The 105,000-nt window shown below is 43.1% G+C and overlaps 6 protein-coding genes across 8 annotated transcripts in view; all 6 read right to left on the bottom strand.

Annotated features, from left to right (window-relative positions):
• Positions 1 to 22,519: 22,519 nt before the first annotated feature.
• ciao2a (cytosolic iron-sulfur assembly component 2A) lies at positions 22,520 to 25,154 on the bottom strand. Its single transcript, XM_083893529.1, has 5 exons — positions 25,001 to 25,154; positions 24,343 to 24,507; positions 23,151 to 23,200; positions 22,985 to 23,030; positions 22,520 to 22,849 (listed from the first exon to the last, which is right to left on the bottom strand). The coding sequence occupies exons 1-5, from the start codon at positions 25,026 to 25,028 to the stop codon at positions 22,749 to 22,751; spliced, it is 390 nt and encodes a 129-aa protein (XP_083749655.1). The 5' UTR covers positions 25,029 to 25,154; the 3' UTR covers positions 22,520 to 22,748.
• A 1,132-nt stretch (positions 25,155 to 26,286) lies between these two features.
• Positions 26,287 to 31,485, bottom strand: LOC310931216 (NACHT, LRR and PYD domains-containing protein 12-like; the record flags this gene model as incomplete). The annotated part of the gene is made up of 4 exons (XM_083894327.1): positions 26,287 to 26,399; positions 29,949 to 30,122; positions 30,682 to 30,855; positions 31,412 to 31,485. 4 exons carry the CDS (start codon positions 31,483 to 31,485, stop codon positions 26,378 to 26,380), a joined length of 444 nt encoding a protein of 147 aa, XP_083750453.1. The 3' UTR covers positions 26,287 to 26,377.
• A 3,742-nt stretch (positions 31,486 to 35,227) lies between these two features.
• syt19 (synaptotagmin XIX) lies at positions 35,228 to 45,295 on the bottom strand (the record flags this gene model as incomplete). Its single annotated transcript, XM_083894326.1, has 8 exons — positions 35,228 to 35,535; positions 35,632 to 35,743; positions 35,871 to 35,990; positions 38,721 to 38,873; positions 38,972 to 39,151; positions 41,508 to 41,627; positions 44,142 to 44,215; positions 45,112 to 45,295. The coding sequence occupies 8 exons, from the start codon at positions 45,293 to 45,295 to the stop codon at positions 35,228 to 35,230; spliced, it is 1,251 nt and encodes a 416-aa protein (XP_083750452.1).
• A 4,064-nt stretch (positions 45,296 to 49,359) lies between these two features.
• Positions 49,360 to 53,669, bottom strand: LOC310931214 (C-signal; the record flags this gene model as incomplete). Its single annotated transcript, XM_083894325.1, has 6 exons — positions 49,360 to 49,473; positions 49,593 to 49,703; positions 50,687 to 50,851; positions 50,918 to 51,105; positions 52,050 to 52,101; positions 53,520 to 53,669. 6 exons carry the CDS (start codon positions 53,667 to 53,669, stop codon positions 49,360 to 49,362), a joined length of 780 nt encoding a protein of 259 aa, XP_083750451.1.
• Positions 53,670 to 62,848: 9,179 nt separating this feature from the next.
• Positions 62,849 to 90,712, bottom strand: calb2a (calbindin 2a; the record flags this gene model as incomplete). Of its 3 annotated transcripts, none has more annotated exons than XM_083893594.1 (11): positions 62,849 to 62,968; positions 63,970 to 64,041; positions 66,850 to 66,903; positions 67,022 to 67,061; positions 67,186 to 67,241; positions 68,360 to 68,437; positions 72,223 to 72,279; positions 76,520 to 76,600; positions 77,843 to 77,932; positions 78,780 to 78,856; positions 90,613 to 90,712. In XM_083893594.1, 11 exons carry the CDS (start codon positions 90,710 to 90,712, stop codon positions 62,849 to 62,851), a joined length of 825 nt encoding a protein of 274 aa, XP_083749720.1. The 3 variants fall into 3 exon arrangements, with proteins under 3 accessions (XP_083749720.1, XP_083749721.1, XP_083749722.1); XM_083893595.1 differs by having other exon boundaries at positions 62,849 to 62,965; XM_083893596.1 differs by having other exon boundaries at positions 62,849 to 62,965; positions 63,982 to 64,041.
• A 7,003-nt stretch (positions 90,713 to 97,715) lies between these two features.
• Positions 97,716 to 105,000, bottom strand: part of pnp6 (purine nucleoside phosphorylase 6) — a gene marked incomplete at both ends in the record, with an annotated part of 9,857 nt that continues 2,572 nt past the window's right edge. The window contains 5 exons of the mRNA XM_083894324.1: positions 97,716 to 97,912; positions 99,556 to 99,746; positions 99,871 to 100,046; positions 102,946 to 103,049; positions 103,151 to 103,320. Of these exons, the coding sequence (XP_083750450.1) occupies positions 97,716 to 97,912; positions 99,556 to 99,746; positions 99,871 to 100,046; positions 102,946 to 103,049; positions 103,151 to 103,320 (838 nt within the window). The remainder of the gene's footprint in view (positions 97,913 to 99,555; positions 99,747 to 99,870; positions 100,047 to 102,945; positions 103,050 to 103,150; positions 103,321 to 105,000) is intronic.

Below are 105,000 nucleotides of genomic sequence, written 5' to 3'. Positions count from 1 at the left end.
TGTGACTCATGTGATCGTTGACTCACTGGCTCCCCTTCAGGCTGACAGGAGCGTGACACTCACAGCAGATGGATTTCACAAGTGTCGGCGTCGTTATTTAAACTGTCAGAGCAGATTATTATCAGGGCAGAGTCAGGACTGCAGAGGTGGAAAGAAGGGAATTACATTTTAAGTTACTGTAAATGAGTCGGGCTTTTTGTGTACTTTCTAAAATGAGTCATTTTACTTTTACTTAAGTATGTTTTATTTTAAAGTGCTGTACAATACTATGATTTATATCACATCTGTTACAAAAAACAAGGTTGTTGGCCTGAAGTTAAAAGTAATAATGATAGTTCACATTGGAAACTTTGGCTTATGATGAGGATAGGTGAAAGATGAGGACAGGTGAATGATGATGAGGACAGGTGAATGATGAGGACAGGTGAATGATGATGACAGGTGAATGATGAGCACAGGTGAAAGATGAGGACAGGTGAATGATGAGGACAGGGGAAAGATGAGGACAGGTGAATGATGAGGACAGGTGAATGATGAGGACAGGTGAAAGATGAGGACAGGTGAATGATGATGAGGACAGGTGAATGATGAGGACAGGTGAATGATGATGACAGGTGAATGATGAGCACAGGTGAAAGATGAGGACAGGTGAATGATGAGGACAGGGGAAAGATGAGGACAGGTGAATGATGAGGACAGGTGAATGATGAGGACAGGTGAAAGATGAGGACAGGTGAATGATGAGGACAGGTGAAAGATGAGGACAGGTGAATGATGAGGACAGGTGAATGATGAGGACAGGTGAATGATGAGGACAGGTACTGATGAGGACAGGTGAATGATGAGGACAGGTGAATGATGAGCACAGGTGAAAGATGAGGACAGGTGAATGATGAGGACAGGTGAATGATGAGGACAGGTGAATGATGAGCACAGGTGAATGATGAGGACAGGTGAATGATGAGGACAGGTGAATGATGAGGACAGGTGAATGATGAGGACAGGTGAATGATGAGGACAGGTACTGATGAGGACAGGTGAATGATGAGGACAGGTGAATGATGAGCACAGGTGAATGATGAGCACAGGTGAAAGATGAGGACAGGTGAATGATGAGGACAGGTGAATGATGAGCACAGGTGAAAGATGAGGACAGGTGAATGATGAGGACAGGTGAATGATGAGGACAGGTGAATGATGAGGACAGGTACTGATGAGGACAGGTGAATGATGAGGACAGGTGAATGATGAGCACAGGTGAAAGATGAGGACAGGTGAATGACGAGGACAGGTGAATGATGAGCACAGGTGAAAGATGAGGACAGGTGAATGATGAGGACAGGTGAATGATGAGCACAGGTGAATGATGAGGACAGGTGAATGATGAGGACAGGTGAATGATGAGCACAGGTGAATGATGAGGACAGGTACTGATGAGGACAGGTGGACGATGAGGACAGGTGAATGATGAGGACAGGTGAATGATGAGGACAGGTGAACGATGAGGACAGGTGAACGATGAGGACAGGTGAATGATGAGGACAGGTGAATGATGAGGACAATTGAATGATGATGAGAACAGGTGAATGATGAGGACAGATGAATGATGAGGACAATTGAATGATGATGAGGACAGGTGAACGATGATGAGGACAGGTGAATGATGAGGACAGGTGAACGATGAGGACAATTGAATGATGATGATGACAGGTGAATGATGAGGACAGGTGAACGATGAGGACAGGTGAATGATGATGAGGACAGGTGAATGATGAGGAGGACAGGTGAATGATGAGGAGGACAGGTGAACGATGATGACAACTGAATGATAATGATGACAGGTGAATGATGAGGACAAGTGAATGATGATGACAACTGAATGATGATGAGGACAGGTGAATGATGATGACAAGTGAATGATGAGGACAGGTGAATGATGATGAGGACAGGTGAACGATGAGGACAGGTGAATGATGAGGACAGGTGAACGATGAGCACAGGTGAATGATGAGGACAGGTACTGATGAGGACAGGTGGACGATGAGGACAGGTGAATGATGAGGACAGGTGAATGATGAGGACAGGTGAACGATGAGGACAGGTGAACGATGAGGACAGGTGAATGATGAGGACAATTGAATGATGATGAGAACAGGTGAATGATGAGGACAGATGAATGATGAGGACAATTGAATGATGATGAGGACAGGTGAACGATGATGAGGACAGGTGAATGATGAGGACAGGTGAACGATGAGGACAATTGAATGATGATGATGACAGGTGAATGATGAGGACAGGTGAACGATGAGGACAGGTGAATGATGATGAGGACAGGTGAATGATGAGGAGGACAGGTGAATGATGAGGAGGACAGGTGAACGATGATGACAACTGAATGATAATGATGACAGGTGAATGATGAGGACAAGTGAATGATGATGACAACTGAATGATGATGAGGACAGGTGAATGATGATGACAAGTGAATGATGAGGACAGGTGAATGATGATGAGGACAGGTGAACGATGAGGACAGGTGAATGATGAGGACAGGTGAACGATGAGCACAGGTGAATGATGAGGACAGGTACTGATGAGGACAGGTGGACGATGAGGACAGGTGAATGATGAGGACAGGTGAATGATGAGGACAGGTGAACGATGAGGACAGGTGAACGATGAGGACAGGTGAATGATGAGGACAATTGAATGATGATGAGAACAGGTGAATGATGAGGACAGATGAATGATGAGGACAATTGAATGATGATGAGGACAGGTGAACGATGATGAGGACAGGTGAATGATGAGGACAGGTGAACGATGAGGACAATTGAATGATGATGATGACAGGTGAATGATGAGGACAGGTGAACGATGAGGACAGGTGAATGATGATGAGGACAGGTGAATGATGAGGAGGACAGGTGAATGATGAGGAGGACAGGTGAACGATGATGACAACTGAATGATAATGATGACAGGTGAATGATGAGGACAAGTGAATGATGATGACAACTGAATGATGATGAGGACAGGTGAATGATGATGACAAGTGAATGATGAGGACAGGTGAATGATGAGGACAGGTGAACGATGAGCACAGGTGAATGATGAGGACAGGTACTGATGAGGACAGGTGAACGATGAGGACAGGTGAATGATGAGGACAGGTACTGATGAGGACAGGTGAACGATGAGGACAGGTGAACGATGAGGACAGGTGAATGATGAGGACAGGTGAATGATGAGGACAATTGAATGATGATGAGAACAGGTGAATGATGAGGACAGATGAATGATGAGGACAATTGAATGATGATGAGGACAGGTGAACGATGATGAGGACAGGTGAATGATGAGGACAGGTGAACGATGAGGACGATTGAATGATAATGATGACAGGTGAATGATGAGGACAGGTGAACGATGAGGACAGGTGAATGATGATGAGGACAGGTGAATGATGAGGAGGACAGGTGAATGATGAGGAGGACAGGTGAACGATGTTGACAACTGAATGATAATGATGACAGGTGAATGATGAGGACAAGTGAATGATGATGACAACTGAATGATGATGAGGACAGGTGAATGATGATGACAAGTGAATGATGAGGACAGGTGAATGATGATGAGGACAGGTGAACGATGAGGACAGGTGAATGATGAGGACAGGTACTGATGAGGACAGCTGAACGATGAGGACAGGTGAACGATGAGGACAGGTGAACGATGAGGACAGGTGAACGATGAGGACAGGTGAATGATGAGGACAGGTACTGATGAGGACAGGTACTGATGAGGACAGGTGAACGATGAGGACAGGTGAACGATGAGGACAGGTGAATGATGAGGACAGGTGAAGGATGATGACGGGTGAATGGGTGTTATTTAAGGTCCCTGAGTGAGTGACCTTTGACCCATGTTGACTGACACATTATGTGTTTACAGATTTTATTTTGTCAGCACTTTAAGTACCGAGTACATTTTTAGAGCAGTACTTTAACTTGTACTCCAGTTAAATGTGATCAAAAATAGAGGTACTTTTACTCGATTAGAATATTCCCGTACGGTAAATGCGTCACACAGACTTTATGTACTTTATCCTCCTCACGCTTCACTTCCTGTGCCTCAGCCTCACAGCCGGCAGCCTCACAACACCAATTACAAAGTGGTGTTGTTCTAATTAGACCCGGGGAGGAAAGTGAGCAGGAGAAACAAACCTCGACGCTGCTGCTGCTGCTGCTTTTGTGTCAGGAGCAAATATTCACGAAAAATCACAGAACTTGATTTAATTGCATATATATATATGTGTATGTAAGACCCAAAAGACTGGTGGATCATAAAATCATATTATTCTCCCCTCATTGATCGGTCACAACATGGCGTAGAACAACAACACCTGCTGCTTTGACTTCATTCACAATGAATGAACTCAGAGGATGAAAACGCCACAGGAAAGAAGAGTTTGAGGGAAAATCTGTTCAGACTTTGACTGTTTTAAAACGGCTCTGTCCACAGGAAAAGGTCTACAGGATAACGCGCTGGTTCATTTTGAGCTCCGTGAGCACGTCATGGAAATGACGTCCACGCTGATGCTTTGGTCGTCGAGGTCCAGGCCAAATTGAAAAAGTGGTCTGCTGTCAGATCAGAGTCTCATCAAACCTGGACTCATTTCCCTGAACAAACTCTGCCGCCAATTTAAAACGAAGCAGCGACTCGTCTGCCAACTTCACACGAGCTGCTCTCAAACTGACAAACCCAGGGAGAAGCCAGATATCCCAAAATAACCATGTATGCTTTTTTTTTAAAAAAGACCTCGTATTCTGGGTTCTTCCCGTAGTGAAATTGAATCAGAAATCTTCATGTCCACTCGCGACTGATCCAATTCCCCAAATGGTCTCAATCGCTAGTTTGAGCTCAGCTTGACGAGAACGTGGTGTCAAGTTTTGTGTAAATTACGTTATTATATAGAACTGTGATTGTGCAGGCTTCAAAAACGGGAGCTCAGATTCTACCCGAACGTCGGCGCGTTCCATCTCAGGAGTCGGAAAGGCAACGGTATCTCGGGCTAGCCTTTGTTCGCAATTCCAGGCAATAAGACGTTGTGTTGCGGCGTAGCAACGCGTCTGCGGTTAAAAATGAAAGAGTGCGACTGAAACAAACGGTTGCTTTTGGAAGGCTGGCTTCGAGTTTTGTAGTCGCAAGGGAGTGTCGCCCCCAATCAGACGACTGTCCTGGGTCTGACTCCACCCATACCGTCGCAGTTCTTTAGTACCCCAAGGGAATTGGGGTAAGGAATAAGTACAAAAGTACAGTAATAACCAGTGTTATTTGAAATCGGGATAAATCCAGGCCGCCCTGAGACCTGAGCCCCTGGTTCAGTAATCCATCCTTGGCCGACCCCTGCTTTAAAGCTCCCATAGACCCTTACCCAACCCGGGGGTTTTGGACCATAAAACAAGTTAATGTATGCAGGTAGACTTCCATAACTCACATATACGTGCGATAGGACCACTTCTTCTAGTTCTTCTAGTTCCCGAGTTCGCTGTTGCTACGGCTAGCACAAATTGCGTCAATGGTACCCGCTAGCATGGCATTAGGAACACTCATACCGACTCCACAGTGCACCCGAGGCAAATCAATTCTATCAACACAGATATGTACGTCGATAGTCTGCCGTTACAATCGATTTGCCTCGGGTGCACTGTGGAGTCGGTATGAGTGTTCCTAATGCCATGCTAGCAGGTACCATTGCATTGACTTGCGCTAGCCATAGCACCAGCGAACTCTGCAACTAGAAGAACTGAATGAAATTTCTTGACACTGGCTGAGTTGGAAAATCTATGGTCTTATGTCCAAAATTCCGAACTATCCCTTTAAGGATTCAGCATCTATTAGGTGCCGTCTTCGGGTTCAGGATCGGACTCCTCCAACATGACCTTCGTACGGACCAATCAGAGGAGGCGTCCCTGCGGTGTGACGACAGCGCCGAGACGTGTTGAGGGGACAGAATGAGCATAATCCTGAGGAACGCCTCAGTCCATCTGTCTCGTGAACCGTTGTCCTTTTTGAGTCCTGGAGTAATAAGCCCCGCCGTTCTCTTCTTCTTCTTCTACGGTAGGAATGCGTCCTATTCCCGGCTTTCCAGACTACCGCCACCCGATGGTGAAGCGGGATACTACAGGACCGTGACACGCGAGTATACCAGGGTCTGCAATGTGACGCCAATTCCAATTCCTATCTTAACCCTCGAGCTCAACCCTTAATCTTAACTGTCCCTCAAAACCAAGTGTTGAGGGTTATTTTGTCACTTAGAAATGGGACACCCCTTAAATGCAGATACGTCTTCAGACTGTAGGGGGCAGAATAACGCCAAAGCTGGGTCCAGTCTGTCAACTCATCGCGATATTGAGGGCGATACAGCCCTTAAACACAAAAACCAGGCGTTAATCCTGACAAAATGTCCCCACCTAAATAACCGAAGTGTCACAGAATAAAATATATTTTGAAGGCTTAGAAAAACAAACAACAACAACCTCAAACCGTCCCTTTAACTTCCCCTTTAACTGCAGAATCAGATGCCTTCATCATCCACAGGCAGATAGAGAATCTATCATCACGCAGTTTTTTTAGGACAAGATTCAAAGCCTTCGTGCTTCAGGTTACAACCTCTCAACGTTTATTTATAGTTCCGCTCTGAAGCGACGACCATCGCGAGACGAGACGAGCGCCAGAAGGAGACGGAAAAAGGACGGAAAGCACGGAGCCGGAGTCAGGCCGTCATGGAGAAGTGGATTATTGTGCATCGGAATGAAAGTAGGTCACAAATGTGCCTGTAAATAGAAGCAGCTGCAGCCTCCAGTGAAGGAGCTGCACACGTTCACACCCAGAAATAATCTGTAACCTGACCTGTAATAATTCTGTCCTTACCCATTTTATCATATTGGCTGCGGTGACCCCTAAATACTCGTTCAAATACTGAGAAAAATGTCAAATCACCAGAAAGGAATCAAAATGGCTGACTTCCTGTTGAGTTGACACCATGGTCCCGATAGACTTTTTTGTTCGTCTTGGGCTGTGACATGTTTCTACCAAGTTTCGTTGCATTTGGTGCAACTTAGTTTCGGCTTTATTCTACGTTATCAGAATTAAGCGCAACTTTAACGCCCCCTCCTGCCTACATGGTGTGACGCTAAGTGACACTTTTGATAAATTTTAATCCCTAACTTGTGCAGAGTGACCTGACTAAATCTGAAGATATTCGCATTAAAGTTTGATGAGATATTCCTTCAAATACCGCAAAATATGTGCGAAATCACCAGAATGGACCAATCAATCTCTTTTCAATCAAAATGGCCAACTTCCTGTTGAGTTGACACCATGGTCCCAATGGACTTTTTTGTTCGTCTTGGGCTGTGACATGTTTCTAGCAAGTTTCGTGGAATTTGGTGCAACTTTGTTTCGGCTTTATTCTACGTCTATCAGAACTAACCTCAACTTTAACGCCCCCTACTGCCTACATGGTGTGACGCTAAGTGAAGCTTTTGATAGCTTTTAATCCCCAACTTGTGCAGAGTGACCTGACTAAATCTGAAGATGTTCGCATTAAAGCTCGAGGAGATGTTCGTTTGAATAGCACAAGTGCGAAATCAGCAGAATGGACACGCCAATCCCTGTTCAATCAAAATTTAACCAATTTTCTATTGTGTACGTGAAACATACCTGACTTCCTGTTGAGTTGAGGTCACGGTCCCAATATACTTTTTTGTTCGTCTTGGTCTGTGACATGTTTTTACCAAGTTTCGTGGAATTTGTTTGGGTTTTTGAAAAAACAATCCAGGAATTCCAGTAGGTCCTTACACCACTGTGTGAAGGCTAGTGTCCGAATAATAAGGCAACACTGTCACTCTGAATATTGTTGTTCTATCACAGTGTGTGTGTGTGTGTGTGTGTGTGTGTGTGTGTGTGTGTGTGTGTGTGTGTGTGTGTGTGTGTGTGTGTGTGTGTGTGTGTGTGTGTGTGTGTGTGTGACGCTGGGAGCTAATGAGCAGATGAGCTGCAGGTGAGCATCAGAGAAAACACTCACCACAGGAGCAGGTTGTGAATCCACAAGAAAAGGCAGTGAGTGTGTTTACATGTTTACATGATTAATTTTTTGATAAGTTTATGGAGAATAAGAAAGGCTGCAAAAACAGTCCTACTATAAATAATAATTCATGATTAAAGTGAGGAGATAAAACATTTTAAGAATCAGAACAGTGAACTCTGTGAGAGTGAACTTTACTGCTGGACTGCAACAATTTCCACTTATTTAAATGTTTTGTTTTTTTGTTTTTTTTTAATCCATAGAAACTTTATTTTAATTAAAACATTTTTTTTAGAATTGTTAAAATATTCCAAATTGGGAACTTTCCACAGGAATTATAGCATTAACATTAAAACATTGGCAACTTATGATGTTGAAATTGTGTGTGCGCTAGCTAGTTAGCTTCTTTAATAAGTCAAATTTTTAATATGACATTTTCTGCTTCTAGGAACCAATTAGTACGTTTTTTTGTGTTTTGTTTTTTTTAATCTGACACTATAAAGCTGGGAATATATTATATATTTATATTATATTCAAATATTATTAACATTTGATATGTATATTTCAGGCTGAAGTAGCTTTAAAAAATGGGAATATATCATATATTTATATTATATTTTTATTAAAATTGTATATGTACATTTCAGGCTGAAACAGTTTTAAAAGATTGACTAATATAAAGTGGAACAAAAATATTAATATATCGTATTTTTAGCGCAGTTTTTGCAGAAGGTGACATTTTTTGCCGCTAGGAACAAATAAGTGTTTGTGTTTTTTTTTTATCTGACACTATAAAGCTGGGAATATATTTATATTATATCATATTCTTATTAACATTTGATATGTATATTTCAGGTTGAAGTAGCTTTAAAAAAATGGGAATATATAAAATATTTATATTTATATTATATTTTTATTAAAATTGTGTGAATGTATATTTCAGGGTGAAGTAGTTTTAAAGGATTGATTAATATAAAGTGGAACAAAAATATTAATATATAGTATTTTTACCACAGTTTTTGCGGAAGGTGACATTTCTTGCTGCTAGGAACAAATAAGTAAGTTTTTTGTGTTTTTTTTTTTAATCTGACAATATAAAGCTGGGAATATATCATATATTTATATTATATTTTTATTAAAATTGTATATGTATATTTCAGGCTGAAGTAACTTTCAAATATTGACTCATTTAAAGTGGAAAAACAGCAGTTTTGGGGAAGGTGTCATTTTCTGCCACGAAGAACAAATACGTAAGTTTTTTTTTACTGATGAACTATTTCAGCCAAGATTGTGCTACAATATCTTTTTAACTATAATGTTTATGTTTTCATTACAGACCGTTTTCTTCTTTTCTCTTTGTTCATAAAAACCTTGTGAGTACCTTTTTTCTCAGGTGTGTTTATAAAGTTGGTGAAAATGAAAAGATTGCCTGTAGGTTTTTGCCGAAATATCCGTACAAACTCTACGTTTAAACATTTATAGTGACGGAGAAATGTTTCCAACTTTCGGAATTCTGCCACCCTAAATCTGAATACTTCATAACTTAAAGCGTGTGGAAAACAACAAGCACAAAGTGGGATTGATGTCAGGTTCTTCTTCATGTGACGTTGTTATTGATTCTCTTTCTTCCCTGTCCTGGTTTGATCTTTGTTCACAGCGTCCTCTCCGTCTTCCTCCTCTCTGCTTCCGTCTTTTCCTTCATTAATGCTTCATTTCCTCTGACTCTGGTGTTTTTTCCCTCTCTCTCTCTTTCTCGTGAAGCTTTAATTTCCCTCTTTTCTAACGTCCTCCGCCACATTTCCCTCGCCGCCGCCGCCGCCGTCTTTCCCCCCTGAAACTCAGCCTTCCCTCCTCTTTCTAACTCGTTTCTCCATCCCTTCATTTGTTTCTCCGCTGCCTCCCTTTGCTTATTCGACTCTCCATCACTTTATTTTTGTTTATCTCTTTGCCTCCATCTCATTTCCTGCTCCCCTAAAGGTATCAGTCACATGATCAATTCATCCGTTCATTGATGATTCGATTCCGTCGTCGGAAAAACAAGTTCTCGGCTTCTTTAAAGAGATTATTTCTCTTATTTTTGCTTCAATTACTCGATAAATTATCGACAGATTCATGCATTTTTCACTTAGAATCTGTGCTATTGTATGTTTACGCGTTCTTAAAGAACACGTTCACGTCTTTATCTTCACTGTTAGACAGAGTTTTCCAACAGGAAGTTTATAAACCTCTCACTCTCCCACACCAAAGTCCATAGAGAAAATCAGTGATTTAAGCTTGCGTTGACATAGGAGCGGCTGGTCTACTGCTGCCTCGTGTGGTCACTTTGTGTCACTGATTTAAGTCTAAATTAAATATTTCAAAAGCCGAATTCATTAAAATAAGACATTCTAACTTAGTGATGGAGGCAGCAGTGGATCAACAACTCCTGGTACAAACAAAACTACGTGTGGAACTTTGCAGGAGGTTCGGTCACTTTTCCTCACAGAGCGCCCCCTACAGTTGTGGAGTGCAGTTTTTGGAGTTTCCTCTTCCTCCTCCGCCAACAGTTTCCTCCGCTTCTTTTCCCCCCCCCGGCTCCGTCGCGATGAACGTCCGAAATAACTCTCGCAAGACGTGGCTCGCGAGACCTCGTGATTCTGAGGAATCCAGATCGGCGTCAGCCTGGTTTTCCATCTCACATCCACTAAAATCGGCCGACGTCGTTTTGCTTTGTCTAAAAGGAAACACGGCAGCCACAGACGAGCGAGGGGCTTTCTTTCCATTTGGGTGTTTTTAAGTGACTTGGAAAATCTGGACAAAGGATTTGATTTGTTAAAATCACGGTTTTCTCTTTGGTGGACTTTGGTGTGGGATAGTGAGCAGTTTTTCATTTTCGCCGACATTCGAGAACTTTGTCATTTCCAGGTTTGACAACACACGCTGATCAACGTTTTTTTTTTGTACGTTTTATTCGATTTATCGGGAAAACTCTATATAAAATCGCTCCATATCAAAGGTGTGAATCACTCTTTCATATTTACTAGCATCGTCTTCCAGTCACAGCGTTTACGCTCCGCTAAAACTCCTGCTCCATGTGGATCAAAACTCTTCTCCAGGTTTTTACGGCAACACTTTGTAACACTCGAACAAACAAAGATCAGAGAAGCGACAGAGTCTGCACTCGTTAGCGCCGCAGACCGCCTGAGGTCTCTGGCTCCGGCTCCGGCTCCGGCTCCGTATGAAGTATTAATATCCATGTTTTTTTCATGGCCGACTTTCGCGGTCGTCGCACTGAATCGACCGTAGCCTGGTTTTCTGCTGCTCTCAGCTTTTTGTTTATCATTCATTTATTCATTCCGTGCCGAATGTTTTTGACTCACTTTTGTTCCGCTCCCTCTGGTGGCCGACGGGGGAATTAACCTCGTTAAAAAATCAGGTTTAAACGTCACGCGTTACGATAATTAGGACGATTTCTTTGCTTCCGTGCGTCTCGTCTCCTTCAGATTAGTTCTCAGACGAAGGTCACGCTAACTAAAAGAAGTTATCGTGAACACAAACATGAATATTTCATAAATGGTTGAATGTATTAATTCACCCATGAATAATTATGAGGTTTTTTTTTTTATTATTATTATGAGGACAAACGTGACGCTGGGCTCCGTCTTCAAACACAAAGTCATAAATATTGATGACACGAGTGTTTGCTCGGCACACAGCGACACTGCAGCGGTGACTTCAGGTCACTCAATTAAACTCTGAATAATCTGTGGGCTTGAGTGTGTGAATCCTGTGAGATTGAGATTATTACAGCTGTGGAGAAGAAGAACAATATCTATCTCATATGTCTATATATAGACATATATATAGACATACATATATATATGTATATATATGGGGTGACATCTGTGTGTGTCAGACCTCCACATGTCTGAACTGTACCTGTTAATGACTCCGCACAGACGGGATACTTCCTGTGAAACTATTCTGGGATGTATGTTCGGGTCGAGAGTGTGAGAAAAGAGCCGGGCCACGATGGCTGAGTTCGTCTTTAACGTCTTCTGACAGCCTGGATGTTGGTGCATCGCGAGGACGTCCACGTAACCACGGCGACGACTCATCTGTCCTCATTTGGAGCAAAAACGTCCTCAAAATTCGACTTGCGCTAAAGTGACGGCTGGAGACGTGTGACCTTATTGAGTGGTGGAAATGTCCTCACTTTGTGAAAATGTCCCCTTTCTGAAAATACGCCGACATACACCGGGGGTGTGGGTGGACGCACACAGGGGTTGCGGATGGACGTCCACCCGGGCTGCAGGTGGATGTACAACCTCATATTTATTCATGGGTGAATTAATACATTCAACCATTTATGAAATATTCATGTGGAAGTATACCTGGGCTGCGGGTGGACGTACACCTGGGGTGCATGTGGACGTACACCGGGGTTGCAGTTGGATGTATACCTGGGCTGCGGGTGGACATAATTCGGGGCTGCGAGTGGACGTACATCTGGGCTGCGGGTGCACGTACACCTGGGCTGCGGGTGGACATAATTCGGGGCTGCGAGTGGACGTACATCTGGGCTGCGGGTGGACGTACATCTGGGTTGCAGGTGGACCTACACAGGGGCTGCGGGTGGAAGAACACCTGGTTTGTGCGTGGACGTACACCGAGTTTGTGGGTGGACGTACACCTGGGCTGCGGGTGGACGTAATTCGGGGCTGCAAGTGGACGTACACCAGGGCTGTGCGTGGACGTACACCGAGTTTGTGGGTGGACATACACCTGGGCTGCGGGTGGACGTAATTCGGGGCTGCGAGTGGACATACACCTGGTTTGTGCGTGGACGTACACCGAGTTTGTGGGTGGACGTACACCTGGTTTGTGCGTGGACGTACACCGAGTTTGTGGGTGGACGTACACCTGGGCTGCGGGTGGACGTAATTCGGGGCTGCAAGTGGACGTACACCAGGGCTGTGCGTGGACATACACCGAGTTTGTGGGTGGACATACACCTGGGCTGCGGGTGGACGTAATTCGGGGCTGCGAGTGGACGTACACCAAGTTTGTGGGTGGACGTACACCTGGGCTGCGGGTGGACATACACCTGGGCTGCGGGTGGGCATAGACCTGGGCTGCGGGTGGGCATAGACCTGGGCTGCGGGTGGACGTACACCTGGGCTGCGGGTGGACGTATACCTTGGCTGCGGGTGGACGTACACCTGGGTTGCGGGTGGATGTACACCTGGGCTGCGGGTGGACGTACACCTGGGCTGCGGGTGGACGTACACCTGGGTTGCGGGTGGAAGTTCACCTGGGCTGCGGGTGGACGTACACCTGGGTTGCGGGTGGACGTTCACCTGGGCTGCGGGTGGACGTACACCGGGGCCGTCAGACATTCTGTGTCCACCGTCAGAACGAGGTGTTTGCATTGTTAACGAGGACTGAAGCCGAAAAGTGCCGAGCTTTCTCTCGGCTGCTCATACTTAGCGCATTAGCGGCCGATATCTCTGAGGATTTATGGCGACTTCGATGAGGGATGAAAGTGGGACCGACAGCTGCAGCACGGAAAATTGTCCTAATACCATCAGCTGAACAGGAAGAAGCAGGACTGGGGACGAGAGAGAGACACAGACGCCGCACACGAAGCATCCGTCTTCTCTGTCCAAATGAAATCAGTGCGGCGGACAATTCCCATGGAAGTCTTTATGTACGAGCTGTAAATGAGATGAAGGGATAATGTGTCCTGTTTACCTGCCGCTCCGTCGCTAATCAGGACGAATCACCGCGACCGCGAGCAGATGTGAGACGGACGTCACCTCATCACTGCCGCACCTCATCAGACGCAGAGATATACGACCGAGTCATCACTGTCTGTCACATCACGAGTGATTCAGGTGTGTGTGTGTGTGTGTGTGTGTGTGTGTGAGTGTGTGTGTGTGTGTGTGTGTGTGTGTGTGTGTGTGTGTGTGAAAATGTCCTCACTCCCTGAAAACTTAAACCCCTGTGCAACGTCGTTAATCTGAGCTGACAGAAACCACAGATTGAAAATGTTGTGGGTGGAAACATCAAACTCCTTCTGTGCGTGAAGGATGAGAATTCTGTGAGGAAACGAGATAAACATCAGAGGAGCATCAGTCACCTGCTCACCGCTGCCTCTGCTGGAGGAATGAATAAAGGAGGAGGAAGAGGAGGAGGAAAATCTTTTCATCTCCCACTTCACGTCCAGGGTCAATGTGTCGAATTAGTCTTCCATGGCTTTGAATCAATATCGTGTGACCTTTGACCTCCACAGGTGTGAGACTCGGTGATTAAAGTGTGTTTCAAAATTTCAAAAAACTTTTTGTTTTTGAGACTAAACTCATGCTCTCAGAGCATCAGGGCAGATGGATCATTTCCTGAATTTCAAAAATTCATTAAAATGATCCCTTGAGAGGTTTGCAAATATTTTCAACGGATCCTTGTTCAGGGCGATGCAGACTATTATGATGGTAAATTTAAAGTCATTTGGAGATACTTTTTGTTTTTGGATGGACTCTGGACAGATCACAGAGCTTCCTTCTTGTCCAAGAGAACATTAAGACACTTATTCGGCCATTCCACGTTTAATATTCTCCGCTGTAATTACTGTACGCTTGCCTTAAGTGGCTGCGTCCTTTTTGAATTATTAGCGCTTGAGTTTGCATTTGTTGCTCCTCAGAGAGAGGGAAGCGTCCTCTGGCTGCTTCTCCGTGTTTATAAACCTTTAAACGCAAGAGTTTGCCAAAGTGTTTTTTAAGAATTTACTGTATACGAAGCAAATACATCATATTTAGACTCAGTAAGTGCTGCTCTGGAGGTTTAATTAAACCAAAAGAGAACATTCAAGCAGAAACTTGAGCTGTTGCATCTGTGGATTAACGACGTTAGCGATGCATCAGTCTGACGTTTGGCTACGTTGCACATTTAAGGCCATGAAACATCGACGTCAACAGAATAGCAAAAGTTTGCTGCCGTTTTCTTTCCTTCTCCTTTGCTGTCTTTTCACTCAGATTTCAAGAAAAGATTACATCGCTAACTCGCTAACTACTTTATTATTACACAGATGCTAGGTGGATGTGTTAACACCATGGATAAGTCGTTAGCTCGTCCGCTTTACCGTCATCTTTTCTTCTTCTTCAGTTTCAGTGTTTTTCTACAAAGGGAAATAAGAGGAAAAGAAGAATGTGAAGCTAATTAGCTAGCTAATTGTTTACCATGTTTATAAGTTACAGAGATTTGTGAACATTGTAACAAATGTCAGTAGCAATTTACCGATGAGAATATGAGAAAAGACTGAAGCTAACTACCTCGCTAGCTACTTTTCCACCATGCTTGGGCAGAAATTAGGCAGTTTTAACACCATGGAATTTAGCTAGTTAGTCCGCTTTAGCATCTTCGTTTCTTCTTCTTCGGTTTCAGTGTTTTTCTACAGAGGGAAAGAAGAGGAAAAGAAGAGCGTGAAGCTAACTAGTTAGCTACGTTTCGGCCATGTATATTCAGACGTTACAGAGATGTGTAAACATTTTGACAAATGTAAGTAGCAATTTAGCTATACTGTCTAATTCTCTACTTCTATGTTTCTCTTTTGTCTGAGAATATGAGAAAAGAAGACTGAAGCTAACTAACTAGCTAGCTACTTTTCCACCATGCTTAGACAGCAATTAGACAGATTTAACACCATGGCATTTAGCTAGTTAGTCCGCTTTAGCGTCTTCATTTCTTCTTCTGTTTCAGTAGTTTTCTACAAAGGGAAGTAAAAGGAAAAGAAAAGTGTGAAGCTAACTAGTTAGCTATGTTTCTATGCATCTTTTTTTCATATAAATGAATAATGATAGTCATTTTGTGTCCTCAATTCATCGAAAAATAATTGGTTGAATGCTAACTAGCTAGCTGCTTTTCTTCCATGTCTACACAGATGCTAGGCTGTGTAAACACCGTGAAAAAGTAGCTACGTATTCAGCTTTTACCATCTTTTTTCTTCTTTCAGTGTTTTGTTACAGCAGGAAATACAAGGAAAAGAATAGTAAGCTAACTAGCGCGCTACATTTACCGCCATGTATATTCCGAAAAGTAGCAAGGACGTGTAAACACTGTGACACACGTAGGTAGCAATTTAGCGATACCGTCTACTATTCTTCTTATTCATCGTCTTTACCTTGTTTTTTCTTCTTTTAATTAATAATTTAAAGAATAAGAAGAGAAGAACAGTGGAATTTTCCACCATGTTTACGTCACCTTCGAACTTCCAACGCGATTAATTACCCGTAAAATCAAAAGCAGGTTGTTATCGTTTTTAAAATCACCTGTTTTGTCACATTTAACTACGGCCAAAATCTCTGTTTTCAAGCTGCTCGAGTACAAGTACACCGTGCTGTGTGTGTGTGTGTGTGTGTGTGTGTGTGTGTGTGTGTGTGTGTGTGTGTGTGTGTGTGTGTGTGTGTGTCCAAAATACGATAACAAGTGGGAAAAGATAAGAAAAGCCAACTGTTTACTGTGCTAACAAAACTCTTACACCACACATGCGAGGAGTTAAAGGAGACAATTAAATTAAATTAAATTAAATTAAATTAAATTAAATTAAATTAAATTAAATTAAATTAAATTAAATTAAATTAAACGGGAAGTCTGCACCTTTCATTTTCACCTCCGGAGAAGCTCAGAAAATGTAAATCTTCAGAATTCTCTCTAATTTCCTGTGAGAACACATGAATACAGGCAAATGGGGGGGAAGTGGGGGGGGGACAACTTCCTGTGTGACACTTATTACGGCAGAATGAGCAGAAAAGAAACACAGCAGGTGTTGACGAGTGTCAACACGCGCAGCGATAAGCAAAGCAATTTACATAACTCCTGCCGTGTGCTCATTTATATCTGTTTTTATTTAAGTAGCGCACACACACACACACACACACACACACAGAGTACAACAACAACAACAACAACAACACCTGCTGTAGGACGTGTCGTTATCAGTCAGGTGTTTTGGGTGAAAGGTCCATAAAACTCAGCCGAGGTCGTAGATCAACAGCAAATTAACCACACACACACACACACATTCTTGTACTTGCTGCATACTGAGGACCGCGTAAAGGGGCTGACAAAGTGAGGACCAGCATTTCCACTTTATAAATCAACACAATTTACAAATATCGACTTCATGAATGACATCTATAAAGAACTAATGGGTGCAGTACCATAACATGTCTGCAGGTGGAGTCCCAGAGCAAAACGTGTGTGAAACACCGGGACCGGCAAATTGAGGAGCTGTGTTAAAAACGTTAAAAGAATATAGCATGTTAACCTAAGGAAGTGATTTCAGTGCAAACAAAGTGAGGACCGGCCAAAATGTCCTCACTTTGTATAAATGACCTCATTTTGTTGGTTTAAAACCCCTCACTGGTCAGTTTTCTTAAACCACTCACTCTCCCTGCACCAAACCCCATAGAGAAAACCAGTGATTTTAACATCACAGCAACACAGGAGTTCACAGGAGTTGTTGAGCCACTGCTGCCTCACTACGCACCAAAATAAAGAGCCGTTTATAACGATCCTCGCAGAGCAAATTCATCATCTTCCCTTTTCTCGCGCCGCGTTTTACCCATAATTCATAGCTGCCCCCTGTGCCTGCTGACACTGGTGTCGTCCATCAGCGCGTCCTCGGCCCGTCTCTTTTGTCATCGCCGCGTCGCCTCTTAAAAAGGTCGCGTACCGAACTTCGCGCAACACTTTCGCCGTCAGGGCGTGAAGACTGTTTTTCACACTGTGTGTGTGTGTGTGTGTGTGTGTGTGTGTGTGTGTGTGTGTGTGTGTGTGTGTGTGTGTGTGTGTGTGCGAGAGGACACACACACACACCAAACAAAATAATGAGACCACATACAGTTGTTTACACTGGTCAGTAGCAGTGACCTTTAACAAAGGTCACCAGCATGTGTGTGTGTGTGTGTGGGGAGGGGTGTGTGTGCGTGTGTGTGTGTGTTTGTGTGTTTATTTCAGTCACATAATTATCTGAACGGATTGAAAGGTATGAGATTGTGAAGTGGAGCTCGGTGTAAAAACAACCCCCTGATGCTCCTCTCTGATTGGTCGAGCTGTGGAAGTGAAACTCTTCACACTTATAATAAATAATATTAAATAATAATAATTCAAAAGATTTTGTATAGTACGACATTATAGTATGACGTTTTTGACCAATTTTGGACCAATATTTATTTATTTTTTTAAATTGTCAAATTTTCCTCGACATAGAATAGTATGTGGTTTTTTGGACCAAAATATATATCTTTTTTTTTTTTTTTAATTGTCAAGTTTTGGACGACATAGTATCGGATGACGTTTTTGTCAAATTTTGGACCAACATTTTTTTTTTCAAAAAAATTGGCAAATTTCTGACATGACTTTTTTGTCAAATTTTGGACCAAAAAATGTTTTCCAAAAATTTTTTAAAATTTTGGACTAGACATTTTTGTCAAATTTTGGATGACATAGTATAGCATGACGTTTTTGACTAATTTTGGACCAAATTTATTTTTTATTTTTTTTTATTGTCAAAATGTCCATGACATAGAATAGTATGTCGTTTTTGACAAATTTTGGACCAAAATATTTTCTTCAAAGAAATTGTCAAATTTTGGACGACATTCTATAGTATGAAGTTTTTCTCAAATTTTGGACGACATAGTATAGCATGACGTTTTTGACAAATTTTGGACCAAATGTATTATTCTTATTTTTTTAAATTGTCAAATTTTCCATGACAGAATAGTATGTCGTTTATGAGATTTTTTTTTTTTTAACTGTCAAATTTTGGACTTGACGTTTCTGTCAAATGTTGGACCAAAACAATTTTTTCAATAAAATTGTCACATTTTGGACGACATAGTTGTAGAAGTCGTTGACTGCTCAGTATTCTTCTGCTGCTTTTGAGTAAATGTTAACGTAGCGTTGGAACACTCACAAAGGAAAAGTCCATAAGCTTTGAGCTTCAATACTTGGCCATTCTGTGACCTTCTCCATGTCGGCTGCTGTTATCCTGAACTCATTTCCAAAGTTTTTCTGCATTCATATGACGGCAGCTGAGTACAATGTCCCTTGGCTGCCCCCTAGTGAATTTTTAAAGATAGTATACAGTCTCCTTTACAGCAGGTCTTTGCTTCCACACAGTGCTCAAATGCTCTCATAAAATTTTGAACATTTGAGCAAGGAGAGCTGTTATATAATTCTGTTGTTGCAGCAGATTATAGAGACCTGTGGTCTGATTTTGGTCTTGTTTGAAAAAAAAATCTTTTGAACATACTGATGTTTTTGTCAAATTTTGGACAAAACGTGGGGTTTTATTCAAAAAAAATTGTCACATTTTGGACGACACTGTATAGTATGGTGATTTTGTAAAATTTTGGAAGAAATGTTTTTTTCCACAAGGCTTAGGGTTAGGGTTTTTATAAGACATGTCAAATTCTGAAAAATAAAATTTTGTGTCAACATTTAAAAAAAAAAATCCAAATTTTTTGTCACATTTTGGACGACAGAGTATGACATTTTTCTCAAATTTTGGATCAGAATGTTTTTTCAAAAAAAAGGTTATAGTCCAAATTTGATCTTAAAAAAAATGTCAATTTTCTTTCAAAAAAGTTTTTTGTCAAATTTTGGACATGACGTTTTTGACAAATTTTGGACCAAAATTTTTTTTCAAATTTTGTTTTTATTTTTCCACGACATAGTATAGTATGACGTTTTTGTGAAAATTTCTACCAACATTTTTTTTTTTCAAAAAATTATTAAATAGCTCAATCAAATAGTTTCCATTCTAATCAATGAGAGCATTTCCACTGAGTCTCAGAAGCCGCGTACATTTCAAAAGAGCAGATCGCACCAGACAGGAAGTGCGACACAGACACTTCCGCCCCCGCTTTCAAAATAAAACACCATACGCAGGTCCTATAGCCTGTCGCTATACTTCACATCAACAGTACGTCGTGACCGGTGCTGCCAGGTCAACAGTCAATTAATCACTGCTTTATTCAATTCATCCGGAAAAAATTTGTGTTGCGCAAAAGCTCAGAGTTATTTATAGACGGTTGCGCGTCAGTTACCGACGCCCTGGATTTACGTGAATGTGCGCAAACAAACGACCACAATATCAGCACTTACCGCAACCGAGCGTTGGCCGGCTTTGGTGACTGGTGTCCCGGTGTGATGATGCTGGAGTCCCGCTGGTCCTGGAGCTCCAGTCCAGTCCAGATCCAAACATTAGCCCACGCCACAGCCGAGGTTTCCAAACACGTCCGCGTCCTCTGGGTGAACGAACAGTGATCCAAATCCAAGCAGTTTTCGACCTAAAGTCCTAAACAAAGTCCAGCACTGGTTTGGTTTCACTGGGTTAAAAAGCATCACTGGGCTGAGGTCACTACATACAGCCCCCTATTGGCACGGAGTAGAACTACATAAATAATACAAAATGAATATGGCTCATACAATAGTAGGGTATGACGTTTGTGACCAATTTTGGACCAACATTAGTTTTTTTTTTATAGTTTTTTTTTTTAAATGGTCAAATGTTGGACTTGACGTTGTCACATTTTGGACGACATACTACAGTATGACGTTTTTGTCAAATTTTCGACCAAAACTTTTTTTTTTTTTCAAAAAAATTGTCAAATTGTGGAAGACATACTACAGTATGACGTTTTTGTCAAATTTTCGACCAATTTTTTTTTTTTTTTTTTTAAAGTCACACTTTGGATGACAGTGTAGTATGACGTGAGAAATTAGAAATTTGCCCTAATTGTACAAAACAAAATTTCAAAATTTTTGGCCAAATTTTGGACAACAGTTGAAAGTCATACTAATCGTACATACTAAACTTTTTGGGGGCGGGGGACTTTTTTGGGAAAAAAAAAAAATTCTGGAAAAAAAAACTTTTCTGAGGGAGCTGCAGCGTCATTCTCTTCTTCTTTGGTAGGAATGCGTCCTATTCCCCTGCATCCAGACTTGGACTGCCACCCGGTGGTGAAGTGGGATACTACAGGTCTTCAGAGGAATCTTCAGTCTTGTCCTGACTTGACGCCGATGCATTCGTTGTAAATCAACCTGTTTATACTGAGTGAGCACGCTCGTGTTTATTTATGGTTCCAGACGCTGAAGCACAAAAGCTTTGTAGAAATGTCATTTCACAGGTCAGAGGTCAATGTCAGGGTCGTCGCTGGGTTCAGTTCATTAAACTGACTGTACACACAAGCAGCAGCACAATCACACTCTGGCCTCAGCTGCCAGAGACATGAGGACATGATGGGCTAAGTAAAGGTGCTGTTCTCAGCTGACTGAAGGTTGGAACTTTCCAAACTGAACTGTACCATGATGGAAACATGGCCAATGATGGCCCCGCCCACATTCCGGAGGAGCAAACCGAGCAGAGCTGGAACTGAACCACGGAAGAGGATTTAATCAGGACTCGATTTGCTCAGTTTCCTCATTTCAGAACGAGCAGGAATCACAGATTCGTAACTGACGCCGCAGAAAGGTCACCAGTGAGGCGTGGAGAAGGTCATCGACGTGACCTTTGTTCCTCGTCAGCAGATAAGAGGCTGCTCAGACCGAGGGATCGCCAAGTCAAAGAGCGCCGAGTTTATCGCGCGGTCGTCGAATGTCAAGATCGTCGCGGAAGCTCTGTGATAAAGCTCGACTTTCATACATTTCCCACCGACACGGCTGATAAAGCCCAGCAGACGGAGACGACTTCTGCTTCATGTTCGCTTCTTTGAATTCAGCCCATTTATGTCAATGAGAGCACGATGTATCTATTTGTAAATCGCTATCTATTTGTTATCCCAGAATTTTTGTAATCCCAAAATCTATTTATAATCCCAAAATATTTTTATAATCCCAAACTATTTTTATAATCCCAAAACCTACTTATAATTCCAAAATCTATTTATAACCCCAAATTCTTTTTATAATCCCAAAATCTACTTATAATGCCCAACTAAACCAAAAATCTATTTATAATTCCAAAGTCTACTTATAGTCCCAAAATCTACTTATAATTCCAAAATCCTCTTATAATCCCAAAAAAATCTACCATTGTTATTCACTGGCTCCTTAGAAATCAGCTCATTTCTGCTCCAGCCTCTCGACGAGTTGAAGACTTTTTCCTCACAGACTGAGTTTCACTTCTTCTTCTTCTTCTGCTGCTCTGCAGCAAAACTCCACATCACTTTCACTCCTGTTGTCTTCACTTCAGACCGAGAGCGACCCCGACAGGTGAACACGGGTCATTACATGTAAACAAACAGTTAAAGTTAAAGATAATCTTATATTCTCTCACAACATCTATAATACTACTACTACTACTACTACTAATAATAATAATAATAATACTAATAATAATAATAATAATAATAATGATAAAAACACACGTTTTAGGGAAAATCACAGTTATTTATTAAAACATTAGGTAAAATAAAAAATATCTTCTTTCAGTGAATTAGAAAAACTTTTTACGCGACAAAAGCAGCTTCTCGTGAGAGTTCAAATCTGTTAAGACGGATCAGGTCACCGCAGGACGTCAGGAAACACCGTGAAACACACACTGAGACACCAGCGCTGCTGCGGCGTCAACCGTCGTCAACCGGCGTCAGTCGGCGTCAGTTGTCAGTCGTCAGTCGTCAGGCTCGGTAACGCACTGCTCCACGATCTCTCTCAGATTAGGGTTCTCCATGGCAGCAGCCACTCGCTCCTTATCGTTGATCTGTTTGTTGACTGGAGACACAAAGACAAAGTCGTTGGATTCAGGCACTTTGGAACTTAGATTTCCAATATTTCCTATAAATAGGATTTAGGGATTACAAGTAGATTTGGGGATTACATATATAAATAAAGAGAAAAAACACTTACTGTCTTCCTCGGTTGAATGGGTTCCTTCAGAAATGTAAATTTCCAGCTGAGAAGAGACGGAGAAAGCGGTGAACTGTATTGGTGTGTGTGTGTGTGCACCAAAGTCCAGAGAACAACAACAACAACAACAACAACAACGACAACAACAAAGCAGGGAGCGACTGACCTTGTGTTTAAAAGGCAAACACCTCTGCAGCTTCACCTGTAAACACAGACCTGTGAACACAGATATGAGGGACTGGTTAACGCGAGTTTCACCCACGATAATAACATTGATTTAAAAAAAAAATGAAGATTAGCATTTCCATGACGACTGACCGAAAAAAAGACACGCGTGACGTCACATTTACGCGCTGCGACACTGGAGTCCAGGCACCGTTTACCAGTTAGCTCCATAAGCTGCGTTAGCTCCTTTAGCGCCTGTTAGCTCCTTTAACGCCTGTTAGCTCCTTTAACGCCTGTTAGCTCCTTTAGCGCCCATTCGCTCCTTTAGAACCCATTAGCGCCATTAGCTCCTATAGTCCCCATAAGCTCCTTTAGCGTCCGTTAGCTCCTTTAGCACCCATTAGCTCCTTTAGCTCCATTAGCTCCTTTAGCGCCCGTTAGTGCCTTTGGCGCCCGTTAGCGCCTTTGTCGCCCGTTATCGCCTTTGGTGCCCGTTAGCGCCTTTGGTACCCGTTAGCTCCTTTGATGCCCGTTAGCTCCTTAGATGCCCTTTAGCTCCTTTGATGCCGTTAGCTCCTTTGATGCCTGTTAGCTCCTTTGATGCCGTTAGCTCCTTTGGCGTCCGTTAGTTCTTTTAGTGCCCCTTAGCTCCTTTAGTGCCCCTTAGCTCCTTTAGCGCCCCTTAGCTCCTTTAGCGTCCGTTAGCTCCTTTAGTGTCCGTTAGCTCCTCTAGCGCCCTTTACCTCCTTTACTGTCCGTTAGCTCCTTTAGCGCCCATCAGCTCCTTTAGTGTCCGTTAGGTGCTTTAGCGCCGTTAGCGTTAGCCTACAGTGGAACTGGAGCGGCCTGTTTATTAAAGGAAAAGAGCAGCTCTACAAATAACGTTAGCGTACCTGTGTACTGCGTATGTGCGCCTCTGTTTTTAAAGTTTAACGTAACTTGATAGACTGATTTTAACAATCGGGGAGTCACGTCAGATAAATCTGAAAAAAGACACTTTAATGTCTCCATGTGTCGTTCTGTGTGTGTGTGTGTGTGTGTGTGTGTGTGTGTGTGTGTGTGTGTGTGTGTGTGTGTGTGTGTGTGGTCAAACTGTCAGGTCCAGCAGCAGCAGCAGCTCCACATGAGGAGATAACAGTGTAACCCACTCAAACCACACAATCCATGTCAGTAAAACCATGAGAGGGACTCACCGATCAGCGTGGCCAGGGAACAGTGAGGGACTGTCGGGGAGAACTTGATAACGATCAGGTACTCGTCTTCTCCGAGCTCCTGGACCTCCACACAGTTCTCCGTCACCACCTCCAGCTCCTCCAGGGTGTTGGGCTTCTCCGGGTCACGGATCGATCGGATTACATCTGACGGAGGACGACAACAACAAATCATTGTATTTTTAGATTTTATAAACTTCATATAAAAAGTCATGTATTTTACTTTTTTTTAAACCCTTATTAACCTTTTTATAGCAATACATCAACAAATTATGATAACAAATACTATTTTAATCATTTAAATTTCAGAAAACAAAGTGTTGGACCAAAATCCCATACAGGAAGTAACTGATTAACTGTCTACAACCAAACCCCACTCACAAAACCGTCAATTTAACGAAGTCTTCCGTAATAACGTTGTTGTCGCAGCGACTTCCATAAACCGCACGTACAGTCGTGACATCGTCTTCGCTTCGGCACGTGACGTCACGACACAGAGAACCTTCGACAAACGTCACGTTCGCGTTAATCTTGCCTTAAGTCGCCGGACGCCGTTTTCTCGGTTGTTATCGCGCGATATTTAACGTGACGGCGTGGTTTTTGTGTTTTTTTTTCAGCGTGATGTTCCAAACTTACTCACCGTAAACCTCTAACGCTTTTTCCTCCATCTTCTTCACCTTCGGCTCATCCCGCGAACTCACGAGTCCAGAAAACCGCAAAACCGTAGAAAAGCGCTACTTCCAGGCTTTAGAAAGCGCCATCTTCACCGCGAACCCGCGGCGACTCTTCGACGGGGGGGGGGGGGGGAAACAGACACTTAACGAACCCGAACCACTTCCGCAAATCTGCGTCATGTGACAGCCGTTCATGTGACGTCAGCACTGACCCGGCAGATGTTCTACAGATCCGCGTGCTTCGCCTCAAACCAATCCCAGCCATGGCTCTTTGGGCCGCGCAACCCGGAAATAAACCCGGAAGTAGCATTAGTTGAACATGAGACAGCATTTTTCAGACCAAACGACAACACAGAGTCGAAGTGGAAGTACATTAATATTTATTTTGACGTTAAAACAATGATGAATGCTTGAATTACATATCATTATTATTATTATTACGTGATGTTACACATTATAAGTGTGTTTAAAGAAGGATCATGTTTTCCGTCCTTTTGTTGTGTTTAACAGTGATGTGTCACTGCCTAAATGTGAAGTGCGCCGGTATTCTCTGCTTTACGTCAATTCTACACAAACCAAGCGGTCCTATTTCCGGTTTTCAAAATAAAGTCCCGTCGAAAGCGATCAAAACGTCCTGAAAAAAAAAATGTCAAAGCAATGCGACATATTATAGTGATTCCATTAAAATAGTTCTGCCAATAAAACATGAGTAAAAAAGTCCTGAATATAGTGGAGCTATAGTTTTTATCGTCTGTCTTGTACATTTCTTTGCACATATTTATTAACTTCACTTCACCGCAGTCGTTTCACTGTTACTGAAGTTCAAACCTGTGAATATCAGTCTCCGTGACCACGTCTTCTGGTCTCAAGAGTTAAAATGTCCATTTGTGTTGATTTGCAGACCGTTTTTATCGTTTGTCCCGTGTGAAGCTGGCCTGTGACAGGTCACTTCAGGATGACGCAACATTCAGGTCACGTAACTCACGTTAGAGGGAAAAAACAAAACCGGACGAAACCAGAAACGCTCGTTATTTTTCATTTGAGCACAATATCGTACATTTGAAACGAACAAGTAATTATGCATCTGTTTGTGTTTTATTTTGAAAACAAAACAACTGATACACGGATTGAAGACTTCTGTGAAGACAGAGCCCCCCCCCCCCACACACACACACACCCACGTGAAATTGTGAACGTGTGAAATGTTCACAGGTTCAGGACGACAGGACCGAGCCGACCATGTTCAAAGTGATGTCACAGAAAAACCTTTGTCCTTCACATGATGTTTGTCCCTGATCTGCTGAAGCTGCGTCACAGAGCAGGACTCAGGATGAAGATCATCTTCACCAACCCATCTTCACAAGCCTGTTGAGAGAAGACGACAGAGAAGAGTCAGAGTCACAGCAGTGAGTCAGTGAAGCAGCAGAGACTTCAGTCCAGTTCAGAGCTGCTTCATGTTCATCACTTTACTTTTACATTCACTCATTGTTGACATGAGCGTACGCTGGTGCGGTTGGCTGTCGCTGCTCTCCGGCTCCCCCTTTCCCCCCCTTTCCGATCTTAACTGTTATCTGAACTTTTTTCGTCCTGACTCTGCAAACGATCTCTTGTCAGCACCGTGTGTGTTTATCTTTATGGACGTCTTTTACCTGTTCGTGGCGCTCTTACTCCTCCCGACCGTTATCTCCTGGTGCCTCTCACTCACTCATCATGCGGATTTACCTGCCTGTGAGGCTTGTTCTCCTTGACTATTATGTCCATCTTACTAAATCCATCATCAGCCCTACTCCAATACACAGTTGCTGAGCTCCTCCAGCTTCGGTTTCATCCTACTGCCGATGCTGCGCTTCTATCCGGACATCGCTCGCCTGCCATATCGGAAATACATTCACCGTGGTTCCCGACGAAGCTTCCACATTGATGACTCCACTGCCATAAACTCCATTTGGTCCACGAAACGCCGTCGACCGTGAATCTCTACCCGCAAAGTGGACCACAGTGTGTTAGCTCGCATTCCCAGAGCGGCGGCTAACGTTAGCTTATCCAACATCAAAGTAGGTTTAATTAACATCTGTTCTCTCACAAGCAAAGGACGTCTGCTCCATGACCTGCTCCTCGACCACAAGTATGACTTTTTATGTCTAACTGAGACGTGGCAACAACTTAATGATTTCTCTCAGCTCAATGAAGCTACACCACCTGGGCTTGTTTACTCCAGCCCCGTCTCACCGAAAGAGGAGGAGGTCTCGCGATAGATCTCGTCTGTCAAACTGATCTGGCTCATCTATCAGCCTCATTGCGACTCCTGCCCGTCTGACAACCATGGGGGCAGAGCCTTCAGCCGATCTGCCCCCCGCCCCTGGAACGCCCTCCCCCCGGCATCAGGAACATTGTCTCATTCGCCATCTTCAAATCCCATCTGAAAACCCACTTTTTTTTTTTTAACAGGCCTACTCCCTCTAACTCTCCAACTCTCTACCCGTTGCTCTTACCTTTTTGTTATTTTTTTATTTATTTTGTTGTTGTACGGCGACCTTGAGTGTCTTGAAAGGCGCCTTAAATATAATGCATTATTATTATTATTATTATTATTATTATTATGACGTCATCATAAAGTAACTGTGAGGAAACAAACGTCTACAATAGTTGGTGTGAGCGCCCCCTGCCTTCAGACCAGCATCACTTCTTCTGTAGGATTAGAGTCAGGTGTTTGATTCACCAATAAGACTGAACAGGTAGAGGATGAGCAACAGCCAGACTCTTCTACCAAGGTGAGGTTGTGGAAAACGTTTTCATGTCACAGGTCAAACACTATGGCGAGACTGAGAAGAGCAACAAGACACAAGGTCGTTCAGCGACATCAGCAAAGACTTCAGAGCAGACTGAGGTTTCAACATCTTTGGAAGAAGCACAAAGACACGGACAACATTGACCATCGTGGACCAAAACCACGTCACCACAGTTTCACGCAGCTGTGATATGATGACTCATCATTTGAGGAGGAGCTATAGTCATGGAAAACCAACCAAACTGTGTCGAGTCGAGACATTTAGTTTGGGACGGTTAAGGTTAGAGTTAAGGGTTAGGGGATGCATTACGTCTATTGTGGTGTGTGTGAGGCGCTCAGCTCTAGTCTGTGGTCACATGATCATCAGCAGCTCGTCTGAATGGCCGACTGTTGTCTCTCTGTGTCTTTGTGTCCAATCATGATCTTTGCTCTGACTGTGATTAAGTACAACACTGACTATAACTCTACTGACCTCACAGTCTGTAGTCTGGACTCTACTGGCCTCACAGTCTTCAGTCTGTAGTCTGGACTCTACTGACCTCACAATCTTCAGTCTGTAGTCTGGACTCTACTGACCTCACAGTCTGTAATCTGGACTCTACTGACCGCACAGTCTGTAGTCTGGACTCAACTGACCTCACAGTCTGTAGTCTGGACTCTACTGATCTCACAGTCTTCAGTCTTTAGTCTGGACTCTACTGACCTCACAGTCTTCAGTCTGGACTCTACTGACCTCAGTCTGTAGTCTGGACTCTACTGACCTCACAGTCTCCAGTCTGTAGTGTGGACTCTACTGACCTCACAGTCTGTAGTCTGGACTCTACTGACCGCACAGTCTGTAGTCTGGACTCTACTGACCTCACAGTCTCCAGTCTGTAGTGTGGACTCTACTGACCGCACAGTCTGTAGTCTGGACTGTACTGACCTCACAGTCTTCAGTCTAAAGTTTGGACTCTACTGACCTCAGTCTGTAGTCTGGACTCTACTGACCTCACAGTCTCCAGTCTGTAGTCTGGGCTCTACTGACCTCACAGTCTTCAGTCTGGACTCTACTGACCTCACAGTCTGTAGTCTGGACTCTACTGACCTCAGTCTGTAGTCTGGACTCTACTGACCTCACAGTCTCCAGTCTGTAGTCTGGACTCTACTGACCTCAGTCTGTAGTCTGGACTCTACTGACCTCACAGTCTGTAGTCTGGACTCTACTGACCTCAGTCTGTAGTCTGGACTCTACTGACCTCACAGTCTCCAGTCTGTAGTCTGGACTCTACTGACCTCAGTCTGTAGTCTGGACTCTACTGACCTCACAGTCTCCAGTCTGTAGTCTGGACTCTACTGACCTCACAGTCTCCAGTCTGGACTCTACTGACCGCACAGTCTGTAGTCTGGACTGTACTGACCTCACAGTCTTCAGTCTTAAGTTTGGACTCTACTGACCTCAGTCTGTAGTCTGGACTCTACTGACCTCACAGTCTCCAGTCTGTAGTCTGGACTCTACTGACCGCACAGTCTGTAGTCTGGACTCTACTGACCTCACAGTCTGTAGTCTGGACTCTACTGACCGCGCAGTCTGTAGTCTGGGCTCTACTGACCTCACAGTCTTCAGTCTGGACTCTACTGACCTCACAGTCTGTAGTCTGGGCTCTACTGACCTCACAGTCTTCAGTCTGGACTCTACTGACCTCACAGTCTCCAGTCTGTAGTCTGGACTCTACTGACCTCAGTCTGTAGTCTGGACTCTACTGACCTCACAGTCTCCAGTCTGTAGTCTGGACTCTACTGACCTCACAGTCTCCAGTCTGGACTCTACTGACCGCACAGTCTGTAGTCTGGACTGTACTGACCTCACAGTCTTCAGTCTTAAGTTTGGACTCTACTGACCTCAGTCTGTAGTCTGGACTCTACTGACCTCACAGTCTCCAGTCTGTAGTCTGGACTCTACTGACCGCACAGTCTGTAGTCTGGACTCTACTGACCTCACAGTCTGTAGTCTGGACTCTACTGACCGCGCAGTCTGTAGTCTGGGCTCTACTGACCTCACAGTCTTCAGTCTGGACTCTACTGACCTCACAGTCTGTAGTCTGGGCTCTACTGACCTCACAGTCTTCAGTCTGGACTCTACTGACCTCACAGTCTCCAGTCTGTAGTCTGGACTCTGCACAAGATCAAACAGAGGCTTCACGTCTGAATCCTTCAGAAAGTTGTTACTCAGGTTCAGTTCTCTCAGGTGAGAGGAGTTTGACTTCAGAACTGAGGCCAGAGAAGAACAGCTGATCTCTGACAAACTGCAGTCATTCAACCTGAATAAAGAATAAAAGATGAGACTTTAGACAACGACTGTGTGTGTGTGTGTGTGTGTGTGTGTGTGTGTGTGTGTGTGTTGTTGACAGGATCTAGAAGTTCTAGAAGCGTTGTTGTTCCTTATTATGAGGTCTGACACGATTCCACTTTCACCACATTTTCTGTTATTATTATGGTTCGTTTTTCCCCTGCTGCTCCGTGTGCTCTCTCGCTCTCTCTCTCTCTCTGCAGGAGGCGTGGCTAACCTACTTTCTCTGAAGACACTGGTGATCATCTCCACCTGCGCCCGGTCACCAGCGTCAGATCGTTGTTCTCCACCAGTTGGTGAAGTCGCAAGTCTCGTCACTCTACGCTTGAACCTTTTGCTTCTTGGATACTTACCACGCTCGTCTCCAGGTCACCACGTCTCCTGCTCCACGAGAGACACGGATCCTCGCCAGAGACTTTCTTCTTCTCCTGGTTTTGATTCATATCTAGTGTTTTTTTGCTCAGCCCAAGACGAGTTTAATGTTAATAAAGTTTTAAAAAAACAACAGCAGCTTCAGTCAGTGAACTCACCTCAGAGTCTCCAGTCTACAATGTGGACTCTCCAGTCCAGAACACAGCAGCTTCACTTTTGAATCCTCCAGATAGTTGTGACTCAGGTTCAGTTCTCTCAGGTGAGAGGAGTTTGACTTCAGAACTGAGGCCAGAGAAGAACAGCTGATCTCTGACAAACCGCAGTTTATCAACCTGAATAAAGAATAAAATATGAGACTTTAGACAACGACTGTGTGTGTGTGTGTGTGTGTGTGTGTGTGTGTGTGTGTGTGTGTGTGTGTGTGTGTGTGTGTGTGTGTGTGAGCGAGAGAATCAAATGAGTTTAATGTTAATGAAATGAAAGTTTAAAAAAACAACAGCAGCTTCAGTCAGTGAACTCACTTCAGACTCCAGTCTACAATGTGGACTCTCCAGTCCAGAACACAGCAGCTTCACGTCTGAATCCTTCAGAGAGTTGTTACTCAGGTCCAGTTCTCTCAGGTGAGAGGAGTTTGACTTCAGAACTGAGACCAGAGAAGAACAGCTGATCTCTAACAAACTGCAGTCACTAAACCTGAATAAAGAATAAAAGATGAGAAGTTACTGGTTGAAAACAGTCAGTGTTTGATCATGTGTTCAGAGCAGAGACCACGACTTCACACTGAGTCTCTGAGAGTTCACAATAATCCAGTCTGTGATTATAGAAAAATATCACATGTTGACATTTTCATGTTGTGTGTTTGACATGAAACATCTTTCATGGAGTCACAGTGAGGTGTCCATCATGTCCACAGTCTGAGTGTGAGGTGGAACACACCTGGGACCTGGACTCATGTTAAACATGTTGGTACGACCCGGTCCAGAGACACAGACCCGATCAACAGCGACTTCACAGCTGATGGTTATTAACGAGCTAACGTCACTCAACGACTCTGTGTCCAGATTTTTACTGGCTTCTCTCTTCAGCTCGATAATTTCCCCTCTGGAAGGAGCGACCAGAACAAGTGCGGCGGACAACTCGAGTGTCTTTACCAAAAGTTGAATTCCACACACTACTTAATAGACACTAACTCATAGGTTATAAAGCAACAAAGCGCACAGGTTCTGACGATCAGTTAGAGTTAAAAGAAAGGAAAATAGAGGTTCAACATATAAAACAAAGCTTTGATGACAAACTGTAACAAAACAAAGCTTTGATGAAGACTGTGCTTTGATTACGAACTGCACATGCTCCATGGACTTAATCATAATATCTAACACATACAGTTTCACCTGCTGGAAAGTTCTACTCTGTGTCTTAAGGGAACTTCAGCAGACTTCTCAAAAAACAACATTTCACATATCCACAATGTCATTCTTACTAGGACAGGGGTCTGCAACCTTTAGAATAAAAAGAGCCATTTTTGTCCCCTCTCCACCCAAATAAAATTAATCTGGAGCCGCAAAATCCTTAAAATGATGATAAAAATCACATTTTTTAACACATATATTATATATACAGTTTGTCGCAAGTTGATACCCAACCTCTAAAGTGTATAAAAACGACTTTGAAATTACATTTTATGTACAATTTTATGTCGTTTATGTCTATGTACATGGATCTAAAGATGGAGAAGACTCCACATGTGAACTTCTTCATGTGCACATTACTTTCATGGCTTTTGGGGGAGGTTTTTCAATTGGATGTGACGGACAAAATACAAAAAACACTTTTATTTATGCCTTTAACTTAACAAAAAAAGTGTGAAAAACATGAAAAGTTTTTCTCTTCGAAAGTAGAAGGAGCCAAATGACGTCACTTTTGCCATTCGTGTGTTTTGGGCTTTCAATTTCAGATATTCACAATTACATTCTGGATATCTGCCCTAGAATTCTTACTAGGAGAAACTCCCATTACAGATATCTTCAATCCAAGTGTTACTAGTCATCATTTTCATTTCAGATATCCAAAATGAAAAACTATTTCATTTGTCCTAGGAAGAATGTCATTGTGGATATTTGAAATGTTCCTTTTTTTGACTTAGGAAGAAGTTAATTACAGATATATGTAATACACATCCAGTCTAGCTATTATATGTTAAAACGGCTTGCTATAGCACTGGTTTTAGCAAGTGCGTCATGGGCTTTTCTTGATCGAAATGACGATCCTACTTTACAACTAAACGGTTTAAACACACATAGAATATGTAACATCACGTGTAATTTAAACATTCGTCATTGTTTTAATGTTAAACACTAAATTAATGTACTTACTTTGGACTATTTGCTGCTGTTCTCTCTAAAAACTGCTGTCTCATGTTCGACCGGCGGTGGCGCTTCCGGGTTTATTTCCGGGTTGAGCTGTCCATAGAGCACGCGCAGCGGTGTCATTCCCATGATGCCTCTCGGTTATGTGAACAAGCCATGGATAAATCAAAGAGGCTATAATAATAATACATATGGTTATAATAATAATAATAATAATAATATCTATGATTATTCTAATAATAATAATAATAACAATAATAGTAATAATAATATCTATGATTATAATACTAAGAGGTGAAAATATGGTTAATTACCTTTTTTATGTGTCATATTTTTTATAATCGCGGGTACACTCCTCTTGTGGTCCTGCAGCGCCCTCTAGTGTATTTCTATTCTCCAAAATGAATATAATTAGTTTGTTCTGAAAGTTTAAATTTACAAACAAGTAAAGCTGCTGTTTTATTTCTTTTTTAAATACTCCAATTTTATGGACCAAATGATTGATTTGATTATTAAAAACAGAAAACATCAACAATGCAAGTCTCCAGTAGGACTTCCTGATTATTTCAGTATTTTAGTTTATTTCAGCAGTAGGTAGAAAAACACGAAGCTTTCTGCTATATCAAACGTGAGCCAGCAGGTGGCAGCACATCCTGCAGTAAATTCAATGAGAGTTTTTTTTTTTTTAAAGCTTAAGCACCATTTAACCTTTTTTTTAAAAAGACATTTGCTATTAATGTCACCATCTGCTACCAACCACAGATAAATACAAACATATTTAAAAGTCCTGCTCTTTATATCTGTCAAAACAAAGTGCTTCACATATGACAGAAACAAGAAAACAACCAAAACCAAAACAAAAGTATGCCTCTGCTGCCCCCTACTGTCTGTCAGTGAAAAACCAGCCTTGCGAGTCCTCAGAATCCTCAGCTAAAAGATCAAGGCAGCGATAGCATTATTTTAGACGTTATTTTAGATTTTATACATATGTATGTATATATACACATATACACTGAGCGTGAAGTCTGGTCAGGTGGGGGCGGGGGTGGAGGTCAGGTGGAGGTCAGGTGGAGGTCAGGTGGGGTGGAGGTGGAGATCAGGTGGGGGCGGAAGTGGAGGTCAGGTGGGGGCAGAGTTGGAGGTCAGGTGGAGGCGGAGGTGGAGGTCAGGTGGGGTTGAAGGTAGAGATCAGGTGGAGGTGATGGTGGAGGTCAGGTGGGGGCAGAGGTGGAGGTGAAGGTGGAGGACAGGTGGGGGCAGACGTGGAAGTCAGGTGGGGGCGGAGGTCGGGTGGAGGTGGAAGTCAGGTGGAGGTGGAGGTCAGGTGGGGGTGGGGGTGGAGGTGGAGGTGGAGGTAGAGGTGGAGGTCAGGTGGGGGTGGAGGACAGGTGGGGGCAGAGGTGGGGGTGAAGGTGGAGGACAGGTGGAGGTGGAGGTGGAGGTTGAGGTCAGGTGGAGGTGGAGGTCAGTTGGCGGTGGAGGTGGAGGTCAGGTGGAGGTCAGTTGGAGGTGGAGGTCAGGCGGAGGTGGAGGTGGAGGTCAGGCGGAGGTGGAGGTGGAGGTCAGGTGGAGGTGGAGGTCAGTTGGTGGTGGAGGTGGTCAGGTGGAGGTTGAGGTCAGGTGGAGGTGGAGGTCAGGTGGAGGTGGAGGTAAGGTGGAGGTGGAGGTGGGGGTTGAGGTCAGGTGGAGGTGGAGGTGGAGGTGGAAGTCAGGTGGGGGTGGAGGACAGGTGGGGGCAGAGGTGGGGGTGAAGGTGGAGGACAGGTGGGAGCAGACGTGGAAGTCAGGTGGGGGCGGAGGTGGAGGTCAGGTGGAGGTTGAGGTCAGGTGGAGGTGGAGGTGGTCAGGTGGAGGTGGAGGTTGAGGTCAGGTGGAGGTGGAGGTCAGGTGGAGGTGGAGGTAAGGTGGAGGTGGAGGTGGGGGTTGAGGTCAGGTGGAGGTGGAGGTGGTCAGGTGGAGGTGGAGGTTGAGGTCAGGTGGAGGTGGAGGTCAGGTGGAGGTGGAGGTAAGGTGGAGGTGGAGGTGGGGGTTGAGGTCAGGTGGAGGTCAGGTGGAGGTTGAGGTCAGGTGGAGGTGGAGGTGGAGGTCGGGGCCGGTCAAGTGAAAACAAGTTCAACTTTTTGGGAAGAAGCAGCGGTTCAGTAGAGATGTAAATGATATCACCATAACAAAATTCGTGAGATTTTTCCCACAATAAAAGTGACATTTTTTTGACGTGTAGTTCACAGTAAAAACATCTATGATGCAAAATGAATCTACTGCTTGATATAAAGTGATGGGTCGCATTAAATGAGGTGGAGGAGCTTTTCCAGGGGAGGGTTTTCCTGTGCTGAGAGGCTCAGATCAGCAGGCCGTGCCACTTAGCTACCGGCTGACGAACTGAGTGCATCATGGAGGTCCAGTGCTTGTCCTCGGAGCTCCTCTCCTTCCCCACGGTCAACTGTCCCAGCAGGTGTTTGCTGGACTTCCAGCTCGCGCGCGTCTCGTACACAGAAACCAGAATCTTACACTGCTCCGTGGGGAACTCGGGCAGCGAGAACATCAGCACCTCATTGAAGATGGTCACCAGGCCCCGGGAAACCGCGCAGGTCTTCTGGTAGCCAAGCTTGTAATGATTGCACTGGACGCTGATCCTGGCGTAAAGGGCTGCGCGACACAATGAAGGCAGACGCACTCAAATACGGGGCTACATGTTGGACCTGTGATGTTGGCTTTGTTTTTGTGGAGGTGCTCGTTATTTACCGGCGTCGGAGCATACGTCGGCAAGGACTGTTCTGACCTTCAGCAGACCGACCTCCAGCCTCTGAGAGGTGGGCAGAAACTTCAGCGACAGCAGCACCTCTCCAACCAGATCCTGTTCACAGTGACAGACGGTGACCGCAGCACGATGTACGTCAAAGGAGAATTTAGGTTCAACAAAGAGTCGAGGCCTGTGCTAGAACAGCCAATTTCACTGTGTGCAGAGTAAAGTGCGACTGTACCTTCTGGGGAACCTGCAGATCCTCGTGCAGCTCCAGAGGGTCGGAGATGTTGAGGCACCCCAGAGGAGCCCTCACCTGTCCCAACAATGTGTTCCTGGAGAATTTGTCAAAGTCCCACACCTGAGATCACGCACACAAACACATGGCGGTCAACTTAGAACACAACATATACTGCACTGTAATGTATGGACAGTATCTGTTGATCATTTACAACTGCGGTGTTTCGCTCAGTAAACCTTTTGGTTCTTCTTCATTTTAGATTGCTAAAGTAGACATGTTATAGCCTATTTCTGCAAGTGGTGGGGGTGGAGGTGGAGGTCAGGTGGGGGTGACGGTGGAGGACAGGTGGGGGTGAAGGTGGAGGTGGAGGTCAGGTAGGGGTGGAGGACAGGTGGGGGTGGAGGTGGAGGTCAGGTGGGGGTGGAGGTCAGGTGGGGGTGGAGGTGGAGGTCAGGTGGGGGTGGAGGTCAGGTGGGGGTGGAGGTCAGGTGGGGGTGGAGGTCAGGTGGGGGTGAAGGTGGAGGACAGGTGAAGGTGGAGGACAGGTGGAGGACAGGTGGGGGCAGACGTGGAGGTCAGGTGGGGGTGAAGGTGGAGGTCAGGTGGGGGTGAAGGTGGAGGTCAGGTGGCGGTGAAGGTGGAGGACAGGTGGGGGCAGAAGTGGAGGTCAGGTGGGGGTGAAGGTGGAGGTCAGGTGGGGGTGAAGGTGGAGGTCAGGTGGCGGTGAAGGTGGAGGACAGGTGGGGGTGAAGGTGGAGGTCAGGTGGGGGTGGAGGACAGGTGGGGGTGAAGGTGGAGGACAGGTGGGGGTGGAGGTGGAGGTGGAGGTCAGGTGGGGGTGAAGGTGGAGGTCAGGTGGGGGTGAAGGTGGAGGTGGAGGTCAGGTGGGGGTGAAGGTGGAGGACAGGTGGCGGTGAAGGTGGAGGACAGGTGGAGGACAGGTGGGGGCAGACGTCGAGGTCAGGTGGGGGTGAAGGTGGAGGTCAGGTTGGGGTGAAGGTGGAGGTCAGGTGGGGGTGGAGGTCAGGTGGGGGTGAAGGTGGAGGTCAGGTGGGGGTGAAGGTGGAGGTGGAGGTCAGGTGGGGGTGAAGGTGGAGGTCAGGTGGGGGTGAAGGTGGAGGTGGAGGTCAGGTGGGGGTGAAGGTGGAGGACAGGTGGCGGTGAAGGTGGAGGACAGGTGGGGACAGACGTCGAGGTCAGGTGGGGGTGAAGGTGGAGGTCAGGTGGGGGTGAAGGTGGCGGTGAAGGTGGAGGACAGGTGGGGGCAGACGTGGAGGTCAGGTGGGGGTGAAGGTGGAGGTCAGGTGGGGGTGAAGGTGGAGGTCAGGTTGGGGTGAAGGTGAGGGTGAAGGTGGAGGTCAGGTGGGGGTGGAGGTCAGGTGGGGGTGAAGGTGGAGGACAGGTGGGGGTGGAGGTGGAGGTCAGGTGGGGGTGAAGGTGGAGGTGGAGGTCAGGTGGGGGTGAAGGTGGAGGTCAGGTGGGGGTGAAGGTGGAGGACAGGTGGGGGTGGAGGTGGAGGTCAGGTGGGGGTGGAGGTCAGGTAGGGGTGAAGGTGGAGGTGGAGGTGGAGGTCAGGTGGGGGTGAAGGTGGAGGTCAGGTGGGGGTGAAGGTGGAGGTGGAGGTCAGGTGGGGGTGAAGGTGGAGGTCAGGTGGGGGTGAAGGTGGAGGTCAGGTGGCGGTGAAGGTGGAGGACAGGTGGGGGTGAAGGTGGAGGACAGGTGGGGGTGGAGGTGGAGGTCAGGTGGGGGTGAAGGTGGAGGTGGAGGTCAGGTGGGGGTGAAGGTGGAGGTCAGGTGGGGGTGAAGGTGGAGGACAGGTGGGGGTGGAGGTGGAGGTCAGGTGGGGGTGAAGGTGGAGGTGGAGGTCAGGTAGGGGTGAAGGTGGAGGTGGAGGTGGAGGTCAGGTGGGGGTGAAGGTGGAGGTCAGGTGGGGGTGAAGGTGGAGGTCAGGTGGGGGTGAAGGTGGAGGTGGAGGTCAGGTGGGGGTGAAGGTGGAGGTCAGGTGGCGGTGAAGGTGGAGGACAGGTGGGGGTGAAGGTGGAGGACAGGTGGGGGCAGACGTGGAGTTCAGGTGGAGGTGGAGGTCAGGTGGGGGTGGAGGTCAGGTGGGGGTGGAGGTCAGGTGGGGACGGAGGTGGAGGTCAGTTGGGGGTGGAGGTCAGGTGGGGGCGGAGGTGGAGGTCAGTTGGGGGTGAAGGTCAGGTGGGGACGGAGGTGGAGGTCAGTTGGGGGTGGAGGTCAGGTGGGGGCGGAGGTGGAGGTCAGGTGGGGGCAGACGTGGAGGTCAGGTGGGGGCAGACGTGGAGGTCAGGTGGGGGTTCAATCACTCTGAACAAAACAGGCCTGTTCACAACGCTCGCTTTTGAGTGCCTGTCTCTTTAAATGCAAATAAGATGCAGGAAACTACGGGAGCTAACAGCAGTTAGCATTTGGAAAAGCCGTCATTATTTGCCGTCATGTATAAAATGTAAATCCTCTGCGTCCCTCAGGTATGAAAACTGTGAGAACCCCTGCTTTAGAGGCTCATTTTAACAATCGAGAGTCACGTAAACATGACGTCGGTCGTTGTGGAAATGCGCCGTGCGTTAAAGTTAACGTTAGCATTGGACAGCACTAGTATTAAAAGATTAAAAAGCTGGTTCTTATTCATTTTAAAATGCTAAAACAGTATTTTAACATGCAGTTTTGTGCAAATTACTGCCAGATATTGGACGTTATTCTGAACACTATTTAGATTCTCTCTCGCTATAGATTTCTTTGATGTGTTTAAATGCCATTTTCTAAAGCAGATATGACCGCGAAATAAGGCTGAAGGTCTATGGGTACAGTGAGCGTGATGTACGGCAGGACCTCCATCCTGAGGTCGAGCGACTGAAGCGCGTCTTCCTCGCGCTGCAGGACGCAGCTGAACTCTTCGCCGAACAAAGGACTGCAGACGCCTTTGACGATGCGAGTCTGCCACTCGTGCAACACGGTCCACAGAGCGGGCGACGCCCCCTCGGCCTAAGAAAGAGCACAGCATAAGCAGATTCCAAGCAGGAAGAAGAAGAAGAAGAAGAAGAAGAAGAAGAAGATGTCGGAATCGCAGGGCGAGCGTTTACCTCCTCGTCCTTGCAATCCTGCACTTTCAGTCCCTGCGAGCCGGCCCACATGACCCGCACCTTAACAAAGGGCTGGATGCTGCCGCTCTGGCAGTGAAGTCCCTTCACCTGCAGAACGGTGACCACCAGACGGGACTGCGGCTGGTCATGGTGGACGGAGAATCGCAGCGATCCGGCCACCTGCCACAAGAACATCCAGGTCAGAGATTCATCTCTGCGACCGATCTCCGTCGAGCGCCACGTCACCGGATTAAGGGACGCGTTTCCACGGCGACTGACCGGAAAAACGCAGCGTGTGACGTCATGTTTACGTGACTCTACGATTGTTAAAACGAGTCTCGAAAGCATTGGTTCTCAAAGTGCGGCCCGGGGGCCAATGGCGGCCCAAACCAATGAATTACAGTTGATAGTTTTAATCCAGGAGCTACTAAGCTTGTTAAATGTTTATTGGACATTACTGGATACAGACCAATAAGTGTAAACACTAATACTGGGTATTTACCTGCTTTCTATATGGTGAATTTTAGTGTATTATTGGGTTATAAGCTGGTAATAAGCAGGTAGCTACAGCCCCCAATTACTAGCTATTTACTCAGTAAATATATGGTAACAGAAATGTGTTACTTGGTATTAACCTGTAATTAGAAGGTAAGAACAATGGCCAAAATACTGGGTAATTACCTAGTAAATTATAAAGCGTTATTATATTAATGCTTTAATTACATTATATTCACGCTTATATTACTTAACGCTAAACTGTAGAACTGCAATCTGGTCATTAAAATTATTACAAATGGGATTTCTTTTGTTTTTTTTCCTAAGCTAATGTGGCTTTTTCTGTGACAAAAAAGTAAGCGATTAACAATGTTGTGATGATGATGAAAGTTAAGAGTGTCAGCGTAAGGTAAAAGTCTGTCACAACACATGAACATAACTAAGGATCGGACTTAATCACTTTTAACCCCCATATGTACTATTTCTATATTGGATACAAAATGTTTATATAGGCTAGAGTTAGCAAATGATCGCTTTTCCAAATGCTAACTGCTGTTAGCTGCCGGAGCCTCAGTGAGGGACGTCACTAAATTACACCTGGGCTGACATCAAATTGTTGTTGTTTTTCAGTGTAACTGAATCATTAGAATCAGTTAATTCAAAAGATACGTGTTAAATATTGAGATTTTAGACATTTGCTTTGCTAACTGTCGGAGATTTTGTAAGTCTTTTTAACTTGAACTTGTTAAAGCGGCCATAGAGTGGTCCTATGGCACATATATGTGAGTTATGGAGGTCTACTTACAGACATTAACTTGTTTTTATGCTCAAAAACCTCCTAGTTGCTGCAAACCAGCCAATCTAAATCTCTCCTCGCTGAAGCTCTCGTCAGCCGCGCTGTTTCAGGCTGAAATCTCACCCCCAGAAGACAGAACTGTGTTCTGCTTTCTCAACTGTCTTGTGATTGGCCAGGTACCTGGAAGTGACGTAATCAGCACACCAGCTCTCAGAAGCGCAGCGCCCCCCTCTGGAACGGTGGATGCACTGCTACTCATTATCAAAACATTGTTTTAACAGTGTTTAAAAATAGCTTCTTCACGACTCCCCGCCGCAGTCCCTTTGACGACCTTTGACCCAGAGTCAGAAGACACTGTCGCTCGTGAAACACCTCCACAACGGACGTTATTCTTCTTCTGCGGTTCAATGTACCCAACCGGATGTGCCCGGACTAGTGCCCGGAGCAGGACGATCTGCTGTTCCGGAGATGGGATCCTTACCATACATATGTACTAAGCTTGGCGGGGCTAGCTCAAACGTGCTAGGACGAGTTCCTGCAAAAGCATAGACTTCTGGGTGGGCGGAGCTAATGGAAGTGCATTAGAAATTTGTTTGGAATCATGAGAGCAACAACTGTACCAAGTTTGGTTCAAACTGGAACAACTATGTGCGACTTATACACAAAAGATTAAAACAACAATTTTGCATTTTCCTTACGTCACGATTCCAGAGCCTGAGAATACAATAAAACCTACCGTTCTCAGCAGTGCACTCTTAGAAATAAAAAGGGTTCTTCTACAAGGGCTGAGGTTCTACCTGGAACCGTTTGCTTCAAGGGTTCTTGGTAACACTAATGGTTCCAGTAAGATCCATTTTGATCCAGAGAACCCTTTAAAAACCCTTTCCTGAATAAAGGGTTTTAAAAGGGTTCTTGGTGAATATAAAGGTTCTGCCTGGAGCCAAAAATGGTTCTCCTAAGAGGACAAGCCGAAGAACCTTATATGGTTCTACTTAGCACTTTTATTTCTAAGAGTGTGGCTGAACTGTTTGTTTCCAAACTTTAGGGCTTCATAAACGAGGTAACGGCGCAGATACACACCTAAAAACTGGAACTTCTGGTCTATGGGAGCTTTAACAGTTGCAGTGGTGTCGGACGTTGCCAGAGCAGGTACTAAAATACAGTAACAGGCACCAGGTTCTATCGCTCATGGAAAAGGGTTAGAAAACGAGCCGAGCCGTGGCCAATAAAAGTCACATCTGTTACCTTTTTAACGCCGCCCTGCTCCTCCACCTCTGCTTCTGTGTGGCTGGAGTCTGAGGAGGAAAAAGGGACCTGAGGCAAACAGCGACTCAGCTTGAGGACCTCAGTGCTGACTTCCTCCACCTGGACAATACACACACACACACACACATTTTGTTTTTATGCTGATGACACTGTCGGGTTTTTTTTATTTTTTTTTAAATGATTTGAAGCTTGTTTGAAAAATTCTGTCAAAACCAAACTGATGTTGTTCTCAAACTCAAAGACAAAGTCAAAGGACGCAAACCAACTCGAGGTCCCAAAAAAAAGTCCTCAAGAAAATTTGGACTAAGCCTAAAACACTCACCAAATTCCGTCCCTGAACCATGGGTCTATAAACGGGTTAGGGCCCTATGCCAATATCTCATTTGTTGCCTACCGCACGTCCATGCCAAATCTCAAGAGTTTATATTCATGCTAACCTCCTCAAAAATGAGCGCAAAGTTGGAGAAAATACATGTAAAAGTGCAATTTTAAGGTCAACTTTGTTGGACCACTGAGGCCACGCCTTTTGAGGTAGAGAAAATCCTTTAATAACGTTTAATCATGAACTTATCCAGAACATATGTACTAAGTTTGGCGGGGCTAGCTCAAACGTGCTAGGACGAGTTCCTGCAAATGCATAGGCTCGTCATTTTTTCGTTTTTCCAAAATGGCCGACTTCTGGGTGGGCGGAGCTAATGGAAGTACATTAGAAATTTGTTTGGAATCACGAGAGCAACAACTGTACCAAGTTTGGTTCAAATTGCAACAACTATGTGCGACTTAGACACAAAAGATTGAAACAAGAATTTTGCATTTTATGTAATTTTGGCGACTTTATCTTGCGTCAAAAATTCCCAAAAAATTACTCAAGAAAATTTGGACTAAGCCTAACACACTCACCAAATTTCGGCCCTATGCCACCATCTCATTTCTTGCCCACCCGCCCTTCATGCTAACCTGCTCAAAAATGAGCGCAACATCGCTAAAATAATAATAATCTCAACAGGAAGCAAGAAAAAAGGTCCTAAACATGGATCAAACACACACACGTACCGTCTCTGGAGGCCAGTGAGTGATACGGCTAATGTGATATTTTAATGACACAGCTAATATTTGAACAGAGGGCGTGATACCGTAATATAAGATGTTTTTAAACACTCTGTAAACAAGAGCTTCGCGTCCTGACGGAGCCAAATTCACGCCCGCAGAGACGCAAAACGCGACGTTTTTAAAGAGTTTCTAAAGCAGATAAACTCACAGTAGCAGCAGAGAGAGAGAGCGCAAAGGTAAACGCATCAATAAAAACCTGGAGGCTGGGCTGGATTTACAAAAGAGAGAAAATCCTCTTTCTTACCGACCTGGCCCTGAAAACGTCACCTGGTCGGTAATAACTTTATTTTCTCCGAGGGTTTTTTTTTTTTCCAGTTCTTCCAGTTTTCCAGCCGTGCATTTGTTCCAGTCTTTTATTTGTCACAGGGTTTCAGGCGAGAGGCTGCATTTAAAGGGGACTCTGATAGCGTCAACGCTAACACGTTAACGCGCGGCGCGTTTCCACGACGACTGGCCCGGAAAAAGACGCGCGCGTGACGTCATGTTTTCGTGACTCTACGATTGTTAAAACGAGTCTCCGAAGTAACGCTAAACTTTAAAAACAGAGGCGCACCTACGCAGTAACACAGGTACGCTAGTTATTTGCAGCGCTGCTCTTTTAGTTTAATTTACAGACAGCTCCGGTTCGACTGTAGGCTAACGCTAACGGCGCTAAAAGGAGCTAATGCAGCTAACGGTGCCTGGAGTCCGGTGTCGCGTGACGTCATGCGCGTCTTTTACCGGTCAGTCGTCATGGAAACGTGTCATGCATTTAACGTGCATTAACGCGCGTTAACCTATTGCACAGCACTAATAATTACGCAAAATCACCTGACTTAGTTTCCTGTGTCTCTAGTGCTGGGCACGTGAACACGCTAACGGCGTCAACATTAACGCATGACGCATTTCCATGACGACTGACCGGAAAAAGACGCGCGTGACGTCATGTTTACGTGACTCTAAGCTTGTTAAAACGAGTCTCTAAAGTAACGCTAAACGCTAAAAACAGCGGCACACATGCGTAGCACACAGGTGCGCTGGTGTATTTCTTTGATAAACAGCCCGCTACAGTTCGACTGTAGACGCGCTAGCCGGCTCTAAAGGAGCTAACGGAGCTAAGGGAGCTAAGGGAGCTTACTGGTAAACGGTGGACTCCTGTGCCGCGACACGAAAAACTGCATTAATTTAGCGTTACCATGGCGACTGACCGGAAAAAGACGCGCGTGACGTCATGTTTTACGTGACTCACGATTGTCAAAATGAGTCTCGAAAGTAACGCGAACCTGTAAAAACAGAGGCGCACATACGCAGTACACAGGTACGCTGGTTGTTTGCTAGCGCTGCTCTTTTTACGTTTAGTAAACAGACCACTTCCACTGTAGGCTAACGCTAACGGTGCTAAAGGAGCTAACTGGTAAACGGTGCGTGGACGATGCATTTGGAGTACGTGAGTTTTCTCTCAGGTTTGAACTCAAATATACTTTCACCAGAACCACGATTAAAGGTAGATTTTTTTTGTCTTACCTTAGAACTCGGAGCAGCGGAGTAATTTTCTGCCGTCCTTGGCTTTTCGTCCAGGTACAGCACGTCACTGTGCACTAAAGCAGAAATCAGACATGTTTGTTGATTATTGTAATTGAAAGAATTCTTATTATTTTTCTTTTGCTGCAGAACTGTCAGAATTTTTTTAAAATAAAATAATTGCGGGAATTGCGAAGAATCAATGCAAAATGGCTCAGTAGCGCCTTCCTCAGGTCAGGCGGCTATGGAACGGCCTGAAATTTAGTAGCACCGAATTTCACGGAATTTGGTGGGAACATCGTCCGGCCCAAGACGAACAAAAAATCCTCTTGAGACCATGACCTCGACTCAACAGGAAGTCGGTCATCTTGGATTTGGCGTAAGTTTCGTAACTGAACGTACTTGTGTGAGGGCGTTTATCCTAGCAACAATCGCCTCGAAACACGAAGTGCGCTATAACTTCGCCATACGTTGACCAATGGGCATGAAACTCGACTGGTGGCACGAGACCCCGCCACTCAACATGGCTACGAATGCGAATTTGATGGCTACGAACGCGATGTCGGCCATTTTGAATTACGCCGTTAAACAGGAAGTGCCCTGTAACTTTGCCGTACATTGACCGATTGACTTGAAAAAAAACTTCACCTAAGACAGAATCCAGGGCTTACCCGGCCTGTAAGGGTTTCCATCACTTCAGTTTGGTACGGTACGGTATGAATTGTTTGGCATTTCCATTAGGAAGTAGTACCAGCATAAACAGCCCCAACAGTTCCGTTCTTTGGCACCCTTCCCTTGGGAGTAACAGAGTAAAATGGTACAGTACAGTCGGCTGATTGGGCGACAGGAAGACGCCACTCCCTTGTTCCATGTCGAATGAAATCACGTCACACATGCCTGAACCAGGTCTTTACCGTAAACCGTACCGTACCAAAGGGAACCGTAAAAAAACGTGACCCGGGCGAACCCTCACCTGTAGCTTGCCGGGTGTAGTACATGTTGTGCGTCTTGCAGTATCTGACGGTCTGCCACGTCAAGATGCCCAGAGCCACCAGGAGTAAAGCCACAGCGATGCCCAGCAGGACGTACTTGACCGGGTCGGAGAACGGCATGCTCAGCTCTGCCGACAACAGCTGACCACGACTCCCTGCCTCCATGTGGTCTACTCACATCTGCGGCCAAACACAGAATCTGGAACACACCGGAGGATCGTCGGGTTAAAACGTCGGCTAATCATAAAACCAGGAGAAGCTTAGCATGCAGTAGTAACGGGAGACGTGTTTTCTATTCTCGCTGATCCTGAATCGACCTGGTGTCCATGTTTACTCGGTGGAATCCGCTTCATGCAAACATCTGATTAACATGACAAATAAAACTAAAAGCATACAAATAAAGGTCTAATGGTAAAATAGAGACAGACGCGTACCTGTATTGATAAAAACTCAGCTCATCCTCCTCCTCCTCCTGCTCGTGTTATACATCCACGCTGTGAGACCCGGTCTGCCACAGAAACACAAATTAGCACCTTATCTTATAACTGTTTGCAGACTCTTCCCTCCCACACACACACACACACACACACACACACCCATCTGTGCAGCAGCATGTGACTTCCATCTGGACAAACTGGTTCTGAGGATGTTGGAGCGTCTCAGAGCGTCTTCGTCACACATTTAAAAACAAAACAAATCAAATTACGACATATGAGTAAAGGCAAAAAAAAAAAAGTCATTGATTTTTGGCTTTTAAATAGATATGATCGTGTATTTCCTGCATATAGTTGTACACGTTTATTATTTCTGTGAGATTAAACCAAAACAAGTGGAGTAAAAATGCATTCATGGAATCCCACAAACTATTATTAAAAAAAGGTGCCTAAGTCCTGGATACGGTTGCTTTTCTCACAAAATTACGGTGGCCCTGAGGTGCAAAACACAAACTCAAATCACAAAACACAACATAAATGCGAATCAAACAACACAAACGCAAATAAAAAAACACAAACGCAAATCAAAAACACAAAAACATTAACTCAATACGGAAACACAAAAGTATTCTTGTTTTCTGCTTTTGTGTTTGCGTTGTGAGTTAATGTTTTCGTGTTTTCTGCTTTTGTGTTTGCGTGCTTTTGTGTTTGCGTTGTGAGTTAATGTTTTTTGTGTTTTCTGCTTTTGTGTTTGCGTTGTGAGTTAATGTTTTTCGTGTTTTCTGCATTTGTGTTTGCGTTGTGGGTTAATGTTTTTGTGTTTTCTCCTTTTGTGTTTGCGTTGTGAGTTAATGTTTTCGTGTTTTCTGCTTTTGTGTTTGCGTTGTGGGTAAATGTTTTCGTGTTTTCTGCTATTGTGTTTGCGTTGTGAGTTAATGTTTTCGTGTTTTCTGCTTTTGTGTTTGCGTTGTGGGTAAATGTTTTCGTGTTTTCTGCTTTTGTGTTTGCGTTGTGAGTGAATGTTTTTTGTGTTTTCTGCTTTTGTGTTTGCGTTGTGAGTTAATGGTTTCGTGTTTTCTGCATTTGTGTTTGCGTTGTGGGTTAATGTTTTCGTGTTTTCTGCTTTTGTGTTTCCGTTTTGAGTTAATGTTTTTGTGTTTTTTGATTTGCGTTTGTGTTTTTTTATTTGCCTTTGTGTTTTGCACCTCAGGGCCACCATACAAAATTCCCATTGAAACGACAACGAATTGTAAAGACACCGCACGGAGGTTTGAAGCGTTGCGTTTTTAACGGCCAACGTCGGCTCCACTTTATCACCGAACTGTAACCAAAGCAGCAGGTAAAGTGTCAGAGATAAAGAGCGGCACAAAGACTCCAGAGGCCATTTTTTGTCCTGAAAGCTTTTCATCATCATCATCATCATCATCATCATCACAGACTCGTCACCTTTTGTCAACAGCTGACAGCTAAGGTATGCGTCACAAAGCGGTCAAATGCCCCTGAGACGGTGCCTGCAGCGGTGAAACCATTGTGTGCAAAGACAAAGTAAACTATAGGACCCAAGGCTGTCATTTCAAGAATCAGGAAGTAGAATGTATATATGTTTTTTCTCTTTAAAGGTTCCTGGTTTAAAACAGGGTTTTCAGGTCAAACAAATGACTCAACAACAACAACAATAATAATAATGATAATAAAATGATTGCTGCACAAATACGTGAAACCCTGGCTTAAACCAAACCTGTAATCAGAAATTATTTTTATTCCTTTGTCCTTTTGGCCACTTTTGCAGCCATTTATTCCCTCATAGCTAACACCGTAAAAATGCGTGAAAACGGATATAAAATTGCCACGCACATCAGAACTGGTGAAATATTATATAAATATAAGATAATGTATTAAATATATTAAATATAAGATAATGGAATTGCAAAATGGCTCAGTAGCACCCCCTCAGGTCAGGCGCCGATGGAGCATCCAAAATTTAGTTGCGCCGATTTTCGCGAAATTTGGTGGGAACATCGTTCGGCCCAAGAGGAACCAAAAATCCTCTTGACACCATGGCCTCAACTCAACAGGAAGTCCGCCATCTTGGATTTGGCGTCCATTTGGCCTTTTGAATTCATCCAACTTAAAGTAACAACAACAAAAAGACCCAAAAACAAATAAAAACCACACGTTTGTTCATTAGAGACCGAGCACACAGCTACACAATTACACAATAACAATGGTAGGACCCTATTGTAACTGAAGGAATTATTATTATTTTTCTTTTGCTGCTTCGATCTCAAATTTTACCCCTTAAAAATGCGCAAAAACGGATCAAAATTGCCACGCACATCTGAACTGGTGAAATATTTTATAGGATAATGGAATTGCGCCCCCTCAGGTCAGGTGCCTATGGAGCAGCCAAAATTTAGTTGCGCCGAATTTCACGTAATTTGGTGGAAACATCGTTCGGCCCAAGACGAACAAAAAATTCTCTTGAGACCATGACCTCAACTCTACAGGTGGTCGGCCATTTTGGATTTTGCGTCCATCTTGGGGTTTTGCAAATTTCGTAACTGAACAAACTTGTGTGAGGGCTCACACTTTAGTGTAGAAATTCAAAGGATGCATGAATGAATTCATCCAAATTAAAGTAACAACAACAACAACAAAAAAAACAAATAAAAACCACACATTTATGGTGTCAATTTATTGCATTGACCTAAAAACTACATCATGACAATGTGATTTTTTTTTGTACATTTGGTAGTTCAAAAATATTAGCTGCACAAACGGACACCGTTCACTTTTCTCCTCAGAAAAAGAGACGCCCGTTCCAGTTGTCATCGGAAGTCGGAATTTAAATGTACATTAACTCGGAAAGTCGGAGGAACCTCACAAAAAAAAAACACTCTTGCGTCAATCGTAAAAATACATTAATGTACGATAAGTAACTGTATGAAGCACCGCCTCCTGCTCTTGTTTGCAGCTAATTGCTCCTGTGGCCACTCGAGGTACTGCAACAATAAAATACTAATGTAGCCGAAAAAGCAATTTCCCCATAGACCACAATAGTGAAAAAAGAAAGAAAAGACATGGACACAGGCATTTATGATCTTTATATTCTACATTATTCAACCCTAAAGGCCGTTAAAAGCGCAGAAAAATCGAGTGAAGTCACGGCTGCGCCATGTGGCGTCGCGTAAACGGCGCTAATGGCGCTAACGGCTCTGGAAACTGCTAAATAAACAGGTCGAGTGAAAGAATCTGGAGTTATAAAACAACCTTTAACACGTTGTTATTGTCCCTCATAATTAATAATAAAGGTTTTTTTAATCTCATTTTAATCAAAATACAAAGCACAGCAATGAGACAAGAATTATGATTAATATGCAATAGAATTATTTCGTTTTTTTAAGTATCATAAAAGTACTTTTTTTTGGTAATTTTACATACAAAATCCCAGAGTTCTGTGACGACAATAAAGCTGCTGTGGAAATATTAAAAATAAAGAATTGAGACGGATCCACGTTTGTTTAAAAAGACATTTCAAATCAGTAAAGACTAAAAATAACCACAAAAAGACCATGAAATTAAATGCTCCCAATATCACAGTGAGCACCAACAGTTGACCGGTTAGGGACGGTTATTTTGGGATTATTCCGAATGGAAACGCGTCGTCACCCCCAGTTCCGACTTCCGACGTAAAATCTCTGCTCTACTGTAAAGAGAAAGGAAGTCCAGTTCCTGATCAGATCAGGTCATGGATGTACGGCGTCTCTCTGTGTTTGGACTGTGGCGGCGCGAGAGTCACCAGGGCAGCACCTCACCGCTCACACCCAGAAACGACCCATGATCCTTTGCAGTCAGGCCAGCGATCACAGGCAGTATGGACGACATGCTCTGCTCGGGACTCAACGGAGCCTGGAAACACAGACGAACACAGGTCAGTGCTTGAGCAGCTGTGTTACACTGCCCACCGGTGGTCATTTGGAGGCATTACAGGCGTTATGCTTGAACTGGTTTTGACGGTGCACTCGTACCTTTGGCCCCCCCATGTCAGTGGCGACCCAGCCTGGGTGTATGGCCACACAGAGAATCCCATGAGGCTCCAGGTCGGTGGCCAAGCAGCAGGTAACCATGTTTAAAGCGCACTGACCAGTCGAAAAAAGAGAAAATACAGAATAATGCATAAGCCCAAACAAGGAGAAGTGAGAGTTCACACAATATCACAGCTACCAACAGGTCTTGAATTTCTTTTTTTTTGCCCCAAATTCATCAACTTTCAAGGATTTTAAGGACCTGTGGGACACTGTCATAGATATGGTGGACGAATATGTGAGTAAATGGGTTTAAATTGGTGGGAAAAAAACACCTGATTCAAGTAACCCTCATTACTTTAGTCAAATTTCTTTCAAATAATGTAATGTTTCAACTTTTGTTTAAAAAAAAAAAATAAAAATTTCAACTTTTGTCAAATTTTTTCAAAAGATGTAATATTTCAACTTTTGTCTTCTTAAAATAATGATAACAATATTTTTTTTTAAAAACTACAACTTTTCTTTAGAAAAAAATAAAGAAAATAAGAATATTATTATTATTTTAAAAATACACACACACACATATATATATGTATGTATATTTTCCAAAAAAGTAATGTTTCAACTTTTGTCTTCTTAAAAAAATGTATTTAATTAAATAAAAAAAATGTTTTTCAAAAATGTAATGTTTCAACTTTTTCTTCAAATGATTGTTGATGATTATTTTTTATTATTAATACACACCGATACATATATATATATATATATTTTTTTTTTTCAAAAAAAGTAATGTTTCAACTTTTGTCTTCTTAAAAAATGTTTTTTCAAAAATGTTTCAACTCTTCTGAAAAAAAAAAAAAAATAATAATATATATATATATATATATATATATATATACACATATTTCCAAAAAATTTATTTTTCAACTTTTGTTAAAAAACTTTTTTTTTTTAAATAAATAAGTAAATGGAATGTTTCATCTGGATCAGGTGTGTTGGAGCAGGGCAACATGTAAAACATGGCAGGGCAGTGCTCCCTGAGGACCGGGCTTGGGAAACAATGATCGACACATCATTTCCATCACAGCGTGCACTACCTTGGATGTCCTGTAGGGGTACCAGCAGATGCCTTTGGCTCTCTCGCCCCAGTCGAGCCCTAAGGAGCCCAGGTGAGAGGACACGTTAATGACGGCCGCTCTCTGGATGCTCCTGTGATCGCCTGCTCCAGTGGACGCAGCTTTCTTCAGCAGAGGCAGGAACGTCTGAGAGTGAGAGGGAAACACTTAAACGTTGTTCAAACCACAGAAACACAAGCGTAACTCCATTACCTTAGTGATCATCAGAGGAGCCACGGAGTTGGTTTGGAAGTTTTCCATCATTTTGTCCGCAGTGACGGCGTCAAAGTCGGCCAACACACTGATCCCGGCGTTGTTGATCAGGCAATTCAGACCCTGGTCTTGGAGCAGGCGGCCGACGTCTTCTGCACATTCGTCTATGCTCTCCTGGCTCAGCACATCTGGGAAAACAGGGAGATGGGACGATTAACCGGGGAAACACGGAGACGGGACGATTAACCGGGGAAACACGGAGATGGGACGATTAACCGGGGAAACACGGAGACGGGACGATTAACCGGGGAAACACGGAGACGGGACGATTAACCGGAGAAACACAGAGACGGGGCGATTAACCAGGGAAACACGGAGACGGGGCAATTATCGGGGAAACACGGAGACAGGACGATTAACCGGGAAAACACGGAGACGGGACGATTATCGGGGAAACGTGGAGACGGGACGATTATCGGGAAAACCCAGAGACTGGACGATTATGGGGGAAACACGGAGACGGGACGATTATCGGGGAAACGTGGAGACGGGACGATTATCGGGAAAACCCAGAGACTGGACGATTATGGGGGAAACACGGAGACGGGACGATTATCGGGGAAACGAGGAGACGGGACGATTATGGGGGAAACGCGGAGACGGGACGATTATCGGGAAAACGCGGAGACGGGACGATTATCGGGGAAACACAGAGACGGGACGATTATCGGGAAAACACGGAGACGGGACGATTATCGGGAAAACGCGGAGACGGGACGATTATCGGGAAAACGCGGAGACGGGACGATTATCGGGGAAACGCGGAGACGGGACGATTATCGGGAAAACACGGCGACGGGACGATTATAGGGAAAACGCGGAGACGGGACAATTATCGGGGAAACGCGGAGACGGGACGATTATCGGGAAAACACGGAGATGGGGTTATTATCGGGGAAACACGGAGATGGGGTTATTATCGGGGAAACGCGGAGACGGGATGATTATTCGGAAAACACGGAGACGGGACGATTATCTGGAAATAATAATCGATAATAGGGGAAACACATGGACGGGACGATTATCTGGAAAACACGGATGTTTCAGCTGAGCAGCGTCTCCTCGCTCTTACCCAGTGGGAGGATGTGGATGTTGGGATGTTTGGCTGCCAGTTCCTGGAGTTTCTGTAGATCCAGAGGAAGATCACGTCATCACAGTTCATGACCTTCAACATCAGCTGCCTTTTTTATTGATTTATCGATCTCCCACTATCATCAAAACAAAAGCTTTATACACTTTTATTTAGAAAAAAAGGGTTCCAAAAGGATCCTTCTATAAGGGCTGAGGTTCTACCCGGGTTTTTCAAGGGTTCTTGGTCACACTAATGGTTCCAGTAAGAACCATTTTGATCCAGAGAACCCTTTAAAGCCCCTTTCCTGAATAAAGGGTTTTGAAAGGGCTTTTGGTGGAACTCTCCGAAAGGGTTCTCCTGAGGACAAGCCGAAGAACCTTATATGGTTCTACTGAGCACTTTTATTTCTAATTGACAGTGAGCTGACTTTAATCTCAAAAACAAAAAGTATCTCGGAATGACTTGAAATTTACTATCATAATAGTCGGCATCGCCCTGAACAAGGATCAGTTGAAAATATTTGCAAAGCTCTTAAGGAATAATTTTGGTGAATTTTTGAAATTAATGAAATGATCCATTTGCCCTGATGCACTTTGACAGTGAGCCGAGTTTCTTCTCAAAAACAAAAAGTATCTCGGAATGACTTTAAATTTAGCATCATAATAGTCAGTACTGTAAGACTCTGAGATCAGAGTCTCAGATCTCAGATTTGTGGAATGTTTCTGGTTTTTCCTGAATTCTAAAACCACGCCCATCTGGTTTCTTCAACTTTTACTCGGGGGCAAAACTTAAAAAGTGTGATTTTTAAGGAATATTCTCAACATTCTTTGGATTTGATGCACAAAGTGCCTTTAATTTGCTTACGACTGAAAATGGCTGGATTGTGTTTTGAAAAGATTTTTGGTATGTTGTTATGAATATTAGTGATGGAATGTTACTGTGTTAAATATTATCATCATCATCATCTTTTGGGTGTGATTTAAAAGTTGGAAAACTGCAATTATTACATTTTTTTTTACATAAATATTCTTGATTCTCATTTGCAAGCATCATGTTTTTTTTAAAGTGTTTTTTGTTGTTGTTGTTGTTGTTTAAATATCCTGTAAATATCCAGTGTTTTGAACGACACAATCACATTTTTGACCGCAGTTTGTGTGAAAAAGGTGAAAAATTCTTCACAGTTTGCTCAATAAACAGACGAATCGATGATGAAAATGCAACTAATCGATCAAATCTATTATGAATCATCACTAAATTAATCGTTTTGCTTTCTTTGGTCCGTATAAGAAAAATCATTTGTTTGATTGTGCACAAAAACAAGACATTTAAAAACATCATTATTATGACATTTTAACGAAACCAGACAATTAATCGATTAATCCAGAAAATAGTCGACAGGTTAGAATTGTTTGTGTGAACAAAAACGTGTGTTTTTGTGTTTGTTTGTTTGTTGTTGTTTTTTTTTTTTACCTGAGCGTTCGCAGGGTTACGGGTGGTGGCGATAATCTTTCCCGGTGAAAAGCCTCCAGCTGCCAGGCTGGCGACCATCTGTAGCCCGAGCCCCCGGCTGGCCCCCGTCACCAGCACCGAGCCGCACTCTTTGAAATTAACCACGTTCATCGTTAATTTCTCCGCCTTCCGAGCGTGTCATTTAACAGCGGACAGTCGAGTCAGTGACTCCGCAGAAAAGTCGAGTGCAGAGGACCGCGATTCCGAGAGGGGGACGGAACTACAAGTGGGCATAGCGGGTTTTCACGGCGCGTCATCGCCGCGGCATCAAACCGGAAGTCGCCAATTTGGAGGCGCTCCGCAGGTAAACAAAGGAGTAGCATCCAGATTTAGCCCCGGAGACCAAACACCCTGGCGTAACAATAGTGGTTTAGCGGACGGGATTTTGTTCCTAAAAACTTTATTTACACACCGAATCGACGCGAGTGTTTTGACGGAAGTGATTTTTTATCATAAACAAGAACGAAGGAAGAATATAAAAGTACGTTAGCCTGTCCATGAGCTTAATTTATTGAGTATAAATACCACAAGCATCGCCCCACGGAGCTCCTCATTTATACCTTTTTCAACTTTTTACACATTAAACACACTATTTAGATTAATATTTACTGTTTTACATTAGTTTAACTTTACTATTTTCTTCACTTTCACAAATTTCCGTGCCCCACACCCCGGAGCTCCACAGCGGGGAAAACGACCACCACCTACCCGCCTCCCTGGAGCCCCAGAGCGGATACAACAAGCACCACACACACACACCCTGGAGCTCCGCTGTTATACTTTTTTCACTTTTTTACACATTTTTCACACTATTAACTAATCAAACCTTGTCAGATATCAAGGTTTCTTCCCTTTACTGCTACTCACTTACTGTTTATTTGTAAAACTAACTAAAGTAAATCTGTCACGCCAGGGTGTTACATCTCCGGGGCTGCAGCTGGGTACTAGCGCACTCGAGCAGATCCCAAAGGAAATGATGAATTATTGCCGTGTTTTTGTCTGTACCAATCGGTCATTTGGAACAACATTTGTTGTTTTTATAGACAAATCAGGGAGAACGATGTCAACAGTTACCAGAGGAAAGGAGGCACTAACGATCTACGAGGCAAACATCTGGACAACATCCACACGAGTTCGGCCCATTTCTTGTCAGGTGAGTGAATTGTTGATAGCAGCGGCTCTTAACGCCTTTAGCACCACAATAATAATAATAATAATAATAGATATATTTATATACTTACAGGGGCAGCTCGAATGATTAAAATTGCACATAGTAGCGAGGAGTTACGGTAATTTGAAATACACATACGCCGCGGTGATCCCCGTGGTTGTAAAAGGGTTAAACTAGTTTTCTAATGTGATAATAATAATAATAATACTAAGTCCTTCCCTGCAGGAAGATACATTTGCATCTGTAACGCATTTATTTTGAGGAGCTTTTTTTGTGGTTTCGGACATTTATCCATCGCGGTTTCAACCTCAGTGTAGCCTCCAACATGGCGACTTCCGGTTTGATGACACGCCGTGAAAAACCCTCTGCACAGAACCACACGTAATAGTCAGAATTGGCCAAAAAGAAACACACAAACGAGTGGGTGTGGAAGAAAAAAGTATCACGTAATTAGGATTAAGATTAAGATCAAGATTAAGATTAAATCACGTTACGACACTCAAAAGATGGGGCGGAACTCCAAATAGGCGGAACGATGTTGCAGGGTGAACTTATTAGTTCCGCCCACAGTAAAAGTGAACTTGCCACTCTCCTCCTGTTGTGGCCCCTTTCAGCCGCTAGATGGCAGCAATGCTCCACTACTTACTTTCAAAGCGACTCTCAAGTCTTTACTGAACAAACTAAAGACATAATATTTAACCAGTTCAGCTCAAAACGCCACAGTTCTATGTTGTAACACTTTCCCAGAATTCCTTGCGCACAGACTTAACGTAAACATTCCCACCATTTTCCATAATACATGTACATGAGTAACTGGTTTTAGTCTAATTGTGCCATTTTTGTGGTACAGTTTAATTAAACAACAATAATCATCACATTACATACATAATTGTGCTTTTTCAAGGTTAAAAACAATACATTGGAACAAATAAAACACAAATGTTTTGTTTAAATGTATTACAGGAGTTCTTATTATTATACATAATATAAGTTGCATTAATTATAGCTGTGTTATTTTCTTACACCAAACCAGTGTCACCTGTGGCCTCGTAGTCATTTGCACTTTTATATTCAAGTGTGTGTGTGTGTGTGTGTGTGTGTGTGTGTGTGTGAAACAAAAAACAGAAGCTCTTTCTAAGTACTATGATTTTCCATTTTCAGCAATAGTCATTTAAAAAAACAAAAATTTGTATACACATATATATATACAGATAGCTTGTTATATATACATGTATATATGAATATGTATACATGTATATTTAGAGCTTTCATGAATGAGCTCCTCTATTGTTTGTGTTTTACTGACATTTACGCTGATGCAGAGCGTGGAGACAGCGAGCAGAGATAGGGCTGACGGCACAGCTGATGGAGCTGATGGAGCTGATGGAGCTGATGGAGCTGATGCAGCTTATGCACAGATGCTTCCTCTGGCTCTCTCCCCAGCACAGGTTGTATTAAAGCTCCCGGAGCTCAGGAGCAGCAGACGTGCCCGTTCTCCTCCAGGTCAGTTTAATTTGGAGTTTGGCTCGCGTTCCTCCATTTACAGACAACGTTATTTTGGCACCGAGCGTTTTTTTCGCAGTTGCAAATGATGACTTGGTGATGGTACAATGTGAGGCGCAGAGCTTCTGCAGCGGAGGCCAGATATGACTGGAGCAGACACAGTATTGTGGTATTGTCTCTGCAGAGAAATCCAGGAGTGACTTAATTGCTTATTGCAATAATAAAACACACACACAGACACACAAAACTCGATTTTACATCTTAGTGAGGACACCTCATAGACATAATGCATTCCCCTAACTTTAACCATCATAAGTGACTCTAACCCTTACTATAAACCAGCTCTTAACCCTGAATAAGCTACTTGTGTGGCCAAGTCAAAACACACAAAGTTGTGTCAACCTTCTTCACTGACACATAATAACACAGTTAACCCAACAGAACCTGATCTGGATGTTACAAGTCGAAGTGCTATTTATTTATTTTTAAGTACTAAAGTACTAAATACTAAAGTACAGAGACTATGGCCCTGGTCTATTGATGTATGGCTTCGAGACCACAGCACTGTCGAAAAGACAGGAGGCACTGGAGCTGGAGCTAGAGCTAGAGCTAGAGCTGGAGCTGGAGCTGGAGCTAGAAATAGAGTCGGCGCTAGAAATATAGTCGGAGCTACGTAGACCTAGAGCTGGAGCTGGAGCTGAACTGGAGCTGGAGTTGGACCTAGAGCTAGAGTTGGAGCTAGAGCTGGAGCTACGTAGAGCTGGAGCTAGAGCTGGAACTAGAGCTAGAAATAGAGCTGGAGCTACATAGTGCTGGAGTTACGTGGAGCTAGAGCTAGAGCTAGGAATAGAGTCGGAGCTAGAAATAGAGTCGGAGCTACGTAGAGCTGGAGCTGGAGCTGGACCTGGAGCTACGTAGACCTGGAGCTACGTAGACCTGGAGCTACGTAGACCTGGAGCTAGAGCTGGAGCTACGTAGAGCTGGAGCTACGTAGAGCTGGATCTACGCAGAGCTGGAGCTAGAGCTGGAACTAGAGCTAGAAATAGAGCTGGAGCTACATAGAGCTGGAGTTACGTGGAGCTAGAGTTGGAGCTAGGAATAGAGCTAGAAATGGAGTCAGAGCTAGAATTAGAGTCGGAGCTACAAAGCTCTACAAAGAAGAAGAAGGACTACTGTACTGAATGGGTGACTGAATTTCCTATCTTATCTAAGAAGGTTAAATAGGTGATAAATATGGTTAGAGACAGAGATGGTGTTTCCACTTTGAATGACATGAGTAAAAAGAGTGAACTCTTTAGCCTTCAGTGTTTGTTTGCCAGGTGTGTGAAATGTAAAGTTAGTCAATCTAATAATCCTTGAGTCTGTTATAAGTCAAATGTCAGATGTCAGAGACATGCTTATTGGTTTAAAGTGATAGTCGATGGCTGGTTGGACGTGAGCTTCTACACCGACATAATCATGAGTCGGTGATTTCTTTGTCTGCCAACGTGAGTCATAATCAGACTGTGGAACGTTAGCAGGGAAATGAATGGAATATTCTATTAGTCTGGATAATGAGTTGCTCAGAATAAGGTCAATAGTCAGAGTGTTGGTGTAAAAACATGGCGGGGAATGTTGTGTGTGTATGTGTGTGTGTGTGTGTGTGTGTGTGTGTGTGTGTATGTGTGTGTGTGCTGCATCTGGGTTAGAAAGTCCATTTTTCATTCATTTTATTTAATGTACCAGGGCTCTATTTAAAGCCGCCATAAATAAAACACAAGGGTTCATTTCATGGATGAATAAATCATTGCAGTCTTCCTCTTCATCCTCGTATTCATATCCTCCTTCTTCTCTGCAGCTGTTCATCATCACATCGCTGCGGTTTTTGCCGTTTGACCACAAACTCTTTGACTCTTTATCTTCAACTCATTTTTTTAAGATTCCCAATTCCTTTTCTGCACTGTGAATTCTGACATTTTGCATATTCATGCGTCTAATTCACCGTTTAATGTCCACGTCTTCCCTGAAACCTTAAGGGAAGACTGAATGAACAGATGATCATTTTTAAAAATGAGGCCATCTGCAGCCTGTGCACTGATTTACACAACAGTAATATGATGGTCAGTCAGAAGATTATGGACAGAGTGGGACAACTCCTCACTGGGTTTCCATGAGCATTTTGGATTATTTTCTCATTCAGACGATCTGATACGAAACTGAAAATCTCTGGATCGGATATTAGACAGGAAGTCTTTGGCGGTTATTTATTTCTTTGTTATGGGAGAAGAATATTTGTTACACAGTTGGAGAATTAGGTCTTTGAAATAGCTTCAGAAGTAGCATAAATGTGTCGACGGCTTCAATCGTTCTAGAAAAGAGCTAAAATCACGGCATCGGAGTGATAGCGTGATAGCTTGGCGCCCGTTTTTTTAGAAAATTAGTGCTGGGCGTGTCTGTGGCGTTAACGTTAGCTCACGTTAACGCCATGACGACGTAATGTTTACATGACTCCCGATTGTTAAAATGAGTCTCTAAAGTGACGCATCACCGGAGTCCAGGCACCGTTTACCAGTTAGCTACGTTAGCTCCGTTAGCTGCGCCTACAACTGTAGCGGTCTGTTTATTAAAGGAAAAGAGCAGCGCTAACAAATAACCAGCGTACCTGTGTACTGCGGATGTGTGCCTCTGTTTTTAAAGTTTAGCGTTACTTTAGAGACTAATTTTAACAAATCGGGAGTCAACGTAAACATGACGTCACGTACGTTAACGTTGACGCCGCTAACGGCCGTAAACGTGCCCAGCACTATTTTTTAACATTGCCAGAGTTCGCTATAATGCTAACTGGGGCAGCCATTAGCCAAGCGGAGAGAGAACTTGGCTTGTGACTGAGGGTTGCCGGTTTGAGTCCCCCCCCTGAGCAAAGTGCCCATTCCCCAGTGCTCGGTGTTTATCTCTAAACTGACCCCCTAATTGGCCGGGAGGGTTACGTCAGGAAAATGTGGATCGTCCGTTGAGGCGCCCCCTAGAGGGGGAGAAGCTGAAAGTAAAAAAAAAAAGGTTAAATAAAAGTAAAATAAAATAAATATCTGTGGTGAATGTGAGTTTTGCGCCTCCTCCTGCTCCTCTCAATAGTAAAGGATGATTTTGGATGAGCTACATTCTTCATCCTTGCTTCCTTCCCGGTCTCTCCGAGCTAAAAATAGCCGAAGTTCACCCTGCGTCTGTTTGACGAGTCTGATTGTAGATGTAAAAGCCCAGATGGTTACAGAGGCCGGTGCCGAGCGAGGCTGCACATTCTCCTCCCTTTCATGTGTTCAGACTCTGCCCGAACTGACAAAAACTCAGTGTTGAGACGATTTCACTATCGCTGTCCAATCGCTGCGTCTTCAGCAAAAAAAACAACACCGTTTAATTAGACGTACCTGCTTTTCAAAAACCTCTGGCTCTTTGTTGTTGTTGTGTAGCCAGATGTTTGGTCAGCTCCTGCTCCTCGACCTTTTCAGATATCTCCACCGGTCCAACTCTGGAACATCCGGCCGGAACCGGTGCAGTGTGGAAATTGAAGATAGTGTCCCTGACCCTTGTCGTTCTTCCGCCATATTGGATTGAATGGAAAGCGAAACTAAACTTTCACAGGTCACAAATTTTGTCCGATCGTCCCGAAACTGGACGTACGCGATCCTCGGACCAAGCCTCGCAAAAGTTACCAGAAGGATTTTTGATTTTTGGAAGCATTTGCCCGTCACAGCTAGACGAAATTGGTGGCGTAGCCGCCAAACAGGAAGTTAGCTCATATATCAGGAACGATTTCACGTATCAAAACCAAACTTTGTACATGGACTCGGGACTCCAACACGAGGAAGCGCAAGATCTGAAAAATTAAGTATTGATGAAATTCTCAGCTGAAGCATCAATGTTGTGAGCACATTTTTTAGCAGTGATTCAACTCCACTGTCAAGTAGACGAGGTGCCTGACATTATTGCCTGACAGTTTGTTGTCCAGCACAGTATGGAAGTCTATAAGTATAGTAGTATAAGTATTATCCTGCCAAGTTGGCGTTAACTTGGTTGTGTAACGTCAGCTAACAGAGCTCTATCGAAAATGCTTGCGCCCCCTAACAGCAATCAACACTCTTGAAACAGCCTGCCTTACTACAGCTGCGTGCTGCTGTTCCCTTTACCACGCAAAGCAATTTTGGCTTGCTCGCGAACCTGACATGTTTGCTCCGCCAACAGCAATCGAGTTCTCCCTGAACAGCTGCGTGCGTAGTTTAACCGAAGCTGCTGCTGCTGTTTCCTTTACCATGCGGCTCCAATCGAGTTCCCTGGATGCAGTCTGGACAAGTAACGGCACGTTAAAAGACGGAAATGGAACGCGGAACTTACCGACGTGCTGCAGAAACGCACCACGGTGGTAATCGGTGGTAGAAATCCAATCAAGTGACAATAGATTTTCAAGTATTCAAGCGGCACAGTCAACAATAGCGTCAAACGGGACTTTGTATGCGCTAAATACTCGCTGCTATACCTCCACGATGTCCTCGAGCGGCAGCATGACCGAAAAAGGGCGAAGTGCTTCTGATTAATTGATGTGCGTTTGCACCGGCTCGTCGGTGAACTGGGAGCTTGTGCGCCTGCTGTATTATTCAGGCCGATTTAAAAGCATGTCAACTCAATTACAGGAGTCTGACTAGAAATATCTTGTCCTGTCCTTCTGTCTTAGGAGGAACATCTCAGTTTAGGAGCAGGGACAACTCAGCCCAACCTGGATTCAGCTGGAGAAGATTCCGAAAACTGTACGGCCAAAAAAGTTTTCAGCTGTTACGTAATTGACTTTGCAGTCGCGCTGCTATTGACTTTTAAATCCTCTTGAGATGTGATCACATAATCCTTCTGGGTTGTGTCAGAATAAATCATTTTATTCCCTCCTGGATTTACTTTGGTGAATCAGTCGCAAAATTCAGCCCTAGGTTTATTTTGGTTTAATTTAATCCCTGAATTACTTCAAGGGTAATGTTCTGTTCTCAGTGTAAACACAAGCCCGACCCAAGGCTTGGTCTGACCGTCCCGTCCTGTACCGTAACCGAATCTGATCTGTGACAACCTCCTCTCATCATCTTGCTATGCTAGCCCTCGGTAGCTGTCGTGCTTGCCTCCATCCATCATTCGCGACGTAAAAAACAAATCACTTCCTGCGTGCAGAGAAAACTTCAGAGTCGTGTGGAGCTAATAGCTTTAATTAGCATTGGGGGAACTCGCCTGACAAAGAAACTGACATTTGTTGATATTTATAAAATGATGTGTGACTATTTTTAAATGTACAACCTGAGAACTGACGACTGTTTTTTTGTCAATTGTTCTAATTCAGCGATTATACCCGGGGTTCTCTTCTTGATTATGAAACACACTGGTGCTCAGTCGGTCGTCACCCCAAACTGGCGTTAGCTCGAACCAGTTTAAAGGGATAGTTCGGTATCTAATGCCTGCTAGCATGGCATTAGCAACACACCACAGTGCACCCGAGGCAAATCAATTGTAACGGCAGACTATCGACGTACATATCTGTGTTGATAGAATGTCAACGGATGATATCAACACAGATATGTACGTTGATAGTCTGCCGTTACAATTGATTTGCCTCGGGTGCACTGTGGAGTCGGTATGCCATGCTAACCTGTACCATTGACTTGCGCTAGCCATAGCACCAGCGAACTCTGCAACTGGAAGAACTGAATGACATTTCTTGAAAAATATCCCTCGAAGCATCTCTTCAAAGTTAGCGGTATAAGACGCCGTGTTTTCACTGCGTACACTTTTAATCCTCGTAATGCTAATGCTAATGCCCTAAAGGCAGCGTGAGACGCCTTAATATTCCGTCCTGCGGAGACGAAACACTGCAGAGAACGAGTTAAAAATAAAATAAAACAACACTTTCAAACTTTGAGGCAAAAAGTCCAGGCTTAACGGCCACGGGCAGGTATCAAAATCAACTTCACCAAGTTTTATCTTAAGACATTTTATTCATATTTCCATTTGACACCATCAGCCAGAAACAAACATTGGAAATGAAAATCATATCATGGCAATCGTATGGGAGAGGATTAATGGACTCGAGAGGGTTTTTTTTCGAGATGAATATAAGTTCCATCACAGACGATGAATTCAGCTGTCTGCAGTTTTTAAAGACTACATATATATTTTTCTCTATATATATATATTTATATTTTATCTAATGCAAAGTGGACAGAGCAAAGGGGGGGGGGGGGGGGGCGGGGACGTAGGGGTCAATGAATGAAGCCTGGGTCAAGGTTCAGGGGGGTTAGCAAAAGAGCATGTTAGTGGCGCTAACGTTAGCGCACGTTAGCGTGACTGGAAAAGTTTGACTTTTGCACTGATCATTCACTCTGATGATGTCACCTTAGGGCGGGGCCAGGGAGACATGATGACGACGATGACGAAGGGAGGGCGGGCGTCCGGCACATGCACCTGGTAAACACTGCCAGGCAGCAGGAAGTGGGTGTGGTCTCAGGAGAGCAGGGTGGGTGGGTGGGGTTGGGGATGGGCGGGGCAGGCAGAGAAAATGATGATATGCAAACAAGAGATAGAGAGAAGAAGAAGAAGGAGGAGGTGGAGGGAGTCACACGATTGGCTCCCTGCAGAGGACGATCTCCAGCTCGCCGCGGTAGAGCTTCCCGTGGTCAGAGAGGCTCATGATGCTCTGCTTGTAGCCCGACAGGTTCTTCACGTCCACGTCCTGGACGAGAGACAGCTGACGTCAAACTGTGACCAAACTGTGCCGCTTCTTTGTTCGACTAAAACACAACGCTAACGCAGTTCAATGCAAAAAGTCGCACGTTAACGCGATAGCGGGCGGTTAACGGCGTCAACGTTAACACATGACGCGTTTCCATGACGACTGATTGGAAAAAGACGCGCGTGACGGCATGTTTTTACGTGACTCCCGATTGTTAAAATGCTAACGCTAAACTTTAAAAACAGAGGCACACATACGCAGTACACAGGTACGCTGGTTATTTGTAGCGCTGCTCTTCTCATTTAATAAACAGACCGCTCTAGATTGACTGTAAGCGTGCTAACAGGCGCTAAAGGAGCTAACTGCTAAACGGTGCCTGGACTCCGGTGCTAAAGGAGCCAACTGGTAAACATCGCCTGGACTCCGGTGCCGCGGCATGAAAAACTGCGTTACTTTTGCGTTTCCATGACGACTGACCAGAAACAGAAGCGCGTGACGTCATGTTTACGTGACTCCGGATTGTTAAAACGAGTCTCTAAAGTAACGCTAAACTTTAAAAACAGAGGCACACATACGCAGTACACAGGTACGCTAGGTTATTTCTAGCGCTGTTCTTTTTTTCCACTCCAGTTCATCTGTAGGAGGAAGGAGCTAACGGCGCTAACTGCTAAACGGTGCCTGGACTCCGGTGTCGCGGCACGTAAACATGACGTCACGCGCGTCTTTTTCCGGGCAGTCGCAATGGAAACGCTAACGTTAACGTGCCCAGCACTACAAAAAAAGCTATAATCTGAGTTGCAATCAAGTTGCTAATTGTTTAAAAAGCATGTTTTAAATCTAGATTTCATTCCGGTCGACCCACTCAAGTGAGGACCAGAGTTCGGGATGACTAAATACAGTTGACAAACACAGCATAGTAAATGGTTTTTTTTGGTGGTTAAAATAAGGAAGTATTAATCTGAAAGAAGCAGAAATGATAAAATCATCCAAAGATCATGTCTCACCTTCTTGTTTTTCTGGTAAAGGTCTCGTAGCAGAGCGTCCAGCTCCTGCTCATCGATGTAGCCATTTCCATCCTGAAATAAATAAATGAGAAATGATGTTCGAAGACGTTATTGACATCTTTAAACGTAGAGAGTTGCATTGACTGCCCACGATTGACCAGTTCTGGTTTGAAAAGTCGATTTATTATCACTAGTGCAGTGCTCGTAGGAAGTATGTATGCATGTCTGCTGCTACTTCTGTTAATGTTACGGCTAATGCTGCTACCGCTAACACTACTACGACCTTGGCTACTACTGCTACTACTGACACACCATGGCTCATACTGCTGCTTCTTCTACTTCTACTGTTAATGTTATGGCCACTGCTACTATTGCTACTGCTAACACACTGCGACTCATACTGCTGCTAATATTACAGTTACTGCTACTACCGCTACTATTGCTATTGCTAACTTGCCACGTCGCATACTGCTGCTGCTACTGTTAATACTGTGGCTACATCTACTATCACTACTATTTCTACCGATACTGCTGCTGCTAAAGCTACTATTGCTACTGCTAACACTCCGCGGCTCATACTGCTGCTGTTAAAGTTACCATTGCTACTGCTAACACACCGCGGCTCATACTGCTGCTGCTAAAGCTACTATTGCTACTGCTAACACTCCGCGGCTCATACTGCTGCTGTTAAAGCTACCATTGCTACTGCTAACACACCGCGGCTCATACTGCTGCTGCTAAAGCTACTATTGCTACTGCTAACACTCCGCGGCTCATACTGCTGCTGTTAAAGCTACCATTGCTACTGCTAACACACAGCGGCTCATACGGCTGCTGCTAAAGCTACTATTGCTACTGCTAACACACCGCGGCTCATACTGCTGCTGCTTAAGCTACGATTGCTACTGCTAACACACCACGACTCATACTGCTGCTGCTAAAGCTACTATTGCTACTGCTAACACACCTTGGCTCATACTTTTGCTGCTAAAGCTACTATTGCTACTGCTAACACACCGCGGCTCATACTGTTGCTGCTTAAGCTACGATTGCTACTGCTAACACACCGCGGCTCATCCTGTGCTGTTCAAGTCCATTCAATATTTCATGGCAGTCATTATGGAAGCACTGGTCATTCATGAATAATGAGTAAAAAAAAGACTCACCATTCACAACTCTGTAAAGAGGGTTAGCTGTGAGGCTATAAAGTGGAGCCGCTCTGTCAATTAATGAGCTATGGCTCACACTCGCGTTAAGAAGTAATTCCAAAGTTCTGGAAATATTCCCTCTGGCAGCTGACATTAAACCAATGTTCTGTTCATCTCGGCCCAGTTTCAGGAGGACTTCAGAGCTCCGGGCTTTGCCAGAATTATTTTCTAAACACCCTTCAATATTTGCACAGCTCGACTGAAGCGTCCCACACGTACGCCATTTATAGAAAGTGATGTATTCGTCCACCAGTTCTCCCGAGGATTCCAACGTGGAAGTGAAAATATATGGAATAGCCACCAGGGGGCGACTCTGCTAGTTCCAAAAAAAAGGAGTTGGTTTGAATCTTCTCAGAAAAGTTGTAAAAGATCTCAAATCTGTAGTTTCTGCACTGATTTTGTTAGACTTTGTCAGGACCAGTAGTCCTCATGGAGACCAAAACCTGGTCCTAATGAGACAGAACCTCATTTCTGAGGAACTGGTTAAGTTAAGGACTAATATTTGACTTGTGATGAAGTTAAGGTTAGACATTGACTGGTTATGGTTAAAGTTAGCGTGTGACGTCATGTTTACGTGACTCCCGATTGTTAAACTGAGCGCTAACGGCGCTAAAGCAGCTAACGGCATTAAAGGAGCTAATGGGTGCTAAAGGAGCTAACAGCGCTAAAGGAGCTAACGGCATTAAAGGAGCTAATGCGCGCCAAAGGAGCTAATGGGTGCCAAAGGAGCTAATGGGTGCTAAAGGAGCTAATGGGTGCCAAAGGAGCTAACGGCACTAAAGGAGCTAACAGATGCTGAAGGAGGTAACAGCGCTAAAGGAGCTAACGGCACTAAAGGAGCTAATGGGCACCAAAGGAGCTAATCGGCGCCAAAGGAGCTAATGGGCGCCAAAGGAACTAATGGGAGCCAAAGGAGCTTACAGATGCTAAAGGAGCTATCAGCGCTAAAGGACCTAACGGCTCTAAAGGAGCTAATGGGCACCAAAGGAGCTAATGGGCACCAAAGGAGCTATTGGCACCAAAGGAGCTAATGGGCGCTAAAGGAGCTAATGGACGCTAAAGGAGCTAACGGCGCTAATAGGTGCTAAAGGAGCTAATGGCCGCCAAAGGAGCTAATGGGTGCTAAAGGAGCTAATGGGCGCCAAAGGAGCTAACAGACGGTAAAGGAGCTAACAGGCGCTAAAGGCAGCTGAAGGAGCTAACGCAGCTAACGGAGCTAACTGGTAAACAGTGCCTGGACTCCGGTGGCGCGGCACAAAAATCTGAGTTACTTTAGAGACTCATTTTAACGATCGGGAGTCACGTTAACGCGCGTCTTTTTCCAGTCAGTTGTCATGGAAACGCATCGTGCGTTAACGTGCGTTAACGTTGACGCCGTTAGCGCCGATTTAACGTGCCCAGCACTACATTTTTTACACATTTTCGTCCCCTTTTGTGTCGTCCGTCTATTGATTATCTAACGTTACTACCTCAACGTTAGTCTTTTGCGTGAGTATGGAAGTTTACGCAATACTTCCACTAGAGGGCAGTGCCGAGCACCAAGTTGCAGGCATTAGTGACCTTTGAAGAGGTTGTTTTCATTGTGCTTGATCGAAAATAGACTGAAACACAAGCGGGTTTTGGTGGCGGTGGAATGTAAGTACATGCCCAGTACTAATAATCAGTCACTTACCTTGTCATAGAATGTGAAAATGGCATTAAACTGCTCACTGGTCAACTTGACGCCCTGCGAAAAAGAAGAATTGTGCTTCATGACCATGTAAATCGCTCACAGTCACAACCTTAATATTGACAATGACATCCGACGCAAACAGGCGCCTCTTTGTGTCGTGGCTGTTCCGTACCTGGAACTTAAGTAAGAAATTCTCCTGAACAGGCAGAAGCCTGTGGGAGAGAAGGACTTCATTAGCCGACACAATGGCTGCTAAATTATTCAAATCCATCAGCGGGCAATGTGTTTCAACATTTATACAGCGAGCACAGAAGAGCAAGGAGAATTGCACATTACCTCGCCATCTCTGACAGGCCCAGCTTCCCATCTCCATTCAGATCAAACATCCTGAGCTACAAAGTGAAGCAGAACAGAGGAGGGGAAGAAGTGAGAGGAATGCATATCTACGCTGTCGAGGTGGACGTCCCGGGCATTTCAGCGACTGAGAAATATCATTTGAATCTGTGCCTTTTTTAATTGTCATATCTCCAGGTGTTTAGCAGGGGAGACGGTGCACTTGAATTCACACTCTCTGAGTACGCCAGAGGTAAATGTTGTCATCTGCCAAGAGGGTACACTCTCTCTATGACTTTATGAACCGAATGATGGTAACCATGGATGCTTGCCTCACACAAAAGGAGGTCTGCCGCTGTGAAATAGAAGGTCCGTGATGGGCGATAAGTGGCCAACGATACATATCGCGATGCGATTCTGTGATACACGAGCGTTCAAGCTTAGAAATTTCCTTATTTTTGAAGGAAAAGCACTTTTTTTCAATGAATATAACATATATATATAATATATAGGCGCAACGCAAATGTTTTCATTTTTCAATTAAAATAACAAAAAGTATCTCGGAATGACTTGAAATATTCGCAAACCTCTTAAGGAATAATTTTAATGAATTTTTGAAATTCGGGAAATTATTTGTTTGCTGTGATGCACTTTGACAGTGAACTGACTTTAGTCTCAAAAACAAAAAGTATCTCGGAATGACTTGAAATTTACCATCTTAATAGTCGGCATCGCCCTGAACAAGGATCTGTTGAAAATATTTGCAAAACTCTTAAGGAATAATTTTAATGAATTTTTGAAATTCAGGAAATGATTCATCTATCTATCTGTCTATAAAGCAAGTTGCCTCTGTGTATCTGTAGAATAGTCGTTTACCACATTAACAATGTATAGAGTGTATTTCTGATTGATTTAATGTTATATTCATTCAAAAATAAGGACTTTACTAAGTGAGAAAGTCAGAATGAATGTGAGATCGAGTGCACATCGGGGGAACCAGGTGAAAAAAGCAAACAAAATGTGAAGTGACTCCCTTCTGCAAACACGAACAGCAGAAAGTACAGAGGAGGAAGAAGCTTCCAGGATGAAGCAAATGTGAACACATCTGGGCTGTAAACACACGACCTGCAGGACATGACGGGAGATGAAAATTGGTTGAAGCATAAGTGAGTCTTACTATGGTCTGTGTGTACTCCTGCAGCTTCTGGTCATCATAGTGTCTGTTGGCCTTCTGCAGCAGGTCTGACAGAAAACCCTGAGGACAGAGACACACGGAGACAAATGAGAACAGAATACAAAAGGAAATGTGGCGTAGCGTGGATGTTCAGTGTTCACGGCTGAGGAGGAAAAGTCACGATGCGAGAGCTAATCTGACTCGATTTTGCACGGCTCTGTTCAAAAGTACAGGTAATATCAAGTGAAGTCAGTTGCCAGGACACGACTCTAACGTCTCGTTCTAACTTAAACGTCGAGCTACTTCCTCAACATGCGTATTTTGCAACTGTGGTGTACTATGAATCATTTTATCATCTTTGATAAGAACAATCCATCCATCCTCCTGTTTTCAAACCACTTAATTATACTCTGTAGCTATGATTTCAAATGTCACTTTTTTACTGAGATGAGAAGAAATGAGATGATGAAATGAGAAGAAATTAGATGATGGGATGTGAAGAAATTAGATGATGAGATTAGAAGAAATGAGATGAGGAAATGAGAAGAAATGAGATGATGGGAAGAGAAGAAAGTTGATGGGATGAGAAGAAATGAGATGATGAAATTAGAAGAAGTGAGATGATGAAATGAGAAGAAATGAGATGATGAAATGAGATGATGGGATGTGAAGAAATTAGATAATGGGATGTGAAGAAATGAGATGATGAAATGAGAAGAAATGAGATGATGGGATGAGAAGAAATGAGATGATGAAATTAGAAGAAGTGAGATGATGAAATGAGAAGAAATGAGATGATGGGATGTGAAGAAATGAGATGATGAAATGAGATGATGGGATGAGAAGAAATGAGGTGATGGGATGAGAAGAAATAAGATGATGAAATTAGAAGAAATTAGATGATGAAATGAGAAGAAATTAGATGATGAAATTAGAAGAAATTAGATGATGAGATGATGAAATGAGATGATGGGATGTGAAGAAATTAGATGATGAGATGAGAAGAAATGAGGTGATGAAATTAGAAGAAATGAGGTGATGGGATGAGAAGAAATGAGAAGATGGGATGTGAAGAAATTAGATGATGAAATGAGATGATGGGATGAGATGACGGGATGAGATGACGTGAGATAAGTCCACCAACGAGGAAATGTACAGTTTTTAATTAAAGTATTACATCAGCAAAAGTAAAGGTAATAAGTCGTGATGTCAGGACAAATCAATACAAGTGAATGATACTTTTTTATTTATTTATTAAAGCACAATTTAGTTTGATTTAATTCAATTCTATCCATGCTCTGTATATTTAATTTTTTTTGTAATTTGAAATAAATCTACTTTATGATCAGTACAGGATTGTTAAGACAACAAATCTAATGGTGGACTAAGACTTTTGCACAGAGCTGTGTCTTTGTATAACCGATCATCCATTTGCATTATACCTCTATAATAAATATAGAAACACATTGGAAAATAAAGAATTAGAAGAGTATATGCAGCATAGACGGTGATTTACAGTGTAAACATTGCAAAGGATAGAATTATACGATATTGCACTTTATTATATTTTTGTCATGAAGTTAAAAATGCAAAGTGATGATGCATTAAATAGGCTTTTTTCCCTGGAATCATTGCAGCGAGTTCCTCTTTATGTTGCTTCCATCTTCTTCCCCCACCTCGAAGTAAAAGTGGTAGAAGTAATACGGGGCAGAGGAATCATAAATGAAGAAAGACATGATAGTCCCTGGGTAACCTGGGTAACTCATCTGCACCCAGTCAACTGGAAGAAACACCATCCCATAACAAACCTGAGCAGCCTAATCTGCACATGCACAACCACTGACCCCATTAATGCTCGTCTCCTCAGGGAGGAAGACTTTTCCTCGGCGTGAACTGACACAACATTTCCAAAGGCAGAAGAACAAGTGAGTGATGTTTGTGTGGAAGTTGTGAAGTGAGCGTTTTCTCCGTAAAGCTGAATCCTCACCTGAACAACACAATTCCCTCAGGGGCATCCACTTATGGAGCATTCCGGTTGCACTCACCTCAACTCAGATTTCCAACTTGGAAAGTCGGAGCGACCTCACCAAACCCCCGACAGTGGGATTACAATATGGCTGCGATTGTAACTCAAACACTTTACTACTTTTACAGTCGTCGTATTTGTTTGTTTTAAAACTGTTTACTTCCTGCTTCAGGCTTTTCATGCAAAGCTAACGCTGACGTGATTAGCTTAGCTGGCGTTGAGGCCCATTTATACAAAATTTTTTTAGTTAATGCATTAACGTTGACGCCGTTAGCTGCCGCATGACGCGCTTCCATGACGACTGACCGCAAAAAGACACCTGTGACGTCATGTTTACGTGACTCTACGATTGTTAAAAAAGTAACGCTAAACTTTAAAAACAGACCGCTAATGCTAACGCAGGTAACGGAACTAACTGGTAAACATAAACATGACGTCACGCCAGTCTTTTGCCGGTCAGTCGTCATGGAAATGCATTGTGCGCTAACGTGCCGCTAACACGACATTTTTTTTTAACACATTTTTGTCCATTTTATGTCCGTCCGTCCAAAGGTTATCTCCGTTACTAGCCCACGTTAGTCTTTTGCGTTAGTATGGAAGTTTACGCAATACTTCCTCTAGAGGGCAGTGCCGAGCACCAATATGAAACATGATGTCACGCGTGTCTTTGTCCAGTCAGTCTTTATGGAAACGCGTCATGCGTTAACGTGCGTTAGCGATGACGCCGTTAGCACTAAATTTTCGTCCATTTTATGTCCGTCCGTCCAAAGGTTATCTCCGTTAGCCTTTTGTGTTAGTATGGACGTTTACGCAATACTTCCTCTAGAGGGCAACACCAATATCTGCGACACGTAAACATGACGTCACACGCGTCTTTTTCCAGTCAGTCGTTATGGAAACGCGTCATGCGTTAACGTTGACGCCGTTAGCGTCGGTTTAAGGTGCCCAGCACTGCATTTTTTACACATTTTCATCCATTTTATGTCCGTTGGTCCAAAGGTTATCTCCGCTCGAGCCTACGTTAGTCTTTTGCGTTAGTATGGACGTTTACGCAATACTTCCTCTAGAGGGCAGTGCCGAGCAGCAATATCTGCGGCACTCCGGTGCCGAGGCGCGTAAACATGACGTCACACGCGTCTTTTTCCAGTTAACGTTGACGCCGTTAGCACTACATTTTTGTCCATTTTATGTCCGTCAGTCCAAAGGTTATCTCCGCTACGAGCCTACGTGAGTCTTTTGCGTTAGTATGGAAGTTTACGCAATACTTCCTCTAGAGGGCAGTGCTGGGCACCAAAATCTGCGGCACACCGGTGCCGCGGCATGTAAACATGATCGTTTCAGTCATCGTTTTACTGAGTGATTGTACGATTGACTCTATACTGCCGCCACAATTTCCGGTGGTATTGCATCCGTTTTCGTCCGTCATCGTAAGTACGTAAAGTAGCATAAATGGGCCTTTGAAGAAGAGTCCAAATAATGTACTTCTGCTATATATTGTGTTTTTTTCCCTTCTTTTTATTAGTGCCGAACAACATACGATTTAAGAAAGACAAGACTTTTACAGTTCTTTCAGCAAAAACGTAAATGACAGGGAGCGTGGTTTACAGACGGAGTGGTTGCTTCCCAAGTCGAACTTAAAATTATTATTTAGGGTTGTTGCTCTGTGTGTGTGTGTGTGTGTGTGTGTGTGTGTGTGTGTGTGTGTGTGTGTGTGTGTGTGTGTGTGTGTGTATGGGGGGAAAAAGGAAAAAAAAACACAGGTATAAATATGACTTGTGTTTGAAAACGGATGGATTGAGGTGAAAACGTTCATTTTCAAAAGTGCGTATTCACGACTTACCTTCAGCTCGTTAGCTTCGATGTAGCCACTGCGATCTGTGTCATATCGCCTCCATGCCTAAAAGACGACAGCAAAAACCAGAGAGTGAAAGAGTGAACTCTTCACAAACTCATTTACATTTATTTTCCCTACAAACAAACATTAATTCTCTACAATCCAACCTCACTTTACCCTGAACCTGCGATAAGACTTTGATTTTTTTATTTTACCCCCTGGTATGGATCAGAAATCATTCCAGTAAAAGACTGAACCATCGCTGTAATCACACAGTTTTCAATAAACTCCCAGTACACACACACACACACACACACACACACATTCTTGTACTTGCTGCATACTGAGGACCGGGTACAAGTGCTGACAAAGTGAGGACCAGCATTTCCACTTTATAAATCAACACAATTACAAATATCTACTTCATGAATGACCACTATAAAGAACTACTGGCTGCAGTACCGGAAAATGTCTGCAGGTGGAGCCCTAGAGCAAAAAGTGTGTGAAACACCAGGGCTGGAAAACGGGTTTTTGTACCAAATCGAGGATCTCTGTTAAAAACAGTATAGCATGTTTACAACCTAAGGAAGTGATTTCACTGACAACAAAGTGAGGACCGGACAAAATGTCCTCACTCTGTAAAAATGTCCTCACTTTGTTGGTTAAAAACCCCTCACTGGTCCTCAGTATGCTGCAAGTACAAGAACACACACACACACACACACACACACACACACACACACACACACACACACACACACACGAGAGACAAAGAGAGAAACGAGGGAAAGTCATTTTAATGAATGCTTTAATCTCACAAGCTGTCCCTGTCTAAAGAAGGACTTCTTATCAAAGATAGATGGTCCTCCTCCTCCTCCTCCTCCTTCTCCCTCCTTCTCCTCCTTCTCCTCCTCCTCCTCCTCCTCCTTCTCCCTCCTTCTCCTCCTTCTCCTCCTCTGGGCTCTACACTGGTTATCCATTATATATGACTCTGAAAATAGAAGGTTCTGCTTCCTCATTCTAACCCTTTAAAAACCTCCTCCTCCTCAGACTGATGAATCCTCCTCTCTTGTTTTATCTTCTCAAACTCTGCCTCTCAACTTCCCATCGACATTTCAATTACTCTGCTGCTTTCCTCTCCTTTGCCCTTTTGAATCCTCCTCCTCCTCCTCCTCCTCCTCCTCCTCCTCCTCCTCCTCCTCCACCGTCATGTAATTGCTTTCTAATTGACCATCTTTTTCAGCGCGGCAGATCTAACATGAAAATCTGCCATTTTCTTATCTTCTGAGGGCTTTTTTTTTAGGGTTTGGAAAAGAAAAGATTTAGCAGCACATTTTCTTTTTTTCTGACTCATTCATTATTCATACTTAGCGGCAGCACTAAACTTGTTTGTGCTACGTTTTGGAACATTTTCATATAAAGTCGTGTCTTTTTAAACAACCTCACAAACAAATTTAAACAACGATTTAAACAAATCGTATACAACCTCAACGGTAAATTCCCCGTCGACACCACGATATGCAAATTAGCACAGTGAACGCAACGGACGTGCTAACCTACGTCACATGTTGACAATTCCAGGGTATTCGTGTTCAAGTGAACGTTGGTACACACATCCGAAACACTGACAAAACTACCCAGATGTAGCAGAGCTATCTAACGGCTATTTGCCGAGCGTTTCGAGAGGGGTTTTCCCGCGCATGCTCTCTCGAAGCACTCGGCAAATAGCAGCTAGCCAGCTAGTTAGCTAGATCGTCACTTATTTTCTGCCATAAGTCAGTTGGATGTGTATCAAACCGACATATTCCAACACATTTCGACATTGTAACGTGCTTATTTGCGAAAACATATTACAACAAAATTGTTCCTCAGGCAGACGTGGCCGCCATCTTTGTTGAAAATAAATAAATAAATCAGCCGGCTCGCTGAATTTCGCAAAGCATCATGGGTAATTTCATCTTCCACTTTGTTTTAAAGCCCCTTACTCCCCCCTACACGAGAATGAGCAAAATGTAGGGTAACACCGATCAGGTCCTAAAACACTGGAGCGAGGGTTCCTTGTATTACAGTACACTCTTAGAAATAAAAGTGCTCAGTAGAACCATATAAGGTTCTTCGGCTTGTCCTCATAGGAGAACCCTTGTTGGCTCCAGGTAAAAGTTCCACCAAGAACCCTTTTAAAATCCTTTATTCATGAAAGGGGTTTTAAAGGGTTCTCTGGATCAAAATGGTTCTTACTGGAACCATTAGTGTTTCCAAGAACCCTTGAAAAACCCTTTCTTCGGAAAAGGGTTTTTTAGAAGTAAATGGTTCCAGGTAGAACCTCAGCCCTTGTAGAAAAACCCTTTTGGAACCCTTGTTTCTAATGGTGCTTTCACCCAACGTGTTTGGTCCCTTGGTTCGGTTCGTTTGCGTAGGTTTGAATGTAATCTCGGTACGTTGGTGTGCACCAAATCAACCGGTCCAAGACCACCCTCAGACCGCTTTATCCACCTCCACCCTACTTTTACAAACCAAATGGGACCAAACGGTCTAGTTTAATGCATTATGCGTATGAGATGAGATACGGGATTACCCCGAATTCCAACTCGGCGCGTCAGCGGCACGGAACGTCAGCTCCGCGGTTTTGCAATGTCCTCTGCCCATCGTCAATCCCCACCAGGCGCGTTATAGCAGCGCAGCGCTGCCTTGCGAGCCAGCCTTATTCACACAAGAAGCGGTGATGCCCCCAGTGGAAATCGGGGGTTAGTCCGGTTCCAGTACCCATGGTCTTCGCGGTCTATTTTGGTTCGTTTAGAGCTCCGCATATGTGAAAGCAAACCATACCAACGTTCCATTTTTCTGACTGGTGCAGACCAAAGCAAGCAAACTATAGGTGTGAAAACACCCTTAGAAATAAAAGTGCTAAGTAGAACTATATAAGGTTGTCCTCATAGGAGAACCCTTTTTGGCTCCAGGTAGAACCTCTTTATAAAGGTTCCAGTAAGAACCATTTTGATCCAGAGAACCCTTTAAAACCGCTTTCCTGAATCAAAATGGTTGTTACTGGAACCATTAGTGTTACCAAGAACCCTTTTCAGAAGCAAATGGTTCCAGGTAGAACCTCAGCCCTTGTAAGAGAACCCTTTTGGAACCCTTGTTTCTAAGGGTGCTTTCACACCTACAGCATTTGGGGCGCACTGAACGCGTTTGGTCCCTTGGTTCGGTCCGTTTGCGTAGGTGTGAATGTCATCTCGGTACTTTGGTGTGCACCAAATCAACCGGTCCGAGACCGCTTTATCCGCTCTACTTTGGTACGGTTCCTCTGGTGTGAAAGCAACCAAACCAAATGGGACGAAACGGTCTAGTTTAATGCATTATGGCTATGAGATGAGATACGGGATTACCCCGGATTCCCACTGGGCGCGTCAGCTGCGCCATTTTGCGACGTCCTCTGCCAAGCGTCAATCCCCACTGGGCAAATCTGGAAATCGGGAGAACCCTTTTTGGCTCCAGGTAGAACCTCTTTATGAGGGTTCCACCAGGAACCCCTTTGGAGGGTTCCACCAAGAACCCTTTTAAAACACCTACAGCATTTGGGGCGTACCGAACGCGTTTGGTCCCTTGGTTCGGTTCGTTTGCATAGGTGTGAATGTAATCTCGGTACTTTGGTGTGCACCAAATCAACCGGTCCGAGGGGGTGCCTTACAGGGTGGTTCGGACCAAAGCAATCGAACTATAGGTGTGAAAGCACCCTTAGAAATAAAAGGGCTAAGTAGAAACATATAAGCTTCTTCAGGCTTGTCCTCATAGGAGAACCCTTCTTGGCGTAGAAGAACCCTTTTGGAACCCTTACTTCTCAGAGTGTACTCAATGAAAGCGCTCCATTACAAAGTACTCACTCCTTTAACTTCACTGACAGGATTCATACCTCCTTTGTTTGTCACTTTTTCATGAGTCACATATTGGCCTGGACTCGTGCGGCGGCGTGAGAAACAGAAAACATGTGCACGCCTTCCACAGCGCTCCAGTTTATTCCACTAATTAGAGCACCTTCAACCACAGACGGCCCACCAAAGCGTGAAATTAGCCGCGAGGTAGAAAAGAGAGCACGCACTCTGTCGGTTTTCTCTCCACGACTCTGTAACGAAGGCTTGGTTAGAACAAACCTGTCGTCTCTAACGACGTCTCGGCAGCGAACGAGGAGGACGCTCAGGATGCGCGGTCCTGGAAAAAAAAGCGCCGATCAAATGACAGATTGCGAAGATGAGAAAAGGAAATATCCCGGCCCCTCAGACGCTCGCTCAGTGGAACACAGTCTTACCGCCATAAACTCGGCGCTGGAGCTGACAAACTGTCTGAAGCACAGCAAGAAGTTCTCTTCAGTCGGGAGAATCTGGGCCAGCTGGAGGGAAACAGACGACAGGGAAATGGAAGCACAAAGATGGTGAGTGTGGGAAATGTCGAAGAAGGACAGAAGAAACGACGACTGGCGGAGTTTCTCTATCTGCCAACTCTGACTCAGACATGAATAATAGAGAGACGTAACCTGGAGTTATTTTCAAAAATGATGTTTTTTTTTCTGTTTTCATTATTGGATTCCCCCCACCCCAACCCCCCACCCCCCACCAGTACACACAGTAATTGAGGCTGAAACTCATTTGTAGATTTTCCAGGCTGCTGCTGCTGCTGCTGCTGCTGCTGGTGGATCGTTGATATTGCAGCATCTCTTTCACATCTCACTCTTTGAAATTGTAAAATCGAGGGGAAAGCAATATCCCCAAATGATGGTCCACGGAGACAACGGCGGAGGCTGCGTTTACGCGGCTGATGGAGAGGTATTGACCGGGTTTCTGTAAACCACCGCCGGCTCTACGCTCTCCCCGTTTTATTACTTTGGGTGAATTCCAATTCCTTGCTTAACCCTCAATCTCAAAAATGCGCTCCCTCTAGTGCAAGTGCTGTCCCGATTCTCAGAAAAATTAAGTTGAGGGGCAAGTTTAAGGGCTGCATCGCCCTCAATATTGAGATTTTCCGAGACCACCCTTGGGAGCAAGGGCTACCCAGAATGCATTGTGGTGTTTTGACATAACAAAGATGGCGCCGAAAAAGCAGTGAAACGATTACGCTACAAATGAAGTATTTTCTTTGTTAATAGAGATATAAAAATGATGAAAACCATTGTATTATCTTAGTTTAGGCCCATATTATGGATTACTGACGTCATTGTTGCGTAACATTTATTTTTATTTTACGATCTTTTGTCAATAGTCGGCCGGTGTGGTTTACTTTTCAATAAGTCGTGGTGTGTGGTAACTGTCAGCTGAATATTTGTATGAGTATCATCTTATAACTAACTGACAACCTAATAACTTGACTGACAAACGGATCGTAGTAAATAATCCTGACGTAAATGTGTTCTTCTTCTTTTTATGGAGTTGACAGACTGGACGCAGCTTTGGCGTTATTCTGCCCCCTACAGTCTGAAGACGTATCTGCATTTAAGGGGTGTCCCATTTCTAAGTGACAAAATAACCCTCAACACTTGGTTTTGAGGGCCAGTTAAGATTTAAGAAAAAAAAAAAAAAAGTCCAATACAAGCAAAAAACAACAACAACTTGTTAGCAAGAGTCCGTTAAAGCCTCACCTCTGACATCTCAATTCGTCCATCTTTGTTCTTGTCAAACTTCTGCATGAACTCCTTCATCTTTTCTCTGAATGTGGGGTTTGACGGGTCCTGGAAAAGATTTGTACACAATTAAAGTGAAACTGTTAGAAAAGTTGAGTCCAGGCAACAAAAAAAAACCCCAGTAAATATAACGTGTTGTATATGGTTGATAAGTCACCACAGCTATAGCTAGCATAACTACTTTAAACGCTGCAACGAAATAAAAACCCTCTGCGCGCTTTACAACTGTACCTGCTCCTCCACATGTGTACACTTAATTCAAAATAAAGTGTCAGAGCTTTTCTGTGTGTTTTAAAAGACACATCAATGGTACAAAGGTGGCCTAGCTAGCTAGCAAACTAGCAAAACTAGCAACAACAGTAGTGTAGAAGCAGGTACGGAGTTACTGTACCCGCTAGCTGAGAAGTCTTTGTACCACAAATGTGTCTTAACAAGATTTAAAAACACACAGAAACGCTTATTTTGAATTAAGAGTACATGTGTGGAGGAGCAGGTACAGTTACTCTGTACCAGCGCCTACACTACTGTTGTTGCTAGCTTTGCTAGTTTTCTAGCTAGCTGGGCCACCTTTATACCACAAATGTGTCTTAACAAGATTTAAAAACACACAGAAAACCTCTGTGTGTACACTTTGAATGAAGTGTACACATGTGGAGTAGCAGGTACAGCTAGCAGGTAAAGTTACTCTGTACCTAGCTAGCTGGGCCACCTTTGTACCACAAATGTGTTTTCGCCGGGCGTCAATACTTGACGTCAATACTCGCGGTGGCGCTACTCATATGAGCATGAGGGTAACTCAGGTGGACGTTAAAGCGGGCTGAAGAAGACGGCGTTAGCGATCTGCGTTAAGTTAAACGTTGAGCGACTTTCCACAGTCTTTAGACGCTGGACTCACCACTCCTGCTCCTCTTCGGGCCACCTCCAGCTCCCTGAAGAAGTTCTCCAGCTCCTTCCCCTCAATGTAGCCATTACCTGGGACACAAACAGACCATAATGCACACAGGGTTCTCAGCATTATCGCTGATGTGATGTGATGTGATGTGATGTGACCACAGTGTCAGTATTGATTCAAACATGAGCCTTTTAGCAGAATCGCTCTTCCGTCTCCTCTGGCTCCATAGATCAGAATATTGAGCGATCACTGATGGAAGTCTGCGTGTGTTTCGCAGGGTTTTTACGCAAGTAGAGGCTATACATGGAAATCTGCTTCTCTAGGACTGTGAAGGTGATGATGATCCACAGGCGGCTCAGCTTAGCTTAGCTTAGCTTTACTCCGAGGAAATCAATCGTGTCATCAGTGGGAGATTCAGCAAATAGGACGAGTCGATATGGATAACGGTGTAAAAACACAACAGTGTGATGCAGCAGAGGAGGCTGTGCAGGTGACTGCTGAAGAACCAGAGGAGTTGATTACACTAATCCAGTGTTTCCCTGGTCCTCAGGTAACACTGTCCTGCCATGTTTTACGTGTTACCCTGCTCCAACACACCTGATTCAGATCAAACATTACATTTAAAAAAACATTTTTTTTAACAAAAGTTGAAACATATTATTTTTATTCAAAGAAAGAAAAACGATTAAATATTAATGTTATCAATAAATAAATAAATATTATTTTTTTACTTAAAAAAACAAACCAAAAGTTGAAACATTTTTTTATTAAAAAAATACTAATAAAAAAAAAGAAAAAAGATTAAATATTCATTTTATTAATGAATAAATAATTATTATGATTTATTTTTTAGAATAAAAAAACAAAAGTTGAAACAATTTTTTAATAAAAAAAAAATCATATAAATATTATTTTTATTTTTATTAAAAAAGAAAAAAAGACAATATGAATTTTGTTTTATTTTAAGATAATAACAAAACATTATAATTTATTAAAAAAAAAAAGTTGAAACATAATTTCTCTATTAAAAATCTAATAATACGTACAAAAATATATATATTTATATATAAATATATATATATTTTTTTTAAGTTGAAACTTTTTTATTTTTTTAAATATATATGTTTTTTTAAGAAGACAAAAGTTGAAACAAAATTTCGTAATTTTTTTTTTTTTTAAACAAAAGTTTAAATTATTAGAAGAAAAAAAAAAGACTGAAGTTGGTCGTCAGGCTTCTGCAGAGTTTGATGATGATTTGAATCAGGTGTTTTTGGAGCAGTGTAACATCTAAAACATGGCGGGGCCGGGAAAACATTGTACTAATCCAATGAAAATGTTTTATAATTGACATTTTTGCTCTAATTTCTGTCAAAGATAATGCGAGCAAAGATGCAGGCGCCCCCTTGTGGCTCTTCAAAGTAAATCTCAGGGCTGAACGTTAACAATAACAATGATATAGTGCTTTGTTTTATATAAAGATTTGCTTTGTAGATAATTACACATTACAGAAACAATATTTACCCTATAGTTAAACTGATTTTTCTATAATCTGCTTTGGCCATTAATGATTTAGTAATTGGTCTATTATTACAGATTACACGGGGCCAGGGCTCATGAGATCGTGTCGATAATGAAGTGTTTTTGTTTTCTGACCCAAAGCACGAGTCGAACGTGAAACTGATAAAAACATCTTTCACTGCAGAAAACACAGCGATCGTTAGCGGCCGCTCGTGTGTTTACGAGTTAGCGGAAAAATATCACGACCTGAATCAGATTATGTAAACTGTGAGATTAGTGAGAAGGAGAAAGTGCCTCCGTCTCCGTCGGATGAAGACGTCAAACTTTTTCTTCAAAAGCGCCTTCACTCTGCGAGGACGTGTCCGTCGCATTCGTCTCTGTTTTGTGATGCCAAATTTAGCCCCAGGCAACAAACTGTCGTCCTTCTCATCCTTTTTTAAAAAATTCATTTAAATCTTTATTCCTGGTGTTTCCGGCCCTGACAGTAACTGTTGTGTGTGTGTGTGTGTGTGTGTGTGGGGGATGGGGGGGGGAGGGGGCTTCACCCAGGTACGCTGTGAACCAGCGCCAATGTTCCATCAACACGAGCTCGGACAGATGGCTGCAAACGATGTGAGGAGCTGCTTCAATAAAACCCTGGAAGGCAGAGCTGCCTCATTAAACCCTGACAAAGATTATTATGGGCATCACTTCCTCTCCTCTGCCTCCTGCCTCTAACTCACTGTCTCATCTTCCATCTCCCTGGAGCTGAGCCAGCATCTTAGCAGCTTTGTTCTGTCCAAGTCTTCATGCATATGTGTGTGTGTGTGTGTGTGTGTGTGTGTGTGTGTGTGTGTGTGTGTGTGTGTGTGTGTGGTGTGTGTGTGTGTGTGTGTGTGTGTGTGTCGGCGATGTTATCTAAACTCGTGAATAGCAGCTCTGCTGTTTCAGTTAAGTGGGACAGTCCGGTCTCCCTCCTGTGGATCTTTATTGACATTTAACACCCTGGACACAAAAGACCTGTGCTTGATAATTAAATAAAAAAACAAAAAAAAAACGTGATTAACTACAAAGCAAGTGGCATAAAATCATCTCCAATAAAAATAGATTTATGGACGGATTACACCGTAGCGCTATACCATAATAAACACAGATCTATGTGCTGCATTTATTTATGTTTTTTACATTAAATCCTATAGAGTGTAAGCTGCAGGGACCATAACCTACCAAAGTGCTAATATGTATGTGTGTATATAAATATATATATATATTTAATTTTTTTTAAATTTGTGTTCATATATCTGTATATGTATTTTTTAAATAGATGTATATAAACATATATTCACAGCATATGTATATACTTTTTAATTTACGTCCATATATGTATATATACACATATATGTACAGTTTATGTTTATTTTTTAATATATGTTCATATACATATATATGTAAATTTTTTAATATACGTTCATATATGTACATATGTACAGTATATGTATATTTTTTAATATACATTCATATATATGTGTATGTTTTTTTTAAATAGATGTTCATATATGTATACATATGTATATATGTATACATATATGTACAGCATATGTATATATTTTTTAATTTACGTCCACATATGAATATATACATATATATGTACAGTATATGTATATTTTTTAATATACGTTCATATACATATATATGTACAGTATATGTATATTTTTAATATACGTTCATATATATGTGTATGTTTTTTTTAATAGATGTTCATATGTATATATATATTTACATATGTGTACAATATATGTATATTCTTTTATTATACGTTCATATGCTGACTGAGTGCCGCATTGATTTCTACGATGCGGCAGAAACGGACCACTATATATATCGCAACTCTTATCGCAACCTTTAAACTCTAGAGGGCAGCACCGAGCACCAAGCTGCGAGCCCTTTTCATTAAAGAAAACTTTGAAGTAAGAGTAACAGAGTTGAATACACTCGTATAAAACAAACAAGGGGGGACAAATTTGACCAACTTCTTGACTTTCTTGCACAAAATTCAAGCACTTTCAATGACCCAAGGCAATTTTCAAAAACGTTCAAGGGCCTTGAATTTTCAAAAAAACTTTCAAGGGCCTTGAATTTTCAAAAAAACTTTCAAGAGCCTTGAATTTTCAAAAAAACTTTCAAGGGCCTTGAATTTTCAAAAAAACTTTCAAGGCCCTTGAATTTTCTAAAACACTTTCAAGGGCCTTGACTTTTCTAAAACACTTTCAAGGGTATTGAATTTTCAAAACAACTTTCAAGGGCCTTGAATTTTCAAAAAAACTTTCAATGGCCTTGAATTTTCAAAAAAACTTTCAAGGGCCTTGAATTTTCAAAAAACTTTCAAGGCCCTTGAATTTTCTAAAACACTTTCAAGGGCCTTGAATTTTCTAAAACACTTTCAAGGGTATTGAATTTTCAAAACAACTTTCAAGGGCCTTGAATTTTCAAAAAAACTTTCAAGGCCCTTCAATTTTCAAAAAACTTTCAAGGGCCTTGAATTTTCAAAAAACTTTCAAGGGCCTTGAATTTTCAAAAAACTATCAAGGGCTTTGAATTTAAAAAAAACTTTCAAGGGCCTTGAATTTTCAAAAACACGTTCAAGGGCCTTGAATTTTCAAAAAAACTTTCAAGGGCCATGAATTTTCAAAAAAACTTGAAGGATTTCAAGGACTTGGTGGAAACCCTGTCAATCTTAACTCATGGATTCGGGGATAAATACGACACATTTTCTTTCATTGGGGACCCTAAAAGTATCGCCTGTGACCCATCTGTGGGTCCCGACCCAGTGTTTGGGAATAACTAAACTCACATACTCAGTGCTGGTGTCAGTGTGATGATACTATAAAGACATTTACAAAGAAAACTTTGAAGTAAGAGTAACAGAGTTGAATACACTTGCATGGTGTTATAAAGTCCTTTAGTTTCACTTTAACGTTAAATGAATAAAACTTTTTTGCACCAAATGCCAAAATAAAAGCCTCCCTTCACAGAATCACTTAGCTTTTCTCTGCGTCTGCACGGACCACGTTTTACTTTTCTATTTCTGATTCTACAAAAAAAGTCGACCTCAACACAAGAAGCCACTCAGACGAGAGGACGACTGAGGCCAAAGATCTGCATATTTAAAAGCAGACGAAGTGCATTTGCCTTTCAAAGTAAAGTGCAGCCATTTTCTATTCAAATGTTCTGTGGTGAGTTCAGCTCAAGGTGTGGAGTTTGCTCCGTGACCAAAAAGTGACATTTGACTTATATGTGGAAGATGGAGGAGGAGGATGAGGAAGATGAGGAGGATGAGGAAGAGGTGGAGGATGAGGAGGATGAGAAGGATGAGAAGGATGAGGAGGATGAAGAAGATGGAGAAGGATGAAGGAGGGTGGAGAAGGATGAGAAGGATGAGGAGGATGGAAGAGGAGGAGGAAGATGAGGAGGATGGAGAAGGATGAGGAGGATGAGGAAGATGAGGAGGATGAGGAAGATGAGGAGGATGAAGAAGATGAGGAGGATGGAAGAGGATGGAGAAGGATGAGGAAGATGAGGAGGATGAAGAAGATGAGGAGGATGGAAGAGGATGGAGAAGGATGAGGAAGATGAGGAGGATGAAGAAGATGAGGAGGATGGAAGAGGATGAGAAGGATGAGGAAGATGGAGGAGGATGAGCAAGATGGAGGAGGATGAGGAGGATGAGGAAGATGAGGAGGATGAGGAAGAGGTGGAGGATGAGGAGGATGAGAAGGATGAGGAGGATGAAGAAGATGGAGAAGGATGAGGAGGGTGGAGAAGGATGAGAAGGATGAGGAGGATGAGGAGGATGGAAGAGGAAGATGAGGAGGATGGAGAAGGATGAGGATGAAGAAGGATGGAGGAGGATGAGAAAGATGAGGAGGATGAGGAAGATGAGGAGGATGAAGAGGATGAAGAAGATGAGGAGGATGGAAGAGGATGAGAAGGATGAGGAAGATGGAGGAGGATGAGCAAGATGGAGGAGGATGAGGAGGATGGAGGAGGATAAAGGAAGATGGAGGAGGATGAGGAGGATGGAGAAGGATGAGGAGGAGGAGGAGGAGGAGGAGGATGAGGAGCTAACAAATTAGCTCCACCTCTCTCTCCCTAATCTAGACGGTGGTTTTGTTGTTTTTAACGAGAGCAGGAATCACTCGCTTCAGCCAAATCTGTTCATGCACCATGAGGTGAATTTGATTTGCAAAGCTCGATATGTAAACTACTGCTGCATCAGGAGGACGTGAAGAAGAAGAAGAAGAAGAAGAAGAAGAAGAAAGATGGCCGACGTCCACGTCCACAGAGTTACTGCAGATTAATGTGACAACTTTCTACCTTTCCTCTTCGCTCTAGTTTGATTTCCCTGTGGAGCATCGTCGTCTTCTTCTTCCTCAACAACACATCGTGTTTACACTCAATTCCCAGGAGTGTGTGTGTGTGTGTGTGTGTGTGTGTGTGTGTGTGTGTGTGTGTGTGTGTGTGTGTGTAATAATTGAAGATCTAATAATCTGACAGTCGCTGATGTTGGTTAACGTCGTCACAGTCTTAATCTCAATAATCTTAATCTCTGATGGTTTAATATGTCAATTCATGTTTCATGCGTGTTATTTTAAAACATACACACATTAATCCAGGGTTTGGGCGAAATCAAATTTAAGGACTTTCCAGGAACAGTCAGTCTTTTGATTTTTCTTGGGTGAGACAGAAATCATTTACGCTCCTAGTCCACGTAACTTAACCAGTGCATCATCAAGCATGAACCAGTAGGTGGCGTCGTAACAAATAAACAAGGGGGGACAAATTTGACCAAAAATATCAACTTCACATATTTCTTGCACAAAATTCAAGCACTTTCAATGACCCAAGGCAATTTCCAAACACTTTGAAGGGCCTTGAATTAAAAAAAAAAAAAAACTTGAATTTTCCAAAACACTTTCAAGGGCTTTAAATTTTCCAAAAACTATCAACGGTCTTGAATTTTCAAAAAAACTTTCAAGGGTCTTGAATTTTCAAAAACACTTTCAAGGGCCTTGAATTTTCAAAAACACTTTCAAGGGCCTTGAATTTTCAAAAACACTTTCAAGGGCCTTGAATTTTCAAAAAAACTTTCAGGGGCCTTGAATTTTCCAAAACACTTTCAAGGGCCTTGAATTTTCAAAAAACTTTCAAGGGCCTTGAATTTTCAAAAACACTTTCAAGGGTCTTGAATTTTAAAAACAACTTTCAAGGGCCTTGAATTTTAAAAACACTTTCAAGGGCCTTGAATTTTCAAAAAACTTTCAAGGGCCTTGAATTTTCAAAAAAAACTTTCAAGGGCCTTGAATTTTCAAAACACTTTCAAGGGCCTTGAATTTTCAAAAACACTTTCAAGGGCCTTGAATTTTCAAAACAACTTTCAAGGGCCTTGAATTTTCAAAACACTTTCAAGGGCCTTGAATTTAAAAAAAACTTTCAAGGGCCTTGAATTTTCAAAAACACTTTCAAGGGCCTTGAATTTTCAAAAAAACTTTCAAGGGCCATGAATTTTCAAAAAAACTCAAAGGATTTCAAGGACCTGGTGGAAACCCTGTCAATGTTAACTCATGGATTCGGGGATAAATACCACAAATTTTCTTTCATTGGGGACCCTAAAAGTATCGCCTGTGACCCATCTGTGGGTCCCGACCCAGTGTTTGGGAATGACTAAACTCAACATACTCAGTGCTGGTATCAGTGTGATACTGTAAAGACATTTACAAAGAAAACTTTGAAGTAAGAGTAACAGAGTTGAATACACTTGCATGGTGTTATAAAGTCTTATAAAAAATAAAACTTTTAAAAAATCTAAATCGTCTCTTTTTTTGGCCGTTATTTTTGCACCAAACGCCAAAATAAAAGCCTCCCTTCACAGAATCACTTAACTTTTCTGTGCGTCTGCACGGACCACGTTTTACTTTTCTATTTCTGATTCTACAAAAAAAGTCGACCTCAACACAAGAAGCCACTCAGACGAGAGGACGACTGAGGCCAAAGATCTGCATATTTAAAAGCAGACGAAGTGCATTTGCCTTTCAAAGTAAAGTGCAGCCATTTTCTATTCAAATGTTCTGTGGTGAGTTCAGATCAAGGTGTGGAGTTTGCTCCGTGACCAAAAAGTGACATTTGACTTATATGTGGAAGATGGAGGAGGAGGATGAGGAGGATGAGGAAGAGGTGGAGGATGAGGAGGATGAAGAAGATGGAGAAGGATGAAGGAGGGTGGAGAAGGATGAGAAGGATGAGGAGGATGGAAGAGGAGGAGGAAGATGAGGAGGATGGAGAAGGATGAGGAGGATGAAGAAGGATGGAGGAGGATGAGAAAGATGAGGAGGATGAGGAAGAGGTGGAGGATGAGAAGGATGAGGAGGATGAAGAAGATGGAGAAGGATGAAGGAGGGTGGAGAAGGATGAGAAGGATGAGGAGGATGGAAGAGGAGGAGGAAGATGAGGAGGATGGAGAAGGATGAGGAGGATGAAGAAGGATGGAGGAGGATGAGAAAGATGAGGAGGATGAGGAAGATGAGGATGAGGAAGATGAGGAGGATGAAGAAGATGAGGAGGATGAAAGAGGATGGAGAAGGATGAGGAAGATGAGGAGGATGAAGAAGATGAAGGAGGATGAGCAAGATGGAGGAGGATGAGGAGGATGAGGAAGATGAGGAGGATGGAAGAGGATGAGGAAGATGGAAGAGGATGAGGAGGATGGAGGAGGATAAAGGAAGATGGAGGAGGATGAGGAGGATGAGGAGCTAACAAATTAGCTCCACCTCTCTCTCCCTAATCTAGACGGTGGTTTTGTTGTTTTTAACGAGAGCAGGAATCACTCGCTTCAGCCAAATCTGTTCATGCACCATGAGGTGAATTTGATTTGCAAAGCTCGATATGTAAACTACTGCTGCATCAGGAGGACGTGAAGAAGAAGAAGAAGAAGAAGAAGAAGAAGAAGAAGAAGAAGAAGAAGAAAGATGGCCGACGTCCACGTCCACAGAGTTACTGCAGATTAATGTGACAACTTTCTACCTTTTCTCTTCGCTCTAGTTTGATTTCCCTGTGGAGCATCGTCGTCTTCTTCTTCCTCAACAACACATCGTGTTTACACTCAATTCCCAGGAGTGTGTGTGTGTGTGTGTGTGTGTGTGTGTGTGTGTGTGTGTGTGTGTGTGTGTGTGTGTGTGTGTGTGTGTGTGTGTGTGTGTGTGTGTGTGTGTGTGTGTGTGTAATAATTGAAGATCTAATAATCTGACAGTCGCTGATGTTGGTTAACGTCGTCACAGTCTTAATCTCAATAATCTTAATCTCTGATGGTTTAATATTTCAATTCATGTTTCATGTGTGTTATTTTAAAACATACACACATTAATCCAGGGTTTGGGCGAAATCAAATTCAAGGACTTTCCAGGAACAGTCAGTCTTTTGATTTTTCTTGGGTGAGACAGAAATCATTTACTCTCCTAGTCCACGTACATCAAGCAGTGCATCATCAAGCATGAACCAGTAGGTGGCGTCGTAACAAAGAAACAAGGGGGGACAAATTTGACCAAAAATATCAACTTCACATATTTCTTGCACAAAATTCAAGCACTTTCAATGACCCAAGGCAATTTCCAAACACTTTGAAGGGCCTTGAATTAAAAAAAAAAAAAAACTTGAATTTTCCAAAACACTTTCAAGGGCTTTAAATTTTCCAAAAACTATCAACGGTCTTGAATTTTCAAAAAAACTTTCAAGGGTCTTGAATTTTCAAAAACACTTTCAAGGGCCTTGAATTTTCAAAAACACTTTCAAGGGCCTTGAATTTTCAAAAAAACTTTCAAGGGCCTTGAATTTTCAAAAAAACTTTCAGGGGCCTTGAATTTTCCAAAACACTTTCAAGGGCCTTGAATTTTCAAAAAACTTTCAAGGGCCTTGAATTTTCAAAACACTTTCAAGGGTCTTGAATTTTCAAAACAACTTTCAAGGGCCTTGAATTTTAAAAACACTTTCAAGGGCCTTGAATTTTCAAAAAAAACTTTCAAGGGCCTTGAATTTTCAAAAAAAACTTTCAAGGGCCTTGAATTTTCAAAACACTTTCAAGGGCCTTGAATTTTCAAAAACACTTTCAAGGGCCTTGAATTTTCAAAACAACTTTCAAGGGCCTTGAATTTTAAAAACACTTTCAAGGGCCTTGAATTTTCAAAAAAAACTTTCAAGGGCCTTGAATTTTCAAAAAAAACTTTCAAGGGCCTTGAATTTTCAAAACAACTTTCAAGGGCCTTGAATTTTCAAAACACTTTCAAGGGCCTTGAATTTTCAAAAACACTTTCAAGGAGGAATTCAAGGACCTTGTGGAAACCCTGTCAATCTTAACTCATGGATTCGGGGACGAATACGGCAAATTTTCTTTCATTGGGGACCGTAAAAGTATCTTCTGTGACCCATCTGTGGGTCCCGACCCAGTGTTTGGGAATGACTAAACTCAACATACTCAGTGCTGGTATCAGTGTGATACTGTAAAGACATTTACTGGATACCAAAAAACAACCATGTCATGTCGAAGACGTAGACGATTTAAACTGCCGTATCAGTATCGGTCGAAGCGTCCAGAACGCGATATATATCGGACGTTTCCTGCTCGTCACGATGTATCGATACAGTAAAGATGACACCTTCATCAATACTGAGGGAAAAACGGTGACAGTGACGTCGATACCAAACGCTGTCGTGTAAATCGCTAACACACGAGACGCATCAGCCATCGATCAAGCGGATATCGATGAAGCAGCGAGGAGCATCGTTTGCAGCCAATTAGTTATAGGGCAACGTCTGGAGTGACGTCGTTATAGTGACGTCGTTATAGGTCATTTATACCAGAGAAGAAGAAAAGGACGAATGAAATCAGTTAAATTGATTTGAAATCTTCTTGAAATCCAGAGTGTGAGTAAAATCTAAACGTGTGTTAAACAGAGAGTGTGTTTGAATACTGTGCTTTATTATGTCTTTTAATAGAATGAGGTATAAATAATATATCTGCTGATGCATTTAACTCATCAAATATTCATCTGGACGGAGCAAAGAAATGAAGGATTTTCTGCTTTTTTTAATGCTGACACTGTAGCATGATTTCAGTGAAATGCCCCTTTATACATATATTATTATTAATATTATACATATATATGTATGTATTTATATATATTTTCCAATATATGTATATGAAATATATATAACAAAGTATAAAAAAATTAAATATAGCATATATACATATATATTTATAAAGTGACTTTTTCGGTTCAGATGGATGTTTTTTACATATATATCTATATATAGATATATACACATATGTCTATATGTGTGTGTATATGTACATACATATATCTACATATATATATTTTTAAACATCCATCTGAACTGAAATGTTTCATATATATGTACATGTACATATATATGTACATATATATATTAACATCCATCTGAACTGAAATGTTTAATATATATATGTATATGTACTCATATATGTACATGTACACATACACACATATATATATATTTTAACATCCATCTGAACTGAAATGTTTAATATATATACATGTATATGTACTTATATATGTACATGTACACACATATATACATATACATATATTTAGATTTTTTAACATCAGTCTGAACTGAAAGAGTCACTTTATAAATGTTGTCTTTAATTGATTTTTAATTAATAAATACATTAATCCATTATTTATTCCAACAATAATAATAATAATAATAATAATAATAATAATATCTGTTTCCCAAACCTCAAAAACATCTGTTTGTTTTGTCCCACAAGTCAAAAATGATTCATACGTTATGGTTTATTTCTAAGATGCAGCAAATAAACCCGGGAAAATACACATTTAACACACTGGAAATGAACATCATTCATTTGGTTATTGACTAATAATGGATCAGTTTCAACTTAATTCAGCACATTTGCCCTCGTCCTCTGCCTGATCATTACCTTAAAACCTTAGTAAATGGTCCAGCGTTATTTTCTCTGCCTGATTATTACCTTAAAACCAGACATTCCCGTTTTCCTGCTCCTTGTCTGATTTGACACGGACTGACTTCCTGTGTTAAAGCTGTTAAAGCCTGACGGTCTTTGCAGAAGCTGCATGTGTGTGTGTGTGTGTGTGTGTGTGTGTGTGTGTGTGTGTGTGTGTGTGTGTGTGTGTGTGTGTGTGTGTGTGTGTGTGCGCGTCAACTTTTATGAAGGGAATAAAAGACGATAATCAGACTTAATAAGTTAATAATGAATCAAAGAAACTCTTACCGTCCGCGTCGAAGTGTTTCCAGATGTCCAGGAACTGTGACGCGGTGACCTCGGCCAGGTGAAGGTGAGGAGGCTGCGGCTGCGGAGCTTTGTTCGCCATGATGATGATGTTTAAGTCAAGTTCTGATGATGAAGAAGATGAAGAAGAAGCTGCAGCGGATTCACGCGCACACACACTGAGAGAGAGAGAGAGAGAGAGAGAGAGAGAGAGAGAGGCACGCGCACACACCGCGGAGGAGAAGAGCGCGAGAGAAGAAGAAGAAGATGAAGAAGAATCCGCGAGGAACTTTTCTGTCTCCTCTTCAAAACCAAACGCACCCCGCACTGAAGCGCCGGAGCACCGCCCGCCGCTTTTAACCCCGGCCAAGGAGCCGCAGTGACGCTGCACCACCGCTGGGGGCGCACTGCTACAGGAGAGAGAGAGAGTGTGTGTGTGTGTGTGTGTGTGTGTGTGTGTGTGTGTGTGTGTGTGTGTGTGTGTGTGTGTGTGTGTGTGTGTGTGTGTGTGTGTGTGTGTGTGTGTGTGTGTGCGCGTGCGTGGACCAAAAAAAACCCAGAGGGAATGAGGACGTTTTGGTTAAGTGAAGACATTTTGGATGTATGAGGACATTTTGGTTATATGAGGACATTTTGGTTATATGAGGACATTTTGGTTATATGAGGACATTTTGGTTATATGAGACGTTTTGGTTAAGTGAGGACATTTTGCTTAAGTGAGAAATTTTGTTTAAGTGAGGACATTTTGGTTATATGAGGACATTTTGGTTAAGTGAGGACGTTTTGGTTATATGAGGACGTTTTGGTTATATGAGGACGTTTTGGTTAAGTGAGGACGTTTTGGTTATATGAGGACGTTTTGGTTATATGAGGACGTTTTGGTTATATGAGGACATTTTGGTTATATGAGGACGTTTTGGTTAAGTGAGGACGTTTTGGTTATATGAGGACGTTTTGGTTATATGAGGACATTTTGGTTATATGAGGATGTCCAATCAGCTGACAGTCATGGGTGGAACTGGTCTAGCTCCATACCATTGTGGTTACGTAACCTAATGAAAACACATACAAATACATACCGTAGTTTATCAAACGGAACTGTTTTACAACTCGGAAATACGACTTTACACAATCACACTTGAAAAACACAGAATTATCCCTTTTAGGAGGACAAAAATGTGTGTGTGTGTGTGTGTGTGAGCCTTCACAGACTTAATTAGCACTCACACACTAATCATATTCTCCACGCTGCCTCCAGCCGGCGGTGATTAGCCCACATAATAAATGTAAATTCATTAATGACCAGTCTACTGTGCAGAGGGGCAGAGCACAGCCACAGATCCTATTAGGTAAAACCAGGATGTAAAAATATGTACTTGTGTGTGTTTCTACTACTCATTTACTGTGAAAGGTGATCAAATCCAGGATGAAGTAATACGACTGTAATGAGCGGAGGGTAAGCGTCCCTGGAAGCATGCGTTTCACATATGATGAATCCTAATCAGGTTTGAAACCCTGTGGAGTAAAGACAAAAAAGGCACTGGGTGTGTTTTACAAGGCCCAGTGGGCTGATTTAACTCCATCATTTAATGGACGTTTCCATTTGTCGCAGCGTTAACAGCGCGCTTGTAATCAACAGCGTTAATAATGGCTTTGCACCGTGTGCTTTGCCAGGTGAATTGAGCCAATAAGCACAAAGTAAGCTCAAAACCAGGGTCGCGAGTCGTTCTAAATGAACGTTATTCATTTCAATTGCGATGATCCCGCTGTGATGCGTCAACGTGTCAAAATTCAATTAGCACAAGGCCAAGATAAACCTGCACTGATGTTTCAAAGCCCTTTAGAGGCAAAACACTGAGCCACAAACTCACTGAACCTTTAAAGTACAGTACAGTTATTCCACCTTGAGTTTAGGGGTGAATTCCAATTCAAGACGTATCTACATTTAAGGGGTGTCCCATTTCTAAGTGACAAAATAACCCTCAACACTTGGTTTTGAGGCCAGTTAAGATTAAGGGTTGAGCTTGAGGGTTAAGATAGGAATTGGAATTGGTCCTGTGACAAGTCCATTTAAAAGTGAAAGTGTTACTGAGGGTCGTTTTAGATGTTGTCCTGCTCCGACACACCTGACTCAAATGGTCAAATCATCATCGTGCTCTGCAGAAGCGCGATCATTACCCATTCACTTTGAATCAGGTGGGTTTTCGCAGGTCTATAACATCTAAAACGTGCAGAGCAGGTTCCCCCGAGGACCAGGATTATAGAAACTCTGAACCACTCCAAATGTTGTTCTTCCTGGAGCGAGGGCAGGTGACATGTAGAGTCAGAAAAGACGTAAAGTTGGGTTGCATGCAGGTGTACATGTAGGAGTAGAAGTACTTCAGTGGACATTGATACCCATTTAGGCCAAAGGTACTTGTATTCATTGTCCCTTTAGGGTTAGGGTAAAGGTACTTGTACTCATTACCCCTTTAGAGTTAGGGTACTTTCATTTCATTTCCCCCTTAGGGTAAAGCTAGTTTTATTCATTGCCCCTTTAGGGTAAAGGTACTTGTACTCATTGCCCCTTTAGGGTAAATGTACTTGTACTCATTGCCCCTTTAGGGTAAAGGTACTTGTATGCATTACCTCATTAGGGTTAGGGCACTTGTACTCATTACCCCTTTAGGGTAAGGGTACTTGTATTCATTACCCCTTTAGGTTAAGGGTACTTGTATTCATTGCCCCTTTAGGGTAAATGTACTTGTACTCATTACCCCTTTAGGGTAAGGGTACTTGTATTCATTACCCCTTTAGGTTAAGGGTACTTGTATTCATTGCCCCTTTAGGGTAAATGTACTTGTACTCATTACCCCTTTAGGGTTAGGGTACGTGGATTCATTGCCCCTTTAGGGTAAAGGTACTTGGATTCATTGCCCCTTTAGGGTAAATGTACTTGTACTCATTGCCCCTTTAGGGTAAATGTACTTGTACTCATTGCCCCTTTAGGGTAAAGGTACTTGTACTCATTGCCCCTTTAGGGTGAATGTGGTTCTACTCATTGCCCCTTTTGGGTAAAGGTACTTGTACTCATTGCCCCTTTAGGGTAAATGTACTTGTACTCATTGCCCCTTTAGGGTAAAGGTACTTGTATGCATTACCTCATTAGGGTTAGGGCACTTGTACTCATTACCCCTTTAGGGTAAGGGTACTTGTATTCATTACCCCTTTAGGTTAAGGGTACTTGTATTCATTGCCCCTTTAGGGTAAATGTACTTGTACTCATTACCCCTTTAGGGTAAGGGTACTTGTATTCATTACCCCTTTAGGTTAAGGGTACTTGTATTCATTGCCCCTTTAGGGTAAATGTACTTGTACTCATTACCCCTTTAGGGTTAGGGTACGTGGATTCATTGCCCCTTTAGGGTAAAGGTACTTGGATTCATTGCCCCTTTAGGGTAAATGTACTTGTACTCATTGCCCCTTTAGGGTAAATGTACTTGTACTCATTGCCCCTTTAGGGTAAAGGTACTTGTACTCATTGCCCCTTTAGGGTGAATGTGGTTCTACTCATTGCCCCTTTTGGGTAAAGGTACTTGTACTCATTGCCCCTTTAGGATAAAGGTACTTGTACTCATTGCCCCTTTAGGGTGAATGTGGTTCTACTCATTGCCCCTTTTGGGTAAAGGTACTTGGATTCATTGCCCCTTTAGGATAAAGGTACTTGTATTCAGTACCTCTTTAGGATATTTTCTGCCATAAACACTGACTCTGTCAGAACCAGTAGTCCTCATGGAGACTAAAACCTGGTCCCTAAGGAGGTAGAACCTAATTCCTGAGGAACTGGTTTAAGTTTAGGGCTAAGATTTGAATTGTTGTTTCGGTTGCTAGGTTAAGGTTAAGGTTTTGTGTGTGTGTGTGTGTGTGTGTGTGTGTGTGTGTGTGTGTGTACAGTGTACTATCGTATGTCTTTATCTGTGCATCCTGTCGTCCATTTCACTCCATTCAAAGCAGCGATTTGCATCCTACACACACACACACACACACACACACACGCGCGCGCACACACACACACACACACCGGGCCTGGGTTTGTGTAAACAGGGCCAGACAGTGTCGGTGCTGTGTTTGTGTTGTGGTTCATTTGTATGAATATTTCAGTCGCACAGTGTATGTGGATCAATTATGTAAGAGAACGGAGCCGAGCGTGAAGCAGTCATTTCCACTCCACGTCTCCATCTGTTAGAGGTGTGTGTGTGTGAAATGACGGATCGTGTGTGTGTGTGTGTGTGTGTGTGTGAAATGACGGAACGTGTGTGTGTGTGTGTGTGTGTGTGTGTGTGTGTGTGTGTGTGTGTGTGTGTGTGTGTGTGTGTGTGTGTGTGTGTGTTTGAGTGTACTGAATGTGCTGTACACTCTTAGAAATAAAAGTGCTCAGTAGAAGCATATGTTCTTCGGCTTGTCCTCATAGGAGAACCCTTTTTGAAGGTTCCACCTGGAACCCTTTTAAAACCCTTTGTTCAGGAAAGGGGTTTTAAAGGGTTCTCTGGATCAAAATGGTTCTTACTGGAACCATTAGTGTTACCAAGAACCCTTGAAAAACCCTTTCTTTGGGAAACAGGCTTTTTTCACAAGCAAATGGTTCCAGGGAGAACCTCAGCCCTTGCAGAAGAACCCTTTTGGAACCCTTATTTCTAAGAGTGTACTACAGGACCAGTAGTCCTTATGAAGACAAAAAAAACCCTGGTCTTCATGAAGTAGAACCTTCAGCATAGACATGAACTTGTGATGGTTCCCATGAGGTTGGGCTTAAATCACTCTTAGCACCAGAGGCTTAAAGTGAGTTTGGTTGAATTAAAATGACTAAAGTATGAAATTAAAAACCAATATAGGTATTAAAACGTAGCCACAGAACAAGGGCAGAGGGAGTTAGCCCTTTATTTCATGATCAACGTGATCATCAGCCTCCATTTTCTTAGACTTAATGAACTAATGAACTAAATTAAATAACACTTGTTTTATATAAATCTATCTATAAATGCAAGAGACATCTGTTAATGACACCAATGACATCTAATTTGGCAGGTGACTTACATAAGGGTTCCAAAAGTGTTCTTCTACAAGGGCTGAGGTTCTACCTGGAACCATTTTCTTCTGAAAACCCGGGTTTTTCAAGGGTTCTTAGTAATCACTCATTTTGATCCAGAGAACCCTTTAAAAGCCCTTTGCTGAATAAAGGGTTTTAAAAGGGATCTTGGTGGAACCCTCCAAAAGGGTTCCATGTAGTACCTCCAAAAGGATTCTCCTATGAGGACAAGCTAAAGAACCTCATATGGTTCTACTTAGCTCTTTTATTTCTAAGAGTGTAGTATCAAATATAGGGAGTTGCTAAACAAAGACAATTTTTCAATTTATTAATTTATTTCAGCAGCATTTTTACATGAAAACAACAGACAGTGAAGAGATTAGATCGTAACCTGCGACTTAAACAAGAGTAAATATGATTTTAAACCTCATACAAACATAAAGACACAAAACCTGGAGTTGTGGTCGTACAGACGGAGAGAAAAGTTAAAGGCAAGTGTGGTGTTAAAGAAAATGTTTTCCAAGGCTGTTTTTGGAGATTTTATCCTGAGTAAAGCGTTGTCTGTTGTCTGTTTTTCCAGATTTTACATTTCCACGACGGCCGGCTCCACTCGGAGAATCCTCCCCCTCTTTAAAGCCTTCTATCAGCATGTCGCTGTGATGCTGATCAATGGCTCTAATGGATGAAATGTTGAAGTGAACCTGACGGGAGCTTCTAGTTCAACGGAGGAGATTGAAAACTGCAAAGCGCAGGTTTCACGTTAGTGAGTCACTGATTCAAATATGACGGGTTTTTTCTTCTTCTCTCTATAAATATATACGTTTTCCTTCTTTAAAGATCCTCATTAAATACATTAAACAGTGAAAGTGATTTGTCTAAAGTACAACGTTCACAGTCGAATCCCTTCCAGTGAAAAAAAACATCGGTTTTTTAAAACCTTTACAACTTTTACTTCCACCTCTGTTCTGTTTTCACATCTCATCACGATTCACACTCAGGCAACATTTATTATTAAAGAGCGACTTATCAGAACTCTGATAGTCTTGTTTTTTTTGTTGGGTTTTTTTTTCCGATGCCCTGCGGCGCTTTCATTTGTCAGCGTGATGCGGCGACGCAGACGTCCGTGAACCCATCGCATCTACAGCCGAGGGTTCTCAAACTACTTGGAGAGTTTCTCGGCCATCGTCTGATCACAAACGAGGCTAAGCTAACTAAGCTAGCTTAACTAGCTCGTCACCGCGCATATTCTCCTTCCAAACGTCCTGTAGACCTTTTAAAGGTCTGAAATGGAATAAACTAAACCCTCAGGTATGTTTGTTTTGGTGTTTAATAGCTTATTTTGTTTTCCTTTAAATCGTTTTCACACTTGCGTTGAGGAGGTAGCCGTCTTCGGCAAATGTGTACGTACGAATTTTTGCATTTTGCCGTTTACCCGATGCACGGACCGACCAAAAGAAGGAAGGAAGAGGAAATAGCAGAGAGATAATTGTACGTGAACACGTTCGAGAATGGACTGAAGAAGAAAGCTAATACGAGCTAATACGAGTGTTAGCTAGACTGCGCCACCTCTCGATTTCTACTGGTACTGCATTAGCTTTCAGAATGAGACCTGGGACTAGTTTTAGAACCCTCCATTATTAACTCTTCTATTAGCCAAACTCAAACGTCGTCTCCTGTATTTCCCCAGGTGGACTTGGTTTACAAATATAAACGTTTAACTTTAAACGTCGGGACTCTGAACGTCTCCGTGGATGTGAATCTAACGCGTTCCTTACTCCCGAACGTCTGAGTGTGATAACAGTGCATACATTCATCAATGCTGTGCAAGTTTCCCGCCGTTGTTTCCATGTATTATATTATTTTTTTAACTCTCCCCTCTACCTTTAAAGCATCTTAAAACACAGTAATTAACCATATTACCCAGTAATAAACAATAACCCCCAATAATTCCCCTTTATCCCTCATTCAAACCTGTGATAAACCCGTCACTAATCATTTTGTGCAAAGGCCGGAGTTGTCGTGTGCGTTTACAGAGACGGTTCTAGATCTTGGTGATGAGGTTGCTGACGAGCCTCTCCAGGTCGTGGGTTCGGTGCCGGGTGGTCTCCAGGACCTCTTCGTGGTTCGCTCGCACCGTGCTCTCGTAGTCCGTCACAGCCATGTTGGTGATGAGGGACACGCCCAAGACGTTCAAGCCACAGTGACGAGCCACCACCACCTCTGGGACTGTGCTCATGCCTGGGACGCAAAGGATAAAAAATATCATCACAGACCAAGAAAGATGGTTTGGGTCGAGTTATTGTTTTGTGGTTTCCCGTTTCATTTTGAAAATTTCACTCTCCTCTCGTTTCCCGTAGCTTGCCCCTTCCCCTTGTGTTTTTCCCGCCCTTATTGTTTCCACCTGTTCGTCATGACCGTGTGCATATTATGGTCTGTGTCTCCTTTTGTCTGTTGCCAGTTCGCTTTGTCTTGAACCTGAGAAGCCGTTGTCTTGTCAAGATTTATCAGCGTTTGCTCCTGTGTCGTCAGGTTTGTACTTTTGTTTACTACTTTGTCAAGCCCTTGTTTTGCTAGTAGTTTTTATCTCAAAAGAGTGTTTTGTTTTTAGCTTTAGCCCTTGTTTTTGCTAGTAGCTTTTCCCTCGAAAGAGTGGTCTTGTTTGTTAGCTTTAGCCCTTGTTTTTGCTAGTAGTTTTTCCCACAAAAGAGTGGTTTTGTTTGTTAGCTTTAGACCTTGTTTTTGCTAGTAGTTTTTTTTCCCCTTGAAAGAGTGTATTTTGTTTGTTAGCTTTAGCCCTTGTTTTTGCTAGTAGCTTTTCCCACTAAAGAGTGGTTTGTTTGTTAGCTTTAGCCCTTGTTTTTGCTAGTACTTTTTCCCTTGAAAGAGTGGTTTGTTTGTTAGCTTTAGACCTTGTTTTTGCTAGTAGTTTTTCCCACTAAAGAGTGTTTTTTTTGTTAGCTTTAGCCCTTGTTTTTGCTAGTAGTTTTTCCCTCAAAAGAGTGGTTTGTTTGTTAGCTTTAGCCCTTGTTTTTGCTAGTAGTTTTTTTTCCCTTGAAAGAGTGTTTTGTTTGTTAGCTTTAGCCCTTGTTTTTGCTAGTAGCTTTTCCCACTAAAGAGTGGTTTGTTTGTTAGCTTTAGCCCTTGTTTTTGCTAGTACTTTTTCCCTCAAAAGAGTGGTTTGTTTGTTAGCTTTAGCCCTTGTTTTTGCTAGTACTTTTTCCCTTGAAAGAGTGGTTTGTTTGTTAGCTTTAGACCTTGTTTTTGCTAGTAGTTTTTTTTCCCTTGAAAGAGTGTTTTGTTTGTTAGCTTTAGCCCTTGTTTTTGCTAGTAGTTTTTATCTCAAAAGAGTGGTTTGTTTGTTAGCTTTAGCCCTTGTTTTTGCTGGTAGTTTTTCCCACGAAAGAGTGGTTTTGTTTGTTAGCTTTAGGCCTTGTTTCTGCTAGTAGTTTTTTTTCCCTTGAAAGAGTGTTTTGTTTGTTAGCTTTAGCCCTTGTTTTTGCTAGTAGTTATTTCCAGTAGTTTTTCCCTCAAAAGAGTGCTCTTTTTGTTTCTTAGCTTTCCTCAAACGAGTTGCTTGCTTTAGCCCTTGTTTTTGCTCAAAGTTTTTCCCTCTAAATGGTGTTTTTTTGTTTCTAAGCTTTCCTCGAAAAAGTGGTTTTATGAATGTAGCGACTAACGCGGACACAAGCGCCTGTAAAAACTCATTAAAAACATACTTTTGTTCTTGCAAACAGTCCTGACGTCAGTGTGCGTTTGAATAAATGTCAGGGGAAAGAGCCAGAGTCGGCGTCCCGGTTTTTGATCAAATCGCTGATGGCTGACTTTAACCCCTGACGTGGGGCCAGTATCCCTTTAAGTGATGATGTGGGAGCTGTACTCACCGACGGCGTCAGCGCCCAGCGTCTGCAGAAACCTGCACTCTGCGATGGTCTCGTACGTCGGACCGGCCAGCATGCAGTAAACTCCTTCCCGCAGGAAGCCGCCGCAGCCCTGCTCCTCTGCTATTTTCTTGGCCAGAGCCCTCATGTCGCGGTGATACGCATCTGACATGCAAGGGAAGCGCACTCCGAACCTGCGCGCACACACAAAAACTAATTAAACGACATGGGGAAATGTGTATGTGAATGTGTGAGACGCAGGCGTTTCAGTCCGTTTCACTTCCTCGGTCCCACGCCTTTGGCGTTTTTGTGCGTTACCTGTCGTCGTTGTGGCCACAGAGCGGATTCTGCCCGGCAAAACCCGGCATGTTGATGTGATCCTTGATGAGCATGATGTCGCCGACGCAGTAGCTGCCGTTGAGTCCGCCGGCCGCATTTGTCACAATCAGGGTTTTCACGCCGAGCATGAAAAACACTCGCACGGGGTACGTCACCTGGAGAGACAACCACGTTACACGCATCAGCGACACACACACACACACACACACGGCGTTTGTTCAGACGTGCTGAGGCGAGGCGTCGCATTATGACACATGGGAGTTGGGCGATGGGAGGCAGATGGGTATCCTTTAACAAAGGACGCCATTTTTGGCCAACGACAGAATCTCCTAAAACGCAAACGACCCAATGACGACTGTTTACGTCCAACGTGGAGGCTATAAAACGTACAAAAAACAGTTTGTGCCCGGGGGTTACACGTGTACGAATCGAAGAAATAAAAACAAAACAACACGTCTGTCTGTGTGTGTTTTAGTCGCGTATATCTCCAACCGATTGTCCGATTGATTTCAAACATAACAGGTGTCTATCGACGGGCACGAGTAAGCGCAACGCCAAGTTTGACGTTGTTTGGCTAAGTAATGCAAAAGATATCGTTAAATATATCGGTAAAAGACTCACACAATTGAATTATTACAACATATTGTTATGATATCCGCGACTTTTCTGCCATTTTTGAGGCGGTTTAACGTGAATAAAAACTCTTGAAAAAACAGACGTCAGGAAATAGTGGCATTGCCCCAGGGCTCAACAGCGCCCCCCCGGAAGTCAGGTCATAGTGAGACAAAATTGGTCGGAACGGGACCAAATTTGGTGAGTTTGTCGGGCCTACTCCTTTTGGGAACTTTTTTGACGCGAGAGAAAGTGGTCAAAATTGCGTTAAATGCTAATTTTTAAGATTTTTTTTTCTATCGTGTCTAAGTCGCACATAGTTGTTGCGATGTTAACCAAACTTGGCGCACTTGTTGCTCTCACGATTCCAAATAAATTTCCAATGTACTTCCATTAGCTCCGCCAACCCAGAAGTCGGCCATTTTGGAATAAACAGAAATACTCGCATAGTCTACGCATTTGAACGAGCTCGTCCTAGCACGTTTTTGCTAGCCGCGTCAAACTCGGTCCATATGTGTTCCGGACAAGTTAATGATTAAAAGTTAAAGTCACTCATGTCATAGATCACAAATCATTCGTAGCCCCAGGGCTCTATAGCGCCCCCGGAAGTCAGGTCATGGTGAGACAAAAGTGGTCCGATCGGGACGAAATTTGGTGAGTTTGTCGGGCTTACTCCAAAGTTTCTTGAGGATTTTTTGGGGAATTTTTTGACACGAGATAAAGTGGTCAAAATTGCGTTTTTTTTTTTATTGTGTCTAAGTCGCACATAGTTAGCTCTGCCCACTCATAAGTCGGCCATTTTGCAAAAACAAAAATGGCTAGTCTATGCATTAAAACAAGTTGTCACGTTTGAGCTAGCCACGTTAAAGTTAATGATTTAGCGTTGTCAAAGGATGTCAAAAATTTGTGGAATACCAGAGGGTCATGACACATCTTTTATTTCTGGAGGAATAAACATTTTATGATGTAATGGATTTTATGTGCAAAGGATCATATAGCGGTAAAAATCATGATGCCGGGGTCAAAGGTCGGTCCCATCGTGACAGAATGAATGGTTTATATATATATATATATATATATATATATATATATATATATATATATATATGCTGTCATCACAAAAGTCTACTGCTGATCATTCAACAAACGGAGTCAATTGTTAGCTAGGGTCAGCACGACTCTGCGGTCGGTCAAGCTCAGTCGGTCAAAAGTCAACAAAACATAAAATAAAAATGTGATGAATTTATGAATCCTATGTAGGAGCAATGTTAGCAAAATTGTCGAAAGGTTTTGCGGATTCAAAACAGCGTGACCATGGCAACCCTTGGCGAATTTCGACCACAATACAGGAAATTTCCCTATAACTTCGGCATAGATCGACTTCCACTGAATTGCCCGAAAATTGGCGGGAAGACCATGGCCTCATCTCAACAGGAAGTCGGCCTTTTTGAATTTTGGCGTCCATTTTGAATTTTGGCGTCCATTTTGGCGATTTGCGAATCTGTGTACTTTCCTAGAAATCTATTTATGTTCCTACAAATCAATGTACATTCCTACAAATCTATGTAGGAGCTATGTTAGCAAAATTGTCGAAAGGTTTTGCGGATTCAAAACAGCGTGACCATGGCAACCCTTGGCGAATTCCGACTATTCGTCACGATACAGGAAGTGCCTTATAACTTTGGCATAGATTGACTTCCACCAAATTTCCCAAAACTTGGCGGGAAGACCATGGCCTCAACTCAACAGGAAGTCAGCCGTTTTGAATTGTGCTGTCCATTTTGGCGATTTGCGAATCTATGTACGTTCCTAGAAATCTACTTACGTTCCTACAGATCTATGTAGGAGCAATGTTGGCAAAGTTGTCGAAAGCTTTTGCGGATTCAAAACAGTGTGACCATGGCAATCGTTGGCGAATTTCGACCACAATACAGGAAGTTTCTCTATAACTTCAGCATTGATTGACTTCCACCAAATTTCCCGGAACTTGGTGGACCATGGCCTCAACTCAACAGGAAGTCGGCCTTTTCGAATGTTGGCGTCCATTTTGGTGATTTGTGAATCTGTGTACTTTCCTAGAAATCAATGTACGTTCCTACAAATCTATGTAGGAGCAATGTTAGCAAAGTTGAAGAAACGTTTTGCGGATTCAAAGCAGCATGACCATGGCAACCCTTGGCGAATTTCGACCATTTGTCACAATACAGGAAGTTCACTATGACTTCGGCATAGATTGACTTCCACCGAATTTCCCGAAACTTCGGGAAGGCCGAAAAGTCGGCCTTTTTGAATTTTGGCATCCATCTTGACGATTTGCACCCTACGTAAATGAGGTTAAGCTACGTCACAGATAGTGACGTCATGACGTCAGCAGCGGGGTTAGGGTATGAGGGGTTAGGGTTAGATCCATGTTGACGTTGATCCGTGACTGTCAAACCTTACCTTTTGTATGTCGTAGCCCTCGTAGAAGTGAAATCGTCCCTGCATGCACACGCACTCGCGGCCCTGCATCTTCCCAAACACCAGCTGACCGGCATGGCCTGGCACTGCGCGGGCACACATTCGACAAACAAGCTCGCGTCAGGCTAAGCTAACGCTTCAAATCATCAGTTATCATCTGAGCGGAAGGGACGTGAGGCGACCTCACCTGTGCTGGTGGGGAAACGTGGGATGTCGGCGTATGGGAACACTTCCTTGTCTTCTAACAGGTCAGCCAGGCCGCCCAGGCCCGAGCCGCAGATGATGGCCACCGTGGGGCGCTGCTTTGTCTGATCCAGCAGCCAGTCTGCCGTCTCTTTGTACTCGTCATAGCTGTATCTGGAAACGACAACAAAGCACGTGGGCTTAACGACATTTGTGCTGAGTCATTTAACATCTGCACCTCCCATTTTTGACGTCTCACTTTACAGCGTTGTTTATTGGCGTATCTACATTATGTCAGAGTTAAGGTTTATGATCCAGTCAGTTTTGGCTAACGCTAACCCTAACCCTCGTAAAATTCTCGCAAGGCCCCTCGACCTTGTTCAGACAGAAAGTGAAAGAAGATGATGATGGTGATTAAATTATGGCCTGAAGACAAAAGAAGTGAAGACAAACTGGTTTTTACTTCCTCGTCCGCTGTCATTATGAATAACTCACGTTAGTAAAACTACTCGGGTTAGTTTGGTTTGTGTGTGTGTGTGTGTGTGTGTGTTCCAGGTACAGGGTAAAGTCAAACTGTTCTAGTTTTATATCTGCATAATGTTTCACTCACAACTACACCGGTGGTTTATAACAAACTGTGCGTGAATCATTAAACAAACACTTCAGTGGCTCCGAGTCTGTCGTCGTTCAGGTTATTATGGAGGCATTTCGAGTCTTAACAGGAGCGCCCCCCTCTGGTCAGGGAGCCGAAGCGACCTCACAAAGACCCGCCCGACTTTACGACTTTTCTACGATGGATGCCACTTGTGCTAACTGTAAAAAAAACTATTAAATAACAATTTTTATTTAGTTATCGTTACGTTATGTAGGAACTACCCGTAGGAACAACTGGTAATACTACCCAAAGGAACAACTGGTAATACTACCCGAAGGAACTACCCATAGGAACTACCCGTAGGAACAACTGGTAATACTACCCGTAGGAACTACCCATAGGAACTACCCGTAGGAACAACTGGTAATACTACCCGTAGGAACTACCCATAGGAACTACCCATAGGAACAACTGGTAATACTACCCGTAGGAACTACCCATAGGAACTACCCGTAGGAACAACTGGTAATACTACCCAAAGGAACAACTGGTAATACTACCCAAAGGAACTACCCATAGGAACTACCCGTAGGAACAACTGGTAATACTACCCGTAGGAACTACCCATAGGAACTACCCAAAGGAACAACTGGTAATACTACCCGTAGGAACTACCCATAGGAACTACCCGTAGGAACAACTGGTAATACTACCCAAAGGAACAACTGGTAATACTACCCAAAGGAACTACCCATAGGAACTACCCGTAGGAACAACTGGTAATACTACCCGTAGGAACTACCCATAGGAACTACCCATAGGAACAACTGGTAATACTACCCGTAGGAACTACCCATAGGAACTACCCGTAGGAACAACTGGTAATACTACCTGTAGAAACTACCCATAGGAACTACCCGTAGGAACAACTGGTAATACTACCTGTAGAAACTACCCATAGGAACTACCCGTAGGAACAACTGGTAATACTACCCGTAAGAACAACTGGTAATACTACCCGTAGGAACTACCCATAGGAACTACCCGTAGGAACACCTGGTAATACTACCTGTAGGAACTACCCGTAGGAACAACTGGTAATACTACCCGTAGGAACTACCCATAGGAACTACCCGTAGGAACAACTGGTAATACTACCCATAGGAACTACCCATAGGAACTACCCGTAGGAACAACTGGTAATACTACCCGTAGGAACTACCCGTAGGAAGAACTGGTAATACTACCCGTAGGAACTA

This window comes from Microchirus variegatus (genome assembly GCF_963457635.1).
Source record: "Microchirus variegatus genome assembly, chromosome: 8".
Classification (NCBI taxonomy): Eukaryota; Metazoa; Chordata; class Actinopteri; order Pleuronectiformes; family Soleidae; genus Microchirus; species Microchirus variegatus.
This window is presented reverse-complemented; position numbering and strand designations above follow the sequence as displayed.

Bases quoted from the DNA above. Each gene is read 5' to 3' on its own strand.
- ciao2a (XM_083893529.1), bottom strand. From the start codon at position 25,028: ATGGAGGAAAAAGCGTTAGAGGTTTACG. The intron at 24,508-25,000 runs GTGAGTAAGTTT...GTCCTCCGTCAG, and splicing joins AAAAGCGTTAGAGGTTTACG to ATGTAATCCGATCGATCCGT. The intron at 23,031-23,150 runs GTCAGTCGCTCC...GTCTCTTCTCAG, and splicing joins GTTTGCCTTTTAAACACAAG to CTGGAAATTTACATTTCTGA.